The 128,195-nt window shown below is 39.7% G+C and overlaps 4 protein-coding genes across 5 annotated transcripts; 2 read left to right on the top strand and 2 right to left on the bottom strand.

Moving 5' to 3' along the window:
* Positions 1-6,307: 6,307 nt before the first annotated feature.
* On the top strand, positions 6,308-15,496 carry NUDT5 (nudix hydrolase 5). Its single transcript, XM_054399623.1, has 9 exons — positions 6,308-6,392; positions 10,185-10,252; positions 11,321-11,373; positions 11,988-12,095; positions 12,598-12,693; positions 13,594-13,695; positions 14,109-14,117; positions 14,836-14,889; positions 15,170-15,496. Exons 1-9 carry the CDS (start codon positions 6,330-6,332, stop codon positions 15,277-15,279), a joined length of 663 nt encoding a protein of 220 aa, XP_054255598.1. The 5' UTR covers positions 6,308-6,329; the 3' UTR covers positions 15,280-15,496.
* A 1,468-nt stretch (positions 15,497-16,964) lies between these two features.
* Positions 16,965-36,294, bottom strand: SEC61A2 (SEC61 translocon subunit alpha 2). 2 transcript variants are annotated; one of them, XM_054399954.1, is made up of 12 exons: positions 36,273-36,294; positions 31,779-31,849; positions 27,949-28,014; positions 25,902-25,980; positions 23,695-23,826; positions 23,441-23,550; positions 22,706-22,859; positions 21,609-21,769; positions 20,401-20,598; positions 19,390-19,581; positions 19,164-19,240; positions 16,965-17,933 (listed from the first exon to the last, which is right to left on the bottom strand). In XM_054399954.1, exons 1-12 carry the CDS (start codon positions 36,292-36,294, stop codon positions 17,747-17,749), a joined length of 1,449 nt encoding a protein of 482 aa, XP_054255929.1. In that variant the 3' UTR covers positions 16,965-17,746. The 2 variants fall into 2 exon arrangements, with proteins under 2 accessions (XP_054255929.1, XP_054255930.1); XM_054399955.1 differs by lacking the exon at positions 36,273-36,294 and adding an exon at positions 32,988-33,014 and having other exon boundaries at positions 31,779-31,846.
* A 1,497-nt stretch (positions 36,295-37,791) lies between these two features.
* DHTKD1 (dehydrogenase E1 and transketolase domain containing 1) lies at positions 37,792-58,416 on the bottom strand. The gene is made up of 17 exons (XM_054399445.1): positions 58,254-58,416; positions 53,735-53,890; positions 52,781-52,992; positions 51,139-51,333; positions 50,569-50,838; positions 49,077-49,248; positions 47,269-47,467; positions 46,117-46,429; positions 44,999-45,083; positions 44,208-44,347; positions 43,721-43,871; positions 42,426-42,532; positions 41,187-41,351; positions 40,783-40,865; positions 39,440-39,609; positions 38,863-38,948; positions 37,792-38,276 (listed from the first exon to the last, which is right to left on the bottom strand). The coding sequence occupies exons 1-17, from the start codon at positions 58,414-58,416 to the stop codon at positions 38,175-38,177; spliced, it is 2,769 nt and encodes a 922-aa protein (XP_054255420.1). The 3' UTR covers positions 37,792-38,174.
* Positions 58,417-64,204: 5,788 nt separating this feature from the next.
* Positions 64,205-121,104, top strand: UPF2 (UPF2 regulator of nonsense mediated mRNA decay). The gene is made up of 21 exons (XM_054399933.1): positions 64,205-64,251; positions 69,283-69,662; positions 70,665-71,444; positions 75,552-75,712; positions 76,702-76,899; positions 78,720-78,869; positions 85,867-85,970; positions 86,468-86,553; positions 92,695-92,803; positions 94,032-94,145; positions 95,278-95,394; positions 101,638-101,823; positions 102,352-102,555; positions 103,135-103,410; positions 103,688-103,871; positions 107,413-107,552; positions 108,990-109,094; positions 109,990-110,088; positions 110,825-110,992; positions 115,937-116,078; positions 120,980-121,104. Exons 2-21 carry the CDS (start codon positions 69,301-69,303, stop codon positions 121,102-121,104), a joined length of 3,810 nt encoding a protein of 1,269 aa, XP_054255908.1. The 5' UTR covers positions 64,205-64,251; positions 69,283-69,300.
* Positions 121,105-128,195: the final 7,091 nt, after the last annotated feature.

Below are 128,195 nucleotides of genomic sequence, written 5' to 3'. Positions count from 1 at the left end.
TTAGCAGCTTTACCAGTGATCTGGATGAGGGAACCAAGTGCACCTCAGTGAGTTTGCAGAAGACACCAAGTTGGGTGAAAGCGTGGGTGTGCTTATGAGTAGGAAGGATCTGCAGAGGGATCTGGATGGGCTGGATTGGTGGGTTGTAGCCAGCTGTATGAGGTTCAACAAGGCCAAGTGCTGAGTCCTGCTCTTGGGTCACAACACCACCATGCTTGGGGAGAGTGGCAGGAAAGCAACCCAGTGTAAAATTACCTGGAAGTGTTGGTCAGCAGCTGGTTGAATATGAGCCAGCAGTGCGCCCAGGTGACCAAGACAGCCAACAGCATCCTGGCTGGGATAACAAATAATGTGGCTAACAAGACCAGAGAGGTGATTGTTCCCCTGTAGCTGGCACTAGTGAAGCTGCACCTTGAATACTGTGTTCAGGTTCAGGTCCCTCACTGCAAGAAGGGCATTGAGTTACTGGAACGTGTCCAAAGAAAGGCTGGTGAAGAGCCTAGAGCACAAGCTTTCTGAGGAGCAGCTGAGGGAACTGGGCTGGTTTAGACTGGAGGAGACTCAGGGAAGACCTTGTTGCTTTACAGCTCACCTGAGGTTATAGCGAGGTGGGGGTCAGCCTGTTCTCCCAATTACAAGACATGGGACAAGAGGAAATGTCCTCAAGTTGTTGCCAGGTTTAGACTGGGCATTAGGAAACATTTCTAACCCTAAAGGTTTGTTAAGTACTGGAATATGTTCCCTGGGGAAGTGGTTGAGTTCACATTCATGGAGGTATTTAGAAGATGTGCAGATGTAGTGGACTTGGCAGCACATGGTAAACAGTTGGACTCAAAGGTGTTTTACAAGCTACAAAGTTTTGTGGTTCTGTAACAGATCTTTACAGCAATAGTTTCTCCTCAAACAAGGCTGCATTTCATTTTATTTTGCAGAGAGTCAAGTAATAACTGAATAATATGTTCTTTTTAAGCTCCGTGGTTCTGCTGTCATTTCTGTGCCTGCATGTCCCCAGTGTGGAGGTCCGAGTTATTTCCATCTGGTGCTTTCTTCAAATGCTTTTACATCTGCTGTCTGAGGTTGTCTTCCCAAGCCCTCTCACCCATCATCTGGAAGGTTGATAACAATATGGAGATGCTGCCAACCCTCTCCTGCTTATGCAAGATAGTCTTTGCTGTTCTCTGTTCTACAGGGCAAAAGCCAGTTATTCTTCCACATTTTATTTGGTGCTGAGCAGATTATCTATGCTGTTAAATACCATGACAAAAATGAAGCATTTTCCTCCATTTTCTCCCTCTCCCCCACCAACTTCTGCTAATTAGTTTCTTTATGCTAGAGTCACATGGTTGAAATGCAACTTCATTGACCAATGGTAACAAGTGCCTTAGGAGCTTTTAATGATGTTTGCCTTCAGCACATGTATCTCAGTGTGCCGGTGGTTAAATTGTGCCTAAAACACTGCTAGTGTCCCTTTTGCACATTCTTTGTAAGTAATCCTGTGTTTTATGTTGAGCTTAGGACGCCTTTGCTGAGTTTCAATTCAAGGTGATTTGTGTGGATCACAGAATATCTCTTGAAAAGTCATTTAGCCAAGCTAATCCATCTGTGATGACTTGAATTAGGTTAATGTAAAGCCCTGGTAGCTTGGCTATTCTCTAAGCTAATTCAGCCTCAGTTGCTTATGATTTTAACTCCTGGAATGGGTAATTTAGAAATCTTAAAATGGTTGTATGGTGCCTTGAAAAGAAGCTACTCAATACGGGAATAAACAATGGGAATAAAGTTACACCTTTTGTAAATCTTAGGCCTTTTTCAGGCCTGAGTTTGATCCCCACATGGAATAAATGGTGTGATTTGCCAGCAGTGGCCTGTAACACAGGCCATAAAAATAACCAGGAAAGGTAGAAGCAGGCCAAACGTCTTATTTTCATGGTCTATAGTTCAAATGCAGTTGATTTGTGCTAAGAAAGCTGATGAATGTGGACACTTTGATGTGGTCTTAACTGCTAAAAAAATATGTTTTTATAAATGTATCCATCATCTTTGGAAGATTCTGGGGAATGGGAAAGGTGCCTGAGGACTAGAGGAAAGCGAGAGTCACTCTAGCCTTCAAAAAGGGTGAGAAGGTAGTCCCAGGAAAATACAGACCAGTCAGCCTCACTTCCATCCCTGGAAAGGTGTTTGGAGCAGCTCATTCTAGAGATCATCTCTTAGCACATAGAGGAAGATAAGGTTGCCAGGAGCATCCAACATGGATTTACCAAGAGGAAGTCATGTTTGACTAATCTGATAGCCTTCTGTGATGGTGTGACTCAATGAGTGGATGCAGGGAGAGCAGTGGATGTTATTATCTTTGACTAAAGGCTTTTGATGCTGTCTTCCATAACTTCCTCATGGCCAAGCTCAGGAAGTGTGTCTTAGAAGAATAGTGAGGTGAATTGTGACCTGTCTAAACAATAGAGATCAGAGGATCGTGATCAACGGTGTGGAGTCCAGTTGGAGACCTGTAGCTAGAGGTGTTTCCCAGGGGTCAGTGCTGGGTGCAGTCTCGTTCAACATCTTCATCAATGACCTGGACCACGAGACAAAGTGTACCCTCAGCAAGTTTGCTGATGATGCAAAACTGGGAGGAGTGGCTGGCCCACTTGAAGACTGTGCTGCCATTTAGTGTGACCTGGACAGCTAGGCAAAGACTAACCTAAAGAGTTCAACAAGGGTAAGTGTAGAGTCCTGCTCCTGGGGAAGAGTAAGACCATTAACCAGTACAGGTTAGGGGTTAGCTTGCTGGAGAGTAGCTCAACAGAGAAAGACCTTGAAGTCCTGGTTGGTAAGTTCTCCATGCAACAGCAATGTGTCCTGAAGGCCAAGGCGGCCAACAGTATACTCAGGTGCATTAAGTGTGGCCAGCAGGTAAAGGGAGGTTCTTCTTCCCCCTACTCAGCCCTAGTTAGACCACATATTGTGCACAGTTCTGGGCTTCCCAGTTCAAGAGGGACGGGGAACTTCTTGAGAGAGTTCAGTGGAGTGCTACAAGGATGGTTAAGGGACTGGAGCATCTCTTTAAAAGGAATGACTGAGAGGCCTGGGACTGTTTAGTCTAGAGAAGGCTGAGAGGGGACCTTATGAGTGTCTACAAACATCTGAAGGGTGGCTGTCAGGAGAATGGAGCCAGTCTCTTTTCAGTGATACCCAGTGATAAGATGAGGGGCAATGAATGTAAATTCAATCACAGGAAATTCCATCTCAACATGAGAAAAGACTTCTTTACTCTGAGGGTTGACAGAGCACTGGAGCAGGCTGCCTGGATAGGTTGTGGAGTCTCCTTCTCTAGAGGTGTTCAAAACCCACCTGGATGCATTCCTGTGTGACTTGCCTGAAGTCAGCCTGCTTTGCAGGGAGGTTGGACTCGATCTGTGATGGTCTGTTCCAACCCCTGGCATTCTATGGTTCTGTTACATAGTTCATGTACTCCTAAGTCAGGTAGTCTTGTTCCCAGGATGCAGTGCAAGCTGTGTTGCATTTTTTATTCAAATGATGCAGTGGTAATGAGGTAGAAGAACCTTCCTGCCTGAGGGCTGCAAGACAAAGTCTCTTCTGAAACCAGACATATGGCTTTAGAAGCCTTGCACTGTAGTGTTCATTTTCAGTTGCAGCTGATTTTGTTTATGAACAAAAGGTGTTGCCACCCTTGACGGCACGACTAATGTGAGATGCCAGAATCACAGCCTTCGTTGAGCCAAATGGTACTTTAGCTTTAACAGCAGAAAATCTGTCTTCTATACAGTCAGCTGAATTAGGAAATAATTACTTTTTTCATGGGCTTTTTAAGAAGTCACACATCCGTAGAGTTATTGCACCCACTTGTGGACGAGATCAAAACTACAGGAGCTGGAATATGAGTCTTCCTTTTTTCCTCATTTTCACCTTAGATTTTAATGATAATTCAAACAACTGAAGCTGTATGTTTTTTTGTTATTTTAAATTGCAAAGCACCCTTGAATCTGTCCTCTGCAGAAGAGAGTGATCTGTATTGAGATTAGGTTCTGCCGTGAGATGAGGTTCTAGTATGTGTTTGTAATTGATACAGGTCAGTATTAATACTGTTGTACAAACATTGCTATAGCTGGTGGTGGGATTTGGGGTACAATTGAGCTAATCCATTGCTTGAGAAAGATGTCTGATACCTGCAAGCTTACATAGAAGGATTACTATGATCAATGGAATGGCATTCCCTGTGAGGGGAGACTAAGAAGACTAAAACTTATTCAGCCTGATCAAACAACAAAAATATGTTTATATCGTCAGTCTAAAAGGCTATGATTCTTTCCAAACTAGGAGGTGAGTTTGTTGTCAGTAGGCCGTGAGGGGTTTATATTTTAAAAGCTGTGTGCTTAGGGCATCACACAGAGCCTCCTTTAACTCTTCCCTCCGGATGGCCAGAAATCTCTTGGAACTGCTTTGCTGGGCTGTGCTTCTTTTGCATAAATTTGGTGGAAAGCTTGGTCTTGTGTTTTAGAGCCACAGAAAGACAACATAGCTATTGGCCAGCTACAGCTCTTAAATCTAAAGTGAAGAGAGTTTGAGCCATTGCTGGCTCGAGAAAAAGTGTGTAATAGCTGATTGAACCAACTTGGGATAGTAATCAGAAGATAAGCAAGTGAGGCTCTAGTACAGATTTTCATACAAATAGTAAGGTATGGTTTAAATTAGGAATACAACTTAATTTAACAAATAGTAAGTAAACCTACGTAGTTTTAAGATGGATCTTCATTGCTTGAAGAAAGATACTTTTGAAAGAGCAGAATTAGGTTTCCTTGTCAGGCCTTAACATTATGTAAAAACAATTTGAACGTTTGACCACATGACCTATTTCATCGATAAAGACTGTCTTAAGAATTAAGAAAGAGCTTCTCTTGTCTACATACCGAGGAAGTGGATTTATGTACATTAGTTTTAATCCTGATAATCAGAAATATTTTTTACTACCTGTTCCTTTTAACTATTTTATGGAATGAAATTTTGTGAAACGCAAATTTAATATGCAAGAAAGCTGATTGTTCCTGCGTACTCTTAAATGTTTCACAAACGTGCAGCAGATGTTATCATAAAAGGATAAAGATGAAGTAAAAAATGAACGTGCTAAAACTGGGAGTGAAAGAGCAGGTGATTACTCACTTTTGGTACTATTCTTTGTTAGAGATCCCACAGAGCCTTATTAAACCCTAGCTGAAGTCAACAGACTCCTGTTGACTTTATGGGAAGTCTACAACCAGCAATGCTGTGAATGATAGAGATTAGTAAGATCATCTCATCTCTCCTCTGTTAAAACTCATTTGCTTCTATGCATTGTCATCTTGCTTATGATTTGTGCTGCTTTTCAGGACTTCAAGTATTACAGCTTGATATCAGAGATGAGCTTCCTTGGAATAAGAGTGTGTGTGTGCTGAAAGTGCCCCATAGCTCCACAGTGAGGCAGGGGATTAATGGTGACTCTAATGCACAATATTTTTCTGCTCTCTGGTGTGCCATTCAGCTAGAACTGGATTGAAAGAGTGAGTGGATAATCATATCTTCCTAGGGAGTATTAGGATGCAGGTTGAGGTATTGAGCTGCAGGTGCAGAGCCTTGCTTTGGGCATGCATTCAACTGCTCTTTGCACAGTGTTAGCCACATCATTCCCAGTAGGACAATCTGCCATGCTTCGGTCATGTTAACTTAATGTGCCACCTAGATTTGCCACACACAGGTGACTTTTTGACCTTATTTTCTGGGGGAGGAATTGAGTAATTTACGTGTTTATTTGTGATGTGTGTAACATGGAGGTACTTTGTAGTTCAAATTCTTTCTCAATAGCTGGCAACTTTTGTCCCTGAAGCCCTCTTGGTGTAAGATTTTTTTCCACTCTGACAGTGGAGCATGTAGTCCTGCTGTGGTAATGCTGTGTGAGAGGGTACTTCATCCACATCAGAATGAAACAATTTGACTGAAATGGATCCATTTTGTCTCTGTGTTTGTCTGACCCTTGAAGAGTTAAGGAGCGTGTCTTCAGCCAGTATAGCCTCTTGGCAGCTGAGAGGACTGTTACAATACTGTCAGGGATTTAATCCAAACTTCCGCTGCTCCTTTCAATTCTTTGACCCTGAAACCATGCATTGGAGCTGAGGGTGAATTGTACTTGCCATCACACTTCCCTAACTTTCTCCAGTAAGTTTTCTCTGTTAATTTAGAATGCTGAAATGAACCTTTCAACTTTACTCTGAAAGCAAATATTGACTTTGTTTCATAGTAATCTGGACTCTGCACAGGAGGAGAAAAGCCAGACTTCCCTGAAAATGGCAGCAGAGACATCCACAGAAGTTCAAAAAACTGCTAGACAGTCCGTGGTTAAAGAAGAGGTATTACCTGCTGGGTTTGACATATTTTGTTGTTAAATAGCAGTTATTTGAGAGCCATCAGAATGGTTTTGAGTGCAGAGTAAGAAATGCTGAGATGCTGTGTGTTTGTAAAATCTATTTAATAGACAAAAAACTTCTTTCTGATGGTCACGTGATTGAAGTTCTCTTTGTTAAAATAATCATACAAATTATCAATGTGGGAGAGAAACCTGCAGTATTGCATTGTTTTAAGTTTTTTGTTATTGATTGGTTGTTTTGTTTTCCATTATTTGGCAGTTAGGTTTTGTATGGTGCCTTCAGGCTGTTTGTTGTGTTAGGAAATAATGCTGATGCCTCTGAGAGACTGGTGGATCATGAAACTCAGCCTTGTTTTCTTTTCCTTTAATGTGCTGAACCACTGAGAGCTGCCTTAGCATTTGGCATTATGCCTTCTTTGATCCTTCCTGAAAGGGCTTGAATTTAGATAAATTTAGATACATTTTTAAACGTATGGTGCTGACATCTTCATAGAATCAGAAAAGGTCCAGTCCTGAGGAAGGAATTTGGAGGTACTTCTGGGGGCTTATTGGGAAAATTTCCACTCTATTTTAAACTACTTATATTTGTTTCTGTTCTCTTCTAAGTGTGTTCTTAAACATTGATCTTTAGTGTCAGAGGCAGGTTTGGTAACAGTGTCATTTTATTGTTAAAACATAACTAGTTTCTTTTATCGAGCTTTCCTTCCTTGAAATGAACAATCTTATAATTTCTTCAGGTTTCAAGGTACAAAACTTTTTCAGGAAAGAAGAGACATTGTTGGGATAGATTTATGGCTTTTCCCTTCGGGTGCTTTATTAATAAAATAGTTCTCAAGCAAAGGCTGTCATCTTTGTAAGCTTTTGGGGTTTTCTATTAGGACTTGTGGTTTTTCAGGTTTATGTTTTCTTTTTATCCTCCTTTGGAATGTATTCTTTGGTGTCATTGGAAGTTTGCAATTAGATCTTACACATTTTAAGCTACTTAGGTTTTTTTAATTAATTTTGTGGGATTAATACAGAAGAGTATTTACCATGCCTCTGCCAGTAGCCCTTATGTTAAAAGAGAGTCTGTAACTGTTGAGTAACTGTGAGGTCTGAGTTTGGATTATCTTCTTCCATGAATGTGGTGGCTGATTTTCTATCCTTGCCCATGGTGGGGAGGTTGGAGTAGATGATCTCTGAGGTTCCTTCCAACCTAAGCCATTCTGTGATGATTCTGTGATTTCCTTCATTACTGGGTGCCCACGGTGTGATGGCTCACACTGACACACCACGGTCAGGCTTCTGTAAGCAAAAGCAGATGTTATTTTCCTACTGAAGTAATAGATAAAGCAATAAAAATTAACTCATTTTATAAGTGCCACACATCCTGCAAAGTGTCCTTGAGCCCTAAATAAGGGATTTAGTAAAGCAATGCTTCTGGGCCAGTTTCTGCACCTGCCTCATTGTGCACCCAATGAGGCAGGTGACAAAATTTTCTTTTTGCATCCAGGGAAAGCTGGCAACTTCCTGGTTTCTCACTCTGTTGGCTGTTAGCAGCTAGTGTTTCACCAAACTTCAGAGGGTTGCTGAGCTGCTTCCATAGTAAATGTATATGCTACATGTCCTATAGTACTTTTTAATTATTGCTCCATGACTCTGGAGGCCAAAAATTGTATTTAAGAATACTTGGTTTAAAAAAAAAAAAAAAAGACACCCTGACACTGTTTGCTTTGTACACATAAAACTTTTTGGTTTGTTTTTTCCCCTCCTTTCTGTTGTTTTTTTGGGAACTTGGATAGGTCTAATTTCTCACAGACTAGGGATTTATTTTTTCTTTAAGGTTCCTGGAGACAGTGATGTGGTTCTGATTTCAGCCAGTTTCCCCTTTCTCCTTATCAAATGATAACTTAATGACAAGGTAATCATCTGCCAGTTCTGTTGAACGCTGCAGCAATATGGGACCACGATCAATAATCTAATCCTTTGTGTTCTCTGCATTGTTTTAAAAATTCCATTAACACAAAAATTAGGCTGTGTTTACTCACTGAAGTGTGTGGATATAGATATAGATATAGATATAGATATAGATATAGATATAGATATAGATATAGATATAGATATAGTTATAGATATAGATATAGTTATAGATATAGATATAGATATAGTTATAGATATAGATATAGTTATAGATATAGATATAGATATAGATATAGATATAGATATAGATATAGATATAGATATAGATATAGATATAGATATCCCTCTCCTTGGGCAAATAGTGAGACCTTATTTTCATCCATTTCTCTTTGGATCTTCCTGTACTCTAGTTCTGCAATGATTTAGGAGTGAATACAAAGCTATTTAAAGTACACCTGAATGCTTTCAAATGGAATTACTTGTACCTGTAATGAGCATAATATACTTCATCTTCTTTCCTGCTGTTTTTGTGACCACAAAGCCATTAGAAAACCCTTTAGAAAACACATAGCTCTGCTTTTCCATTTCCTCTTATGGGGAACTATTACATTTTCCAAAATAAATGCCCAGACTCCTACTTGTAAAGTATGTGTAGCCATATTCACAACCATAGGAGTGCTATTTTTATTTCAATTGATGTTCTGAAGAACACATTTTAAGAATTAGGTGAGCTCCTCCAGCTCAGTTATAATTCACTGGACACCTAAATCACTTCTGATTTGCCCTCTGCTTCCAACTGATGCTGTACTGTGCTTCTGTACTCTAGCTATAACTGCATCATACACTGTTTCATTTCTCTAGATTTTTTTTTTTCAGTTGGTGCACCTCGTACTCTTAAGTTTGAGATCTACATGGCCACAGGGTTGCAGCATGCCAGTTGCGTGAACGATCTTTTGGACTTCATCCTTTGCTACAATTTAATCTTCTGGGTTTTTTTTCCCAGATCCTATTTTCCCCATGCTGATGCTTTTTCTATTGCTGTCAGCAGCAATAGGAAGTAATTTTGTTCATCTTACCATTTACTTTTGGTTTCTGTGGTCAGACCTGCGGCCAACTCGATGCAAAATTCTGGAGGCAAGCTTCTTGTCTGCCTATGCCTTTAGCAAAGCTCAACACTCAACATACCAGTTACTTAAACAAGGGGCTGGATGAATATCTGGGGATTTTTCTCTTTTAAAGAAATTAAATAAAAGGTAAGGAAACATCACAGGGCAAATAAACTCATTTAGCTCAGAAAAGACATTTTGTAGTAATGCCAATGCCAAGCACCCAATCAGCAGCTCTCAGAAATCCTAAAAGGGCAGGTGTGTACCACTGCTGGCAGTTACAAAAAACAGCAGCTACACAAGGCCATAGTCTGAGATCATGGCAGGCAAGAGGAGTTTCAAAATAGTTTGGCTTTCAGTTTCTCATGCCATGATCTCTGATAAGTGGGCACTCATGATCACCAGTGTAGCTAGAGTCTGTGCAGACCAGTTTTATTTCAGCTGAAACATGACCTGTCCAAAGTTCTTTTAAAAATATGAGAATGTTCCAGTTCATGAAATCATGCTGAATTCATTGAGACTTGATTATAAAAGTCACATTAAGAAAACTTACTTTTCAGCTTATTTTCTGTTCCAATTCAAGAACTTCAAGTAAATGTTTTTTTTTTTTCGTATTAGTTACAGGAGTGTTGCTGCATGTTCCTGCATGTGTTCTGATGCTGGAATTCTGTCTTCAAAAGAATCTAAACCCAGTTGTGTTCTCTCTCTTAGCCCCCAAATGTCTTTGGAATTACTCTTAAAAGGTATTTAACAAAAATTCTTTATTTTAGGTAATTGTAGAAAGAAAATGGTTGAAGCTTGAAGAAACAACATACACTGATCCCTTTGGTAAAACCAGGTAATTGTTTCTCTGGCATTTCAGATTCCTCTAATGTTCCCAGTTGTACAAACTAGCCCTAGGTTAGTTGTTAGGACAAGATGAGATCTGTTCATTGTGCAATTCCTTTATAGTTCAGACTGGTCAGATAAAAAAAAGAATCTTATTTTATCAGATATGGTAGCATGTGGGATTGATTTTAACTCCTAAATCCTTTTGAGCACACTGAACCCTGTTTTCCTTGTGCTTCCAGTCTTTATAAAGACACCAGGCAGAAGTAAGTTGTAGCTCTGCAACTGGACTGTCGTGATGAGAGAGTCCATCCTGTGGCTTTTCTGGTGTTTCATTAAGGGCTCCTTTTTTACCTGCTGATGTGCTGGATCTTACATACTATTGACAAATGACTGTCCTCTTGTATATTATCACACCTGTCCAATTTGTATGTTTTACTGTATTTATTTAGATGTGACAGCGTGGCTTCACTTCCCTTCATGTGTTCAGTTCAGTACTGATTGCTATATCTAGTGCCTTCCAACTCATCAGCAAAATATTCTTTTAAAGATCAGCAAAGATTGGATTTTTATTGCTGGTGGATTTTTGGATTTGACTCAGCTTATTGCTTATTTTGAGAGAGAAGCTCTGCTCTTCCTTGCCTGTGAGCTCCTTGTGTGCTCAAGTAACTGAGCTGAGAGTTTACAAGCTGCAAAAGTTAGATCAAAAGTAGAATACATGTGGTCTTGTTACGAAACCGCCCTTCAAAATCTGGCATGTTTGTATAAAGAGATTTATTTTGCACTTTTCCAGACCACTTATAAGACTTGCCTGTTCCATGACAACCATTTACCTATTTCCCTTATTTTTAGTGATCTTAAACAACTATTAATTACCTATTTAAATATTTTCTCTCTTTAAGGAGGATAAATCATACTTTTTACAGTGCCAGTAATGACTGGGCCTGCCTAAGTCATAAGTCCAGCTGCTTTCTTATGGGGCCTCACTGTGTGATGGCATATTTTGATTTTTAAATGAAAGAAGTAAGGGTAGAAGGCAACTTGCATGCTCAGTTGTTCTTTTCTCTGTATTAAACAGGACTTGGGAAACTGTAAAGCGTACTGGCAACAAAAAGGGTGTTTCAGCTGATGGTAAGACATTGGTGACTTTTATTTGCTTTTTATGCTGTGAAAGTTCTTCTGATTAACTCACAGTGCAGACTTGAAGCTGATGTGTTTCTGAATGAATGAGGATGTGGAACAAATCGTACCTGTGAGCTAACGAAATGCTAACTTCGGTGCTGAAGAATTTGAACCTTGCTACTAAGAATTTTCCCAAGGTCATCGTATTTGCTTCAGAACAGTGAAGCAATTTCAGAGGCATGACGGATGCCCCGCTGTAAAGTAACTCATAGACTGCTGTTGTATTTGGTCTGCTTTCATTTAGTCATGAGGGGCTGGAGGGGCTTCCAAACAGTCTGTGCTTGCATTAGAGCCCTTTCCTAGATACAGATGTGCTGAGGCTTGCTCTTGCTTGATATGGGAGCCTCTTGTTTGCTGGGGTACTTTGAAGATGCCATTTTGGGCATCTCTCACCACATATGATACAAGGAACTTAAATTCGTCATTCAGGATTCTGGAGCACGTATCTAAAGGTTTCATAGTCAGAGTGACAATGCTTGGATTCCTTTCCAGAGCTAGCACTAAATACTCGCTTCTGCTGCACTCAAACTCTGTGTACTTGTGTCTTCTGTCACTGCTTGTAGGTGTGGCTGTGATCGCAGTGCTGCAGAGAACTCTCCACTATGACTGTGTTGTCCTCGTGAAACAGTTCAGGCCCCCAATTAACGGTTATTGTTTGGAATTTCCTGCAGGTAAGTGACTGAAACATAAAGAATAGTCATGTAAAGCTGTGTTTAGGTGTGCTTGGAGTGTCAATCTTAATGAAATAGCTGTAACCAGAAAATCATGGTGAGCTCTGTAGCTCAGTGTGGTGTTCAGAAATAGGAATATTTGATATTGAAGAATAGAAAGTGAGTTCATTTTAGCAGATTGGAGACGTTTTGCACAGTAGTCTGGTGCTAGAAGATTGCATTTCCTTCCACTCCTCCTTTCTCTAAGAGTCAAAGCATTTGGCTTCTTGCCTTCATGAGAATATTAATTTCATTTCCTGGGAAGCTTGCATGCTTCTGTAGTCATTTGAAGATATGGGCAGCAGCATCAGGAACCCAGGAGCTTCAGTCGTTCCTAATGCTTTAGTTTATCCCTCCATGAAACAGGGTTTCACCTCTTCTGTAAACTGGATTAGATCTCAGGATGGGTACTGCAGAGAAGTGGTGGGTTGTTAATTGGTTTTGGGCTTCGTTTACCCCTCAGGCCTCATTGAGGAAAATGAGACTGCAGAAAGCGCCGCGTTGCGAGAGCTGGAGGAAGAAACCGGGTACAAGGGGGAAGTTATCGAATGTACTCCAGGTCTTTGCTCTATCTTATTTTCCCCCCCCAAAGCTAATTCTGTCTTTGATGGCTATTCTAAATGTCTGAAATGTTCTAAACCAAAGGAAAAATCTATACAGAAACGTCTGTGCAGAATAGTGGAGAGCAGTATCCTGTGCCTGTACCAGTAAGTCCTTCATGAGGCAGTTGTTGAACTTCTGTTAAACATGCAGGGTTTAAGTAACAGTTTGATGCATACTCAGAAAAACTTGGCTATTAAATAAAAGCCTTTACACAAAACCCAATTATTCAAGCTATGATTTGGCATTTTAGTATAAAGGTCTGTGTTGCTGGACTTACTATGAACAGCATCTGTGAACTTAAGGAGAAAATAACTACATGATGCAGGCTGAGTGGAGGTCACCCTTTTATCAGCTGTAGTGAGGTGGCAGTACTCAGGTTCTCGAGCCAGAAAGAGAGGATAACTGGAGTAAATCCAGAGAGCCTTTGGAGCATGGTTGTTGCCAGACCACTGCTTTCTACATAAACCAAAATGAGGATCATAGATAAAACCTGAGAAAGTGGAAAGGTGAGGCCACTTATATGTGATTTCAAGTAAATGCCATTACAGTTGAGACTTGGTTTGTGATTATTGGGTCAAACTGCATGCTGGGGACTGAGAGATGGAGGAGATGAAAATTAAACCTCATTGCTGATCACAGGTCCTATAGAGAATCTGTCAAAGAGCTGAGACTTACAGAAACATTATTGCTAAGAATGTGTGAAAACAAACCTGTCACAACTCTCCCAGTGTGAACATATGCCAAATATATGTCTTCCCTATGTACCAGATACATTTCTGTGAAGGCTTTTGTTAAAGTGTCGAGGTGCCTGACTTCTGTGTTTGAAAAATGAACCTCTGCCTGTGCTTGTTGGCAGCTCTCTGCTTGGACCCAGGGATGTCAAACAGCACAACACACATTGTGAGTGTCATCATTAATGGGGATGAGGCTGAAAACACAAGACCTAAGCAAAAACTTGGTGAGTTTTGTACCATTTATTTGAAAATCCTGAGAATCTAACAAAAGAATGGGTTTAAAAGAACTATGCCTACCATGGCATCTCTTCTGCCCCAGCTGACGGAGGCCCCCTTCAAATGATATCCTGCAGTCTGGATAAGCAGAGCTGTGTTTCTTTGCTAAAGTCACTGGGGAGGCCTGGATGTTGTGTCAGGTGTTGGTGCACCCAGCATGAGGAGTGTCAGTCCTAAACTTCATCAAGGACCTTAAGCACTTTTGAACCTCGCTATTCCTCTTAGTTGGGGCTTTACCCTGGAGGTAATAACCATGCCACTCACAGTCCATCAGTTATCAAAATGGGTTTTTTAGATGTAAATTCTAGTGTATTTCAAAATCCTTCACTTATTACTAATTTGGTTTTGTTTTTACTTGCAGATGATGGAGGTATGTTACATGGCTGTGCTCAGAGTGACAGTAAGGTCAAGTGTGGCCTTCACTTGGGAAGTTGGACTTAGAAGATGTCAGTTAAAGCCTTTTTATCTGGGTTTGGTTAATCTCCTGACCCTAATCAAACATGCATGAGACTGACTTTGGCCTAGACATAAAAATGCCTGTGAGGTGTTACCACATCAATTATCTTCAAGTATTGCACCTCTAGCACCAGTATCTCAGGAAACAGTAATTACTAAATCCACAACAGCTGTAGATCAAGCCACAAAGAGGATTAATTCAGACAGGGCAGGTGTAAGCAAGCAAATCCTTCTAGAATAAACCCTTTCTGCTGCTTTGATCTTCAGAACACATTTACAATCCATCACTGTACAGGCATATGCCCAACAGTAGTCCACTTCAGTGTATTTTTCCATTCTCAGAAGGGAGGATCAGCTTTTAGAAGGATTCTTACCCTCCATAGCTTTCAGCTGCACACTTTTCCTAGCTCTTTCCCAGTTTCTTTCTGCCAAACCTGCTTTTTAAATGAGCCCAGTCACTGCCTTCCCTCATTTGATTGGCCTTTTTGTGATCTGTGGTCAGTTTTTAGATGGTGATGAGCATCAAGTCAGTTTGCTTATCCTTCTAAATTGCAAGAAACAGGACACTGAGGTAACTTCCTCTACTGTTCAGTAATTTAAAGGTGCTTAAATTTATTTTTCTTCTCTCCTAGAATTTGTGGAAGTTATTTCACTTCCAAAGAATGACCTGCTGCAAAGAATTGATGGTAAGAGCTTTCTGAGGCATAAAATGCACTAACGAGAGGCTCAGGAAATCCTTACCCTCTCTTCTCATAGCTCTTCCAGGCCTTCCTCCTCCTAGAATACTCTATCTTAAACAAAAAGCTGAGAGACTTGACCAGGTGACAGAGTTAGGGACAGTGTGAGGTGTTAGCATTAAGGATTCTTGTCTGGAATGCTACACAGCTTCATCTTAGTCAAGAACTTAAATCTGTGAGGGAGAAATGTTTACAGCATGTCATGAATTATTATTTTTTTATTTTTCAGAACTTGTATCAGAGGAACACCTTGCAGTGGATGCCAGGGTTTATACTTATGCATTGGCCCTGAAGCGTGCAGCAGAAAAACCACTCCAAGTTCCTTTTATGAAGTTCTAAAACAGGATGATAAGAAATTTGGATGAAAACTGCCCCATTCAGATGACTAAAAAGTGTAGCTCTCCTTGTACTAAAGGTCCTTTTCATTACTTCTACAAGCAAACAGAAGTAGGTGTAGGAATGAGTCTGATATTTTCATCTGGAATGATGTAACTGACAAAAATAATTTCTTCTAACTGCTCAGTCAGTTATGCCTTGACAAAATAATCCAATAAAGGTGCTGTTAAATTTTCAAAATGGCTCATTTCTCACTGTATTCATCATTGCATTCATGTTTCAGTATAAGGAAGATGCTTAAGTAACTGGAGCAGGTGTGGTAATAGCACCTGTTCAAAACAGGAACAGTCTGGGGGAGTGCACTCCTCTTGTCCACATGCACAAGCAGCAGCATTTCAACACCTGTTGGTGATTCCCTACAGTAGGAGCAGAGCACAGGGGCATGGTGTGCATGCTCTGGTTGCAGTCTTTGAGACTGCAGTGTCAGGAAGTTCTTTTTATCATAGAATGCTTTAGTTTGGAAGGGGCCTTTAAAGGTCATCTAGTCCAAGCCCCCTCCAGGGAGCAGGGATAGGGTCAGCTATTTCCAACTGCTCAGAGCCCTGTCCAACCTAAACATGAGTGTTTGCAGAGATGGGGTATCTACCACCTTACTGGGCAACCTCTACCAGCATTACACTACCCTTAGTGAAAATTAAAAAAAAAAAAAAGTTATTAAAATCTTCCTTGTGTCGAGTCTAAATCTCCCCTCTTTTAGTTTCAAACCATCACCCCTTGTCCTGTGCAGCAGGCCTTGCTTATGATTTAGACTTTGTGATGTTGCTTCCCTCTCCTAGCCCTCCCTAGCCCAGAAAGAGAAAATGGGTTTGCTTGATCTAAGAAAGTACAGACTGACAGCAATGCTGACCATAGCAAAACAGCCACAAATGGTGTAGGACCTAGCCCGGAGGCTGTGGTTAAGGTGGGAGCTTACTTACATGTCCCAAGATAGCACAGTCTTGCAGTTCTCTCTCGCCTCAGGACACATCCACGTACAGAGGCTGCACCTTCATTCAGTCTCATCACTTCTCAATAAATCTTTTGCCAAACAAACCTTCAGTGCATCTGGAAACAGTCATCTGCTTCTAATTATGTAAACAACCACCTCTGCTTAGAGGTTAGGATCTAAGAGTTGTAATGAATGTATGCTAACATCAAAGCCTTGCCTCTGAAGTAAATTTGGAGGAGCACACATAATTAGGGAGTCTGAAGCAGAAAACTTAAGATTTTCTTACCTTCACAAACAACACCGAGTTACTTTCAAGTTGAGTATGAGACAAGATAGAAGAGATCAAAATGTGAAATCAAAGGGAAAAGGTAATTGATTACAGCCAAGCAAGAAAACTCAGTAGTTTTAAGGTGAAGAATCTTGTGATCTGTTTTTTAATTAAGACTGCTAAAAACCAATTAGAATTATATTCTAACAAGAGAAAGGACAAAGAGAGAGAAAGGGAGCCTTCCAGACCCACCTCACTAAGAAAGCATGTTAGCAAAGATCAAAGACTGCACATGAATTCCACCTGGGGCAGGTAAGAGACAGGAAAGAGCTTAATTAAATAAGTTTATTGTCTAACAGTACAGTTGTTACGTTGCCGCTGTAAAGTGCGACAGCATAAATAAATTTCCATCAGGAACTCCTTGTGCCCCCCTTTCCCCTCTATGAACACTGCTTCAGGAACCAAGCCTCGTTCTTTAGACTCACAAAAGCGAAGTGGACATGAAGTTTCAGTGGCACAGTTTTCACAAGTACAGGTTTAAACAAAACTACTGGGCTGACTTGCTAGCATGACAGCAGCTCCAGTGCTGTCCCACAGGAGGCCCAGGGCCATGTGATGCACCCACCACAAAACCAACTCTCAGGTGAGATGGGTATCAGTCTCTGGTAAAGTATTTGCTTGGAGCTAAGAGAATGGTGCCTGGGTGGAGACACCACAAAGGAATAAGGAGTGCTGAGTTCAGTGGTGGGGAAATGCAAGTTTAAAAAGTAAAAACTTAATGTCAAATACAGACTACAAATTCATTTTGTCAGGAATACTGGCACGTGGCAAATCCAAACTCTTAGATTTTGAATTATTTTTTCCTGTTAAGGACAGGGAACTAAAGTTGACATTTTAATGCTGTGTGCAAAAACGCTTAACCATTACTGAACTGATACATTTTACCATCTCACTGTAGTGTTTGAACAGCAAGGTAGATGAATTGGTTTCCAGCATTACAGGCAACACCAGATAATACTCAAACAAGATAATGTAAACTTGATTCTTAAGGCAGCTGGTACTAATGCTGCACACAGGCATTGCTCAATGCCCATTACAGTAATGGGACACGTAGCACTTAAAACCAAGTAAAAAGAAAAGAGCATTATTTGACTAAATGACACATATTGTCAAAATACCTTCCCTTTCACACAACCCATGAAATATTTGGACATCTAGAAAAATAATGCACCTACTCCTCCAACTTCAGCTTGTTCTTTTACAAAGATTTCAAAATACTGATAAATAATAGTGACTGCCAGCAGAATGCCAGTGCCCGACCCAATGGCTCCTAGAAAGTCAGCCAGCACGGAAAGCGCACCAATGCACAGACCACCAAATGCAGCTGCTGTAGGGATGTACCTGTACCAAAGACAAAATAACATTCATAAGCATTAATGTTCATCCAAGTGTTCTAACTATACCTATACTTCTAGAACAACCAGAAGATAGAGCAAGAGATGCAGTATTGCACACACAACTCTGCCATTAGCTATCACTGTCTTCTGTATTTACAGTCATAGAATTGTTTTGGCTGGAAAAGACCTTTAAGATCATCAAGTCCAATCGTTATCAAAAACTCTACCAAGGCTGGTGCTAAATCATGTCCCTTAACACCACACCTCTGCATCTTTTAAGCACATCCAGGGATGGGGATTCATCCACCTCCCTGGGGGGAAGATATTCCAGTGTTTGATAACCCTTTCAGTGAAGAAGTTTCTTCTAATGTCCAGTCTAAACCTCCCCTGGCAACTTGAGGCCATTTCCTCTCATCATATCACTTGTCAGCAGGGAGAAGAGACCCAACACCAACCTTGCGACGATCTCCTTTCAGGTAGTTATCGAGAGCAAGAAGGTCTCCCCTCAGCCTCCTATTCTCCAGATTAAACAACCCCAGTTCCCTCAGCTGCTCTTCAGAAGACCTGTTCTCCAGGCACTTTTACCAGCTTCACTGCCCTCCTCTGGACCAGTTCCAGGACCTCAATGTCCTTCTTGTAGTGAAGGCCCCAAAACACAGTACTCTAGGTAAGGCCTCACCAGTGCTGAGTACAGCACACAACAGAAGCTGAAATGAATACTCACCAAAAGGTAAGCTATGTGAGTACCTGAAGACTGGCAAAGCTTTTCCACTCACGATGTAACAATTTTATGTATAGGTGTGCTATGGAACCTCCAGAGGACCAAAAGTAACTGCTTTGACTTAAAGGCATAGGGATAAAACTACCTGTCTACATAGGTCGTCAGGCTTTGCACTCTGCATAAAATCCTGCTTTCATTGTGTCATCTTAGCTCAGTAATGGTAAACTGAGCACCTATTAAAAAAAAAAAATCAAGGTATCTTCCTTCTACAAACATGGAGGAGACTCAACCCAAGTTCCTTCTTTATGCCACTTAAACAGCAGACACTACAGGTTAATCTCTTGCCTACTGCTATAAACATCCTCTGCATTGCTAGGAAAGGCAACAGTTAAAGGGGAAGAATCTTGACATTTGGCAGTTGAAACAAGTTTCAGATTTTTCCAGGAACCCCTGCTCCAGCTAACACCTCCCCAGCATCCCTAACCACCCCATTGGAAGCCAGAATTTTGTTACCTGTTAAGCTCATGCACCATTGAAGTATCCCGGTGGCCTCTCATCACCATTTGCTGTTCTTTGAGTTGCTTGGCAACCTGCAAAAAAACATGATTTTATGTAACTGCTGTGGTGTTTCATAGTCACCTGATGCTTAGTCAGTGTAGTCACTGGTCAGTTAGCATCTAGTCAGTGGTGAATTTGAGGCAGCTTGAAAACATTTAGGCACGTTTATCAGAACACCTACATCCTTCGCTGATGAACCAGACACCTCAATCCAAGTCTTCGAGAAGAACGCACAAGATCCTAACATAAATATTATATAAACTATGACATGGACAGGATCCTCAAATATTGCACCCATGGATTCTGGTGGGGACAAGTAGTAACACAGGCCACCAACAGGGTAAGAGCGAGCAGGACCACCACCACTGACATCCTGTGAGAGAGGAAGAAAAAGGCAAATTAGTTATTTCTCACAGATCTCTCACATGCCTGTCCTGCATTTACAGAAGAATTCTCTTTCAACATTGGAAACGCTTTTACACACAGATGTTAAAAAGTTTAGCATTCTAATTTCCTGCTGGCAAAATACCAAAGGCTAACGGCATCCTGGCTTGTATTAGAAACATTGCGGCCAGCAGGGACAGGAAGGTGATCGTCCCCCTGTACTCAGCACTGGTGAGGCCACACTCGAATATTGTGTTCAGATCTGGACCCCTCACTATAAGAAGGATATTGGGGTGCTAGATCATGTCCAGAGAAGGGCAACAAGGCTCATGAAGGGCCTGGAGCACAAGGCCTACAAGGAGTGTCTGAGGGAGCTGGGGTTGTTCAGTCTGGAGAAGAGGAGGTTGAGAGGAGACCTCATTGCTCTCTACAACTACCTGAAAGGAGGCTGCAGTGAGAAGGGGGCCAGCCTCTTCTCCTTGATGACAAGCGACAGGACTAGAGGAAGTGGTTACAACCTGCACCAGGGGTGGTACAGGATGGATGTTAGGAAATATTTCTTCACTAAAAGAGTTCTCAAAGATTGGAATGATCTGCCCACGGCAGCAGTGGAGTCACCTGTGGGCATTCAAGTGGTGTGAAGACCTGGCGCTTAGGGACATGGTTTAGTGTTGATCCTTCAGTGCTAGGTAGAAGGTTGGACTGGATGATCTTCTAGGTCTCTGCCAACCTGATATACTCTGTGATTCACAACAAAGCAATACATACAAATAATTTTGTGAGGTTAGGAACATGGCAAAATACTTACTGCCCACTGTCCTAGTAAATTCACCAAGAAGTTGCCACTAAACCGAACAGACAGCATCTGGGAAATAACATAGAGGTTTGAAACTAATGCAGACTGCAGAATGATGGGAATGTTGGAGGTATAGAAGAGCTTGATAGGATAGCTGCTGTACTGCCCACGGTATCGTGCAGACTTGATGGGTAAATCAACACGAAATCCCTACAGGAAAGAACACAAATGCACCAAGTTCATTTCCAGGACAGAAGCTATTCCTGCTATGGCTAAAAGCTATTCCTGACCATAAAGTTCTTGCTAGGTAAAACAAGGAGTATGAGGTTGGAGACAGTGAAATGTAAAGGCTTTTGCTACAATCTGGTGTACAGATTTTAAGGGTTTATTAGTGCATTGGTGGTTCAATTACATTCTATTTACACAAACGTTCTCTCTCATCTGTGAAATGATATTCCTTTAAAACACACTATAAAATAGGATTTGAGAAAAGCCTTTAATAGCTTTTAACTTCACTTGCCAGTTAACAGCAGGCTGTTGTGTAGCACACCCTGCCTTCTGTTTTCAGAGGCAGGCTTTTATCTGAGTAGAGCCAAGAAAAGCCACATGGATTGAAAAACCAGGGAATTCAGGGGTTTTTGCCAGCACTCAGACTACTCAACAGGTTAAAAAAAAACCAAAAACCACCACACAACCAACCAAAAAACCCCACACATTTTAGCCACAAAAAAAAACCCAACCATGAGAGTCTCCTTTAGTGTCCATTTTAGCAAATGGAGAAACATAAAAAAATACTAGCTGTCTAGAAAATTAGTAAAAAAACAGTAAGTTCTGCATTCATTACACAGTTCTTTTCTAGACTAAATCTGTATCATGCAAAGTGAAAGAAGCAAGACTCTTTAAGCTCTGCCCTAAGGTGTTAGGTCAGCTATGAATGGTACTGGAGATCCAGAATCCATTTTGAGTAAATATACTCTCCTGGTGTGTATGGCATTTAATGGAATGTGTCTGAGGGGCTGGCTCTAACAGCTGGACTGCCACAGAGGTAAGTTACTGAAATAACAGCATGGAAACAAAAAGGTTTTCTTATTCAAAGCTAAGATACTTTGGTTACTCTAATTTAACTTCTCCATTTTTTCCCCCAGGGACTGCAGTGTCTAAGGTCCCTGCACTTCTACTTTTGCAGCTGCAGAGCTACTATGAGGAATTTCTCATTTTACCTGGAAATAAATGACTACAGCAAATACAAACACTGTAGCAATCAGATTCATAAGATTGGGCAAATTCTGCCGGTAAAATGCTTCCCGCAGAGCCCGGACTTTGTCAGTTCTTGTAGCCAGAAGATGAAATAATGCAATGACAGCACCTTCAAACTCTGTTCCTGCAAGAAGCAAAAAAGGGAAAATACATTTTAATCTGTAAATTTAAAACATCTAAAAAATAGCATCTTTCTTTCGGAAAGACAAGACACGTATAAAAATCAGATTAAGTGAGAGAACTATGCCACAGTACAAGAGGCTGTTTTACCTCATAGAATGTAGAATAAGCTACCAAACCATCATTCCTGGTTAGAAAATAAACAACAACAACAAAAAAGCCCTCCAAGCACACACAAAGGAAATATTCTTTTTCTCTCTTTTCTGAGGGCAGGAAGGTGAACAGAAGGAAGAAATAATAAAGAAGGGAAAAAAATAGCTTTAAAAAAACAGTCAAGTCCAACAGCCAGAACTGGTGAATATCACATGAAAATGAAAGCAAATTGAGAACACCTCAAGATTCCAAAAGCATTCATTAAACTAGTTAACTTTTTGATGCCAACAGGTTGTAGCTTAACTTGATATATGTATGGTGTCAGGACAAACAGATGTTGTCAACGACTGGCTAAGGAATGAAGAGATGGAAGCCTCGGAAGAATCAATCTAGCAAAAAGTCATCTGGAGACACCAACTATAGCCATCAACAACAACTGGATCACAAACAGCTCCTCTGAACATACAGAATTTCTTATGTTCTCTACTTCTATAGGCTAAATTATACTAAAACAAGACTATTTTAGTTTGGAAATTAAAAAATCCTCAGTCAATGGGCTTCAAGTCCCATTTTCACTACTGCAATTCAAATCAGCAAGAGCAAACTTGTAGGTTATTAACCTTCATGTGTCAGACAATATTTTCATCTTCAGTTGTAGATAAGTGACTTCATGAGTTAATTGTGATGCATTAAAACCTTTATATTTTTAATCTGATAAACATCTGATATTTTATGTATAGTACACATCCACCGAACAAGTTATAACTAACTGCAATCGCACACATACCTCTGCCAGTGTTGATGGTGGTGGGACTGAAAGCCTTCCAGACAATGGTTTCACAGATATTGGTAGCAATGAACAGGGAAATCCCAGATCCCAAGCCATAACCTTTCTGTAGCAACTCATCTAACAGCAACACAATCAAACCAGCAACAAACAGCTGTGGGGAAAGAAACAAAACTGAGCAGAAACAAGAATAAACCAAGTCAAAAATTATGTATTAATCCCCTGCTTCAGTATTTTCATTATGATGGTGAGTGATCATTATCGTTTTCGTCTAAATATCACTCATGCAGTATTTTGGCCTTTCATGTACAAATGCCTGTGCTGCTCACCTGACAATGATCTCTGTGACTTGTCAGCACTGATGAAAGCAAGCATTATTCAGCAAGCACTTTTTTCAAGTGTTTATGTTTGTGTATTTACTGCTCTGCTCCACAGCTTTAGTGAGAAGTCCTCCACAGTACTGCACAGCAACTACTGCTTTCAAAGTCCCTCAATTGCTGTATTTCAAAGCAAAAAGCCACTTCTATCTGAACCATTTCTGCTATTAACTATCCCAACTTTCTTCTCCTTTATGGACTATTTAGAATTTCTCATATAGACACAGAAAGCTACAAAGGATGATGCTTTTACAGCACAAAAATAAATAAAAGCAACTAGACATAGGAAGATTTTTTTCCTTCTAGCTATACTGTATCTAACCAGCCTCAGTTACACACAAAATAGCTCATTACAAACCTGAATTATAATAAGAAGACAAATTCCAGCACCCATTTCAGCAGGATCTCCATACATTCCAGTCATAACATACACAATGGCTTGCCCAATGGTAATAATCATCCCAAATACTAAAACAAAGAGAGAAAGCAAATCTTTTAAAAAATTCTGCCAAAATCACCTACCAAAGAGATCTCACATTTACTATCACCTAGGCACACTGCTTTCCCCAAAATGAAACTATGCTCATTAATTTTAGTTGGAACAGTGCTTACATTTCTGAGCTCCATTGAACAAGGCTCTGTCTTTTGGAGTATCTCCAACTTCAATGATCTTCGCTCCAGCTAGGAGCTGCATGATCAAACCAGATGTCACAATGGGTGAGATACCTAATTCCATCAAAGTACCTAAATAGGAAGAAAAATCAGCACAATTGCCATTCAAGCATCTCTCCTAAAGAATTACAGTCTGAGGATATTGGGTCTGTGTCCTGCTTTTGCTGGGATAGAATCAATTTTCTATTCAGGAAAGCCACATTTTTGAGCAGACTGCAGAACTCAGTTGGGTGAGAACAGACTTTTGATGAGACACACTTGATTTTGTTCGTGGCCAGCCAGGGTATGTGAGCCTCCATAGCGATCAAGGTCTTCAGCAGTTTTGGAGTTAGCTGAATGCTAAAGCCAGGAGGAGAAAATGCCAGGGTAGCTGACCCAAGCTAGCCAACAGAAGTATTCCATACCACAAATGTCACACTCACTATAAATTAGGTATTTCACTGAGGACGGTCTCTGATCGTCAGTAAATGGCTGACATCCCTGGGGGACCTCACCCATCATTCTGCTCCTGAGGCCAACTCTCCTGTGACCATGACACTTTCTGTGGGACTGTGATGCTCACAGTATTTGGCATCCAGCAATCACTGCTGGCACTGTGCAGCTCACAATTGCTACATGAGCTGAGTCTGAATTTTGTGTACCTTCTATTAGTATTAATATTAGGGGGGGGGTATCATTATTTTATGTAATTAAATCTGTTTCCATAGAACAACAGGCTAAATGACAACAGTCTGTTGAAAGGTTTCTGACCTTAAACATTTTTCATGTTGCTTCAAACATATTCCAGCACAGACATGATCAAAACAAAGACTGTTAAGGTTGATGTGTTAAAATCTGTCCTTTTCAAGGCAACATGAAAAACTTACTCACAGCTAACTTATTTACCAATTTATTATCTTTGCTGGTGTAACAAAATTTGCCATTCCTAAATAATTCGTACCTCCACATTAGAGGGTTCCCCTGGTTTTCTTACTTCCAGCCAATTTTCCACAACACAGATGAGGTCAGTGTCCTCATTTAGTGTCATACATGCCATGCTACTCATCTTAAGTTTCAGCCTCCTAGCATTAGTTTAAGTCTTCTTACACATTTGATCAGGATTCACATGCCTATTCTAAAATAAGTTAGTCTGGCTTTGCTAAACCATAAACTTAATCATCTCTGCCCTTAGCTTTCCAACCTATAAAATCATTCACCCATAATGTTTCCAAAACATTATGAGGCATTAAATACCCTGCACACATAAGGTATTTTCTAGTCAACACACTGATACTGCAAGTAGTGCTGTTAGTAAGAGGTGGGGCAGAAGATCCTCTGCCCCATATATTCATCAGAAATAGACTGCTCTATAATTTGAAACAGAATCACCCCAAAAATTGAGAGCCAAGATGAATCTCATCTCCATATGAAAGGAAACCCCATCCCTAGGATGAAGTACTCATAGAATGGCTTAGGTTGGAAAGAACCTTATAGATCATCTACTCCAATCTCCCTGCCATGGACACTTCTCAACTAGACTCGGCTGCTCAAGGCCTCATCCAACCTGGCCTTGAACACCCCCAGGGAAGAGGCATCCACAGCCTCCCTGGGCAGCCTGTTCCAGAGTCTCATCACCCTTGTAGTACAGAACTTCTTCCTAATGTCCAGTCTGAACCTACTTTCCCTCAGCTTCAAACCATTCCCCCTTGTCCTATTTGCTAGATACACTTACAAAAAGTCCCTCTCCAGCCTTCCTGTAGGATCCCTTCAGGTTTTGTAAGGCAGCTAAGGTCCCCATGGAGTCTTCTCTGCTCCAGGCTGAACAACCCCAGCTTGCTCAGCCTGTCCTCATAGCAGAGGTGTTCCAGCCTTTGAATGATCTTTGTGGCCCTCCTCTGGATTTGCTCCAACAGCTCTATGTCCTTCTTATAATGGGGACACCAGAACTGGATGCAGTATTCAAGGTGGGGGTCTCACAAGAGCAGTGTAAAGGGGAAGAATCACCTCTCTACTCCCCAAGTCTCAGTCAGTTTCAATTATGTGTGTTCAGAACTTCACAAGCTGTTTCAACACAACACCTGGTTTTCATGAAATTTAGCAGCCAACCATTTTTCTCCTGGTCTGTTTACACCACCACAAAACAGAGAGAAAGGAAATAATCTACCAACCTCTGTTTGACGCAAGAATGACTCGCATCCAATAGAACGGATCTGCGGAATCTGAGGACATGATGCCAAACAAAGGTATCTGTCACCATACACAGCAGAGACACAAAGAAAGCTTGCATTAATCCAAACAGCTTAACGTGCAATGAGTCAACTGTTTAATATAATTTATTCCAGTTTTTTATTACATTACAGCAGAGCATAACAATAACAGAGATAATAGCACCACTTATTTGAACTCTCCGACTAGGGTATGACTCAGAGGACTAAACTGAGTAAACTAAGACCCTTCTTTGGCAAAAAGCAGAAAGCCCTAGAAAGAAGAGTCAGTGCAGATAAACCAGATTGCTGAAGATGTAGTTCAGAAGTACTACAATCCCCCTAAAAGAACAGGGAAGTCATAAAATAAATAGGTTAGCCATCAGGAATCATTAACAGAACTAGGAAAATACTAAATGATAATCTAATTATTTCACCTAAGTTATCTCAGCAATTTTTAGTTTTTTTTTTTTTATTTGGTTTGTTTTTTTAATAAAAAAACTGTAGCAAGACATCTTTGAGAAGACAGGAAAAAGCAGGGTTTATGTTTTTTAAACAGTCCTAAACAGTTTGTTTTCAGTGCAAATTAAAGATACAGCATGAACTACAATGTAAATGTCTTCCTCCAGCAAGTTTAAATATTCAAATTCTACATCTGGGAATATGTTTTAAAATATCTCATATGGAACTGTCAAAGTTAGTCAAGTTTATACAAACTCTCCAATGTTCTATATCCCAATACTGAGGGATTTTGAGCTCTTTGAAACTCTTCTTAATAACAAAAACAGTAAACAAAGAATCTGGGCAATTTTACAGATTAATTCCTGAAAACTCAAGTCTGCACCAACTGATTTCCTACTCAGCTGCTATAATCTTATGTACAGATTTAAAACCTTAATGATATATATATCCAGCAGCTACAAAACACAGATGTTCTTCTAGTTCTGGCATCATTCCTGCCTCCTCCTCTCAAAAATCCCCCAGGTAAACACAAAAGCTAGGTTTTAGCCTTTCAACAGTCCCTCAGAGTTTTAAAGGAAGATTATTAAATTACTGCTGCAGAGTCTGGAATGGGTAAGCTAATAAATACAACATAAAAAGCCTGCTTCTGATGCTGTAGGGTTCATCTTAAATGTTCTAGGACGTCTAGAAGCTCTAAAAACATATATATGAAGTAACACATGGATTCTCATTTTCTACAATATCTAATTACTCTTTAAAAAACCCAACATTGTCTGTTTACAACCCAGGTACAGACTATAAGAACTCCTGCAACTCTAAGTAATAAAAATCATGTAGATGTGTACAAAGACCTGTGTTTTAGAGGGATTTTAGCTAACATTTTGACAGTTCTAAACGTCAACTTAAACTTATCTCAGAAAAACGTTTTTCTGCAATGTTCACGACTCATCAGCGTGCTCGTGAGAACTCAGGTCAAAACAGTCATTTGATTTCACTTTTGTTACTGCTAAAATTTAAACTTATCTATGAACGGAAAGTAAAGAATGCATAATAATGCTCAGTTTTAGACTACTAAATAAATCGTTAGCTTGGCTGTTTACCCAACAGCCAGCATCAGTGTTTGGCCAGGTGCAGTGGACTGGGATGCCCAGAAGGTGGTAGATGCCTCCCTCCTCGAAACATTCAAGGTCAGGTTGGATGGGGCTCTGAGGAATGGGATCTAGTTGTGGATGACCCTGCCCGCTGCAGGGCAATTAGACTAGACCACCTTTAAAGGCCACTTCTAACTGAAACCATTTTATGATAACAAGAAAAAAAAATCATGTATTTTAGACTTCATAGAAAGCACTAGTTTCTGAAAACACATACAATCAATGAAGACTTTTACAGAGAGTCACATTTCTTTGGCTGACCTTCAAGGACTTAACCATAAAAATACACAGCTCAAACTTAGGTCAACATGAAGCAAGAACTTCTCACACTTTCAGCACTCTATTTTAGATGGTCAGAATACACATTATCTGAAACACAGATGACATCAATGACCTACCTGGCAGCATACTAAGAAAATGAAGAGCGTGATGGCCGTCCATAGCACCTTCTCTCTGAACTGGATCTACAGAGCAGATTGTAGAGATTCATGTGTTCATTGCATGTAGAATTTCAACTGTGTTCTCACATTAATACTAAATGCTGCAGCATTCAGAATTAAACGCAAAGATACCAAACCAGAAGGCATCATTTCTCATTAAAATTTATTTTTAATATGATTTCAGATTTGAGAGAGAGAGTCGTGGGCTTCTGTGCAAAGAGCTTATACGGGATCCGGCAGACAACACGGTCAGCATTCAGTCAGTAGAATATATTTTCTACATAGTGTTCTAATACAGTGCGTATTTACAAAAAGCAACAGCATGGCTAAAACCATGGACACAGCAGAGCAAATATGAAAGATTAATGCAAAAAAAAAAATTAGTTCTTGAGCCTTCAACAGATTTGGAAGCACTGTTTTGTAAGGATGGCAGTTATTAAACTAAAGCACTATGAAGTTTTAAAAGAGTTCACTTCTGTGAGGAGAACTGATAAAAGCGATTCAGAATATTTAGAATTACATTTTTTTAAGAGTGCTAAAGGAAACTTAAATTCACCATTATATGTTATTGACAAAGACCTTTCCTTCCAAAATATTTCTATCTATGCATATTATGCATTTCTTCGAGAAGAATGTCAGAACACTGATAATTGGATCTCAAGGTCACAACACTGGATGCAACTGTAACCACTGCCAGGTGCAAAAATAAAAGAATCACAAGATTTAAGTTTAAACCAGAGGATTGCTCAAAGCATGAGAGAGAAAGAAATGCACTTGAAGAGCCCACAGAGAGCTAAGATGCAGTTTTAGGTTCAAATTGCCACCTCTCCTCCAAGGACCATAAACATTAAGTGTGTTCACTGTAGACAAGAATACAGCAGCTACTAAAACATGATGTGACCTAACTGTAAGGCAGAGCAGAAACAGTAGCTTTCTGCCTTCAACCACTGAATCTGTCTATAGAGAGGTAACAAGAAAAAGGATTAGTGCCTGATTTTATAGGTGCTGAACACCCACAAATGAGACAGCACAAAGCAGTGCAGCAGTACACCTTCTCATGCAAAAGAAAACCCAGAAGCAGTCTGTATCTTTGTATGTGAAAGTATGCACTTACTTAGAAGCAAAATAATCCCAGTAATTGAATTTACTGACATCACCTCACTCTTTTAAATGAGGCCAGATGCTAAACACACTTTCACTACAAAGTTAAATAGCGACAGCAGCAAATAAATCCAAACAGTATCTTCCGCGAGACTTTATGCAGTGCAGACCCACTATACCAGGTGCTGTTTGAATTTACAAAATTCAGATTTTCAGCAGAGACTTCTAAAAAGAAAACTGCTTCACCAAATTTCTCTGCAGTGCAACAGTTAACCTTGGCTTCTGAGGCATCAGTCAAGCTCTACAACTGCCCTGGCTTGCTCTGTAACTGCCAGGAATGTCAGCGTTAGAGAAATCCTGCATCACCCAAATCACAGCTATTCATAAGGAAAACAGTCTCTATGACTCAAAAAGACAAAAAAGCAAAAGGAGGCATCCAAATTCATATGCCAGGAACAGCAAAATACAGATTGGTACCAAAATATTCCAGACACAAATGGTAACAAGCACAGGGACAGTACATTTCATTATTTGATGAGATTCACTTGGACATTTTATTCCTTTGACATTTTTCTTAAAACTTGTGAAAATGAAGGGACTTAAGCATCATCTTGGTGTTCTGAACAGCGTGTTCTACACAGAAAAATCTGTGCATAGGAAGGAAACGTGAACTGATAGTACTGATACTAACTACAAAGCAGCAATTGCTTCTGTTATCAAATTGGCCAAAATACAACAGCAACATTCCCTAGTGACAGAAAAAGCTCATTTTCCTCATCAACAGCGATGGCAAAATGATTCAATGAGAGCCCAAACTTCATATTCACTTAAGAGAGAAAATAGATTATTTGATCTTTTCTAATTTGTTATTTTCATTTCATATCCTGGCATTAATCAATCCACTAAACCCTAATGAGGTCTGCCAGAGACAGCTTGCAAGACAAAATTAAATAAAAAAGAATTACAGAGATAGAGAATGATCTAGGTCATTTGATAAAATATGGGCAAGGAATGTAACTTTAAATGGTCAAAGGGCTCTTCGGTCTAAGAAAGATCTTCCCAATTTTATTTTCACTTCACATTTGTACAATGCTGGCAATTGGCAGCCACTGCCTAGACAGTGACCTAGATAGTAATGACAAAGCGACCCAAATAAAGAGGACAGGAATCTCGGCACCACTCTGGGCATCCTTCATCTGCTGATGGAGGACGTAGATCAAACCCCTCTTCCTCTCTGACAAATAGAAAGAGAGGAAGCAAAAAACAACCAACCAAAAAAATCAAAAGAGAAAAATCACACCTATCAATGAGCTTTACAGAAACATCAATATCTGCAGATTTGTCCCAGCTTCTTCTTCTCATCTCAATTCATTAGACAAAAACAGGATGGATGTAGCCAACTCATCACAGATATGCCACAAATCAGCAGCAGATGACTGCACTAAGGTTCACTGCTGCAGAAAAGAACCCCAGTTGGGTACCTTCCACACATCTGGTTCATCCAAATCTTAGCACAAGGTCTGGCTCTGTAGGTTCCTCCTCTGAAGATGCTTTTGTCTGACCTAAATAATTTGTTTGGAAACCTGTCTCAAGAGAAAAAGATGCTGGAAAGCAAGAAGGAAAAATAGAGGGAGCAAAAAGCCAGGATTAGTCTCAATGTTTTCAATAATCAATTTCAGAGGGGAATAATCAGCAGTTTTTATTTTATCTTCTCCACTCAATCCACCAGGCTCAGATATGGGTACTGGCACAAACATCTATGCATCCAGTGCCAACCTTAAGGAATCCATCATCAAGTAAAGAGGATTCTCTCAGATGGTGTCATGTTCCCAGCTACATATTCCCTTTTAAGAATATACAAGTCAGCATTTGGGTCTTCAGGAATTTTCATGTCAGTAATGACAAAGAATACTAAGTAAATGTCTCTCTCTAATTAAAACCTTTGTCACCTGGGTGCTATGTGGTTCCTTGAGTTCTGGGACTAAAAACCAGTGGTTTGTTCTTTTAGGTCTCTATCTGTAGAAATTAACTAATTTTAAACTAGAAAATCACTGAGAAATGGAAGGAGATTCTAGGGCTAGTAAAATGGAGACATCAGCTGTAAATTAACTCAGTTCATTGACTTCATAACAAAGAAAAGTGCACAGGGACCAATTACCTGAACTATATTACAGATCATTTTCCTACATCAAAGTGAATGATGGCTATGGGAGTGGAAAATATTTGTGGGAAAGTAAGAACTAAATTTTTGTTCCTGGATTACAACACAAGTCCTTTATATAAGCCACCTCAAAGCCCAGAGTTGTGACCAGTACTGAAAGCCTACACTAGTATCCAAAAAGACAACAGTGGTATCCACAGGAAAAAAAAAAAAAAAAGAAAAAAAGAAAAAGCTTGAAAACTCTTTTCAGGTATATCAAAATAGATTCAGTCACTTGGAGCTGAAACTAAATAAACTTCGTCTAGAGATAATACTTTTAAAAAAACTAGTTAGCATAATTACCAAGTGGATCACCTTACTGGAGGCTGTTAAGAATTCATCAGCATGGCAATCTTTCATGGATTCCCCATCATCCAAAGAATACATTCTACTTTAGAGCACACTGTCTGTATATTGGAGCACAGACTTGAACATCAGGATACTCTCTTATCTGTGAGCAAACAGAAGAACACAATGTGGCACTCACCTTTCTTTCTGGTTTCTGGATTTCAGGTAACACTGCACAGAATGGCTTAATAACTTCTAAAAATTTAACTGCTCCAGAAAAACAAACACATGCAAAAGAGAGAAAAAACACATTAATGAACCTTCCTTAATTTCTAAAACTTCATACAACTTCAACAAGAAAAAAGTAAGTGTAAGTAACAGTTTATGAGTGAAATGTCTGAAAACTAATGTCCTTTTCTTAAAACAGTTGAAAACTAAGTAAAAATGAGAAAGAGAATTCTTGTTCTAATCAGATTTGGCCCCTTCTTTTTTACACAGCTGGAAAGATTTTAGATGAGAAGCATCACTGTATATTTCACCAGAAGTGAACTAAATTGTATTCCATCTAAAAATAAATGACCTAGTATCAGTCTGTGCTAGTTAAACACAGAAGAGACATGGACATCCAAAAGCGTCCACACAGAGATTAGTATCTTGCATTTTACAGAAGCATTTAGCTGAAAAAATAATTCAAGCTCTAAATATGTTTAGAAATTCTAATTTAAATCACGGCAGTTCTAATCAGAACTTTAGAGATGATTCTCTTCACAGAATTAAAGAATGATGGAGGTTGGAAGGGACCTCTGGAGATTATCTAGTCCAAAACCCCTGCTAAAACTGGTTCACCTAGAACAGGCTGCACAGGATCATATCCATGAGAGTTTGGAATCTCTCCAGAGGAGACCACAACCTCTCCGAGAAGCCTGGTCCAGTTCTCCATCACACTCAAGGTACAGATTTTTTTTCCTTAAAAAGACAGAAAGGCTCAACAGTTTGAGCTCTTTTCCTGGAATAAGAAATTTAAAAACAAAAAAATCAAAGCATATATGCTTGGTGCGGAGTATGTCCTGCAACGCTTGTATGTTACTCCCAGCCCCAAGACATTTGGACGGCCATGGAACACAAACATCGGTACCTTTTCAAACAAAAAGCACTGCACGCCAAGTTAAGTAACATTTTGGTCGAAATGCCACGTTTACTTTTACACTTTGCTGAGACATCTTTCCCCCTTGTTAACTCCAAGCCGTGACACATCTTTTTCCCTTATTAATTCCAGTCTCTCAGACAGCACACCAGAAGGTACACCTTGCTCCGCAGAAGGTGGCACGTTTCCCATGCTAAAAAACTAAGGCCAGAGGGGAAAAAAATAACCCAGCACAAAGAAGTGCCAAGTGGCGACTCGTCTCACCCTCTGCCCGGCTGCTCGGGAGGCGGGTGCCCCGCTGCCGCCGTCCCTCCGGCCCGCCTGGGGCGGCACATCAGCCCCGCCGCCACCTCAGCCACCGGGCCGGCGACCAGTTACATCCTCCCCTGCCAGAGGCAGCGCGCCCACCCGCGGAACGACCCTGGTCGTACTCACTGCCCATGGCGGCGGCGGCGGAGCCAGCTACTGCCTCAGCCGCTGTCACCGCTGCTCCCCTCAGCCGCCGGCCGGCGCCGTGACGTGCCGCCGGCCGCAGGGCCCCACCCCCTTGCGTGCAGGCATCGCTCCGGACTCCTATTCCTGCCCCGAGGGGACGGCGCTTACCGAGACGGCAGGGAAAGCAATAGCGTCGCCGCGTAAGGACTCACTGAGCGCCGCCCCGCTGTCTCCTCCGAGGCGAAGGGAACGGGATCCGCGGCTCGGGTGGGAAATAATCGCCACTACAGGTCGGATCAGGCTGTCAGCGGACAGCCACAACTGGGAAGGACCCGCAGCAGGCCGTGCTCCCAGAATGCTCTGCGAGCCCTGACGCGAGGCGACAGTTTGTGCCGGTGGGCTGGCGTGAGGTTATCCCGGCGCTGCTTCGAGGTGCTCTTGCTGCCCAGAGGATCACTGTCTCTGTACCTCAGCCCGCACCACAATGCACAAGTGCCATAACCCTTTCTAGTTAGCTTTTTGGCTAACAGCACATAAAGCCTCAGTTTTATTTTCATGTCCCACAAAATTCTCCTGCCCAAGGACTGAGACCTGCTCTGTTACCCACTCACAAAACTTGTACATCATCTCACCTGGCTCTGTCCTGACTTAAGTTTCCTGCACACATAGGAAACTTGTGCTCACTGCCAAGCAGCACCCTCGCAGTTTTTTTTTGTAATTTTTGCTTCTCTTTTCTGAAATGCCTTTTTTCAAAAGGAATCAGCACACACAGCAAGAGCCAAGTCTGTGTGCAGAACAGAGCATGGCACACAGACTGAAAACAACCAGTGGCATTTAGTATCTTCCCCAGTGACAGAGACAGTGGGATCAAGTGCACCCTCAGCAGGTTTACAGGTGACACCAAGCTGAGTGGTGCAGTTGACACACCCAAGAGAAGGGATGCTATCCAGAGGGATCTGGACAAGCTCCAGAAGTAGACCCATGTGATAGGGTCTGTCACCTCAGGATATTCAACAAGGCCAAGCACAGGACTTGGGAGTACTGGTGGATGAAAAGCTGGATGTGAGCCACCAATGCGCACTTGCAGCCCAGAAAGCCAACCGTATCATGGGCTGCATCAAAAGCAGTGTGGCCAGCAGGTTGATGGAGGAGATTCTGCCCCTCTACTCCACTATGGTGAGACCTCACCTGAAGTACTGTGTGCAGGTGTAGGGTCCTCAGCACAGGAAAGACGTGAACCTGTTGAAGCAAGTCTGGAGGAGGTGACAAAAATGATCAGAGAGCTGGAACACCTCTCCTATGGAGAAGGCTAAGAGAGTTGGGGTTGTTCAGCCTGGAGAAAAGGTGGCTCTGAGGAGACCTTATTGCAGCCTTTCAGTACTTAAAAGGGTGACTATAAGAAAGATGGGCCTGCTGCAACAGGACAAGGGATGATGGTTTTAAACTACCACAGGGGAGATTTAGACTAGGTATAACGAAGACATTTTTTACAAGAGTGGTAAAACACTGGCACAGGTTGCCCAGAGAGTTGGTAGATGTCTTGTCTCTGGTAACATTCCAGGTCAGGTTGGACAGGCCTGTGAGCAACCTGATCTATTTGAAGATGTCCCAGCTCACTAGAGGAGGTTTGGACTACATGACCTTTAAAGGTCCCTTCCAATACAAAGCATTCTATGTATGAATCCAAAATTGGTGGGAGAAATGGCATTAACCCCTAACTCAGCAAGCGCTAAGACTTGTTCCTGGTAGCTGTTAGCCATTGTGGCACAGCAGTGTTCTGCAGGCCATCTGCATCAGCAATACCAAGGAGAGCTGTGTTGGAGCTCTCCCTTGCCCCAGCATCCCTGGAGGGCTCCATGGCACAGCAGTGCTGGGCTGGGGGTACCTTGCTGAGTAGCACCACAGAAATAGCTGCATCTGCCACTGGGAAGATAAACCAGGCTCTGAACACTGGAGCATCCTTTATGCAGTTAGATAACCAAACATGCACAGCCTGTGTGCAGGTGGTACAGAACGAGGCTTGGCTCTGGCCACGTGAAACTCAGCATACTGTGTCTGCTCTTCTTCCCCCTGTGTGTATTGTCAGCATGACAGAAGCGTGCGTGGGTTTATGTAATCATCAGCTTGGAGTCAAGGCTGATGATTGTGCTCTACAATCTCCTTAGCTACAGCTGCAGCCAAAACAATGTTACTCCTTGGCCTCCTTTTTCTGCTTACTGAGGTGGAGGTTCTCTGTGAGCAGAGTACCAGAAGATAAACTGTACAAAAAGTACCAAGCATGACACAACTGCTTGTTTGGCCACAGTATCTGACAAATTGGAATATCCAAACAAAATGTAACCACATCCCTGTGAAAGAGCAGCTGCTCTTACTAGACAATATTTATGGTTAAAAACAGAACTGAAGGATAGGCAGAGCTCCAGCCATTCTCAGGAAAGGCAATTTCTACCTGGAAGAGTCTGCTGCCTGGGGCCTGTAGCAAGAAATCCCCTGGGAAGAGCAGAAATCAGTCATAGCAGAAATTCAAACTGGAATATATCTTGATTAGGTAAAGCTGTTCAGAATGCATAGAGAGTTGTGGTTTACTAGAGCAAAATGGAAGAAACATGATTTCATGTCACTGTGACAGATGAGCTAGAGCGGTCATGTGAAACAGACTCCTGAGCAGAGATCACAGAGATTACTTCTGGTTCATACAGAGTTAACAAATGGATGAGTGAATTAATTAGGATAAAATACCAAAAGAGGATTCAGAGGTGCTTTTGGGAGCTGCTTCCCCAGGTGAATGTGCACCCTGCCTGTGATCTGCCCTTCTTCACCTACCAGGACTTTCTGTCTGACAGTGCTGGATTTGGTTAAACCCCACTTGTATCTTTCCAAAAATGTCTTTGTCTCATGGTAGGTTTGGTTAATTTGAGCATGCTTCCCCAGGTAACTTTGGGAGGAGTAGGGAGGTGCTAACTTCACACTGACAACTAGACTGCAAAAGAAAAAGTGCTTGTAAAAATCCTGTTGGTGATGGGAGAGCTACCATGGGGCAATAAGAGGGCTCTCAACACTGGGGTCTGCCTGTCTTTTACCTCCCACTGCCTTCTGGCTTCATCATTCTCCTACTTAACCTCAATGTTTTGGTCATTTATCATTTGCTTCCCAATGAAGACTCATTTCTTGATTTTCTCCAGATGACAGCTGTGCCAAAACCTTCCCTCTGGAAATGCTAGGGCTTTCCAGCCAGGAGCTGGACCTGCCTGCTGAGGTACAGAGCATGTGGCTACATAAATGCCTCACCAGTTAGGAGGGAAGGGGAAAAGGATTTTTTTTTTTTTTTTGCATTTCTTTCAAAGATACTTAGTTGAAAATGTCACACAAGCAGAAAGAAGGGCAGGAGCAGTAGTGTAACAGAATCTTTTGGAAGCCCTAAAATCCCTTGCAGAGATCTAGCTGGCACTTAGTAGTAGTCTTCTAAATGGATGCAGAGCTCCCAGATACTGTGGAAGGTATAAGAATTGTCCTTGGTGTAAAGAAAAGATGGGATTAAAGAGAAGTCCTCACAGGGCCCTCAGGGCAAGCTGCAAGAAGGGGAATACCCATGGTCAGAGCTAAAGCTGAACTCCTTTTAGAGACTGTCTTCTCCTGCTCACCTTGTCTTCTTGCTGGAGCAAAGGTGCCTTCTGCAAACTTTTTCAAATGACTTGAACATCTGCATCTGTTTGAGCTCCTTCAGAAAACCTGGCTGATTACTCTCCTGTTTTGTCATTTGCTGCTATCCCTTTCACTGATTTCTTCTATAACCTGTTTGCATCTTCTCAAGACAAAGTCTGTGATTTCTACACTGCAAAGCCTGTGATTTCTACTCTGCCTTCCAGCTTTTGGCATATTTGAAAGAGGCCTCACCACTAACCTTTCAGCAAGCTGTCCCTCAAACTCTTTGCAGCCTGCCTTACTGCACTTTTCTTTTTAGCTTGCCACAGTTTGGGGCTCTTTTCTGTTGCTCTTACTTGGTCACAACTTCAGCTTTCTTCCAGCAAGGTTGTGGAACTAAGGACCACTGAGGGAACTAAAGTCTCAACAACAGGACACATTCTTGAGAACTGGTGAGACAGAGCAGCAGCCTGCAACTGGAAAAGATGGTTTATTAAATGCACTTCTCTTTGGCTTTACTAATGAGAAGCTGCACATTCCTTGTCAACACAGAAGACTGAATACAATCTTAGGATTAAGGAAGGAAAAAAAAAAGAAAGAAAACAACAAACCAGAAGGACACTGAGAAGAATTTCCCAGGTAGGAGGTAGTGTCACTCTTCAGGCTAGCCTAAAAACTGGTTTAGCCTCAACAAAATATGGCTTGAAAATATGGCACAATCCCTGCAGCAGCTTTCTACTCTGCAAGCTTGATGTGAAAGCATACCTTCTCCTAGCAAGAGAACCAGTGGTGCCTGAAGCCTTCAGAAGCCATCCTGAAGCTCTCCCACCACCCCAGGAATCTTGCTTTAAGAACTACTATGTTGAAAAGAGCAGCAATAGCTGCAACAGATCCATTCCTGACCCACTGGAAAATAAAAGAGAAAATCTACAACACTCTGCTATAGAACAGCTCATTCCCAGGCATGGGGAAGCATTTATTGAACCAAACAGCACTCACACTTCTGTGGAGAGAAACTGTCCCCATGCATTACTCCAGAGAACTGTCAGGTGCAGGTAAACAACATGGTACAAGGTATTTTATAGCCACTTCACTGATCTGCCCCATGAACTGTTTTTTTTTTTCTTCCACTCTAAAAAGATGTTTTGTAGAAAATACTAGAAGAGAATAAGAAGTATTGAGAGTAAACAGGCATCAGTGTTCATTTTTAGGTGTTCTCCTACATGAAAAAATGGCTTTGTCATTACAGAACTTGTTCCAATTATTTTTTTTCCATTTTGGAGAACTATGAGTCTTAGAGGGTCTGGGTTTTGTTGTTCTTCTCAGGAGAAGGCACCAGACATGACTATCAGCAGACGTCTGTCCATTGAAAATTTAGATAAATGTGTTGGTAAGAACATCTTCCTGCTGCTGGTGGTGTAAGGTTCCAATGCCAACTGCTGGAGCCGGTAAAGGAGGTCTACTCACAAGACGGAGCTGAAATTTGAGTCAGGAGGAAATAATTAATGAAGTACAAGCACAGGATTGTATCTTGAGGTCCTCTGATGCCATGGTGACATCTGCTGTCATATACTAGGTATTCTCAGTTGGAAATAATGCAGGAAGTCATCCTCCATCTCCCAAAGGCCATGGCTCCAAGAACATTTTAGCGCATGATCCTTGAGAAACCTGGTCTAACAGGACATGTCCATTCCCATAGCAGGGAGGTTGGAACTAGATGATCTTTAAGGTCCCTTCCAACCCAAACCATTCTATGATTCTATGATCTGCCAAAGTGAATGACAGCTTTGCAATCTCCAACTGCTCACTCCAAGCATATTGTTTCCTCCCTGGGATCTTTCATCATCCTGTCTATTTTGACCAAACACTAGATAAAGAGAAAGCTCCAGGTCTGCTCATCACCATTAAATGGTGCTGCAAGGAATGTAAGTAGCTCAAATTAGAAGACACATTTGGTTACTACATCAAGATTAGTTATTTTGTAGAAGCAACACACAATTCTGTATTCAAGGAGAACTTAAAACTTAGTTTTAAAAACTAAAACACCATGGGCACATCTTACCTTAACCCCCAGCTGCCTTTCAAACCGTGGTGACACAAAGGACCATGGACCCATGTTCTGAGGTTCTTCCTGACTCCAGATGAAGACTAAAGGAAGGATAAGGGTACATTAGAAATGCACTCGGCAGCTCCCAAAAAACCAAGTTTTTTTCTTTTGTAGCACCTCTACCTTTTTTGTTTTGGCACTCACTTTGAAATTAAGGCTTTTCCAGGTTGAATTCCCTTGCAACCACAGCTTGCTGAAGTCAAACTAAAAGGATATCCACCATTAGGGTATACAGTGTGCAGATTCTGCTTTTCTACTGGTGTTTAGCTGTTTAAAAGACGACTGCAAAAACTCATGCAGAAAATGTCCTTACTTTCACTAGTGCTTTATGGAAGCTGACAACAGCCAAGAGACAAGTTCTTTCAGCAGAAGTGGTAAATATTTTTATTATCCCACCTTAGAAACACTAGAAGTACAGGGGGGAGTGCAAAAAGGAAAAAGCCACTACAAGTCTTCATCCTAAAAGGCAGGCAACAGATCTGGTTCAGTATTTCAAAGAGTCTAGAAACACGAAAGTTGAAATCTGGCTGACCTTTCACATGGCTGTATTTGCTCAGCTCTTGCTGTAGAGCTTCCAAGGGGAAAGGACACAATTCTTCAAGTCTCAGAATAGCTGTATTGTGCTGTTTCTCTCCTAGTGTCTCTCTCTGCTTCACCAAAGCATAGTAATGTTTACCAGAACAGAAAACCACCCGGGTGACACTAAAGGGAAAAAAATAAATGTTTCCAGGTTCAGTGTTTTAAAGAAACTCTGAACAGAACAGTTTCAGCCTGTAAACAAAAACAACCAGCCAAACTTTAAATTGCTACCCTAGACCATCTTTTCTCTTCTTTGCCTTCCATCCCACTCACCTCCATCAGATGGCAAACTTTGGGCACACTATGCCAGAGCTCAGAGTTCCTGCTTCTTCAGTAATCCTGGGAAAACCACCTTACAATGGGATTCACCTCTCTCAGCTTTAATCATCTAAAAATTAAACACCTAGTTGAAGCTAGTCATCTGTGTGGTCTGTAGAGACTACACCAGCGAGGGACAGAAGAATCTCCAGAGAACAGTTCTCTTCCCTGCCAAAGAGGGACTGCCTGCTGGAGATATGTAATGCCCTCCAGCAATCAGAGAGGTCTTGGCTGCCTAACCTTACTGGAGATAAACCTCACCCCTTTTGCCTCACTATCTGATTTAAAAAACCACAAGATGCTAAGATGCTTCCAGCCTTTCAATTGTGAATGAGGATGCAAACATAAGGGATGCTGTCAGACTCTGGTACTACTGGGACAAGGACCAGACTAGAGCCTTAGGAGGGAAAAAATAAAGGCCAGAACTGCCCACTGTGAACAGGATTCTCTAAAATACCTGAAGGGAGTGAGACAGACACACACCATTTATTATTGCCCTAACTTCACTTCATCAGCTCAGGTGTTCCAACAACAGAAGAAAAATTCTGCATCTCTTGAGCAGCTGAGCCTAGTTGAGGGGATTCTTGCCCACAGCAGGGAGGTTGGAGTAGATGATCTGTGAGGTCCCTGTGAAAGCCATTCTATGATTCTATGATTCAGTTAACAGCTGCTCCTAGTGACTGTGAGCTAATGGGTATGGTGCAGAGTAGCACCCAACAGATCAGTAACTATGGTCACAGCCTCCCTGTGGGGATAAAGGATGAAAGTCTGAACACTTTACTACTATGCAGAGAGATTTAACTACCAACCAATAAAGAGATGAAAAGGAGAGAAACAAGTAAAACCCGAAGTTATCCACCATAAAGCAATATCTTACCCCTTAAGTCACCTCTTTCATATTACCTCAAACTTGAGCTGTTAGGTAGGAGAAAGGGACAGGACATCCTTTCTGAGCTTTTGCTCTGAGAAAGGAGTTACCTTTTAGGATCTACAGAGGAGTCACCAAGGACAGGCTTGAATGTTGTTCTTGGAGCCATTTCTTCAAAACTTGATACAGCAGCCTGCACAGGGAAGAGTTGGAAGTTACAAAACCTTGCTGCCTTTTTCTTTGGACCAGTTAGGAATGGATAGAGACAGGGTTTTGTAAGTACAAAAGATACAACCTTCCCTCTTCCTCCCATTCACACTCATATGAATGAAAGATTATATAACAAGATTCTCAAGAAGACCACCAGACTCTGAATGAACTCAACATCTAGCTCACCTCCACCCAGCTTTAATCCTCAACGTATCCTGCCCCAAACAGACAAAGCCCCCTCAATTTGACCCCAAAAGAGAGAGAGGAAAACTAAGAAAAAGGAAAAGAGAGTTTTGCAGCTTACAGGTAGTCTGAGTAACACTTTAGGAGAAGCAACAATGAGAGGTTTCCTGAAGTTTCGGATCATTTGCCGACGGAGTAAATGGAAATACTGTGCTGGGGTGGTGGGATGCACAACTGACATGTTGACCTGGTCCCCATCGACTCCCTCTTCAGAGCTGTCACACATCTATGTAAGGGGAGCACAGTAACACCTTGTCAAGAAGCAAGCAGTGAGCCAAATATACAAGACAGAATCCAAGCACACAAGCTGACTAGAATAAGAACAGAAGAGCAAATATACCAATCCAGACAGATTGCAATGGAAGAACAACTTCAGAGAAGAAATGGCTGTAGCTTTTAACTGCTAAGATTGTATCTGAACTGCCTCCTAGCACACAGTAACCAGGGCATGACAGTTTGAATTTTTAACAGTGGAGAGGTCATAACTCCATCAGAGTCACAGCACCCCTGTTACAAACCCGTCCTTAAGCCATTGATCAGATGCAAGGGCTTTCATTTACTTACTATAGTCACAAGGGCACAACAGTGGATTATTTTATCATTTTTTTGGTAAAAATGTGCCACAGATTGACTACCTGATATTTCATAGTGTCCAGCATTCGATTTGTGTGCTTTGTGCCTAGTGGATAGATCTGTGGGTGGATTGCACAAGACAGTGGATGCCTGTTTCAGATGCCAGCCCTCCAGATGTGTTCTATTAGAGGTCTGCTATTTGCAGTTCAGCAGTTTTGACTTGCTACTGGACTCACTCTGGTACAGTGACATTGCTGAGGAGGAGCACACAGAAAACAGACAGCATGGAGTAGTGAAGCACATCCCATTAGGGCTGTCTGCAGAGCGCACAGGGCCTCTGCAAACACCATGCAAATCTCACATTAGGAAATTCCATGTTCCCAGACACTCACCTGGGCAGGTGACAGAGATGCAAGAAGAATAGCAAGCATTTATTACAGGGTTCTGTCAGAGTCTTGCACCAGAGCTCTTGTGGCAGCACTCAAACAAAAACTCCTTCCTCACCACTTCTAGATCCAACATGTTCTCATCACAGTCCCCTTTCTTCCACTAATTTCAGCCCAGCCCATTCCTATCTCATCATGGTGGATGATCCTGGTATGCCTCCAGCTTCTGATGTCACCAGCAGGTACATCAAGAGTGGGGCATTTTGTGGCAAGACTCCCAGAGCACTGATTTCCAGTGCTGTGATGGGGGATATGTGAATCTGAGAGGGGTGGTGGAATACCTGTAAGAACCTTTCCATCCGGCAGGATGAGTGTTCTGGGCCTGCACCATCATAGCCATGGGGAAGAAGAATTACTATCCCACTCTGCAAAAGCCACTTGGCCTCACCTAAAAACATACAAGGAGAAATGAAATAATTATTTCCACAGGACATAAACCCCCCCCCTTCAAAACAGTACTTTGCATAAACTCCACAGGAAGAAAAGCATAGCTGATTTCCACACCATTAAATACAACCTTAAAACCTGCTGCTGGCATTTAGCCACAAGATTCACAGCATGAAACAGTACATACAAGATGACTTGAAGTTTCTGACATTACCATATAACTTTGGGCTTCCACAAATCATAAGCTTCTATGTGAAGCAGTGAAGGTTTCAAAACTTTCCCTAAAACACCGTTGTATACAAAAATCCTCTAATGGAATTGTCCTCTTGACTAATAGGGGTGCTCAAAGGTAACTCTCTTCAGTAAGAAAATACCTGACCTCATTGCATATTTTGTGTGTCCCTTGTCATTTGGTCCTCTGCAGGTGTGACCCAGGGAGCATCCTTTGAGGCAGTTCTAGCTAACATGGCAGTACTAGCCACAGGCTAGTTCCCCTGGGCTCCACCAAATCTCCTGCACTATTTAAGGGATTAAAGTTAAGCCCTAAATGTAATTCACCTCAGCATCAAGTATGTGTTGACGAGGGGTGGGATAAGACGGCCTCTGAATTTCCGCTTACGAGTACAGAGGAAGTGCAGAGGCCTAACAGAACCTAGATGCCAAACATCTGGACACTTACATACAAAGAATCCCACTCTAGAAATCCATCTCAGCATTTTCTTAGCATCCTCCATCTCAGAAAGGTCTTTTGTCAATATCTGAGCACTCAGAAAACAGCAAACTTAGAAGATGGTTTTAAGGCATTGTTGTGGGCTTGTTTGTTTTAAATAATCACCATTTTCCTTCTGTATTCCTTCAGGAATTTTTCAGATGCCTCATGAAGGAAAGATATAGCCTAAAAAGCTATCAACTATTTATACAACCAGTAAAATAAATGGGGGGAGGGGAAGAGAGGCCATTAATATAATGAACTGTCCTTTTGGAATGACTCTTTTCTGGGTGGGATGTCTTTCATTTTAGGTAATCTTTAGAGAAAATCTCCACAGAAATCAGGCAAACTCACAAGACTTATTGAGAAAATAGAATTCTTTTCTCAACATGCTACCCTTTTAAAGATGAAAGATTTGCTAAAAAACACGCCTAGTACAACTTATTAATTTTTAAATATATTAGCTCCTTGTACACTTACCTCCAGAGATGAAAGTGTCAAATATAATCTGGGCTCCATTAAAGAAGTCTCCAAATTGAGCCTCCCAAATTGGCAGTAACTTAGGGCTCTCAATACTCATTCCATATTCAAAACCAAGCACAGCTTCTTCAGACAAGGGACTGTTACTCACCTAACAAAAGGAAATTATTGGGAGAGTCGGGTGAGGAAGATGACAACTCAGGGTTAAGAACCTTTGGAACCAGGCACATCAGTGCTAGGTACACTGAGGACATGCACTTCTAAAGGCAGCTGATGGTCACCTCATTTTTTCCTTTCGAATGAAGGCACTGACAGAAAAAGAATAGCAGCTGATCTCTCCAGGAAAAGCAAAGCCCCCCCCTTTTTAAATTCGTCAAGTTTTTACGTCTGTATCTGTGCTTACCAGAATATGTCTCAGCAACTTTAAAATATGCGTTCTGTTTCAGCACAGTTTGAAGAAGATTGTCTTGCGGATTATAGAACCTACCTCTAGGAAACCTTTCTGGTCTGGGGACATATGATTCAGAGGAATATAGGTATCATCTGTCTCTTGGCAAACCAACATTGCATGTCGCTGGCTAAAGGTTCCTCTGCCAACATCTTGTCCACTTAGTCTGATATTAAATCCTTGCCAAGCAATAAGCAAAACACTGGATTAGCAATTTGTGTAAAAAGAAAACATACAGGGCATCAACTCCTCTATTCTTACATATTACTTCTCCTGTTATGTCTCTTCTTGGATTTCCCCTCATCAACAACATAAAATCTGATGGAATTCTTAACCAGAAATAGCACCAGCTCACAAGTACAGAAATGCTCAGACATTTCTCTTTTCTCCTTTCTGCAGCCAAGAATTATTTTGTGGTAAATGGTTCCATTTACTGAAGCACACTGCAAAATATATACATTCTATACAAGTAAATGGAGATTTGAATTCAGGCTAAAGAGGAGGGGAAAGAAATAGCAGCACGAAACACACTGTTAAGTATTTGTGAGGCCCCACTGATGTCAGCTGCACTGCTTATGTGCTTCACTCCATGCACAAATGTTCTGGAGGAGTGGGAGGGAGCAACAACTCTTTGAAGACATCTAGTACTCAGTCTACAAATAGTAGTGGCATACAGGATTTCTATTTACCTTCTCTGCGTGCTACTAACACAAAAGCAAATTGTCAATTTATACATCATATCAATCTTTAGAAACATCTAAGCCTAATGTTATACTTTACTGACATCAGAGCAAAAATACTCTGTTGTCTGCTGTCCATTTGCCTCTTACCTTGACTCAGCAGGGAACCAAAAGCTAAAGTTTCAGCTGTTGCCCAGTCCAGCTTTGTTCCTTCCTCCATTTTTTGAACTCTTGACTAAACACATAAACAACAAGGAAAAGTTACTATTTTGCCTTTTTCCATCTGTGGTACAGATCAGTATCAGAAGCTAGGAAAAAAATAGAACACTAGACAGAGAAATGCCTTTGTTTCTGCATCCAGATTAGGTTGGCTTGGAATACACATTGTCTTGTTTCAGCACATCCAGAAGTAGATTGCCTTGAGGGCCACAGAACCATAGATAACCCCTATGTTCACTTACCAGTCAAGACACTGTCAAATGACAAATTAGATCATAGTCTGAAAATACTAAAAATCTTAGCAGAGCACAAAGTATACTCCTGACAGACTCTTGGTTCATCTGGTTAGCGGCGATGCAAGATACTAAGTGTAAGTATTTCAGTCTCCAGCCAAATGATCATACTCAGCAGTGGTGGTCTTGGTTTGGGCTAGGAAGACAACAACCAGTCTTCTGAACTATTCAACTCAAGGCCGTAAGGCTGCCAACTAGACAGTGGCACATGGTCATCATTCATCAAAGGGAAATGTTCACAAATCCAAACCAGTCCAATTATCACACACAAACTTAGGAGCCATCAAAATCTGACTGTCAGACTTGGCCACATGTGCATACTTACGTTTCTGTATATAAAATATAAACACTCCCTACTGGCTTTAGAAACTGTGTACACGATTACCAAGTTCCTGATTCATTCTCTCAGAAGGTACTCATTATAATCATAAAGTACATAAATGAGAGTAATTTATCATAACAGTTTCCATTATTTGTAAGAATAATAAACCGTATTTTCTATAAGCTTTTTTCTTCATTGCAACAGAGTATTGTTGACATAACAAAATTATATGGTCATCTTTGGAGGAGAGGGCGTGTCTTTCTTCAAAATTGAAATAACAATGGCATAATCTTAGCCTTGAATAAGAGCAAGCTGCTTTCCTAGAGGATACTACACTGTTCTCTAACTGGCAGCCCTCCTGTGTTTAGAGTTTTTCCTGCAATGGGTCATATCTTTATGCAATAAGACTAGAAACATCATTATATTCTACTGACCTGTGCATAGGTCTTCAGAAGATGGCTGTGCATCTGGAGTTCTTCAGGCACCTCTACAGACTTGACTCCAATAAACTGCAGAAGTGGTACAGGCATACCTGTGTCCCAAGTGGTGATTTTAGCAGAAGGCTCGACGAAGCCTTTCCAGTGAGCCTGCAGGTTGGTAGGAGGTGGACTATACAAAGTCATGTTGGCAAGATGATCATTCAGCTTAGAATAGTATGTTGTCTTTATCTCAGACACTTCAGCCTCAGTCATGAGTCCAGAAGCTATTAGGTGTTCTGCATATGTGTCTGGGATACTCTTACGGGATCTGTCAGAGAGGGAATCAAACCCCATAGTCATTAAGCCTGAAGTGTCACTGTAGAACAAGGAAATACCACCTTACTACTGTTGATACCATGGGCAACTAAAATAAATGATGTCCTGGTGCATTATATTCATTTGCATCGTTTACTGTCCTGGCATTTCCAGAACAGTAACAATTTTCTTGGATATCTGCTTTACAGTCCTTTTTTATTTAATTTAAAAAGTGCTTGTAGTTGGCAGGTACAGATTAAAGCAAGTCAAACCCCACTCCTAGTCAGACTGAATTTGTGCTATCATGCATATTTTCTTCAGACAAATTGACAGTCGGACTTCAATGTTAGCTGAGAACCAAGCCATCTATTCCATAAACGCTTCACCAAAAGTAGTAGAATTCACTGGCCAGCAAATTTTTCTTTGAGGATAAGGATGAAATCTGAATATACAAACAATGATTAAGTCCCTGCTGGAACCAGCAGGACCAGGCAAAGACACAAACATCACAGTGGCTTCCTGCCCATTCTCCCACATTATCTACACTTCCCCTTGGCACACAGAAGACAACTTTGCAGTCTTATTACTAGTGATCATGAATATGAAATCCAAGCTCTGTGTGCAAGATTGTTCTCTAGGAGGCATCAAGCTGCATATCCAAGAACCAGCACTAGTGGTTGCCTTCCTTAAGGTCAAGGCCTGATGACAGTGTGGCTGCACTTACATAAAGACTTGTGGTAAGGCACGGGATCTTCATTATGACTTCTATGACAGTAGCAGGCAATACTGAGTTGGTACAAACACAAGTACATTTTGGGTTTCCCCATCACAGGGTGTTAAGGATACAATTACCTGATGATTTTGTACATGGTGGGGTTGGTGAAGAACGGCTCGTCAAGCTCATTGTGGCCCCACTGCCTGTAGCACAGCAAGTCTACTATCACATCCCTGCGGAACAGCCGTTGGTACTCGACAGCCAGTCGTGTGGCACGGACAACTTCCTCAGGATCGTCCCCATTCACATGGATAACTGCACATCCAACAATTTTACCTGCCCAGAGATTCAAAACATAACATCAGTAATCACACCCAAACCCTTCTAAAGAAAGGAGGATGCACCAACTCTGCTGCAAACTACAGACTCATCTGAAGTGTATTTAACTAAAATCTATAAAAGATGCTCTTTGTGATGAGAGCTGGGGTGAAATGTAGGAGTCTTCCCTGAGAGAAATTAACTCAACCTCTTGTGTTTGTTGCAAATTTGAGCACAACTTTCTTGGCAGTACTAAATTCCCAGAGGACTTTCTATACACCGTTCCTGCATCTCATTAATCTGGATAGAAGTCTGCAGGGAATAGAAGAGAACTATTTGATCACTTCTCTTTCAAGCAAAAACTGAGGTTTTTTTCCTTCTTATCCTAATCTATCATTACTGTGAACTTCTACAGGCTAGAAACAATCTTCTCCTTTGTCAGTAGTCATTCTATCCACTGCTCCTCCAGAAAGAAAGGTCTCTTCATTAAAGAGAACACTGCAAAATTCAAACACCTTAACACTATCTCCTCTATGACAGTTTGGTTGCAAATCTTCCTACAATGGAGTGATGCTTCTCTTGTGCCTTATCCTCCCAAATTCTGGAAAATAAAGATACTTCAGCCATTCCTAACCCACATCAATTTTTTTCTCTATAGTAAAATCCTGAAGCCCACATGGATAACACCCCCCACACACACACCTCACTAGACAGGTAAGAAGAAAGAAAACTTTGATTGCAGGGGGGAAAACAAAACAAAAACCAAACCAAACCAAACCAAACCAAAAAACCACCACCACAACAAAAAACCTACAAACCAAAACAAACAAAAAACTTCCCACAACACAAAACCAGCCCAGGGAAAAAGTAATAACATATGCTATCTACCTTATCAGATTGAATGAATCTACCTGTTCAGTTTGATGAAACTATAAGACAAATAAAACCACTTGATGTTGTCTTGAAATCGTGTATTTTCAATTATAGGAAACATACACAGTGGAAGTAACTACTACATTTCGGATCTTGCTGAGTGTAACACACCACTTTAACACTAAGAAAGAACAGTCCAAAACAAAAGACTTCTAGTTTAAGCTTAGAAATGGCATAAGCCTCATCTTTTAATTACAAGCTCAACAAACTCAGTTGACAACGAAACAGAAAAATAAATGAGTATCTGATTTACAAACCTTGCTCAGAAAACACACTGGAATGACTGTGATTAAATTTAACAAGTTAGATTTAAAATACATCTATTATACACTCCATCACAACACATTTTAAAAGCTGTCAATGACATGGCAGAAAAGAAATGAGTAATAAAGACTTCACATTAAATCTTGCAAATATTTTATTATGTGACAAGATTTTTTTTCCTTGCTATTTAGTCTTTGCCATAAAGTAGATGGGGGAGTGCATATTTTTAGCATCTGAATTTTTGCTAGTGGGAGGTAATAATCAATAGTAATTTTCATTTCTACTCTATCATGAAAATGGTGCTATATTTCTCTAACCCCTGAGTTGGCAGGAACTTGGTATAAAAAGCCCATAGCACAGCAAACGTACACACTGGAGTTAAAAATGCTGACACAACAGGCAACGTCCCTTCTGATTCAACTATACATACCAATATCACTGCAGTACAGAGATGATCTTCCTCGCTCTGGAGGAGTGGTATAGCCTAGCTGGTTATTAACAATCAAATGGATGCTCCCACCAACTCTGAAATGTGGTAGATTAGAAAGGGTCAGTGTTTCAGGAACAATCCCTTGCCCAGAGAAAGCAGCATCACCATGAACCTGTATTAGGGAAAAAGATAGAAAAATCTCATTAGAAAACACTGGAGGAACAGCAAAATCAAAACCATAACTCATTAAGCAAGACCTTTTAAATTGAGTTGTTAGAAACAGTAAGGCTGCAAAAGACCTCTAAGATCATCAAGTCCAACCATCAACCCAACACCACGATGCCCACTAAACCATGTCCCTCAGCAGCACATCTACACAGCTTTTAAATACCCCCAAGGATGGTGACTCAACCACCTTCCTGGGCAGCCCGCTCCAATGCCTGACCACTCTTTCAGTGAAAAAGTTGCTTCTAATACCCAATCTAAAACTCTTCTGCACAAACCTGAGGCCTTTTCCTCTTATCCTGTTGCTAGTCACTTGGGAGAACAAATAGTTTCAGCTGGATCCACTTCTTAACCCCTTTCAGACCACTCTCTTCATGATTTGAGAGTTTACATAGTTTTATTGCTGATAAAAAATCATAGCGGCCAAGACCTGTGCATGACTGCCTGAACTGGAATTCACCAATAATCTCTTAAAACTGACCCACCAGTGTATAGGCGACTTTGCATGGCCTAACGTTGGGGTTCTCATTTTTAAAAAATGAGAACAATAAGAACTTGCCTCCTCTTTTCTCAGTAGTTCATATTCCCCTTTCTGCTTTCTCTCAGGATCCACAAAACATTTGTTTAACTGAAATATGTTTTCACTTCTATCTGTAGCCTCCTTCAAGTTTATTACACTTCACAGGAGAATAGTTCTGCTATTTTCACTCCTGGCTTTAGAAATGGTTAAGAGATTAACTCATTTGTATTTCCAAGTTGAATACAATTCAAGAAAAGATTTACCAAGGAACCATTGGTAAATCCACAGCTATAAAAGACAATTCAAAGAGTAAAAACTGATTCCAGCAGATTCTTAAACAGTACCATGATAAAATAACAAAACTCTAAATCCTCTTGCATATTTTGCAACATTGTTGATAGATCTTCTCCAAAATCTTTTAATTTAGAAGAAGGCTAGCAGTAGTGGTTTAAATGCGCAAGTGGTCTGTGAGGAAAGGTGCATATGGTTCTCAAAGCAGAGTATTATAAAAATAAAGGGTACCAATTGGTTCTTCAGAAATCTTAGAATTGGAACTATTTAAATGCCACATCACATATGCCACCTGGAAATCTTTCTTGCCCTCCTCCTTCTCTATAAAGGGGATCCCAGTTCTTTATACTCTACATTAATTCAATTTTGGTTGATTATTTCTACATACACCACTTCTCTTCACATCCTAGTCTGGGAAGTCCTATAAAGATCAGTTAGATATTGTGAGCAAAATACCTGCAGGCAAATAACTTTGTCCCCAGGCTGTGCAGAGCACTCTGGGGAGTAATCTCCATCAAGCAGAGTCTGTTGCCTTCCTCGAGTCTTGCCCACAGCCACTGGATTGATTGCTTCTAAGTGTGAAGGGTTAGGTAGCAAAGTGACGTGCACGGGCCTGTGGGAACCGAAGTCAAGATCCACAGAAGATGTCAGGTGGGAGAGAACATCCCCAATTGCTGCTGAATTCTCTGGAAACTCACTCAAACCATGCATCTTACGGAACATGAGCTGCATGGAAACAAATTTGGTTAAAACTCCTTTCCAATTCATTGCCATACTGAAAGAAAAACATTCACAGAACTGTATGCTTTCCTACTCCTGAAATTACAAGGGTGCTTCTGGTAACAGCACATAAAGCCCTTCACTAGATTTCTTCTACAAGTCTCTGCAGATACTTGGCTAAGTGCTGGCAGGAAGGGAGAACACTCTCACACAGGTAACTTTTTAATGCTCCAGCATTTGCAGTATGACAAACTTTGGCAGTTTCATTTTATTTCAAACCAGGCATAAAGATTATAAATCTCTTACCTCAGGTGGAAGCTGAAGTAAACCAGTGAGAAGATTAAGTCTTCCACGATGAGGCATTCCAAGAATGATATCTGTCACACCACTGTATGCACACATCTTGAACAACTCATGGAAGAAACCCATCATACTCTCTGCTCCTTCACCACCATACCGCTTCACTGTGGCAAACTTTGTGGCTAAGAAGTGATCAAACTCCTATTAAAAACAGAAGAACTTCGGTATTAGGCTATTTTAAGCAGCAATCTTCTGTTTATAAACTTGAAATACAATTTATGTTTGTACCTTTAAAGTCTCAGCTCATCCTTCACCCACACAGTCCACAAGCTATGATGACTAGAAGAAATCAGCTCTTATCTTCTCTTAAGCAGCAAAATATTGAAGACCAAACTTTCTCTCTCAAGCATGGAAGAAGATTCATGAAGAAATACACCACCAGAGCAATTCGCAAATTCCTTGATAGTTTGCCTTGGAAATCAAGGAATGGTGTTCTTCTATAGCATAAAACTTAACTACCCTAAGATGCAAAGTGCTAGAGAAGCACAGTGTTTCATTTTGATAACTATTAGACACAGTCCTTAGTACACAGGTAGACAAATGCTTGAGAGAAGGAAAATAAACAAACCTATATTTACTTTATTTTCCTCTCACTCCTCCCACTTCATCTACTCCTAAACAGCTCTCATAAGTGGCAAAGTTTTGGAAGTGTTGAAGTGTCTGCAGTGTTTTGCAACTGACAACTGAAAATAAATGAAGTCTGTAACTGAAAAGGGAAGACTGAGTCACAGCCTAAGACCCAAGTCAACTGCTGAACACATTGTAGTTAAGCAAAATTTAGTTTTAAGGATTAAGGTACACAAAACTAATCACATATAGAAGCATTTTTTTTTTTTTGCCTGTCAGGGTTGAATTCAACACTTAAAGTATAGTTTTAGTCATACTGAAATCAAAATAAGGTACATCAGAGTCCAAATTTCAACCTCCTGTGTCACTGTCAAATTCCTCTAACTGCCAAAGAGGCAAGAAAAATACAAAATGTGCCACATACTTCTGTTTGGTCATTGGCAAATATTACACTCAACACCTCTTTCACTTGTAAAACTGAAAACAGGGAGGGCTTCACAGATCCTGCTCTTCTACCTTTCTATCCTTCTGGATAACATGGGATGAAAAGCAGGTGGGGGGGAGCAGAGAGAACATTTTTCACAGTATAAATGTATTGGAATACATTTTTTCTATACATTTTGCAAGTACATAAACCTTTCACTTCTTTACAGAATGCATTGTACGAAAGGTTCCTTTGCTGAAAACCAGCAAATTTAACTATGCCATACAGCAAACATCTCAGTCCAGATCTGAAGTATTTTCCTAGAAATAATTTCCAAAGTAATTGATCCAAATCAAAAGGTTTGCTATTTGCTATTTGTTTCAATAACAGCTGCTAAGTAAATTCAACAACAACCTTCACTGAGATTTGTGTATTCAACTTTTTCAGGCAAACCTTTGTACTGTTTCCTCTTGCACAGTGTGAAGGCCTTTCAGGATAGCAACTGTTCTTTTGCTGCATGAATAACATCTGGAACAGTAGAGGACTCATGACAGATTCCACAACTCTATTACAATCCAGCAATAGTGAACAAGGTACCTGGGACTCCAACATCAGTTTGCACAAGTGTTTTTTCTCTTCAGGTGTAAATGCTTCTTGTTTTAGCTCTTCGAATCTTTTAGTGAACCATTCTCTCTCCTCCAAAGTTGGAAGCTGGCTTGTTTCTATGGAAATATGCCCGCAGTATATATGGTCAAGGTAAGCCAACACATCCTCTAGGGAAGCTTCTTCTTTTCCCATGTTTAGAAGCCCTGTGAGAAACAGATGTTATTAGTCACTTTGGGGAAGGAGAGGAAATCACAAGACCTATACTGTTGTCTTGCAATTACATTAATATTTCGAGAGTACAGTTTCATGTCTTGTGTTCTTTCCTTCACTTAAATACAAAACTCAGGAATATTTTTCTAAGCACAATTCAGTGGTATTAATACAAGAGTCTCAGGCTTATTTTTAAGGTGCTCAAGATGCCTTTCTGAAATGAATGACACAAAGTCACTGTTTTTGTGACTAAGCATAGCATTTGGAATGTTGTGGTTCCAATGCCAGATGCATCACAAGTAAATAAGCATCTGTTTGGCAGATGGAGAAAATACAGCACAGAAAGAGACCCTCCTTTGTTAAAGGCCAGAGCAAGTGTTTAAGAGATCTGAGAAAAGCCAAGTCTTGACTTCTGGCCTTGTGCTCTGGCAGCTTCACAAGTGTTAAGTAGTATGATAAATCAGAATGTGACAGCAACAGAAGAAATTAATGTATAACCTCAGTAGTTTTAAGAGTAAGTAAAAATTGTTGTAGTTTCCAAAGATGCTAGAAGGTCACCAGCCATTCATTACATGATGATTTCTCAAAAAACCTAAAAGTAGGCTGAAGCCAACAATTTTCTGTCCAACAGCTTATTACTGATTGAACAGCCACTCAGTATTTGGCTCTTACACAGCAGACACAGCCACTCAATCATCTCTGAAGACAACTGCTATGATAAAACTGCAGACTTACCTGTAGTAATGAGAGGCCCTTGAAGAACTTCAGCCAACTCTTGGATTTCAGGTACCATGTTCGTAACAGCTTGGCCAGAGTACAATGGGTTTATTTTGGCTGCTTTGTGGCCATGTTCAGCATATGCAGTTATTAAACGAGCAAGAGCATGGTTAACTAAAACCAAAAAGAAAAGAGAACAGTAACACACGTACTCACATTTAATCCCTTCTCAGCACCAACACAGTAGTGTTCTGTCCATTGATAATCATCAAGGTTCTGTCTGGACAGATAATTTTTCTAAGCACTTGTTTTCACCTTATCATCCCATAACAGATCCCATCATTAAGTCCTAAATCTCCTCACTCATCAAATTTTCAAGCAAATGCATGCTAGATTTCTCCCAAGGCTTCCCTTATATTTAGACTCGTATAAACATATGCAAAGCTATTTCATTTTCACAGAATCACAGAAACATTCAGGTTGGAAAAGACCCTCAGAATCACCAAGTCCAACCGATAACCCTAGTCTACAAAGTTCACCCCTAAACCATATCTCCAAGCACCACGTCTAAACCTTTAAACACATCCAGGGGTTGGTGACTCAACCAGCTCCTTGGGCAGCACATTCCAATGCCTGACCACTCTCTCTGTGAAATTTTTTTTCCTAATGTCCACTCTAAACCTACCCAGTCACAGCTTGAGGCCATTCCCTCTTGTTCTATCATGAATTACCTGTGAGAAGAGACCAGCACCAACCTCTCCACAATATCCTTTGAGGTAATTGTAGAGAGCAGTGAGGTCTCCCCCCAGCCTCTTCTTTTTTAAACTGAACAGCCCCAGCTCCTTCAGTCACTCTTCATAAGATTTATTCTCCAGGCCCTTCCCCAGCTTTGCTGCCCTCCTCTGCCCTCACTCCAGCACCTCAGTATCTCTCTTGTACTGAGGTGCCCAAAACTGAGTAATAATGAATAAACAATACTTGAAGTGTGGCCTCACCCATGCCAACTACAAGAGAACAATCACCTCCCTGCTCCTGACAGACTTAGCATTTCTAATACAAGCCAAGATGCCATTGGCTTTCCTGGCCACCTGGGCACACTGCTTGCTCGTATACAGCTGCTTGTCGTTTAGAATCCCCAGGTCTCTTTCTACCAGACAGCTTTCCAGGCACACTTCCCCAAGCCTGTAGCATTGCATGGGGTTGTTGTGACTCAGGTGCAGGACCTGGCATTTGGCCTAGTTGAAGCTCATTCCATTAACGTTGGTCCATTGATCCAACCTATGCAATTCCCTCTGTAAAGCCTCCCTACCCTCATGCACATCAACACTGCCACCTAACTCAGTGTCATCTGTGAACTTACTGATGATAAACTCTATGTCTTCATCAAGATCATCAATAAAGATGTTAAACAGAAGTGGTTCCAGCACTGAGCCCTGAGGGACACCACTTGTGACCAGCCACCAGCTGAATTTAACTCCAATGACCACCACTGTTTGGGCCTGTTCAGCCAGCCAGTGCTCTATCCAGCAGTGTGTGCTCATCCAAGCCATGAGCAGCCAGTTTGTCCACAAGAATTCTGTGGGAAACACTGTCAAAGGCTTTTCGAAAGTCTAGATAGACAATATCCACAGCCTTTGCCTCATCGAACAGTCAGGACATCCTGTCATAGAAGGAGATCAGGGTGGTCAGGCAGGACCTGCCCTTCATAAACCCATTGTGAGTGGGCCTGATCCCATGGTTGTCCTCTATATGGTGTGTAATGGCACTCAAGATGACATTGCCTGGTACCGAGGTCAGACAGACAGGTTTATAGTTCCCCGGATCCTCCTTTCTTCCTTTCTTGTAGACGGGTGTTACATTTGCTACCTTCCAGCCCATTGGGACCTCCCCAGTTAGCCAGGACTTCAGGAAAGCAGTTTGGCAAGCACATTTGCCAACTCCTTCAGCACCCCTGGATGTAGCCCATCCACCCCATGGACTTGTGTGCATCTATGTGGCATAGCAGATCACTGACCACTTCCTCATTTATTGTGATGACCTTATTCTGCTCCTCTTCCCTGTCTCCTAGTTCATAAGGCTGGGTGTCCAGGGAACATCTAGTTCCAGTGCTGAAGACTGAGGCAAAGTAGGCATTGAGCACCTCAGCCTTCTCCTCATCCTTAGTCACTATGTTTTCCTCTGCATCAAATAATGGATTGAGATCTTCCCTAGTCCTCATTCTGTTGTTAATGAATTTATTGAAACATTTTTTATTATCCTTAATGGCTGTACCTAGGTTGAGCTCTAGCTGTGCCTTGGCTCTCCTAATTTTCTCCTGCATATCTTCACTACATCTTTATAGTCTTCATGAGAGACCTGTCCCCTCCTCCAAAGGTTTCAAATCTCTTCACAACAGGAGGTATGTCCAACCTGAGACTGGCATGGTATCAGTGTGCAAAGTCTTATCACCTCAGACAACTGAAGTTACACCATGCACTTCCCTGTCCTCGCTGGAATGACAGGAAGACAGAGTCTCAACACTTTGGGTTCTACAACCCCAAAACACATCTGTGTCTGCTGGAGCCACTAGGCAACAGCATGTGCACAAGCTGAGACAGACATACTAAAAATTTAACTATGTGAACTTGTTTTCCAACAGACATCAGAAATGTGCTGCTGCAGACATTCTGTATCGAGGTAAAAAAATTATCAAGATTAACAGAACTTGACCAGCTGAAAGGTCATGCACACAACATTACTGTCATTGAGCACATTGACACAGACCAGGTCGATAAATTGTAAATCAGTACAATATATTTGCAAGCAGAATCTGCTACAAATTAATTACATGAAACAGTTTATAATGCATTTCCAATGGGAGGAGGGGTTGCCCTGATGAAGATGCAGCGCTGACATTTTCCAAAACAATGCCATTTCTGAGACCATTTCACAAAGTTCTTTCTCTGACATTCGTATTTCCATTGCCAGCACTCTGCTGCAGCTGTTATGTTCACACAGTCTGCCTGTTTAAAACAGGCCCTTTTCTCTAAGGGGTTCTACAACAGAAGAGCATAACCTTAACGCCTCCCACAACGCTCTCAGCAAGAAAGCCATTTAAAAGCAATATTAAAAATCACAGAATCATAGAATGGTAGGGTTTGGAAGGACACCTGTGGAGACCATCTAGTCCAACCTCCCTGCTAAAGCAGGTTCACCTAGAGCAAGTAGCACAGGAATGCATCCAGGTGTGTTTTGAATAGATTCCACAAACTCTCTGGACAGTCTGTTCCAGTGCACTGTCAGTGTCAAAGGAAAGACGTTTTCTCCCATGTTTCTGTGTTCTAATTTGTGCTTGTTGCCCCTTGTCCTGTTGCTGGGCACTGCTGAAAAAGAGTCTGGTCCCATCCTCTTCAGATGCCCCTCAGATATTGATAAGCATTGAGATGATCCCATCTCAGTCTTTTCTTCTCTAGGCTAAACAGCCCCAGTCTCTCCTTGCAGTCCCCTCATCATCTTTGTAGCCCACAGCTGGACTCTTTCCAGTAGTTTCTTTTCTCTCTTGAACTGGAGAGCTCACAGCTGGACACAATACTCCAGATGTAGCCTCACTAGGGCAGTAGACAAGAAGCAGAACCTCCCTCAACCTGCTAGCCACACTCTTTGTAATACACCCCAGGTGATCATTTGCCACCTTCGCCTCAAGGGCACATTGCTGTCTCATGGTGAACTTGTCTGATGTATTGTAAAAATACATTAACTGTGTTTATCAGGGATGCTACTACTTCATGATGGGACTCCGTGTCCAGCACCTAACAAACCAGTGTCACTCCTGTTTCTGTGAGGCGGGATCAATTCCGACTGGAATCCCCATATGTGTTAATGTCGAGATGACACTCACCTCGAGAGTTTTCTGCTTTAAATGATTTTTCTGCACTATAAAATTGAGCTAAAGGCCACGCAGTTATTGCTACAGTAAACTTATCTGCACGTAGCCAGTTCAAGCACCATAGTATCAAAAAGGAAAATCCAAGGCGCATCGCACAGGTACTTTTGCGAGCACTAAAACTCTACAAGAGCAGATCGCTGAAGTAACTCCAGCAATTGACGCCGGCCACTTCGGCCCGCGGTGCTGCACCAGATACCAGCGAGCTTTCCGGGGAACCCAAGCGGAGGACTTTGCGGTCTCGGCCCCCGCAGAGCTGAGGGCAGGCTCTGCCCTGCGGCGAGTGAAAAGACAGCCAGGAGCCCCGGGCAGAGGCGACGGCTCCGGACAACGAGAAAAAAAGCATAAAGCGCCTCAGATCGACGCTTCAACGCCCTCGGACTTTGGGCCCCCCTCTCAGTGCTCAGTGGCCGTCGCCTTCCTGAGGCGAGTGTGGGGCCGCCAAGCAGAGCCCGAGCCGCGGCGGCGGGGACCCAGCCTCCCCCCAGGTCGCAGCAGGACCAGTAGCCCCCCAGCTCCGGGGCAGCCCCTCGCTCCGGGGCGGTCCCCACCGCCCTCCCCTCAGCCTAGTGCAGCCCCTGTGGAAAGTGTGCTGTAGGGGTGAATGTGTCCGACCTGCCTTGCCGCTTGCCCCAGCGCCGCGCGGCTCTGCCGCTCGCTCGCTCTCCGCTTTCCGCGGCTTGTAGCCATAGACGCCCCGCTCCGTGCGGTACCAGCGCCGCAGGCCACCCCGCCACAGCGCGCAGCGAACCGCGTTCGCCGCCGCAACCGCCGCCATAGCCGCCGCGCTGCCGAGCGCCAACCGACAGCCCCGACGACGACGACGCCCCCGCCACCGCCCCCGGCCGGGGTGGAGCCTCCGCTTCCCGCCTCGCTCCAGCTCCCTGAGGGGTGAGGTGGCGCCGGCGGCTCCAGGGCTGCGAGCAGTCAGTCAAGGTCTCAGCCGGGTGTACGTATTTTAATTCTGCATGTCCAGACTGTTCCTCTGATCCTTTCCACCACTTCAGAAGTATATTGAAGTGTATTGGTATTTCCTATTAAAAGGCTGCCTAAATTTCCTATTAAACGGTCCCTCCTGAAATATATTCATCTTGTGCATAGGGTATGCGGGACTGTGGTTAGACTGAGAAAAGACACAGTAACCTCATCACCTCTGGAAAACCTACCAAAAAAAGCATGAGTTATCAAAGACTCACAGAAGACCAAGTTGGAAGGGACCTCATAGATCATCTGGTCCAACCTTTCCTGACAAAAGCACAGACCAGAGAAGATGGCCCATCACCCTGTTCAGATGAATTTTTAAAAAGTGTCCAACGTTAGGATCTCCACCACTTCCCTCGGGAGGTTATTCCAATGGCTGATTATTATTGCAAAAATTTTCCTCTTGTGTTTAATCAGAACATCTCCAGCAGTAACTTGTACCCATTACTCCCCCCGCTTTTCCATGTGACTCCAAAGTCTCCTCTGCAGCCCCCCTTCAAATACTGGTACATGGCAGTAAATGCTCTCATAAGTATTCTTCTCAAGGCTGAACAGGAAGGTAATCAGAAGTAGTCAGCCTGGCTTCACCATGCTTGACCAATTTGATATAAACTTCTACAACTAAGTGACTGGCCTGATGGACAAGGAGAGAGCAATGAATGTGTCTACCTGACTTCTAGGGCCCTTGACACTGTCTCCCATAAGATCCTTAGATGTCGATGTGTGGGCTGGATGAGCATGCAGTGAGGTGGGTTGAAAACTAAACGTCCAGGTGCATGGGAAGATGATCAGTGACACTAACTTTAGGTACAGGCTGGTAACTAGCAGTGTACTCTAAGGGTGTGTAGTGGGTCAACAGGAATATCACGAAGTTAAACATGTGACAGTACACCAGTACATGCTGGAGGCCACTCAGCTGGAAAGAAACTTGGCAGAAAAGGACTGAGGGGTCCTGGCAGACACCAAGTTGAACATGAGCCAGCAGTTCTGCTCTTGCAGCAAAGAAGGCAAATGGTATCCTGGGCTGCGTTAAAGTATTGCCAGTACGTCCCCTCTACCCAGCACTGATGAGACCAGTTCTAGGCTCCTCCATATAAGACAGGCGTGGACATATTGGAGAGAGTCTGATGAAGGGCTGTGAAGATGATGATGGACTGGAGCATCTCACACATGAGGAAAGGCTCAGGGAGCTGGAACTGCGCAGCCTGGAGAAGGGGTATGGGTATCTAAGAAATGTATATAAATACCTAAAAGGAAGGTGCAAAATAGAACAAAGCCAGGCTCTTCTCAGTGGTGCCCAGTGACAGGACCAGCAGCAATAAGCACAAATTGAAACACTGGAGGTTCCCTCTGAACATCAGAAAACACCTTTTCACTATGAGGGTGGCTGAGCACTGGCACAGGTTATCCAGGAAAGCTGTGAAGTCTCACTCCTTGAGATATTCAAAAGTACTCTGGACATGGTCCTGGGCAGCAATCTGTAGGTGGCCTTGAGTCATAGGAGTTGGACTAGATGACGTTCTAAGATCCCTCCCATTCTCAAACATTCTGTGATTCTGTAGACCGTGTAAACACAGGCCTGGGAGACAAGGCAATTGAAAATTATCTTTCCATAGGCTTGGTTGTGCTCATGAACCTACTTTGTAGCCTTCCTTTGTGATGGGGAAATCAAAGAGCACTTTTTTTTCAAATCAGACCGCAATGATATGCTTTTGGAACTGATGGAATTGGATTTTGCAATAGAATCAATTACAACACAGAGCTGCCCAGGGATTTTACATTTACAGTTCTTGGAAAGGGTGCATTTGTATTTCTTGAGGCCTGTATTGTTGGTTTTATGCAGACTTGTAACATCCAATTTGGGAGAAAAATCAAAGTGAATGACCTTTAAGGTGTAAAGAAGACAAAAGGATACAGCTGTAGAAGGACAGCTGATCTGGACAACAGAGTAAAGTGTAGTAGAAATGAAGCCTTGAATATTGATTTTTTTCAATGTGTATTAGAACAAACGAATCTTGAAAATAATGCTGCAACATGATGTGATTTTGTGGAGTTGAGAGTTGAGAAAGGCAGAAAATATTCATGCAGTTAAATATTTCCATTCTCTGCTTAGGGAAAAAGACAAATATTGCAGGCAGATCATAAGATGATGAAATATTTTTCCCCAGCTCTTAAGCAAATGCCAGTCAAATAGAAGACACCCATGTGGTTTTGCTTTAAAGCAGATAGTTGAGTATTTCCTTGTTGGCACTGGTAGGAATAGGTTTGAGTATTAAAAATTATCTGGAGTTAATAAGGACTAAACAAGATGGTTCAGTCACAGTGTGTGGATCTTGGAGAAATAATGGAATATTTGTACATACCAATTTAATCTAATTATGGATATAAGGAGTATATACTTTGTGAAGTCCAAGTCAACTTGTTTTTTTTCTGTGATTCAAAATTCATTTCATAAAGATTTAAGGTACTTTGCAGACTTTTGCCAGCATAACATTCTTTTGGAGGGCATGATTACATGTGGCAAAAGCCTTGCTGGAACTCTGTCTAGGTCAATATAAAGTTTTGTTGACTTTGGTTCATATTGAAATGTGAGAAAGTGGTGCCTGTGCAACCAAGAAACACTGCTGCTAAGAGCATATGCTCTGGCTCTTGAAGGGGACTTCCTAGCCTAACTCCTCTGGCACAAAGATCGTGTCCTAGAGAAGACTCCTATGTCATGCTGACTCAGTACTACTTGATGTTCTAGCTAACAAAACTAGAAATGCCACAAAATTAAGAAGATTGTATACACTAAATAGCGTGCAGATGATGAGGCAGCAGATCTAAACTTGCCAATTTTAAACAGAAAATTATCATCAGTGTTTCTAAAGGGATTACAGCCCTGGGCACTTTAGTGATTACATCATTCCAAGAAAACTGCCCCCAAAGTAAGTCCTAAGAAAGTTTGTGAAGAGCGATCATCTGGGATCTCAGGGCTAAGATGGCTTGGACATAAGAAAATGTGATTTATCCTATCAGGATGAGACACCAGCTTGTAAATGCACCACAACGTAGCTCCTTTCTTAGGAAACAGTGACTACAAATAACCCCCAACAATCAGAGGAAGAAAACAGGCTGGTCTAAAAAAGTTACGTGAATATTGGCTGTGTTGGCAAAAGAGATCACGTTCTGGATCTGGCTACAAGGAAATACTGAATACATTAGGCCAGCATTTGGCACAACTGTGATTTGTCTCTGAATACTGTGTGCATGTTTAGTGCCAGTAATAGAGGAAATGTATTGGGAAGAAAAGGTTCAGAGTTGAAAATAAATTAAAGATGTACTTTATATCTGTGACTGGGGAAATGAGATCTATCTGGATTTCTTTTTGGTAAGTAGTAGGAAAACTTAATCAACCTTTCTGAGCTATCAGACAAAAGCGAAACAAGATTTACTTGCTTGGTCTTTACAAAAGACAGTTTGAGCATAGTCATAGGTATATGGAAATGTGCTATAAACACAGAAGAAGCTTTTGTTTCCTTTCAAAATTGCAGTGACAGTGCATTTTAGCCATGTTAGAGAAGACAGCAATATTATGCTCCAAAAGACAGTAAGCCAACTTTTGACATAATGCCACTGAAACTGATACTCAAGCCTAATACTACACAAAGTCTGCCTTTTCAACCCCAAAAAGGAGTAATTCAGAAGTACCCACTGAGAGGCTACAGGATTTGTGCCTTTGAAAAATAAAGCACCGACACTAACATGGAGTCACTCTCCCCATTTAAACCTTTTTTCCTCTATTTAGCACACAGATTTTCTCCACTTCCCCAATCAATTTAATCAATCTGTTAACTCAGGATATTTTGGCAAGTAAATGAAATCTTTGTGTAGCAGGCACACTTGAAACAATCTAAGTAACAAGCATGACTTTGTCCTTTCAACAACAGGCAGGAGAAAAAACAAACCTGTCTAGTCCTGTACCAGTTGGCAGAGGACACCTAAAACTTTGCATCGGTAAACAGAGTCTTTATATTTGTGCTGACTCTTGCCTCTGAATAAAAGGTGGCTTTAACATCTGAATAGTCTCATTATGCACATCCAGGCCTGTACTTGCTGTCACAGCCAAGTATTTCTGTGTGCTTAAGTCTAGAGGGATGTAAAAAACTTTCCCATACCTCACAAAAAGCTTGTGTCGGTATCTGTAATCTAAATGTAAAATAAATACCAGATTCATACTCTGAAGTTCTGTATTGTGCCACCTTTCTCCAACTTGGACAACTTTAGGGCTGCTCAACAGCTGACACTGTGCCCAAACACACAGATCATGAGTCTTTCACATAAATTGTTACGTTTTGTACAAATAAATTTACCATGGTAAAATGCTTTCAGATGTCCAGACAGGAGTGATGGCAGGACAGGATGATGAAATTGAGGTACCAGATTTAGTATCCTGGCCTGATTGGAAAAAAAAAAAAAAAAAAAAAAAAGACCAGGAGATCCAGGGAGGCAATTCTGCCACTCCACTCTTCACTGCTGAGCCCCCCCACCTGAAGTGCTATGTCCAGCTCTGGAGTCCTCAGCACAAGACAGGCATAGACGTGTTAGAGTCGGTTCAGAGAAGACCACAAAAATGATCCAAGGCTGGAACAACCCTCCTATGTAGAAAGGCTGAGATAGTTTGGGTTGTTCATCCTGGAGGAGGATCCTGGGAGACCTTATTGCTGCCTTTCAGTAATTAAAGGGAGTCTATAAAAACGATGGGGACGATCTTTTCAGCAGAGCCTGTTGAAACAGGGTAAGGAGTGATGGTTGCAGACTGAGAGGTGATTTACACTAGATCTAAGCATGGAATATTTAAGAATGAGGCTGGGCTCTGAGCAACCTGATCTAGTTGAAGGTGCCCCCGCTCACTGCAGGAATAATTGGACTAGATAATCTTTGAGGGTCCCTTTCAATCCAAAGCATTCTATGATTGAATCATCGATTATATAATAACTAGACATTATGCCACTGCTATTCCTAGTATTTATCATGGTAACATCAGAGCAGATCAGGGAGCGCCGTACCTGCTGTTCACCCGCACGGTACAGCCGCCGCACAGCCCCCTCAGAAAGGCCACCCTTGACATGACAACTAGAGTGACGCGCCGTGACGCCTCACGGCTAAAGACACATCACGACAAGGATAATCGTGCTTTAGGTCACCAAGGCCCACTCCCCTCCGCCGCTGTGAAGGACGCACCCCCCGACACCGCCAAACCCGCACCCTCAGCCACCGCCACTTCCGCCTCCGCAGCCTCCCGGTAACCCGAGCAGGGCCGCTCTCAGTCAGGACCCGTCTGGGGCTGCCCTCAGTGCTGCCTGACCTTCGCCCTTTGGGATCCGCCACTCATAGCCCGTCCGGAGCTGCGGCAACGGCTCGATTACGCGGATTCCTTTCTCTAGCGACTGAACGCCGCGAGGCGAGAGTCGCGGGCCCGGTCGACACAGTGCTGTCGGTCAGGCAGCGCGGCGGCCACCTCGGCAGGGAGCGCGGCGGGCGTCGTGAAGGAAGAAGAGCGAGGGGGCCTCACGCGCCGGGGAGGGGGCTGCGGTGAGCGGAGGAGTTGGTGCTCCCCGGGAGGCCGGGCCGATGTCCGCACCGGACGCAGGTAGCGGTAGCACCTGGTTGGGGATTGCGGGATCGCCTGGTGGCCCCGAGGGTGGGGCCGTGCCGTGTCGTGGTGTGCGGGGAAAAGGGCCCGGGGGAGACGGTGGGAGGGCGCAGGGGCCTGTCAGAGGCGGGGGCCGTGAGGCGGCGCGGGGAGAGGCTTCCTCGGGGCAGGAGACCGTTGGGGTGAGAACAAGGAAGGGCTAGTGTGAAGGTGCCTGCAGGGTACGGGGAAGCGGTGTCAGGGAGAGGAACAGGTAGCTGTTTGTGCCTTAGTCTTGCAGTGCGAGTGGGGAAGGCAGAGCCCCAGAAGGTGGCTGGGTTGTTGAGGAGCCTGCCTACGTGGATTGATATGAGTAGGGGTGTTCCGACGCGTGCGAGGAGTGTTATTAACTAAGAAGTCTTTTGCGCCGCATATATTTAGTATCTTGTCTGTAGGCCACTTTTTTTTACTGAAAAGTGCCCTCTTGCAGGTCTCACAGCAAAAACGCTTTCTCGAGATATATGGAACCGAAAGTAAAACTGCCCGTCTGGTTAGGGAGGCCTGCCTTCCCTGCCGGTGTGTATGGGGACTTCTTTCTCTGCACTATGTGTACCTGTGTAACTCTCTGTCTCATCTTTCAAAACTTATAGCTAGATTTATTTTCTTCTGATTGGCCATGGTATTTCTCTTCCTTTACTCTAAGAGAAAGTTTAATTATATTTCCATTCTTGAAACTTAATTTTTGAGTGGTGTGGTTTCTTATGATGAAGACGTTTCTTGTTCTGTGAGGTTTTTCAGCCAATCAGAAGTGGAACATCTTACGTACATTCTCTATCTCTCTTACCTCTTTTGTACTAGGGTAGCTGCATAAAGGAATGTTTGTGTGATCGATTTCATTTCCAGTAGCAGTAAAAAAAAAAAAGAAAAATCTCAGTAGTCTTAGTTTAATAAAACTGCATTTTTCCCCTCATACTTGTGTTCACAAGGATTTAGATTCTGGTTTATAGTACTGCAGTCTGTTTTTGTTGATTTAAGAAGATTTAAGAATATCAGGCCAAGATGTTGATGTTTATTCTTTTATTTTGAATAGGGACTAGATTCATTTTGCTAAGTACCTTTTATGAATCTTTGGTTTCCCTGAAAGTAAGTACATAGGTGCTTTCTCTTAAACGTTGCCTGTGTATTTCAAGACCTATTTGTTAGGGTTTTCGAGCCTAGAGTTTTCATGAACCCTCTCCCTTCAGTTTTTAAATTCTGAGATTGGTATGAAAAAAACTCCTAAGTAGACATTCAGATACAACAAAAAAGTTCTTAACAAAGAGTGAGTTAAGATAGGTCAAATAGTGGGGGGGGAAAAAAGCATAATAGTTTTCTCTGAAAAAATAGCATCTGTAAATGAGGAAACTGAGAAGCTAGAGTGTTAAAAGTATGTAAATGTCCCAACAGAAACGGCTGCCAAGAGTCCAAAAGCACGTGGAACTAGTCTTGTACATATAATTTCCATTCTTCGTAATTTTTAGTCGTTTTGCTTCACCAGTTCTGTCTACTGGCTTACAAAGCTTGTCTTTATTGTGCCTTTTCATTGATACATTCATATAAACATTAGGCATTAATAGATGTTCTCTTAATGATTAATTTTCTCTTAATGCTTCCTTACCATTCCCTTAATCTGGACAAAATCATGTATCTTCAGCCTCATTACCTATGGAAATGACATGCAGGTGAGCCTGCTGTTTGTATCCATTTTTCTGTGCTTCCCACAACTTTTGAACTTTGGAGCCAGTTTCAGTCAAATTAGGTGGATGACTTGAAGGTATGAGGTTTCTACAGCTCTTGTGGTAACTGGCAGCTGAGGAAAAGTGATGAGGTCTGAATTCACATTCTTGCTGAAGGAAGGGCAATAGCATGCCCTTAATGGGCAGCTCTGTGCTGTTAGCTGACACTCGTGTGCTGACCTGTGAAACAGTCTGTGTATAGCTTGGAGACATAAATGAACTGGCAGTGCGATCAGAAGGGTTTGTGAGATAAGGAGCTATATATGTAGCAGGTAGTGAGGAGTATAGTAACACACCACAGGGCAGAAATCTGTTCTCAACTAGATTGTTGGGTTTTTTGGTCATAGTGGAAAAGTGACTAATACAACCTTGTGATCAAAGTCACAGTGTACATGATGGTGCTTCATCTCTTTTCTTTTTGTTCTGTCTTCTCTATTTTAATTCTACACAAGCAAATGCTGGGAATGTCTTTAAAAGAGAATTTGGAGTCCTTAAATTTAATACGAATTTGAGTAAGTGGCCATGTCATAGAAGTTAGCTGTGTAGCTGGATATTTTGTTGGGTAGCTTGTTTGGTTTTCCAAATTATAATTTCATTACCCTACTAATCACAAAGTATTGGAATCATTACATGCCTTTCCAACATTTCTTTAATCAAGCAACCCTTTTCTCACAATGTTTTCCTTTTTAAACTTAGCCCTCGATTTATTATCTTTCAGAATCTAACACTCTTTAAAAAAATTCATGTGTTACTCATTTGTTTGTTTCATAGACTTCTTGGTGAAAACATTTTAAGACAGTTGCTGGAGAGTGTGTACTCTAATGGACCTAATCATACTACTAAGATATTGCACTAATATTTAAATGCTAAAAGCTTCCCTTTCAAAGTTCTTTTGTTAAAAATGATGGGAGAGTGAGTTTTAGCTGTCTCAAACTTAGGAAATTTCCAATATGGATTTGTAGTGAGAAAAGATTAATAAATAGTTATCAGTGTGAAACTTTAGTCATAGATGTGTATTATGGAGCCAAATTTGCTAGTACTTACTCAAGCAATGCTGATTTGATTGGTCTCGGTTCCATAAATCTTAAGAAATGTTTCTTTATTGCTGCTGTTGCCAATTGCTGTCAAAGAGGCCAGGTCCTGAGCAGGTTCCTCCTTAGTAGGTTGTCACTGCCCATTTCTGAATACACTGTGAATTTTTGCAAGCAGTTTTCTTCTTCAGAAGTCCTGGACAACCATCTTAAAAATTGTAACACAGAATTCCGTACAGGAAAGTCAGTATATTGATCTCTTTGGTTTTGGGAGGGAATGTGGAATACTTAGAGATTTTTCTTTACCATGATGTCTTATTGATAAATATCTTTCAAAGTAGTTAAAAATAATACTAGAAGCATTAGGTTGGAGTGTGTCTCATCTGTTTTGTTGAGTGAATGTAGGAAGTATGTGAATCTAGCCTATTTTCATCACCTGGTATGAATAAAAGAAAGGCAGGAGTAGGGTTGGCAATTTGGAGTCAGACTGGTGTCAATAGTTAAATCTACATGATGGTTCTTTAGGAGGTACCACATGCAATCATATCCCATCAATCCTGCCTATATATGCATTTAACTTGAAGCATGTGAATATGTGCACATTATTTTTGAAGAAATCAATTTAGCCTGAAGTAAACAAGGTTTAGGTGTTTCTGATTGCCTCTTTAATTCTGTTCTGACCCTATTTGATCCTGAACATGAGTCAGCAGAATGTCCTTGGAGTAAGGCCAGTTCCATTCTAGACTGTAGTAAAGAGTTAACCAGTAGGTTGAAGAAGGTGAGTTTTTTCCTCCATTTGGTAGCTACAAACCCACATCTGGACACCACATCCAGTTGTGGGCTTTCTGTTCCAAGAAAGGCATTGACATGCTGGAGCAAGTCCACTGGAGAGCCTCTAAGATCATAGAAGGCTGGAGAACATGGTATCTGAAGAGAAAGAGAGAGAAATGGGTTTCTTAATCTGTAGAAAGAGAGTGGAAGTCTTACGGCTCAACCTAAAGGGAGAGCATAGAGAAGATGTAGCTGAGTTCTTCTCAGGGGTACAGAGGGAGGATGAAAAGAAACGTACACAAGACAGAGCATAGCAAATTCCAGGCTGGTATTAGGAAAAGCTTTTTCATGATGTGGTTATTCAGATTCTGGAACGGGGGCCCAGAGGGGTCCAGTGCACCTCCATCCTTGGAGATATTCAAAACATACCTAGCCAAGTCCCAGATCTGATTTGACCTGCTTTGAGCAGGGGACTGAACTAGGTGACTTTCTCAGTTTCCTTCTGATTTAAGTTATTTGGCAAGTCTACCCTGTCTTGCTCAAAATACATCATTTTTTTGTATTCTTAGCCAAATGAAACTAACAGAGGTCTAGGAGCCCAAAAGATGCTAAACCTCTTACAAGCCCCAGGAGAGTATTTGGTAGAGAGCGATACAAACGGGACCCTTCAACTCCTGATTGCCAGCAGAACAAGTAGAAATAACATCAGAAATGCTACAGAGAGGTTTGTGCATACATATGAGTCAGTACAACATGCCCTTCTAACTGGTACTTGGGCTATAGTTGGGAAGAGTCCTTGAGATGACTGGGGAAATTTTGGGAAGAGTGAGGAAAGAGGGGAGCAAGATGATGCCTTTTTACAGTGAGGACAGTTGGGCATTGGAGCAGATTGGATGGAGGGGTTGTGCAGTCTCCTTCCTTGCCAATTTTCAAACCTGGAGCCTAGAGCAAACTTCTCTGACCTCATAGCTGCCCTGCTTTGAGTACTTGAGTTCTTGCCTAACCTGCATCATCCTGTGGTCCTAAATGAAGGCAGTGAAAGTATTAGGAGATGTGTAGAAAAGTCTGTGAGGTACTGGTGCACACTGATCAATCAAATATTTACTTGTTTTGAAGCTGGGGGTACTGTGCTTTCATCCATCTTGGATTTTTAAATTTTTTTCCAGGTGAACTTCTGTTTATGTTCCAAGATCTTGTGTTCCGCGGGTGGTAGGGACTTCAAATGCTTTTACTTCACAGTTCATGCTGAAGGCAACTTTGCAGTATAACACTATAACAAAATGATCTAGGTTTTATCTGTTGTTAGGTCCATTCCTTAGTTCAAGAAAACTTACCTTAAACCTGCATTTTATTCAGAGTCAGGCATTTGTGAGTTGTCTGACTTAGTTAAAACTGGAGTATGGCTGGGCTGTCTAATGTATCAACAAATTAAATATTTAATTAAAAGTACTTACTTTCCTGTGATTCTGCAGACTTGCCTGGGTAACACAATGCCAGCTGAGCGCAAGAAGTCAGCAAATATGGAAGAAAAAGAATCTCCATTAAATAATAAAGAAAAAGAATTCAGTGAAAGGCGACCAGTGAGCACTAGGGAGAAGCCAAAAGAAGATGTCAAGGTTGGCATGAAAAGAGAGACTTTAAAGATTCCTGAAGATAAAAAGAAAAAGCTGGAAGAGGATAAAAGAAAAAAGGAAGACAAGGAGCGGAAGAAAAAAGAAGAGGATAAAGTAAAGGCAGAAGAAGAGCAAAAGAAGAAAGAAGAAGAAGAAAAAAAGAAACTTGAAGAAGAGGAGAAAAAGAAACAAGAGGAGGAAGAGAAAAAGAAACAAGAAGAAGCAGCTGCGCAGCTGAAGTAAGTTGTCTTTTTAATTGCACCAAATGCTATAGTCCTATCAGGTTTGTGGGCAAGGTTATAAAGGATGAACTGTTTGAGTTGTTTATAGTAAGTTGTATATAGTGTTATAAAGTTTACGTGACTAGCTGAGTGTGCTCTATGAATTCTAGGTAGGTTTGAGTTTTCACCTCTAACCCATTTAGTCTCTCAGTACAGGTTTTTGATAGCATTCTCCATGTGATGACCATTATGCTTGAATAATTAAGCAGTTTCTTTCAAGATGGAGAAGTGTTAGCATCATAAATTTGGGAATATAGACACTTAACGGGTCCAGAAACCATAACAGGAGCAAATCTACTGTGACAGTTTACTGAAATTTCTTCTAATCAGTCGTTGATAATTGATAACCTGATTGGCAAATCAGAATATAACCTGTAATGTGTGATATTTCCAAAACAGTATGTCTTAGGATGTTATCAAAAGGTACTACAGTGTTGAAGAAGCATCTTCAGACCACTAAAGCAAGGATTCTGGATGTTGTTTTTGTTTGAAATGCATCACTTTCTAAGGCTGAGGCAATGTCATAGCCAAATTCCAGCTCGGACAGTTCTACTGCACCTGTTTAAAATTTTCTGTGTGATTTTAGCAGATTTGAAATAGATTTCCGTTGATTGTGTAATACAGTAACCTGCTGAAAGCTTGTTGTCCTCTTCTCCATTTGGAGTAAATGGAGTTTTGTTTGTATTTTCTGAATCTGTTGTGATTAATATATTCTACATAGAAATATTGAAGAAATTGCATTCCGTAACAAGTAATATGTGCCTTTTGCAGCAAGTAAACAGGCTTTATAAAGCAGGTGCTTTGAGTTTTCTAGCATTAACTTGTTAAATTTTAAAGAGTATGAAAGGGAAATCATGTTTAGAGCTACTACAGGCTTTGCAATTGACTTTTTATTCCTTTACATTGTTAACCTGAAAGTGAGATTCTGTGATGCAAATGGCTAATTTTTCTTTCTTTTAGAGAAAAAGAGGAAGCACATCAGCTCCATCAGGAAGCTTGGGAACGCCATCAGGCAAGAAAAGAGCTTCGCAGCAAAAACCAGAATGCACCAGACAATCGCCCTGAAGAGAACTTCTTCAGCAGACTGGATTCCAGTCTGAAGAAGAACACGGCTTTTGTGAAGAAGCTAAAAACCATTACAGAGCAACAAAGGGACTCCTTGTCTCATGACTTTAATAGCCTGAATTTAAGCAAGTATATTGCAGAAGCAGTAGCTTCCATTGTAGAAGCCAAACTGAAAATATCAGATGTGAATTGCGCTGTGCACTTGTGTTCCCTCTTCCACCAGCGCTATGCTGATTTTGCTCCTTCATTACTTCAGGCTTGGAAAAAACATTTTGAAGCAAGGAAAGAAGAAAAGACTCCCAACATTACCAAGTTAAGAACTGATCTGCGTTTCATTGCAGAATTGACAATAGTTGGGATTTTCACTGACAAGGAAGGTCTGTCTTTAATCTATGAGCAGCTTAAAAATATTATTAATGCTGATCGAGAATCCCACACTCATGTTTCTGTGGTTATCAGCTTTTGTCGGCACTGTGGAGATGACATTGCTGGTTTGGTACCAAGGAAAGTAAAAACTGTTGCAGAGAAGTTTAACTTGAGCTTTCCTCCTAGTGAGATAATTAGTCCAGAGAAACAACAGCCCTTCCAGAACTTGTTGAAGGAATACTTTACGTCTTTGACCAAACACCTGAAAAGGGACCACAGGGAGCTACAAAATATTGAAAGACAAAACAGGTGACACTTGAATTTTGCTTGTTATTATGAAAACAAATAGTGTATTTATTAAATGCCTATGTTTGTTGTGGTTAGTCTGTTAGTGTTGTGTAGAAGATGAGTGTTCTGTGGTACATCCAAAAAAAAAACTAAATTTACTCTGAATACTTAAAAAGCAAAAACCAAACAGGCTCTTTGAATAACTTTAAAGAAAATAGAAGTTGACTTATGGCTCGAATTCTCTTAACTCTTACTATTTTGGTGATGCTTCCTTAGCAACTTGAGAGTAATGCTTCTTTCCCAGCTGGTGCTGTCCTTTTCCAGTTGGCACAATCCATTTTCTCCCCTTCCATCCATTAGATAATGGAGCATATGCCACAATGGGTTTGGTTTGTTTACTTTCTTCAGTGTACCAGGATGGAGGAAAAATGAGATTGGCTCTTCCCCTTTTTGTGGGCCAGTTTTATGTATTAAAATGTTGGGGAGCATAGACAATTTGGCTCACGTAATTAAAATGTTGATATGAAAAGTTATGAAGAGTATCAGTATGCATACATTTGAGATCTGAATAATGTAATTTCTACCATGAGTACATTGTTTCGTATTTTTTTGTTTTCCTTTAAAGCATTCTGACTTGTCATTATTGGAACCAGCCTAAACCCAACTGCTGGTCTTAAAACACGGTCATTCTTAAATCCTCTTGGAAGCACTCCACGCAGATAGAAATTAACGTGTTGCTCTGTGTAAGCACAGGCAGCATTACTGTGTGTCAACACAGGTTTCAGCTGAAAGGTTGAACATCAGTCCAAAGCCAGATATATGCCTAGAATACATGAAAACTTGATATTCCCAAGACAAGGCTTTAAGCTTGGATCTGGTGTGCTGCAGTCCTATCTGGTCTCAGTTAGCAAAGTTGTGTTTCATGGGACCATAAACTGACTTTAGAGCTACTATTATTTCTAGAAGTACTTTATTACTTTAAAGTGTGCTATTGACTGTTGTTTCTTTAAAGTTAATGAATATAAACTTTTATACATGATTAGAGTTCATTCTGGGCACACTGGTTCTGCTGTGTTCTAAACCCTGTATGATACAAAATAATGTGGAAGAAAATTTCCAAGAGATAAAGAATGTTAAACCATGAAGAAAAAAGTAAGTGTTCTGGGAGAGGGAAGCACATTTTAATGTCTACTTGCACGAGTGGAAAAAAAATGACTGGATAGAGCCCTGAACAGCCTGTTCTGAGCTCATCATTGAAGCTGCTTTTTGGGTATGTGAGACTCAGGACTACTCTATGCACCTTGTCTTCTGAATTACCCCTATAAACTTCGGGTGCAAAGCTGTGTTTGGGGAAGATATGTGAAGAATTATAATTTAGTTATTTATCTCTATCTGAACTTGAAGGTGCTTATTTTAACTACTTAATAAAAGTTGGGGAATAAGTTTTGTTAAAGAGACAAGACATGAAAAGCTTTCCTGACTAATTTTACTTGGTTACCGTATGTGTATAACAGAGAGATGTTTGACATTTGCATGCTATGGAAGTGCAGGGCATGAAATCGAAGATGGAAACTTGCTTTATAAGAAACCTATGAACTATAGAAATCTTCTTTAACTGTGGATTTGGGGAAAGTGATTTTGTGGTTGGTTGGTTGCTTGCTTTTTGGCTGTTTTCAGTTGGTTGTGTTGTGGTTTTGTTTGGTTAGTTGGTTTTGGGTTTTTTGTTTCTGTGATTTTTGATTTACAAAAAAAAAAAAGTAATAATTCTATTGGAGAAAACAGTCTTCCATGTTTTAAACCTGATCCAGTTGGCTGAGAGGAACAGCTTTTTATTCCCAGTGTTATTCCAGAACCAGTGAAATGAAGAGGGAGTGAACTGGGTTCCCTCTTGTGCAGCAACAGTGTCATGTTTAGGTTATGTTACTTTGTCAGGTAAAACCTACTGAATTTATTTCTTCTGTGACTGAAATAACTCAAGCTGTATGTATTGGTTAAGTTAATTGAAAATCAATATGCTAACCTTAGCAGTGCTTCAATGTCATGTTACCTAGTGAGTCATTTAGGTAGAATTAAAGCTTTATTGGACAGAGAAGGTTTTGGCAACTGGGTAACTTGGAAAACTACTCTGAGTTAGGCTTTGACAGTAGAACCTGATGGTTGTTTGGTTACACAGCTGAAGGTACAGGAAAATCTGTGCAGGCTGTGTCACTCGAAGTAAACAGCTTGATTCCCAAATTCTAGTGTGAGTTTTCAAAAATGAGTGTTGGATACAGAAGAAACTTCTTTGCCTAAATAAGGATATTTTTGAGATCTGCCTCCTGTCACTTTGTGAAATTCTGAAGAGATGTAAAGTAAGAGAAATACTGCATGCTGTACTTCTGATTGCGTTTAGAAATGAATTGTGCTTTTTAAAGTTGGCATGGTATGCTTTAGCTTCTTGAATTTTTTAACACCTGCCTTTTGGGAACTGAAACTGAGAATTGAAACTCTTACACTGTAGTTACAGCATTTTGCTTTTTAGTAATAGCACAGAGCTTCAGTGCTCATGTTTATGAGGCCGCTGGTATACTTTAAGCTTAAAATATGTACCTAATGGATAGCTGTTTCCATGGAAAGGCTATGAATTGGCACTTAACATGTTTCCTGAATCCAGACTGAACTACTGCACTTTGGAAATTCAGTCGTTATTTAATTTGTTCATCTTTCTTGCCCTTCTTTGTAGCATGAGCAGGTAAAACGTGGTGTCTAGGTGTTTTGTAAGAGGGTCAAGAAATAGAATTTTTGCTACTCTTACTGCTTCTTGCCCTCTAACAAGACATTTGTGTCAAGTTTTTTGTTCTCAGCAGGTATTAAGAGATTTTTGTTGCTCATCCTGTGAATGTGTTGTGTACAAAATGACTTCTGTTTTACAATTAGCCCAGAATTGAAAAACCTAAGATTGATACCCCTCAACTTATGTTACTCAAACTGGTTTAGAATTTTTATGCCATAAAACATTTGAGTCTTTTGCCGAGAATGTTACTCTATACTTACTGCTCAATGAAAGCCCAATGATAATGTAATGCTACAGCCTGCTTTAGGAATTATAACATTTGCACCTTACTTAAAACTTCTAATATTTTCATCTCAAGGCAGGGTGCATTGTCAGTGGTTACAATGAGTTAATCCAAAGTTACTTAGCATTATTCAAGCTACTGTAAAACACATTGGAAAATTGCTAGACAAGCTCGTCCTGTCAGCTTCCCTTTGCAAGTTCTGTATTCATCTGTGCCCACTTGTATCTTTCTTGATAGCTCAGCCGATCCAAAGTAAGGAGATTTCTCCATTTAAGAACTATCGAAGCAGAGTGAATCAAGCCACAGATTGGAAAAAGCACTTCTTGGGAGCCCCAATTGAGGACCAACTAGGACATTGCTGATGTGCAACCATCTTATTCTTAGTTAACCCAAAATCAAAGATGACAGTCTTTGATTAGTCTTGTGGCAAGCTTTGTAACAGCAGAGATTACAAATACAAGTTGTTTTTGACAACAGATTTAAAATAAGTATGGATAAATAAGTATGGATAGTTTCATAAAAGAAAACAAATAAGTCAAAAAAACCCAAATGTCTGCTCTAAATTTGGACTGTTAGCCTTGAAATAGTTGGATTTATTGGAAAATTAATGGGCAGATTTTAACATGCAACTTATTTTGAGCATCCTGCCAGTCAACACCCATTTAGTTGTTTGAGCAGCATGGAAATGTACTGTTACAGATGCTAACCAGTTTTTATCCAGTTTTATGTAAGTTGAATGTTTTAACTTACTACAAAAGTCTGTTCATAGTGCAGGACTGTCACAGGATAATCATGATCATACTTGAAATCTAAGTTAACCTTCTCTTTGGTCTTGAAATTAAAGCTATGACTGCTTTCCTCTGTTATATTGAAGGCTGTAGTTCAGTATGGTTGTTTGGAGAAAAAAAAATAGCATTACTCAAGTTTTTGCTCTTTCACTCTAAATTAAGATCGTCACAGTTCCCTCGAAGAGGGAAGGTTAGCTGTGCTTAGAGGAATTGATAGTAGTTCGGCTTAGCCCAAATATGTTTTAAGAAAAAATGTTGCCTTACCGTAACTTTGATTTTTGTAGGCGCATTCTTCATTCCAAAGGAGAGCTGAGTGAAGATCGACACAAGCAATATGAGGAGTTTGCAATGTCCTATCAGAAGCTGTTGGCAAATTCTCAATCTTTAGCTGATCTTTTGGATGAAAATATGCCTGACCTTCCTCAAGAGAAACCAACACCTGAGGGTAGGACATCATCTAAAGCAAGTCATCTGAATCATAAACTAGAATCACAGAATGGCTTAGGTTGGAAGGGACCTCAAAGATCCAACCTTCTCACCATGGGCTTGAATGCCTCTCAACTAATCAGAACGCTTGGTTGTGGTGGGAAGGCTAACCAAACCCTCTTACTGATGGGTTCTTCCTGCTTAAGGATATCAATGAATGACTAACACGTTTTTTTTTTTTTTTTGGTTAAAGTAATTAAACCTCATACATAACCATAACTATTGTATGTGTTGTGTAGTTATGGCATTAATGTGTATGCCATGTAGTTTAGATTTGTTTCAGGTAATACAGGAATAAATATAAAATTAAAAGATTTTTTAACCTAATCCTTTCAATTTAATAGATGCATTATTTTAACATTTAAAGAACTGTATATATAGTTTGAGCTTTAAAATTTGATACTGTTAAAAAAAGGGGTGTGAAGTATATTTTGGATGGTGATGTTATGAATAGGGCATACTGTTAGATAAGTGGTGCTCTGAGCTCCTGAGGGAGAGTACAATATTTATGTGGCAGAGCTGTCCAGCACCTTAAATCTCAAACTTTAGTTTTAGAGATGTTGAAATCGTGACTATACCTTTTGTGTAAAAGCTGTGTTTCTTAAATGTCTCTTTCTGTTCTGAAAATACAAGGGGGTGCTAGTTCATCATACTCAAAGCAATTATTTCTTTTGCTGATATAGTTAAAGGCTGTTACAGCTTTCCTTTCTATTTCTAAATGCGCTGCTTGATTTGAATTCTGATACTGTGTTTTCTTTCAGTGTTAAATTTACAATTTTAGTAAGATTGGGTTGTTAGAAGCACTTTATGCATTGCAACATTAAAGTGAAAATTGTGGTAATAAATAATACGTTTCTAAAAATATTTTTAAATCTTTCAGTGTGCGTCCTTTTAGAAGATCAGAAATTTGCATAAATAATTTTCTTGTGGTTTCACTGTTTTTTGCAGAACATGGACCTGGTATCGATATTTTCACACCAGGAAAGCCTGGAGAATATGACCTGGAGGGGGGTATTTGGGAAGATGAAGATGCAAGAAACTTCTATGAGAATCTCATTGACTTAAAGGCTTTTGTGCCAGCAATTTTATTTAAAGACAATGAAAAATGTTCTCAGAACAAGGATTCCAGCAAAGATGAATCAAGAGGTAGAATGCTTAGATGAGTATTTTTTTTTTTAACCTATCTTATCCAACAGATAGGCAAACAATGGAAGTATTGAGTCTCCAATATAGTAATTTTAGTGATTGGGACAGAACAAAAGTTTGGACTAATTTTTAGGGAGGAAGTTATGTGGGGTCAGGATTATATCTAGATGTGGTATTGAAAGAAAATACATTTTAATATTGATATAATTTGAAATAATTGGAGGTTAACCGATGTAAGTAAACATTAACTTTTCTGTGAGAAACCTGAATTTCTAAAGGTTTACCTTCTTTGAATGGTGTTAGCCTGGATGATTCTTCACATCTGACTCAGCCAGGCATTGGTGCACTAGCTGTGATGGGATACAAATGATATTCACTACTACTGGCTCAAAATGTAACAGAAGGTACATGTTTGGATAAGAGCAGTGTTTTGACTCTTAGGAAAAACACACAGGCTACATGCTTTTCTAATACACATGCAGTAGGTCAGTGTTGAGTATTAATGGCATTTCAGCTTTATAGCTCTTGGCCTTCTTTTTGATTGCTTAGTTCTGAAATTGCCCTGTGAGGATAATTAGGTGTTGGAGCAGCTTGCCTGGGGAGAGTGGAATCTGTCTTAAAGAGATTTTTTTGAAGACAGCTGAAAAAAGTCCCAGAGAAATCTGGTGTGAATACAGCGTTCATCCGCTTTGAGCAGAAGCTTGAACTAGAGACCTCACCAGAGTCTGTTCCAGAGTCATTTCGTCTGTCATTCTAAACAGGTTGCCTGGTTTGAGTCTACTATTTTCATGTGATGTATGCAGGGTGTACGAGTTGTCACATTTTTGTTTGAAAAAATTAAGTGTTTTAATAAGATTATTTGCCCTGCAAATTATATTTTTAGGAAGCTTATTCTGCAAGTGATGTGTGAAGGAGACCTGAATCATAGAATCAGTCAGGATTGGAAGGGACCGCAAGGATCATGTAGTTCCAACCCCCCTGCCATGGGCAGGGACACCTCACACCTGAAAGAATAGTGAAATGTTGTAAATACTAATCTCTTGGAAAAATGCTTTTATGCTGGACCAGTGTTATTGTCCAAGAAGAATATTAACTGTTCCTTAAGGAATCTTACCTTAGAGATTGTTTTCAATCAATTTGACCTTCTGCATGGTGTGTTACTTCAAGGCCTCTTCCTCCTCTTCTGATTTCTGATTTTTATTTTTTTTTCCCCTTTGTCTGTGTGAAATGCTCAGTTTTCCTCATTTTGTCAGTTTTCTTATCAGTTGAGCTATGAAGAAGATGCAGTGCAAACATTAATTTGTATCTTTGAATCTGGCTCTTTTTTGAGTTATGTTTGTGATAATCATTTAATGGGGTTTTGGAAGATACTGTTTTTCCATCTGATCTTACCAGCATACAAGTTTTTTATTGCTTATACTTTCCACGTGACGGCCTGGAAATACATTTTAAGCAGTTTTGGCTCTAGACTGCTAAATTTATGAATGTCCATTTAATGTATATGTGTCATCCAATGAAGACATGCCAGGTAGACTTCAGAACAAACCAATGCCTGTTGAACAAAACTAAAACCTGTTGGCAGTCTTTAACTGATTCCAGCATAGGTAAATGTGTGCAGTTTTCAGATGGATGGGTAAAGCTATGTGAAGGACATCTGACCGTTGAGACCCGAGAGTATACTCTCAAGAAGTAGATACTCTTTGCCATTTAGTCTTTTGACAAGACTAAAGCACTAAGGCATAGGTCTAGCAAACCAAGTCTTTCTGTATTCTAATCAATACTGTGTATTTATTAAATGTTTCTACTTAACTTCTACTTAGATTCTAAAGATGCCAAAGATAATAAGGAAGCACCTGGGAGTGAGGATTTGGAGTTGGAACTGGAGAACCTGGATATTAATGATGACCCTCTGGAGTTAGACTGTGGAGATGAGGCAGAAGATCTTACAAAAAAGCTTCTTGATGAGCAAGGTAAAAAGAATTGGATTAAGAATTGTTTCTTGATATTTTTTTTTTTATTTTTAAAAGTTTTTTTTATTTTGGTGCGTTTAGTTAGAGTGGTATCAGGGAGAGCTGTGTATTTATTTATAAAATAGTGGCTAGAAACTGTTAGGTTGTGCTCAAAAATGCTTTTGTAATGAGACATTGATACAAGTGAGAAGTATTATATAAAGATTTATGTAGTGAAAGTTACTGATGCCTTTGCATAGCTTTTACAAATCAAACGTGAAGGCAGTTGTCTGAAAAGAGACAGGAAAGCAGTATACAGACTTCAGGGCATAAATGATTTTCTCATCAAATATGCTTAGGGCATAAATGAAGTATTTTCTGTTCTTTTAATCTAAGGGTCAGCTCTGCTTCTATCTTATTAATTGTTAGAAACTTTTCTTTTGATGTTATGGCTTTACAGAGCAAGACATAAGAATTCTAACCTCAAATTACATGTAAAAGGCTGCAAATGGCACCTGTGAAAAACTTGCATTAGTTTTACCAAGAGAAACAGCATCAAAATGTTCATAAGAATATTTCTTACGAATTACAAGATTTTCGTAGTGATAGTAGTGAAAGAAAAAGTAACATCAAGTGTTAACGGTCAAATTCACTGAGGGGCAAGTGAGGTGTTTTCTGTGAGCCCAGTTTGAAAGACATGTTGGTTCTGCTGCTTTTGATTTCCAAGGACCAATGCAGATTCTTTTCTTTCATTTCTAAAGTAGGAAACTTCTTCTGTGTCTACAATGGAAAAAAATTAATAAAATCACATCTGGAGTCCTCTGGCTGGAGATCTCATGGCTTAAAAGTGGAAATCCTACTTGATCTAGTGAATTTATAATATAATCACATCCTCTTGTTTAAAGCTGTGTTGGGCTTTAAAAGTGAAGGAGTTAAAGCCAAAGCTTCAAGCCATGGAGTTTAAATCAAACCTAACAAGTTCAGGCCCTAGTAAAGACTGTTTAAAGAGTGGGTTTGTCTATCAACACTGGTGCATGTTGAGTAGTTTGGACAACTCTTGGAAGTGCCCAGTCTCTTTCAGCTGACAATAGCAATAAGTTAAGGCATGTGAATCTTTTAAATTGGGTGAGTCTTGTGTACCTAAGGATAGCTGAGCTGAAATCAGTCTTGGAGCTATGCTGGTCTGTGACACTTCACAAAGTCAAAGAAATTAGCTCCAGAGTCCAAATGTTTCAAACTTCTTCTGAAAGGAAAGCTGTTAAGAAAATTCTATGTAATATTTCCTCAGGTTTTTCCTTTCTTTACTTAGGAAAAATCCACATAATCTTTGGAATAAATTATCCTTTACATTTATGTTCTTTTTGGAGTAGTCATCAGCTCACTGAGCTAGCGAAGATACTAAGTTTTAATTGCAGGATGTTCACCTTTAGTGCGTTGTTATTGTCTAGTCAGAGATCTCAAAACAGTGAAAAAGCTTAGTTCCAGGTATCTATAAGGGAGATACCCTTAGATGTTCTCTTGGAATTGCAAGGAAAAAGAGCAGTTAATTCTGAATTGGGGATAGCCTGCTAGGTAGAGCAAAAATGCTTTGTCAATAGACATCTAAGGAAACATGGATATTTCCTTCTTATGTTTTTTTCAAGTGATCCTTGACTTGATAGGAGAATGAAGATTATTCCAGATATAAGCACAAATAATGTGAGTGTGAGATTCTATAGAAATGAGGGAGGAATAACAGGAGATGAGATCAGAAATACAAGATACATTCTCTGTCTAGTTCTAGCTCACTGGGAGACAGTGACAGTTTGAGTAGGCACAAAAAGGATTGATGGTCGTGCTTTTGATTGCAAAAGGAAGATGTCTTGTCATAATCCAAAACATCAGTCATCAATACTAGTTTCATTTTTTTAAGCTAGGTATTGACTGAGCATTAAACATACTGCCATCTGAAAGGTTAATATAAAATGTGTCAGTATAGGTTTATTTTTTTATCATTAAAGAGCCAGCCCTTAAAGAAAACCTTTTACCTTCTGCCTTAAGAAGGTAATGTCATTTGGTTCACAGTGTTGGCTGTTTCTTACTGGTGAACATCTGCCTCATGATCATCTTTGCTCATTAGTTTATTTTTTATGAAACTTAGTGTCTTTCTGAATTCTGTGACAAATTTCTTTTGATGCTGACACGTAGCTTCATGAATTAATGATGGAAATCAAAATAATCACCAGATCCTTGCTCTGATAGGAAACTAGGCTGTAAATTAGCTGTTTCAAGTAAAATAACACAACAATTCCTTGTTAGTTTTTTTGTGTATGGAATTCTGAACACCCCAAATTGTTGTCGCCACATACACAGAATTAACAAAATTTTCAATTTAGATTTTGTTTCAAGTCATGTGAAGCATTTTCATCTAGTAAACTGGTGGATTGTTTTGAGCCTTTCTTTTAAGTAAAGTTCAGTTAGGTTTGAAATGAGGGAAATTAGGTGTCCTTTGGCTGAAAAATATAGCTTTAACTTTTCTTCGTATGGATTGATTTTTCTGTACTTCAGGTAAGTTAGTAGTCATGTTTTGTGCAAAGCCAGCAAAGAATGAAACCACTGTTTTATGACACTTCCAAGCATAAACCAGAGTATTCCTAGGTTGAGATGGGCCTTTAGTATGAAAAGGGAGGATGCCTGTTGCATAGCGATGTCTTAGAATGATAGAATAGTTTGGGTTGGAAGGGGCCTTTAAAGGTCATCTAGTTCACCCACCTCAGCACCGAGCAGGAATGTCTTCAACTAGATCATGAAGAGCCCCATGAAAGAAAAGTGGCTTTAGTTATTTAGTTATTGTGATAATCTGGCAGAGGCAATAAATAAATTATAAGGGGGGAAGACAGGATAAATAGGGTAGACAGTCCAGTCAGACAGTGGGTATTGCATATCTTTTGGAGCTTTTGCATGTCTTTGTGTCACTTCATCCTTTTCTCCTTTGTCCAAAGATGAAGGAAGCAAGGCAGTTTCCCAAAATGTGTGTTCTTAAAGCAGGTCTGCCCTGCTGTAGCATCTTTCACATCATTGCAGTGCCTGTTTTTGCTCTGTGTTCTGGAAGATTGGAGTCTGTAGTCAACTAAGTTTAACTTCCTTTTACATGTTATATCTTAAAGTTAATTGAAGAGGTTAGTTTACCAGGAATTCACCTAACTTACTTTGTTTCTCTGTGTTAACTTTGAATCTTAATTTTCTTATTTTCAATATGCTCAGGGAAAAGAGAGGGAGCAGATAGCATCGGAGCTGAAAATAGTGACGGAAAACATGCTGAAAGAAGTGAGTTTTGAGGTTGTTTTTAAAAGAGAAGATGAAATGTTAAAAATGAAGCCATTTGAATGGAGACAAAAATGTTAAGTAAGCAATGGCCAGGGTGGAAGACATCAAGGGTATTGGGGAGTAGGAGGAGTGTAATATATCTAGCAGCAGAGGTGAAGTGTAGAAGTGAGTATTAAATGAACCCTCTTAATTTTGACACACTGTTTAGAGTGCTAGTAAATTTCCTATCAGATCACCAGGAATTAAAAAAATATCTGAAAATATTCGTTAGGAAATCTATTTTTGACTTGTGAGAGTAGACTTCGAACGCATTCCTCAGTGAGGCTTTGATTCAACAAGACACTTAACATTATGTTTATGCCTATGTTGTGCAGAGAGGGGGTGTCCAGGCAACAATATGTTTATGGTTTATACCATCTGAATGTGAGGGCTCCCCCATGATCAAACTGGTCTCACAGAGGAACAGCACTTGCATTGCAAAAACGCTTCTGTTATTTCCGCTGTCTGGATAATGCTGTACAAAGTGGACTGAAACTTTCAGACGATGCATTTTCCAGGAGAAAATCCTCTGTAAGGTTATAGTTCTGCAAAAAAAAAAAAAGGTACTGACAATAAGGGAGCCACGGCTTTCTCAGAAAGTTTGTGTATTGAAAGAGGAGAAAGCAAGTAACGGTTGTTGCTGAAGTTTTACACCAGTCATTGAACTTCAGTAATGACTTCAGTAAATCTTTAGTGCCTTCTGATGCTTGCTCAGTTCTGCTCCCTGAAAATTTTGCAGGATTGCAGGCATTTCTGGTTAAATAAAAAGGTGTTAAAAAGAAAAAATTTTTCTTTTTGACCCTACAGTGATGATACTGCATGATGTGATCTGCATCCAGACACACTCTTACAGAGTCTACTTGTAATTGTACATTACTACTTGTAGTAAATTTTTAAAAAGAAATAATACAGTTTTAAAATTTAGTGATAATGAGGGACTGGAACTTGAGAGGATTAAAGTGGAAAGCAAGAAGTGGGTGAATTTTTTGCATGAATTGCATACTTAGAACCATTGTTTGTCTTAGGGAAGAAAGCCTGGCTGTTTAATTTCCTGTCATAGTAACAGTTTTCATTTACCTTAAGTCCCAAACCTGCCTCAGGTATTACAACAGAGTCTATCCACTTACGGAGGATCCACATACTGTGATAAGAAAGAAATACTTAGAAATACACTATGAGAATATCTGTGAAGGGGAGAGGACCAGTGAAAGAAGAGATATATTTGGAAACTGTTGAAATAGAATGTGATAGAAGTGACTAAATTGTCAAACACTTAAGCTTTTTAATTTACTTCAAGACTGTTGGGCCAGTTTGAATAGAAGACTGATGTGAGACACCTGATTGCTCTAAGGGAAAAAGGGGAAGATAAAAGAACATCAGAAGGAGGCAGGAAGGTGTGGCTGTAAATATCTTGAATGAAAAAAATGCATTTAAACTAAATTTGTTATTAAAAATTGTCTAATTTGAGCTGTTATGTGTATCCTACTGAACTCTCCGTATACGGCTGATAAGAGTCAGCGTTCCCTTAAGCATTTAAAACTTCCTGGTCTGATGTGTCAGCATCTGGATCCATCTTCCTTTTATTTTTTGTTTTGCTCTCCTTTCTTAATAAATCCTTCTCTTGTTCTTTTGACTTCTAGTGCAAGACAGGAGGCAATGTCATCTGCCTAATCTCTAGCACCTTCAAGACTAGGCAGCTGGCAGTGTTCCTTGGAGCAGTTCTTAGTTTTTCTCTACCTAAGCCCAACCCCTGCCACTATGAGATTCCAAAATCAAGGGAAAAGTCCTACAGCGTAGCATCTTTGTTATCTCTTTGCCTTTCAGTAACTTGAATTTTTAGCCTGGAGAAGAGGAGGTTCATGGGGGACCTTATTGCTCTCTACAACTACCTGAAGGGAGGTTGTAGCCAGATGGGGGTTGGTCTCTTCTCCCAGGCAACCAGTTACAGAACAAGAGGACACAGTCTCAAGCTGTGCCAGGGGAAGTTTAGGCTGGATGTTAGGAAGCAATTCTTCACAGAAAGAGTGGTTGGCAATTGGAATGGGCTGCCCAGGGAAGTGGTAGAGTCACTGTCCCTGGAAGTGTTTAAAAAAAAGACTGGATGTGGCACTCAGTGCCATGGTTTAGTTGGTTAAAAGGTGTTGGGCGATAGGTTGGACTTGATGATCTTGAAGGTCTTTTCCCACCTGTTTGATTATGTGATTCTGTGAAAAAGGAACTTGTCTTCCATCCTAGTTTGTCTTACCATGTAGTCTGTAAAGACAGGCTTTACCAGGTGTTGGACATTTGATAGTTTACTTGGGTGTGATTTCCACCACTACCACCACCACATTTTGCTCTTTGAAATCTGTTTCCCTTTCAAATACCTCCTACGTATTCTTGTTCCTGCTTAACATCCTTAAACTGAAAGAAAATCAAGCTTCATCGTGTTCCTTTCTCAGGAAGCATGTTCTTTCATGTTGCTTTAGGGTTCTTTCCAGCTGTTTGTGTCTATAACTAATTTTGACTCTTGTGCTGTATAGCAAGCTAGACTCTTCTCTAGAACTTAGTAAAATCTGGGATTTTTTTGAAGCATACCACAAGTTCTGCAATTATTTTTGAAGCATACCACAAGTTCTGCAATTATTTTTGAAGCATACCACAAGTTTTGCAGTTAGAAAGCAAATGTAGAGGGATTAATCTGGTGAGATCAACATAGTTGATGGCAGAAAATCTGTTTCAGTGGTAGAATTGTCCTTCAGTCTTCCACTTGTGCAGTGTTATTGATTCAATCAGTAGACATAAGTGACTGTCACTGCTTCTTGTGTTGCAAACTACATGGAAGTATTTGCTTGAAAAATAAGTTGTCACTTGCCTTACAGTTGCAACATGATCAACCCTACCTCCTTGTTGCTTTATGGCTCTAGTTTCTGTACAGCTGAAAGAATTAAGTTGGTCTCTAGCTTTTACAGCTTCCAGTAAAAAGATATCAAGAGCACATTCTACCACATGAGAGAAACTTTTTACTGTAAGGGTGACAGAGCACTGGAACAGGATGCCCAAAGAGGTTGTGGAGTGTCTTCCTCTAGACTTTCAGAACCCACTTGAATGCTTTTCTGTGTGACCTGCCTAGGTGATCCTGCTTTGGCAAGGTGTTTGGATTCCATCTCTGAAAGTCCGTTCCAAACGCTACCATTCTACAATTCTGGTATTCTGGGAAAAAATGACTTTTGCTTTTGATCAAAAATTCTGTTTCTCATGCAGGGCATACATGTCTTTAATACAGTCGTGGATTTTTTTTTTTTAAGGTGTGTTGTGTTGTTTTCCCATATTGTTTTCTCCCATGTTTGAGCCTTCCTGTGGTCCTCCTTTTATCACCTAAAAAATTTACCGTAGTTTTCTAGGAATATATATTAGTTGTTGCTCTTGACAGTATGAATTAGGAGGAGGCAGGGAACTTCATGAATAGGAATGCAAGTTTAGAAGTGATACTTTTGTTGGTATAGAGACTCAGTGGATCTGTATTTTTTTACATTAAAAAATTTTTTGATTTTATAATTTTCTTTTTTTACTTAATCTGTGGATGAATATTAAGTACTAATCATTAAAAATACACTGTTTGGGAAATGCGATTGCAAATCCTTACATTTCATATCTTAAAGATATGTGCTGCTTGTTTATTTCACTCTGTTAGAACAAGAGGATGAAGAAGCCAGTACTGGATCTCATTTAAAACTTATAGTTGATGCTTTTCTTCAGCAACTTCCAAATTGTGTCAACAGAGACCTCATAGACAAGGTATAGTCACAGTTTTTGTATTTTACCACTCTTAAAAGCTAGTGTTGAATCAAATATATTTGAAATAAATATTCAAGGCTTTGGAATCTTGCAGTAGCTGAATTCATGCTTAACCTGAAGGATATGTTTTCTTTTTCTCACTTGGCTATTGCAAAAATATTGTGTAATATTTTTTTATTGTCAGCCTGTTATATGTTAGCTCGTTTTAGAAGTAGACTTTTTCTCCCTTTTTCTTCTTCTCCCCCCTTTCTGACAAATTACTCCCTGTTTTCTCAAAGGTGGTTTCTTCTTTGTGATTATCCAAAGAATCAGTTCCTGTAGCAGGACGTGTTTTGCTAACTCTGTTACTTTTAGGCAAAAATTACGATTTTTATTTTAAATATTTTTTTCTTGCATGTAGCGAGAATAGTTTTGTAAAAGATGCATTTCAAAAAATGCTTTGAATAAAAATCTTCTGCATTCAAGGTGAAGTATTGTATTGACATCTCTCTTTCTAGGCAGCAATGGATTTTTGCATGAACATGAATACAAAAGCCAACAGAAGAAAACTAGTGCGAGCACTTTTCATAGTTCCCAGACAAAGGTAAGAACTGAAGGGGAATCAGCTAGATCCACTCTTTAACTTATGTATGTATTTTTTAGCTCTTGAAACCCAGTGCATATTCCATATTTGTTTATTCCTGATGTGCACTCAAACATGGTTTGAGTGTCTGTTTTGTCTCAAGTCTTGCGTAGACTACTGCTTTGAGTAAGTGCTTTGCTATTTTGTTTCCTCTATTAAATTCTTCCCTGCACTGTGTTTTCAACCTTAATTCTAGCTTTTTTTTCTAAATCCCATCCGTAATAAGTGTCTGCTGTGCTAATAACCCTACTCTGTAACTCTCTGTGAACCAGTGGTTGGTTGGCTGACTATACAGTGTTGACCTGATGCTTTTGATACTACTTTTTTGCAGTTAGAAATGCACGTAGTCCATCATAGAATCACAGAATGTTAGGGGTTGGAAGTGACCTCCAGAAATCCATTGAGTTCAACCCCCCCTGCAAAGCAGGACCACTTAGGGGGGGGTCACATAGGAACACATCTAGGATGGATGGAAGATTTTTAGAGAAGGAGACTCCACAACCTCTCTGGGCAGCCTGTTCCAGTGCTCTGTCACCCTCACAGTAAAAAAGTTTTTTTTCTCACATTGAAATGGAATTTCCTGTGATTGAGTTTATGGCCATTGCACTTCATCCTATCACTGAAAAGAAACTGTATCTCTTTCATTCTCTTTATGGATTCTTTTCTCTAAAAATTATGGGTTTGATACCTCAGTTTTCAGGGACGCAGATGGGAGCCTGATTGTGCCTGAAAGGTAATTACTGACAGAGGAGGTAGATAGTACCTTCTTTGTTAGGTGTAACAAGGCACTCTTCATCCCAAAATTATGGTGTTGTAGAAATACTTTTGTGTATCAGCCTGTTTGAAGTCATGAAGTGCATCAAAACACAATTTGAGAAGCCTGGAACATCTGTAATGTTGTAAATCAGCACAATGACTTAGAATTTTGTCTATAGCTTTACCATAATAGAGAATTTTCAGCATTTGCAAAGTGTTGCTTGCTGCCTGATCTGTGAACATAAAGTAATATTTGTACTGCTGCCCTGTATTTCTGCTGGTACTGTACATTCCAAACTGACCATGAACTCTTAGAACATCTATGAAGATGCAGAAGTTTCTTTCCATAATCCACTAAGGCATACTAGATGATAATGACCTGAAAGAACTTGTTGACATTGTGCACAGCAAAAGAGGTACTTTCAGATGAGAGCAACCTTGATGGCTTGTCAAATCAGCAGTGTGGTTTCACAGATACCTTGAAAGGAGGAGTTAACTTTGTAGTGTGTTGTAGTATTTAAAAAAAGGGTCTTTGATTAGGCAGCATTAGGAGCGCTCTAAGTTGCTAGAAACTTGTGTAGTCTCCCCATCACCATTGATTGTCATCTTTCCAGTAGCAGTTGCATTATCCCACAAATCTGTTTTTAAAATAATAACAATTTCAAGTTACATTTTTTTTTTTTCCTGTAGGAACTCACTAAACTAGTATAGATGGTGTGGTTGGCTCAAGGAGCTGCATATCTTGTCTAATAGTTCAAAACAACATTCCAACACTCAAGTGAATGACTTTTCTAATCTAACTGTTGTTGTTTAATTATAAATACTAATTATTCTTAATATTAAGTAATAATAAAGTTCCATGTCCATTTCTTTATTTAGTATCCTTTTCTGCTGTGAGACCTCCTGAACTAATTAATGTTCCAGCTTCCAGTTCTCTCTGCTTGTACTAGTGATGCCCATCTCTGTTACTTAGCAGGAGATAAAGGATGTTGACTGAGCTGCTTGTTCTTAACTACAAACTGTTGCAATGAATTCCTATAGATAAATTTTAAAAGGCAATCCACCGTAATATTTAAGTTAGCTCTATTACTGCAGTTGTAAAGGAGCCATTCTGCTTTCTGTCTTGAAATCAACATCTACAATCCTTGCGTGTATATGACACACAGTACTACTGACTGCTATAAAATGCCTCAAATTGATTTAGAAAACAGCATAATGCACTGCTTCAGAGCTTTGTATGCTGTACATGAACAGCATTTGCTTCATGTCTCCTCACTGAGCCATAGCTATCGCATACTGGTTTTTACTAATTCCAGGATGTTTTGCAATACTTCCTCAGGAGTGGGAGAAGAAAACTTCTTGTGATTATGTGCTTGAGGAGATTTTTAGTCGGTGTGGGGTGGTTGTTGTTTAGGTGTGGGGTTTGTTGGTTTGGATGGGTTTTGGTTGACTGGTTAGTTTTTCTTTTTTTCCCTTTTATGGTTTTTTGGGGGGTTTTTGTATGTTTTTTGGCTTTGTGTGTTTGTTTTTGTGAAAGGTTCAGAGGACCTTTTATAGCATGTAGATAAGGCAGTGTATTTTCCAAGTGTCTTTGATCTCCAAGCAGATTAGATAATGCTGTCTACTTGTAACTATTACATTTGCAGCCATAATGAGGTATTTCAGTAGCAGAATAAGTTGTTTCTTTTCTTGAGAAATCAGTTCTGTTCAGGCACAGTAGTTTTACCAAGAAAGTACAGAACCATTTTCATGTTTGAGGAGCAATGCAGACGCTGTAAAGCCAAAGTCATTATGCGGTGATGCCAGGGAGCTTTCTTGCTCCCACTAGGGTTGGATTGATTGGGACAAATTCAGGATTCTTCAAGACAGAAAACTTAATCTGACAAAAAAACGAACTTTTTTTTCCTCAATTCACTGTGGATTAGTGTTAGAATACATCGTCATTACAGTGTGCTGTTGAGTGGTTATGAATGGATTACATTTATGTTTTCAGCTGCAATTCAAACCTCTAGCCCAAAAGAACAGAAAGCCTTTTTCAAAGATTTTTCAATGCTAGTACACAAGCAGCTTTCAGATTGGCATTGAAGGATTGATGTAAAACTAAATGTTAGCCTTTTAATTCAGGGCTATGTAGTTTGCACTACAGTCAGTACAGTGATTTAACCCGTACTGCTCAAGCTTTAGGACGTGTATAACTCTGTTATCTAACTGAATTACCTCTCTGTACAGGTAGAGGTAATTATTTATGTTTATCTGTATACTGCCATTGTGTTGTTTGGGCTTGGTTGGTTTTGTGTTGTTTTCTCTTGTTTGATTGTTTGGGTTTTCCCCCCACCCCAACTTCAATACAAGAAGTTAAAGTCTTTCTAAGCCTTGAATTCTAGACATAAGTCACAGTAAATAGGGGATGTTGTGGTTTCTGATTTTTTTTTTTTTTTTCCCATACCTATCTATAGTGATCTATGGAATTGCAAGTTTACTAAGCAAGAGATCTGTTGTTCATCATATGAAAATTTTTAGAATTATTAGTGGCTATTTTTAATTCAGAGGTTAGCTACTTCTCAAGTGTTAAATACTTCCCAGCAGTTTGACTCAAGTTGTAAACCTCTTCAGTATCTTATTTTGGCTCTTTATGCTGAGAATCCTCAGTAGCAAGATCCTTTTTGTTCAGATGAACTCAGCAGCGTTTCAGTGGCCTATCTCACTTGAAGATAAAATTGAGGGATGTGCTTGATATAAGATGTTTATGCCACAGCTAAGAAACAAAAGCAAAAAGCGCTTATCTGATAACACATCAATTCCACAACATCATTCTCTTCCCACTGAGCAGTGTGGCTGGCAGATTTATCTAGATTGTGATTATGCTGGTGAGGCAGGATTTCTTCCTCTGCTGTCTCATTCTTTAAGCTTTCTTGTATAATTCCAGTTAATAAATTTACAGAATTCCCATTTCACGTTCTGGGTATAAAAGTTTGGATGTACCCATTCTAGACAGACTGCAGTGAGGATTTGAGCTAAGTGTTAGTTTATTTTAAAAACAAACATTTGAAATTCTGCACCAAAAAAAGTGCTCTTAGGTCACTGAAGTGCAGTCCCATGTGATCCAGTCGACTAGATTTCAGTCCAAGGTATGTGGTCAAAATTACAATGGTCAGAAGTTGTAGTTTTTTACTATGTTGTCAGGGTGCTTAAAATGCAGGCTTCAGACAGTAACTTGACTCAACCCTGGTGCTAAACCTTGCTTCATAGTATGGAAAAGCAGGAGGCGAAAGCAATGCTGTGGGGGTTTGGGTTTTTTTCGTTCCTTTCTGGCCCCCTTCTCAAGAAAAAGGTGCTTTTGGAGAAAACAAAAACATAGATTAGCCTTAATGCAGGTACCAGTAGATGGTGCCACTGATACTGCAATCTCTCTGCTTCTGAACTTGGATTTTTGTCTCCTCTGTGAGGGAGGGAACAGACTCAACCTCCAGCTGCCAGTTTCGCAGTAATTGGCCCAAGGCTTTTCCTTATTATATTTCACCTATTTAGAAATACCCAGCATTACTGTTCTCCATGAAGAAACCTTTTGTGTTTTGTGAGGGAGTAACAACAATGTGCTCTAACACTTTAATTTTCCCCCAGGTATGTTCAGTTTACAGATGAAATTATTAGCTTTCAGCAGGCAGGTACTTGTTCAGCCCAGGATAAAACTTTCTGCTGTTTGTCTTAAAAGAGATGCCATAAAGGTATACCCTCTCAATTGAGCCAAAGTTGTGGGGTTTTTTTGGGTTGGTTGGTTTTGGTTTTTTTTTTTGTTGGGTTTTTTTTGTTTGTTTGTTTGTTTTGTTTTTTGTTTTTAGTTTAGCTTTTGTGTGTGTGTGAGGTAATGAGACTTTCACCTCTTCTGAGTGGTAATGCTAAATGCTTAATAACACTGTAGTAATTCGCTGTAGCTAGTCAGCCTTGACTGTGTGTTCCAACAAGCTTCATAAACGTAAATACTGCTTTGGTTATTGATTAACAAGAGATAATAAAAACTGTTAAATAGGTAACTGAGATATCTACAATGTTTCACCAGGGGTTTCATGTATTATCAGGAGGCTACCTAGCTATGCCTCCTTCATGTAGTAGCATATTCTGCTGGTTCTAATCCACAGCTGAAATGCATAATTATTCCTCCTTCTGGGAGTGGATATTAGAGACCTTGAAAATGTGCTCTAGTGACATAGCAGTAGGAAAGGAGAGGGAAGGCAAGTTTTGTATGCTTTTTTCTGAGGTCTTCCTCTTGATGCCTTTCCAGTTTTACTTTCCCTCTGCTTTTAGATGTTTTTAGCAGCGTTTCCCCCCGCTTCTTATGTTTCTTTTCCTTAGCAGATGGGAAAACCCTAATCCTTCATAAACTGTAAACTCAAGATCGGTTTTCCCACCTCCAGGCTATTTCTCACTTGAAGCATGCAAATTTAAGGTGTTTCTTTCCATTTAAAACAGTACGCTAGTTCTACAGTTCATCTGTTTGTTCTCAAAATAAACAAAAATTACTTTCTTCAGCTTGTAAATGATATAAGGCCTGAGAATACAGTTGTTTTCTCTGCATTTAGAAGTGATACATGCACATTTATGCAAAGCTGCTCTCATTTGTGTTGTGTCCTGTTACACGATGCCATAAACCAGGTTTAAGGGCATTTATCTCATTTTTACAACCAGATAGTCCTTCATGAAAAGAAATAAATTGCAAATTAAGGAAAACAAACTGGTCTCCCAAATTCCTTAGGGGAAACAAGTGATGCAGTGAAATGAGTAGGAGATTGTAGAATCAAGGAAAGAAAAAAGAAAATAAGTTAAGTTCTATAGAAAATTTTGAAACACTGGTTGGGTTATGGGGAAAAAGGATTGTTAGATCTGCTGTGTTTTGTTTTATTTAATAACTGCTCCTTTCATTTAGAAATTCACTGCTTTAAAAATAAAGGTGTTCTAATTATGTCTGCTGCTCAAAAAACCCCAACTGCAGTAAGAAAGGGAGTTGTCCATAAGAATGTTTAATCTTGCATATTGAGATGGAGCCAAGTTTTATTTCTATCTGGTAATTTCTTAAAGGTCAAATTCTGTACTTCAGCTGGTGTTCGGCATTTCACCTAAGGCAGTAGCTTTGAAAGGAAATCAACTGTGAAGGATTCCAGTACGATGTGGTAGTACACCTTGTGTTATTTTTAAATGATATTGAAACCTGCATTGTGAGCTTGTAAAATTACACGTACACAGTTCTGTCAATATATGCACATTCTTTTCATGAGTAAAACGGTACCCATGCTTGTAGATATAAATACATATACGTTGGTATAATAGACAATATATCATCTTTTGTTGCAGGTTGGATTTGCTACCATTTTATGCAAGACTGGTTGCCACATTGCATCCTTGTATGTCTGATGTAGCAGAGGATCTTTGTTCCATGCTGAAAGGAGATTTCAGATTTCATGTATGTTTTGGTTCATTTGAATGCAAAAAAATAAATCAATCTGATAATAATCATTCTTTTGGGAATGAAGTATTGTAAAGTGTTATTTCACTTTATGTAGATGCCAATCTTTAAATTCAGTGAATATTTCTGTCATCTGAGTGTATTTGTTCTAGAATACTAGGTCTGTAAGTTTAATAGTTTAATTTTTTTTTTTTTTACAATTTAGCATATGTCTGCATATATATATATAAATACTAACATAAATTGTGAAACAGTATAAGTTGCAAACATTAGAAACTAGTTCAACTGCAAGTGTTAAGAGTTTTTTGGTAAATCAATAACTAACATTTAAAATGAGAACTAACTTAGTGTAACAACATGTTCCCCATGATAAGGTTACTGTTGTAATATTGTGGTTACTTTGACAATATCGCAAATTACTTTTTACTGTTTTCATCAACGAAGATTTTCTGTTCCTCTCAAGTGTATTTTTCAGAGTTGTTTCTTTCACTTTGAAGTTTTGTTATCAAATTTATTATGGTGCACAGTGATGATTTCCTCACTGTTTTCTAAGTTTTATGGCATGGATTTCATTTTTTTTTTCCTCATGTTGACATTAAAAATGCATATGAGCTGCTCAGACTAAGCCTTATCTATCTGAAGCTGACCTCAGAAAAAAGTGTATCTTTGGGGAGAAATACAGTTTTGTATTTTCCATATTATGTTTAGATGTAGATATAAATTCGTGTTTTGGTGGTCAAATTATGCTGCTTGTCAGTAATTTTGAAAAGGAAAAACATAGTCTGCATTGTATTAAAGCTGACTTGAAAGTTGTCAGTGTTTAATATTTCCTTGCGGATTGCAGAAGTGGTCCTATTCATACAGATACTACTTACTGATTCTAAAACTAGAGAATCCAGAGTACTTAACCACTGCTTCAGTGGGATAGAGACATGGGTGGCCAGGTTGATGTTTGTCTGTAACTGTAGATGTTAAAGGACTTGAGAGATTTTTGGGAGGAGTAGGAGGATGGGAAAAAGAAATTCAGAAGCTTCTGAATAAACAAGGTTGTAGAAAGCCTTTCAGGAAACCCAAAGGTAGGTAAAGGTAGAACATAAGGAACCAAACAAATATCAAACACTGTTGAATTCTCAAGCTTATTATGAATGTTCAAGTCGAACTAATTTATAAGAGGGTAAGGTATTTTTGAGGGCCTTAGATCAAGTGCTGCTGCTTTTATTTTAAGGTAAGAAAAAAGGACCAGATCAACATTGAAACAAAGAATAAAACCGTGAGATTTATTGGTGAGCTTACCAAGTTTAAGATGTTCTCCAAAAATGACACTCTGCACTGTTTAAAGGTTAGTGCTGTGATAGTCCTATACTACTGTATTTGCTATCTCTTCGTATGTCTATTGCTGGAGTAATCAATTAAGTCATTGCATCTGATGTTTTAAATCCTGATGTCGGTGGCTACTGTGCCTAAGGAGATTTTTAAGCTGTTCTGGAAGTTAGAATGTTCTAATTTTTTCTGATGGTAGAATTACATTAAAATTCTGTCTTTGAACATAACCAATGAGCTAACAACATTCCCTGTAAAGCTATGGTAGACATTGCTACTTACTCATCTGTTCTACATTGCAAATCTTTCATCATGTTCATTTGAATTCATGTTTTTACAGAGAAAATAACAGTAAAGGGGAGAGGTTAGAAGCAGAGGGTTTTTTTAGTGATGCAGGGAGGGGATTATATGCTGTTCTAGCAAGTGCTTTTGTTTGAGGAACAAAACAAATCTTTGGAAAGCATTAATCTCCAGGTATATCATCTCAGCTTGCATGCTGATAAACATTCAAATTTATCTTTTGATGTTAAGTCCCTAATTAAACATGGGTTTTGAAAAATGAGTGCCTTTAATAAAATTGGATGAAGACTCTTATGGATTAAGATCACTTCATGTGGGAATAGTTTTTATTCCTTGACTCTTAAGTATCAAAGCTGAATGTTAAAAAAGTTGTATTCCCTCATAATTTTTCTTCTCACCTATAAAATATCATAAAATGCAAAACTTAAGTTACTGCTTAACTTCATACAACTAAATTAGATGTGCTTTGAGGTTACTGTGTCCTTGCATATTTGATGGTTTCCCAGTCTAGCAACAGGAATTTTAAAGTATGTATGACTTAGTTGGAAGGTGTATGGGAGAGATTATAGTATTTATTTTAATGTTGTAGTCTTTTTATGCTAGGCTTAGTAAGCATCCTGTTCTTCAAGTTTCTGGACCCTGCATTTGGGATTTAAACTGTTCTTATGCTTTTAAAATTAGGTGAACATTTTGAATTTTGTTAACATCTGATCAGTGAAATCAATTAGCATTTTTTTCTTAAAGTCTGTGGAACACCACAGTAGTGTAAAGTCTGGTAGACAGAATATACTGTTTTCTGTAGTTGAAAAAGATGTTTTAATGTGCTGTGTTTCTGTATGAATATATACCAGATGCTTCTGTCAGACTTTTCTCATCACCATATTGAAATGGCATGTACTCTTCTGGAAACCTGTGGAAGATTCCTCTTTAGATCACCAGAATCTCACTTAAGAACCAGCGTCCTTTTGGTAAGAGAAAACTTGTTGTCTTATGAAGGCAGGTGTCAGGCACTGAGTTAAACCAATTACTGCTTTTATTTTTTGTCTTTTTGATGTGGTCTCACAATAAGTATGATTGTGACTAGTACCTTAATTGTTAGTTACAATGTCCAAGCACTGGTAAGTGAAAACTTCCATTAAATTTTTCCTTCAGTGCTCTGGGAGGATAAAGTTCTTAATTCTTTAATAAAAGAAGAGACAAGGATGGGAGCACAACAAATCAGCTTTTCTGGAACCTTGTCTCCTCGCTGGAATGGAGTTGAGTGGACTGGTGTTCAGGTCCTAGGCTGCTTTGGCACTATCAGCCTTGGTTTGTAGTCCTGTGAACTTGTGTTGTGTTATTTATGGCCTATCCAGTGTTGTTTCAGCTCTGACATTGTACCTACTATGAGAACAGTTTTCTGAAAATATTCTAGAGAACTCCAGTTGTCTTCAAATGTAATCGAATGATTAAATTTTTGAAGCAAAAAGCTATTGGTTTTGAGCTACAAATAATTCAGAGATAGGGCAAAAACAGAGGATGAGGATGAAAGAATGCAGTAGCTGTGCCTGAACATGCTTGAGATACTGTTTGAGGGGAAAAAATGTTAGTGAACAGAACTGGAGGTCATATTTCAACTGGAGATGAAGACAGTGGTGAGAGAGGTGGAGTCTGTGCCCTGTGTAACAGTCTGGGATTTCAAATTTGAAAAAAATTTACGAAGACACTAGAGAAAGGGGTTTTAGAAACAGAGATGGGTAATTAGATGAAAAGTGGTATCTGTAGGTCTAGATAAGTATTATCAAAGGTTTAAAAATAACAAAGGCAAACTCTAGGTCATCTTGAGTGTATCAGTTTGAGCCCTGGCTGATGTTTAATGGCTTGAGAGGCAATTGTAACACTGTGTCCAAGGCAGAAGACTGAGTCAAACATGGTTGAAGTCTCTCAGAGCAATACTAGCAATAGGAAATTGCATTAAATCAAGCAGTTCAACCACATGCAGGCCAACTAATAGACCATGTGATTGTATTGAAAGTCTGACCAGATATTCGCATATTCCCTTCAAATCCCTGCACTGCAAGAGGAATACGGATGTCTATCTACAGTAAATAATGTAGTCCATGTTTTAGGGAGAGAAAGTCTACATGGTTTGCTCTTCTGGAAGGGAGCAATTTAAGCGTTTGCAGTATCTTTGTACATAGCTCTTAGCTCTGAGATGTCCCTGTCTGCTGTGGTTGTGTCCTTTCCTATCAAATCACAGGCTTACTCTTCACAGGTCTTTTTCTTGAATCTGCAGCTGCCCTTCTCATGCTGAAGAGTTAATAGGCAAGCAGTTGTTGCCTTCTTGAGCATACCATAGAATTTCTTTTCCATTAAATGTTGTTTCTTTCTGAACCTTTTTGTCACTGTGTTCATTGCAGTGGTGTAGTCGAAGGGCAGACAAAAGAGATGGACAAATTTAATTGCAAGTTCTTGGCTTGTGCTTTTTGTTGCAATATACTTTGTGCCTTGAAAGGTTTGAATCTCTAAGTTGCTTAAAGGTTTGCCAGCTGACGTGTTTTATGTTAAATATATTTCTGTCCATATCAGTCCCTAAAAGCAGTGTTCCTTTATCTTTAAAAGACTCTTAACTCATTGCTACCATTTTCCAGTAGCTAATAAAGATTTTAGTAGTCAAGAAAAAATTAAATACCTTTACCACAGCTGCTTTTCCAAACTTTTAGTCTTAGTCATTGCAAAAATACTGTTTGTTGGCTGCATTGCTGAAATCTGCTGGATGAGAATGCAAAATGTGACTTAACTGCGATGCATAAGACAAAGCACAAGCACTGTTTCAGTAACTGAGGCTTAAGCCTTACAAGGTTGTGGATAAATAATCTTTTCTTATGCATTGAGGAACCAGGAGAAGATAGAGGTGGCAAATCAGTTTGGAGTATCTGTTGATTAAGGTGTAAAACAGGCTAAATAGATCTGTGTTCTACAACCATCTTAATAGCTGCATCTTCTAATGTTGCCCTATAGAAATAACGAAGATTAATTTTGACTTAAATAATGTTATACAAATTGGATCATAATCTTACAGTAACAGTTGGTGTGAACTGTAGAAAAGATTACTCCTGGAGCAGGGGAGCAATCACTCATCAAGATCTTGTGGTAAAAATCTAAGTAAATGTAACACTGATCTTACCAATTACTCTTATGGGTGGAAACTACATTTCAGTATCTGAAGGGGACCTACAGGAAGGCTGGGGAAGGACTGTTTAGAAGGGTTTTTAGCAGTAGGATGAGGGGCAGTGGTTTAAAACTGAAGTAGGGTAGATACAGGTTGGACATCAGGAGGAAGCTCTTTACAACGGGGGTGTGAAATACTGGAACAGGTTGTGTAGGGATGTGGTTGAGGCCTCATCTCTGGAGACATTCAAGACCAGACTTGATGTGGTGGTGGGCAGCCTGATCTAATTGGAGGTGTCCCTGCTCACTGCAGGGGGCTTTGTACAAGATGAACCTTGAAGGTACCTTCCAACCCAACTGAATCTGTGAATTGAAGTATGTTGGTCTTCCAAGTAGTTATTGGTCTTAATCTTTACTGCTGCTGATATATTATGGTATAGAATGCCAAACAGGCTGTATGTTTCCTGCTAAAAACAGTAATGCTTTGTCTTGGTGTGGAAGAAAGTCATAGTTAAGGATGGATTTTAAAAGTAACTTAAGGGAAAATTGATTATGAAGTGTTCAGTAAGAGTGCCACAGTCTTACTGGCACTAAGTGATTCATTCCAGAGGAACGTTTAGTGATCACATTATGGTTTTGTAGAACTGCTTTCATGTTTTGCAAATTTAAAGATTCGTCTTTTATCAGCACTGATTAGTTATGTTAATCATTTTTGGGGCAAGTCTTTAGAATCCAGTGTCCTTCATGTTATTTAAAATATTAATGTAAAACTAATGTGGCTTTAGGATCAGCTTGTTGATAAATGGATTATTTGAATTGGATTATTTGAACTGATGCTATGGAAGGAAGATCAGCATTATATTGAACTATGTTTCTGTAATGTAATTGTGTTAAAATATCAAATTCTCGCGTTATGCTGTTGTGGTCTCATTAAAAGAATATTTGAAGTTCTGCTATTAAAAGCCTTCTCCTGCATTGTTAATCCTTGAAGTTAGACAATCTTGTCAAATTGTCTTTTTAAGCTTTAGGGCAAGATCGTTGGTACTCCTAAAAATCATTCATTCCTCAGGGTGACTCCTTTTACAGATAGAGTTGAAACTGTGGGACAATGTTGTTTGTACAGAAAGAGGCTGTAACAAAGTAGTTAGAATGAGATTGTTAATTCACTGCAACAATAGCTTGCTTCCAAGACATTTTGATTTTAAACTGTTGGAACAAGTAGCAGGGCAGAGTAGTAAAGGGAAAGAGGAGTGGACTGTGACAGTTAGTCATGGTGAATTATTTTTCTGAATTAGGTTTTTCCTGCAGCTTGGGTTTTACCTGGTAACTTTTTTGTTGTTGTTTTTTTGTACTGCCTTGCAGAAATTCTATTTTTTGCAGTGTGAACTGGTGTTACCAGGTTTGACGTGGGGGCAGGAGTAGAGGAGCACCTCTTAAGTCTCACCAGATTTTCTTTTGAAATGCATCTGCAATATATGTTACATGGAGAGTGGTTTTATTGCTCACCACAAAACAACAAACCCAACCCTGCTTTAAGTTGGACATTTTAATGTTTCTGTTCCCTTTATGAAAGGAAAACCAAAAAACCCAATCTTCAAATGTAAAGCTTTACTTCTGTAGTTCTTCATTTCAGCCTAGTAAAATGAAGACCCAAAGTATTTAATTAGCTCAAAGCGCTTTAGATTTCAGGTCGTGCTTTTTTCTTCTGAAGTATGTCAAGGTTTTTGGTACTGTAGACAGTGTGTTGTTGTGGATTCTCTTTCCTGCTTGTCCAACTGACTTGATGCCTTAAATGAAAAAAAAAAATCGCAACACACAAAGCTGCTTAAAATTGTGACAATTTTTAATAGTGATTGAGACTAATACCATCCACTTAGTTTACCTACTTGAGATTGTTCAAAATGATACATTACAGTGATTCTGAGACTTGGGGTAGTGCATGTGGTCTTTCCTGGGAAGAAACAATTACAACTTATTATTAACGATACAATGTGCAACTTGTTATAGCAGGAAAATATACAGATTACTTAGTTCTAGGTGGGGGTTAGATTTTATTTGCAAGCCTCTCTGTCATTTTTTTTCTATGCTGCTTTACTTTGCCCACTTAATTTTTCAGTTAATAGTAAAGCATGGTAAATGTTAAGGCAACAAATGTGTATTTTCACCTTGTGCATCTAGAGAAGGTGGAAAAAATTACAAAGGTAGTATCAACATATACGTTAACGTAGTAAGCTTTTGGAATTTTCTGTTATAAGTGGTTTTTCCCCCACAAAACTCAGTATTTTTTTGTGTGCTCAATTTAACTGTTAAAAGTTCTGGGCCCCTGTTAAGTACCTGTAGGTAAATGTGCTACCACTTTCCCTGTTTGGAAAAGAAGACTCTATTAGGGAATCAAAGGAGATGCCATTTGTGTTATTGGAAAGGTTAAAAATGAAATTATCGTAGAATGGCTTTGTTTGAAAAGGACCTTAGAAATCATCTACTCCAACCTCCCTGCCATGGGCATGGACACCTCTCAACTAGACGTGGCTGCTCAAGGCCTCATCCAACCTGGCCTTGAACACCCCCAGAGAGGAGGCATCCACAACCTTCCTAGGCAACCTATTCCAGAGTCCCACCATCTTCATACTGAAGAACTTCTTCCTAAGATCCAGTCCAAACCTGCTCTCCCTCAGCTTCAAACCATTCCCCCTTGTCCTATTGCTAGACACCCTTATGAAAAGTCCTTCTCCAGCCTTCCTGTAGGATAGGTTGCTTACAGGCTAGGAGGAAAGATACATTATTTGTTGGGTTTCTCTGTTACACAAAATGACTCTTCCTTATGGAATTAGCAGCTGAAACTCAAGGAGCTTTTTAAGTACATTTGCATTTCAGCTGAACTGAACCACTGCTGTGTAAAAGAAACTTTACGTTATTTCAATTTAGTGGAAGGTCCACCAGCATGAAAAGTGGTGAGTGAAGAAGCACAAATTACCAAAAAAGGCTTTTCATTAGTTTACTGGGTTGTATGAATGTGTCCTAACATTTGTGTGATGATAAAACAGTACTTAGCTGTTAGTTTTATCTGTTTGATAGTTGAATTACTGTGTAGCCAACCTCTGTTAAAATAATGAAGTCTAAATCAGTATAGTTTCTTTTCCTGTTAAACCACCTTGGAATGATTCAGAACATACGATGTCCTGTGATGTACATAAAAATTTCATGTCACTTACAGAATATATACATATAATTACACATATGCATATAAATTTTTTGTGGTGGATTTAAGCTCATCCTCGTTTTTAACTGTAAAAATCAGCAAATTAGAACTGCTACTTTAGTTCTTGTACAGAATTTTTGCATACAAGGAATTTTTCAAACAGACAAATCTTAAAGTACGTATCCCAAAGGCAGTATGGAGCAAAGATTGTGTTCAGTGAGGAAAACTAGGTCAATCCTGACAATTAAGCAGAGTAATCAATGCTAGTGTGGTAACTCCTGTCTGATTTCACATACACCACCCCCCTACCCCCCTCCAACATACTTTATTTTAGTTTCTGGTTTTCTTGCAGTCTGTTCTGCTTGGGTAAACAGCAGCAATGGCACATGTAATAAGGAAAATACCACTGCCTAAATAGTTTAAAAATCCATATGAAACCACCAATATAAACTCTAGAGTTGCATACTGATGTGAAATGTAGATTGCTGCTCACGGTTCAGTAAGTTTGTGTCAAGACATCAATATTTCAGCTATTTTAGTTAAAGAAAATCATGTTTTGAGTAGCAGCTAATGATCTTATTAACCATTTATCTGAAAAGTAATATTGAGATTTCAAGGGAAACTTTAAATACGTTTCTGAAACCTTTTTCGCAGTGGGTGAACCATTTGAAAAATAGAGATTGTCAAGAAAATGATCTTGGAAATAGCAACCTGGAACCAATATCTATGCTTTGTCCTTTCTTCTTTCTAACTTTTCTGCAACCTTCCAAGTTTCCTTTATCCCAAACAAAACTGTAGAAGCTTTTGGCTTGAAAACGTAGTATGCCAACATCTTTTACTGATCATTTACATTTATTTCCAGGAACAAATGATGAGAAAAAAGCAAGCAATGCATCTTGATGCACGCTATGTCACAATGGTAGAAAATGCCTATTACTACTGTAATCCCCCTCCAGCTGAGAAAACTGTGAAGAAAAAACGTCCTCCTTTGCAGGAATATATTCGTAAGCTTCTTTACAAGGATCTCTCCAAGGTCACCACAGAGAAGGTAAATCCTTTTTGAGTCTGTGATACAGATTTTACTGGAATTGGTGTAGTACAAACTTTCAGAGGCTTTGGGGAAGGTTATAATTGTTTTAATTGCAAGGAAGAGAGACCATTTTTGTATCCTAGATTAAGGTAGCTTCATTTATTTTATTGTACTGCATAGAAGCTCTGGTCATGGACCTGCAGTGTCCATGGCATGAAGTGCTGAACAAACGGAGAAGGAAATGAGGATCTCTGTTCTGAATAGCTTCTGTTCAGAGCAAGAGACAAAGCTAGTTATGTACAGACTGCAAGAGTAAGGAAATCATGTAACAGATTTGGTCAGCTTGATTAGCTAGAGAACAGCACCTGGGTGTTACATGTGTGAAGTTTTCTGTACCTACAGGGTCTGGAGGATGCTTGAAAAAGAATGAGGCTGCTTGCAGGTGCTTACAGGGATTTCATTCTGGCCATGAGAAACGGGTTGAAACTGATTGTCTTGATATTTTGCCTGCTAAAAATGTTAAGCATCTCTTAAAATTTCATTTAGGTCTTGAGACAGATGCGCAAGCTGCCTTGGCAGGATGTAGAAGTAAAAGACTATGTTATATGCTGTATGATCAACATCTGGAATGTGAAATATAATAGTATTCACTGTGTAGCCAACCTCTTAGCAGGGTTGGTCCTTTACCAGGAAGATGTTGGAATTCATGTTGTGGATGGAGTGCTAGAGGATATTCGACTAGGAATGGAGGTAAACAGCCCACATTCTTACAGAGCTAATGCATCTGCTTTTGGTGAAAGGAAAACAGTAAAGCAGTCTTGCTTAAAGAAGGGAATCCTTGGGTTCTGGATTTTTGTCTTGACTTTTTTACCTCAGTTGTTTGTGTTTTGCAGGTTTATTTAAATTAAGGAAAAACACTTGCCCAAAAACTCAGACAGAAAACTGTAAAGATAACTAGGACGATTGTTTTGCCCCATTGTCATAGTGAAGACATAAAACTTAACTCTTTCACAGTGTAGTCAGATGGAGGTCTTTGGAGACTAGTAGTTGTTCTGATAGATGATGATAGAATTACAAGAATTCTCTAGGCAAGGAATAATCATGGATTTAAGATAGTATGTATGCTAAATCTATTTGAGCTGCTAGTTGAGCATCTTTCATAACTCCTTTATAATATTTAATTTTGTTTACTATAGGTAGCCATAACCATTTTTTTTACTATAACAAATTCTATCCATTTTTATTTATACTGCTTTTTTATGAGCAAACTTTTTACCAAGATTCCCTTATGTCTGTCTGGTGTAATTTTTTTGTTCTTTTTTGGTAAAGGTTAACCAACCAAAGTTTAACCAACGGCGGATCAGCAGTGCCAAGTTTTTGGGGGAGCTTTACAATTACCGAATGGTGGAATCAGCTGTAATATTTCGAACTCTCTATTCTTTCACATCATTTGGTGTGAACCCTGATGGCAGTCCTAGTCCACTGGACCCTCCAGAGCATCTTTTCAGAATCAGACTAGTTTGTACTATCCTTGATACCTGTGGGCAGTACTTTGACAGAGGATCCAGCAAACGAAAACTTGATTGCTTCCTTGTATATTTTCAGGTATTCTAAACTAAATTCTGTACAGTTTTGTAGAGTTGTTTAACACTCACGTGAGTCTGTTAGGTATTTCTTTCATTGTTCTTTAGCACTGTGATTTTTAGAATCCTGTCTGTTACCAGATAATGTTTAGTGATACCAAAATATCTAATAGTTGTATGAAGTAATCTACATTTTTCTACTGTATGAGCATAGCTAGGCATTATAAGCTTCGTAAGTTAAATACCTTATAAATGCCAGTGTACATGTAATTTATTCTGAGTATTTTATTACTTTTTAGCGGTATGTTTGGTGGAAAAAAAGCCTGGATGTTTGGACAAAAGATCACCCATTTCCTATAGACATAGACTATATGATCAGTGATACACTTGAACTGCTGAGACCAAAGATAAAGCTCTGCAATTCTCTGGAAGAAGCTATCAGACAGGTTCAAGACTTGGAACGAGAATTCTTAATAAAACTAGGTAAGAAAATGTGCAAGGGGAATGAAGTCTTTGTCAATTCCTATATTTATGAAAATTTACTTGAGTATGATGATAGGTAACTATTGTTATTCTCATGGTATGATGTTTTTATACTTGTGATAAAATTTTTTTGTAACTTCTTTGCATTTTCCTGATCAGCACAGATATCATATTGAATCCCCATAACTCTAGAGTGATTGAGTGGATGAAAAATAAATAAGCAGTATAGAATCATAGAACTGTTGAGGCTGGAATAGACCTTTGAAGAGTCAGTACAATTACTATTAATATAGTAGTATTTGGAGAGGGGGTGTGTATATGGTATATGTGCATATAGATTTATTAGTATATGGAGTAGTATGGTGCAAATGCTGAGAAAGAAAACTGAGTTTCATCAGAAGAATGTAGAAAGCACTCTACTATATAAAAGCAAGGAGTATCTGCATACTTAATTACTGCAGTCTATTGGTTGGCAAGCACTGATGGAAACCAACTTGGTCATCTTGGTAGGTTGATTACTTGAAACTCCATGTTCCTTCCCCAGTTCTAGGTTTGGCTGAAGCAGCAGTGTCAAAATGAGAATTAGTGTAAGACAACAATAAAAGAACATGTTTTTTCTTCTTGAAGTGTATCTGTGGTCTACATTCTGTGCTAGCTTGTAGTTTTTTTCCAAGACTACATTGCTTTATAAATCTTTGTTAAAAATTGATTTCATGAGAAAAACATTGAGCTTGCAATACAGGTCATCTGAAAAAACACAGGTTAGTCTGTATCGAAAACTACTAGCATATTAACCTTTAAAACTCTTCTATATATCAGGTCTTACTAATTATTGGCTACTACTGTGCTGATTTCTCACTAATTTGAGTTGTTTTCTAATATTCCATTTTTATTTGGAGACAAACTATATCATGGAAAGATTTTATATGTAAATTTTACCCTTCATAAGTATTAATTAGAGCCTTAATACTACTTCATCAAGTTAGACAAGTTCAATTTTTAAGAATAATCCTTTAATCCAATGAGATGAATATGTGTAATTGCCAGGTAAAATGTGGCAACTTCTGTTTTAAGAGGAGTTTTTTTAACACACTGTGCATTTAATTGACATGCCTTAAAATTACTTACCTAATAAGTGAAATACAGATAAAAATTTCCTTATGGTGTGATATAAATTACATCTTTAATGATTTCAAAATGATAACCAAGAAGTAATTTACAACTGGTTAGTGAAACAGTAATATTGGTTTGGAAGATACTCAGCAATTTCTTATTACACAGCGGTAAGTACTTTTATTTGAATCACCACCACTACAACAGTTGGAGTCAGTGTAGTTAAGGGGGAGATGTGGTCATTGAACGTGATCAACATTGTAGAACATTTTATTGTTTGCTTTGTCACAAGCAGAGCCCACCAGCAGCACAGCCTTTACTACAGGGAATTGTCATGTTCATCTGCCCCCAAAATATGTTTCTTGATACTAATATTCATTGCTTGTTATTCAAGATCATTACAGGTTGGGATAGTTCTTAGTCCTCCTATTAGGACTGTTTGACACTGGTCTGAGGAAGGTTGTCATCTGCCTTTCTGTTTTTTTGGAGGTTATGCTAATAGGTTACGCAATCATATCTGAAAGAAATTAATTTTTTAATAGTTCAGAAAAACCTGTAGTGAACCTGCAATTCTTGATCAGTTTGTCCGCACAATTCCTTGGCCTATGGCCAATAACACTGAGGTTGTGTGCTGAAGACTGTGGTGTGCTTTGCTCTTTGTCAGTGTAATTCTAGGCACAGCAGTAGGGTGATTTGCTGCCTTCAGACCTTGTATTGGTGACTGATTGTTGGTTTCTGTGCTGCTCTGGAGATTTTTGTATCAGTGAGAATACAGAGTGATTCGAAAGAAGCTCTGGCATGGTTATGGAGCAACACATATTTTGAAGAGCACAGTGTTTACAAATAGGAAGGAAAAAAGTGCTTTAAAACCTTTAGAGTGTGAAGGAGGGAGTGTGTGTGTGTGTGTGTGTGTGTTCACTAATGAAATCCTCAGCAGTTACTATAAAACCATATATACCATTCATTTTATTTCTGAGCTTTGTCTCATTTAAACATAGCTCTAAAAATTAATTTCCTTCTAAAGCCTATCTTTGTATTCTCAGTCAATCTCTCTGTAGAGGCCTGGCTGTGTATATCTGCATATTGCATCTCTTAAAGGCATTTAGAGGTAAAGGGAAAAAAAAGGCAAAAATAAAATCTGGTATGCCCCAAACTGCCTGTTTATTCCAAATCTAGGTGTAAGAATTGTGTATTACTGCATTTGTTGTTTGCATAAGGCAGAGAACAAACAAAGAATGCCATGAGCAGAGCTGATGTGTTCATTCACTGGCTGAAAAACTTTACAGTAATGGCCAGCCCGAACTGTGGTTGATATAATGACAAAGGGCATAGTGACAGTATTGACTCCCTAGTAAAACCTTTGAAAACCTACTGGTGTGTATCCGCTGTGTTGAAAAAGGCTGGCATCAGCATTCGGCTAGCTCAAACCCTCTGGAGAATTAAGTGGCTTTGTAATTAATGAAAAACATACAGTATGTAAATTAAGGGTGGGGTTTTTTTGCATTGGATTACTTACTTTTTTGCAACAGCTGCTCTCTAAAAATAGATCTTAGTTTTTTCCCAGAATCAGAACCATACTCAGTTCTTCAGTATTTTCTTATAATATTTTCTATATCTAAGACTAAATTGGACACTGAAGCACTGAAAGAAAATTTAGTTTTCACTACTGTGGAGAAGAATGTTAAATTGAAGGATACCTTACTGAAAGAAAGCAGAGGTTCAGGGATCTATGCTTGATACTTTACAGAGTAAATTAAAATATCTTGAGGGATAGAGGTGGCAAGTGGGTCTGTAAGGAAAACTGCAAAATGAGCTAAAACACAGAGAAAGAACTATTGGTCCTGCCTGCAGGTAGGATGAGCACCTTAGATAATACTTTTTGAAGATGCTCTGACTTCCTAAAGATTTTATATAGGCACTTTCATCCTCACAGGTTCAAGTGCAGCTTTGGAGAAGAGAATCAGAAAGGTTTATTATAGTGAGAAAATAGTTGTTTCAAACCTGTTAACTGACAGTAGTTTCAGGGGCTTGGTGTCCTCTGGGTTCCGCTAGTTTCACAGAGCATCTGTAATTTAGGAGTTGTATTTCACCGTATGCTTCAGTTAGGCTGCACTTTTGGTTTGAGGATATTTTGAAGCAATTTGCACCAGTGTAGATCCTTGATTGCTCTTCTGTGAGAGATTTAAAACATAGTGGAGAACGTTTTCCTCTTTTTCTGGCAGGGAAATGCTTACCCTTTACGTGTATGGTAACCACATAGAAAATGTTTTATTCAGAAGTCAAATATTGCAACCTATTACAACCACTGGAAGTTTTCATGTCCAGTGAAAATGGACTTCTGATGTGAACTTCAATATTGTAACTTGAGTGGTGATATGTGTTTTAATTCTCCTACAATTCCAATTCTTTCTCTTTTCCTATATTTTAGGCATTGTGAATGACAAAGAATCCAAAGATTCCATTACGGAAGGAGAGAATCTTGAAGAGGATGAAGAAGAGGAAGAAGGAGGAGCAGAAACAGAGGAGCAATCTGGAAATGAAAGTGAAGTAAATGAGCCAGAAGAAGAGGTGAACTTAGTAATTTACCTTGCTTCTCATAAAAGAATGAGAAATCAATATTTTGATTACTGATTACTTCCTGAAGCCCTTCTAACCCTTCAGAGTTAGGTGAAACGTGGCTGTGCACAGTCAAGTCAGAACTCAGAGGCTTATTCTGGAGAAGTTACGGCAGAAGCTTGAGCCTGACAACTTTGCTTGGGGTACATGCTGCTTCTCAACAAAAAGATGCCTTCAGTTTTTTGGCATGACAACACTTTCAGTTAATTTTCTTTATCTGTTGTAGAAGCAAATGTATTGACTAGATGTCAACGCAGTCATGTAGGAAAAATACCAGGTGTTCTGAGTATGCCTGTATAATCTGAATGAAGAGGAGATTTATGGAGCATAACAACCTTCCTTGTTTACTGTGCCAATATTTTGAATAAGAAATAGTGGAGCCAATAAAAAAAAAGACATCTACATAGAAATTCTAACTTGTCACTATGACACAGCAAAGTTGACATGATAATGGTAGCCTTATAGAAAATGAGTTCATGAAGGAAACAGGAAACACCTTTTTCTCCCTATGCTTGGGTTGGTTGGCTTACCAGTAAGCTTTCTTTCAGCCTTTGTTTCTCAGCATTAAAGTTCCTGAAGTTTGGCTTGGTTGTGCCTTGCCCAAGAAACTAATAATATGGTTAGAATCTTCAGTGGCTGGGGAGTTGGGAAGAGACCTCTAGTCATCTTGTCCATGTTCCTTTGGTCAGAGCAGGGTCACCTACAGCAGGTTGCCTGAGGCCATGTCCAATGAAGTTTTGTATGTCTTTGAGGATGCAGACTCCTGTTTCAGTGCTCAAACTCTATCACAGTGAAGAAGTCTTTTTTCCTTACATTTAAATTAAATGTTTTATCTTGTGGCCACTGTCACTGGGCACCAATAAGAGTCTGACACCATCCTCAGTTTCTCCCTGCAGGCATTATACACACTGAGTTCTCTCCCTGTCCCAAGCTTTCTGTTCCCCAGACTAAACAATGCCACCTCTCTCATCCTCTCCTCCTATGACAGATACTGCAGTCCTTTGATCATCTTAATGGCCTCTCTCTGGACTCACTCCAGTATGTTTGTATCTGTCTTGTACTGGGGAACCCAAAGCTGGGTGCAGCACTCCAGGTGTGTCTTGCCAGCACTCAGCAAGGCAGTCAGGCCTCATTTGACCTGTCTACAGCTTATTGTGCTGTTGACAGCACTCTTCCTAATGCAGCTCAGTCAGCTGAAAATGTCACATGAAGCTGAGTGAGTTCAGACAGAAACATTAAATACAAAACATAGCAAACACATCTGCTAGAAGTGAACTGAACAGAACAGGTTTCGATGGGGCTCGATGGTAGAAAATGTGCATGAAAGAAATCAGATGCAAGTTCCCTCTTGTTTTAAAGCCATCAGAAGTTATTAATTGAATGTTTCAGGAGGGGTCTGACAATGAGGAGGAAGAAGGTGAAGAAGAAGAGGAGGAAAACACGGATTACCTTACAGACTCCAATAAGGAAAACGAAACTGATGAGGAGAATACAGTATGTATTGTAGCTTCAGATAAGGGAATTGACTTCTGACTCTGATTTTCTTCACTGAATGTTTCTTGCCAATGCTGCTCATAACATAAGCAGAGAAAACATAGCAAGAACGATCTTATTACTATGTCAAGTACATTTTAGAGTTTATTTTTATATTTTCAAACTTTCATTATTACCTTCTGCAAATAGTTATGCTGTCAACTTTTACTGCTACATTTTTTTCCACAGGGCCATACACTTTCACAGGTAGACAGACGGGAATAGATTGCATAAATGGTGGGTTTGCAATGCCAGTATTGGTATGATAGAACAAGGTAAACTAGATCTCAAAACTGAAATGGAGACAAACCAAGAAGTGCAGAAATTCCTAAAATATTAATTTGGGATTGGCAGATGATAACAAAAGAACCCATCCAGTTGAGCCTGAATTGCAGTTACGTAGTAAAGAAAGTAATGATTGTTACAGAACAACATGGTGAGGTCCTGACCTTAAACATTTTTATTGTCATGTTTTGCTCTCCAAATATAGTATTTGTCCTGAAAAGACTATTTGACTTCATGGGCTCGGGGAAAAAAATAATTAAGTTAGATGTGGCAGTGATAGAGAGCTTTCCTTGTAGTGTTGCCATATCTAGAACATTTACATACACCTCTGTATACAGATGCTATGATGTGAGAGTTGTGTGAGAGGCCAGGATTAATTTAAAATCAGGAAATAATTCTTCAAGGAAATAATCCAGCCTGAAAAGGTTTCTTTTAAAAATTATTTTTTTTAAGCTTTTGATTATGTATCATATGGAAGCAATAAAGATATTATTCCACTTATTTCTAGGCTGAATATTCATATTTCTGAAACTAATGTAATTAAAGTTGGTTGTTTTTCCCACTGCAATAGGAAGTAATGATTAAAGGAGGAGGACTTAAGCATGTCCCTTGTGCAGAAGATGAAGACTTTATTCAGGCACTGGATAAAATGATGCTGGAAAATCTTCAGGTATAAATATTTATTTCCTGAAATTAATGTAGTTTGTGGTAGAGCTGACTGTATAAGTTTGGGGGTTTTTTTTAATTACATAAGTGATTAATGCTTAGCTGACCACACTAAAGAACATGGATTTTATTTTTTATCTCAGTTGTGGTGTCTGCTCTGCAACTGACGTCTTTGGTTAAATAGATTTTAGTAAAATAGTTAATAGTATTGTTTACCCAGTGACTACAAGATGTGTTGCCATATATTTTACTGGATGAATAATAATTGCATCAGATATTATGCAGCATTTCAGACTATCCAAGCCTAGGTTTCAATGTATTTAAAATGTAGCTGCATTTATGTAACCTTAAAGTCCTTTCTTTTTTTTTAAGTAACATCTGGTAAATAATTAAGTGTGTAACAGGCTCTGTGTGATAAATACATTAATAAGATGCTGAAAAGTAAATCCTTGCATGTAGAGTGTCCGTTCTCAAGTGTGTCTAACCAAGCCTCTAGACTTCTTTTCTTAAAAGATTATCTGAAATTTCTTTAGAATATGAGTTATTCTGTCCTGTAGCTTTCCTCACAAGCAAGAAAACCAAAGGAAAATGTGATTAAAGCCTAGTACGCTTATTTACGTTGTTCTGTTTTTCTGGAATGTTAAACCTTTTCTCAGTCCTGAAAATATGAATGCTGCCAGGCTGACATTTTTAGCATTTGATCATTAATAGAATTTTCTTGTTTGTTCTTTTTTTAATAGCAACGGAGTGGTGAATCTGTTAAAGTACATCAATTGGATGTTGCTATTCCTCTGCATCTCAAAAGTCAGCTCAAGAAGGGGCCGCCACTTGGAGGTGGGGAGGGAGAGTCAGAGTCTGGAGACACAATGCCATTTGTCATGTTAACACGTAAAGGCAACAAACAGCAGGTAAGAGCTTACATAAGGTATAGCTATTGCTTAACCAAATAATCCTTTCACTTTATACAAAGTCACACTCTGACTTTTCAAGTCACAGGCTTTATTTCTGTATTTTTTCTATGCTGAGATTCAAACAACTGAATTTTGATAAGTAGAAAATACCATATATAGTTCTTGGAATTCTTGATTGTTAATAAAATCACATAGAAGAATTCTGTGGTTCAATGATGTCAATTTTAGTGATTACACTAGTAGGTCAATGCTGTGTCTTACATGTATTTTTAAATATACTTGTGAAAGGTGAATGGATGCAGTTGGTGGACTGCTGCTGAATATTGAAAGGAGTAGGATGGAAAAATTAGTATTCCAGAATTGTCAAGACTATTTAGATTTTTCTGGAAACACTTTGTGCTTCAAATCAAGATACATGGCATTTGCTAAATTCCATTTCCTAAGTAACTGCTGCTTGGCTGAATAACATGCAAAAAAAAAAAGTCATTACCTCTTAAGACATTTTTAGGGGACTATTCTAGAATGTATTGAGTGAATCTCTCACAGAAACTTGAATGTAAATTATATTAAAACAAATCAACCCCTTGCTCCATGCAGCCAAGGTCTATGTTTGTCTTGGCTCTCTTCTCCAGTATATGTTTGAATTTTCCTAGGTCAGCAAATGCATAGTACACAAATCAATGCCCAACACATTCCACATGCATTGCTCGTCATGGCTTATGTCTTTAAAAGAAAAGTTTTCATTTTGGTTCTGTCAGTTGATGATGAAAATCAATGTGAGTTCCTATGGAAAGCAAAACCAAGGCATTGCTCAGTTCTGTACTTTTCAAATGTGACTTTTACCTCAGCTGACAGCAGTGTAGCATTTGAGGTATACAAATCTGAAACAGAGTCTTTCTCTGCCTTCATGTGAAAGACATTAAAAATCCATGTAAAGAGGGAGAAGATCTCTTGTAAAACACTTGAACTAGTGAGTGTGTGCTGTGCTTAGTACTTTGAAAGGGTAAGTGGTGGTACCTGTTTGAGTGGACACATACATGTTTGCATTTAGTAGTAATGACAAACTGGTTTCCTTACTGCATTTATTTGGTTATTCTGTGTTCCTGGAACTTGGATGTCGTCATATAGAAAGTTCTACAGAAGTTTTGAGTGGGGAATTTTAACTGTTGTCATTGGGCTGAGAAAGAATTTAGGAGAGCTCTATTAAAATAAAAAATCAGTTAGCTTTTTTGAGATAATTTACTGGGAGTACTGGTAGTGAACAAGAATTTTAGGATCTTCAGTGTGAGGGGAAAATACTGCCAACTTGTGGGTTAAGAAGAAAGGAGAACTTGTTCAGGAGTTTTCCCTGCTCCTCCCCCAGTATTTGGTTTTGGGAGTAGGCTCTTCCTGCCAAAACTCCTCTCAGTGTTTCTAGAAATGTAGAAAACAGTTGCTTCATAGATTGCTTCAGTTCGTGAGTGAATGAAAGGCTTCTTTGTCCAGAGTTTTGTATTGAGGAAAAAAAATACCTTGGTAGTCAGTTTTAATAGAAAAAAAAAAAAGTCAGGAAAGAAGAGGTGGAGTTGAAAAGAAAATAATTATTCCTTCTCACAGTACTTTATTTTAAATCTGTGAGCAGAATATGCACAGAATTTTGAAGTAAGGATACATACTCTACTATGAAGTTACAGCTGTAAACTCAGCTTCTTTTAAAAGGGTCAAAAGGAGTTTGCAGACAACCAGGAAGGCTGTAAGTAACTTCTCATCTGCACAGTCATTACAGTGATAAGCATCACCACCACACCATGCCATCAACCTGATTGCTTGCTGTGTTAACAGTTGGCTTAGTCTCTGTGTTCTTTGTCAACAGTGCTGTTGAAACTAGAAATTTTCACCACTAGAAAATACTGATGGAAATTAAATATGGGGTGCTTCTGTACAGAGGATAGTTGAGGTCTAGTACCCAAATAGCTAATTTTCATGTCAGTGTTCAGCCAGATATTAGTGGAGCATTGACAACTCGTTTTTTTTGAAGCAGCTATTTACCAGCAGCATACAACCTGAATTAATAGTCATTGTAAGGTAATAGTAACAAGTACATCATATATTATCTGTTTTTGTCACAGTGGAATTTACAGAAACCGGCAGTAGTGTAGGCCAATGCCTTGCAGTAGATGGCTGGGGTTTTCCATTTGTCAGCTGTAGAAAAGAGGTTATATGACAAAGCATACACAACCTGTAGAAGAACTGAATGTGGTTATTGGCAATTAGGCTACAGCTTTGTGGCTTATTCATGAGCCATGAGAGAGCAAGGGGAAATAAATGTCACCATCCTAAGGGATCAGAGCTGAGATCTATCTAATACCACTTGGTGTTTTCTCAATCAGTTCTCACTGCCTGGCATAATACTTCTTGGACAAAGCTGATATTTAGTGGGGGGGAAAAAAGCCAGCTAGTTTCAAGAAATTTGGTTAACACCCAAGACAAAAGACTTCTTATTTTAAAGGTTTCTAGCAAGGTTGCATGAAAGAATAGCAATATCCATGGAATGGTCAAGACTGTCCTTGAATGTGGAATTCTCAATGATGCTTTTATGAAACTTGTAATCCAGTCCTCTGAATGATCATTTTTCATCTTTCTTCAGTTGCTGTATTCCAAATGAAGCCCTTATAAAAATCCATGAGATGGGGACAGAACATAATAAGGGTTTGATGCAGCTCTTCACTATTGGCAAATCAGAAATATTGTTTGCTCAGTAATCATGTCCTTAGTGATTGTCATTAGTGATTTGATTACAGATGGCAACTGTCTGATTGCCTTGAGATAGTGACTCAGTGATATTTTGTTAATTACCAGTCTGAGGTTTGTATTCGTTTCTTTTGCACCCTTCTATGCTTTCCTTTTTTCTACTTTAAGCACCCTATCTGTAAACACCAATCCCATTAAGCTGAAAAGTCCATAGAACAGATAAAATTTAAAGGACATGTTAAGATGGCTGAGGAGCTTAATGGTGAAGCTAAAGAAAGATTTTTATCATGAAGTGCTGCAAATGGGTTAGTTATTGTGTAGTTTGCTTAACGCTTATTTGACAGTGTCTGGGAACATGCATAGCCTGCTCAGTAATAAATAACTGAAGCTTACTTTTCCACTGGCATTTCAGGAACTTTCATTTTTTTTATTCTTCTCCACACACTTAGCAGCAAACTTGTTCAATGTAATATGCTGTTACTCTTCCTCCCTCCAAAAACCCACCAAGAACCAAATCCCACAACCTTTTGCTTGGTTTGTCTCACCTAAATAAAACCTGTAGTTGCTAGGTCTTTCCCTATACCCAGGTTTTTCTCAATTCTTCGCAAGAGTCTGTGTTAATTATTTCAACCAGTTTACTTTCACGTGTTGTATCTTATCCCACTCATTTGCTGCTGGTTGGGCATTACTATCTCACAGATACCTTGAAATTTCTTAGTAATTATTTCATTAAACACTTACTATACACAGTGAGGATTTTACTACATACCTTCACAACAGAGATTTTGATAATGTGACTTTCTATCTGCAGCTTTTGGCATTGTAGCAGGAAAGAACATTGAGAAATTTGCGTTCAGTGGAAATCGATCTCAGCTGACAAGAACAAGCAGCAGGATTCAGAGTAGCTCATGGAATATTGAGTGATTATTCTTAAATGCATTTCTTCCAGCACAGAAATACTACTTTGTAATGGATGTGCAGTTGAAGGAAGAAGTGAAATTCTTCTAAGTATGTTCACAAATTCTAGCATTAAGGGAAAACAATCATTTCAGTTGCAGATGAGGTTAAGAATTGCTTCTGTGTTTCAGAACAATTGTAAAAACATTTTTCTCTGAAAATAAGAATTTGGGTTTTCTCAGTCTGAATATCTCAGCTGTTGGAGGAGTATCAAGTTTACCTTTAACATAGCTTATGGCAAATCATGATGTGTTGAATGTGTGGTGTGGGGGAGGAGGAAAATAGTAAATTTGACTCCATACCTGTTTCCAGACTAATAGGCAGTGCTGTGGAGCTAGAATTATTCTAAAAGCACCAGTCAAGGAATTGTGGAAGACATCTGAAATACTTGGAGTGTTTCTCCTCTCTTATCACAGAAGATAATAGTAGAAATTCTGTTTTGGGGCTTCATCTCATTGTGAGTTAGAGACCTTTGGAAGGAGATGCAGCTCTCTGAGCCCGCTACAGTGTTTTTATCACAAGACTCTGGTAACTCACCATGAGGGCTTTGGCTTGTATGCAAATAGGAAATAAAGTATATAGCTATGTGTTGTGGGGAAAGTTAATCAGTTTAGTTCCCACAAATACTGTGGGACCTTTTACCTTAGCAGTAATTCAGCTTTTTTCTGTGTTTTCTGTATCTTGGGGAGGTCCTGTATTTTCTCATGCATGTTTAAAAAAAACAAAGGGAAAAAAAAATCCAAGCAAAACCCCCCAACCCAAACAAACCAAGAGCACTACACCCAAACACAAAACGGACCAAAGCAAGCAAACAAAAGCAACAACCACCACCAAACCACAAAAAAAACCCCAAACTACAAACAAAAACCACCAACAGATAAACACAAAATCCCCCAACCAAACCAACACACTTTCCAGGATAAACATCTGTAGAAAGTACCTCATTGCAATAACCTAGAAATAACCATAACCCATCTGTATTTCAGATTGCTTTGGTGGTTTTTGTGGTTTTGTTTTTTCTTTTTTTTTTTTTTTGGGGGGGGGTGTTTTGTGTGTGTGGTTTGGGGTTTTTTTGGTGTTTTTTTTTTTTTGTGTGTGGTTTTTTTTTTTCTGGGTGAGGCTCTAGCCAGCCTGATCTCGTGTGAGGTATCCCTGCCCATGACGGGGGGGGGGGGGTTGGAAATACATGGTCTAGAACCCTGACTGATTCTATGATTCCCTGTGATGTCCACTTAAACTTCTTTTTATTTACAGTTTAAGATCCTAAACGTACCAATGTCTTCTCAACTTGCTGCAAACCACTGGAACCAACAGCAAGCTGAACAGGAAGAGAGAATGAGGATGAAAAAGCTCACTTTGGATATCAATGAACGGCAAGAACAAGAGGACTACCAGGGTAAGAAAAATCACTGAACATGTAGTTATTCTTTTCTGAGGACCTTTCTTATTTCCATATATTTCAGTGTTTGGAAGCAAAGCTAGCTATTAACAAATACCTGTCACAGAATCAGGGAGTGGTAGGAGTTGGACCTCTGAAGATCATCTAGCTGAACTTTCCTAGATTATCCTTCCTACCCTTTTTCTGAATCAAAATTTATTGAGTCAGGCTGCAAAATTAAGCATAAATTATGGAATTTTTCTTTCTCAAATGACATAATTTAATATATTGTTAAGACAACTTGTCTTTGAGTTATGAATTTACTTCAGTGTTTCCACTACCTACACTTCGGACAAAGACTAACTTTTGCTGAGCAATAGTATTGAAATAGCCAAACCCTTTCCACAAATTCAGTGGGATTTTAAATGGTTCTTATGCCAGTGATTTTTATCCACTCTTGAATTTCATGTGATGATTTTATTTCTTATGACAATATACTGAAGTCCCTTCAAATCCAAAATCCATCAGTTCATCATAGCTACCATATTATGCTTTGATTTCTATGTACAGTAAAAAAAAAAAAATGCTCTTAAAGATGGTGATTTGGTCTAGTGGAAGGTGTCCCTGCCTATGGCAAGGGGGTTGGAACTAGAGCATAGAACCACAGAACCACCAGATTTGGAAGTAGCCTCTAAAGGTCGAGTTTAATGCCCTTCTGCCTCCCCCACCACCCCACTTCATCTTCCCAGATCAGCTCCAGCTCCCCCCCAACACCCCCCTCATATTCCCAAAGCAGCTCCTGCTCCCTCTACACCATCCTCCACCCTGCCTAAACAGCTCCTGCTCCACCACCACCATTTTTGCACCCATCCCAGAGCCAGAGACACGACCTCAACCAGCCAAGATACCACACAGAGGACTCAGCTCCAGTAAAGAGGTCCAGCCAGCACCCATGAATGATATTGGAGGGGTCATCAATGCTCTTCCTGGCCTTTTGTCCCCATCCCAGTCACCCAGTGTGCACCATGGGGACTCACCAGTGATGAGAGGAGGATCCTCAGCCCTGATGGGCTCAGCTTGGGGCTTCTGCCTTTCCTGGAGGGAATTAAAAAGCGGAGTGGGTGGAGAGGACAAAGTGGCCACACCTGGGGTAGGAAAAGACTCCAGCAGAGCCCAGGGAGGTAGTTGAGGCCCCTTCCCTGGAGATACTCCAGGTGAGGCTCGATGAGGCCCTGGGCAACCTGATCTATCTGAGGATGTCCCTAACTTAACCATGGGTTAAGTTGGCATCCCAACAAAGCAGAAAACTCATAGATGAAGTCATATTTTAGGAGTTAATATCTAATATAAATGATTGTGGGTTACCTCATTAAGATTAAGAAATATCTTGGCTCTATAGAAAAATATAATTTGTGATAATTAGAAGGTCAGGTTCTGAATACTGATGGGCAATACTGTATTTTAGCTTCAATCGTTCATTATTTACTCCCTGGTTGCCTTGCTTAAAGAAATTCTCACAGATCTTCCATGAAAGGGAGTTCTCAAGTAGGCCTCAAATATCAGCATTCCCATTTATTTTGGGAAAGGGAAGAACTGAGATTAAAAGTAAGATAATCCAAAATTAATTGGATGTTTGTGATATTGTCTCCATTACTGTAAGACAGTCGTGTTGGGTACAAGAGGAATTTATTCTGTGTGACTTAAAACTTTATTAATAGGTATTTTAAATATTAATAGTATGTAGAATCTTCATCAGTCTTGCAAATACTAAGAAAGATCTTTCACCTGATAAACAAAAGCTGTCACCTTGGCTTAATGTTGTGAAAGGTTCTAAGAGTGCTACAGATCTAAAGTGTAAGAATACATGAAGAGAATTCCTACAAATCAGATCATTTGGTTTTTAAAGACAGGTAAATGAGGCATTTTGGAACCTGGACACATTGAAGCAGACAGTTAATACAACAGATCTTATAGCCCCTAAACTGGTGCTTTCCATGTGTTTTGTTTTCGAGGGGTTTGTTCTTGGTTGCTTTTCGTCACACTCAGGTCTTCTTGGCTTACCTGCTTGTAAACAAACCCAAACCAACAGATCTGCTGGTATTCAGTTCTTAGTCTAATATTTCCATTTAATGTCTCCATAGTTCTTGCTCTTTTTTTAAAACTGCTGTTAATCACAGTGTAAGTGATTAATTAGCAGGAAATCTCATTAAAGGTATTTAGTGAAAGGTCATTGTTCATCAAGAAATGGGAAATTTAAATTGAAGCAGCTCTAATTCTAAACCCACTATGGAATCTAAGACTGGTTTCAGAACTTTGATAGTACAAGAACTAAACTCGGAAAAAAGGAGTATTTTTCCAGAGTATCTACAGATAACACAATATATTCTTACTATTAAATGTTGTAAGCAGTTTAAAAACTTCTGAGACACTTCCCTCTTATAAAGCCCACTTGTGAAAAAGGAAGAAAAGCAGTAGACACTAGAATTAGACTTCTAAGTGTATCTCTCAGACTTTTTGTGGGGTTTTTCCTCCTTTATGATATTTCTGGTATTTTTACTGGTCAGGGTATTTGGGGGGGTTTATGTCTTGTCAGTCAACTTTGTTGCTATCTTTAAAATCAGCCCATTTAATCTAGGATGTTATTGTCAGGAATTGTGCTTCTTACCCAAAATACAAGGATAATGTGTATTTTGTCCAACAGAAATCAATCACACAACTGCTACCAGTTGATAACCAGTAACAGGCAATTACATTTTATGTTTAACTTCCTCATAGGTTGTTGAGATGCTGTGTATAAAGCATCAATGTAGGAGGAAAATACCCACGGAAGAAATAACTTTTTTTTTCATAATTGATACCTAATTTTAAAACAGTTGTTGATTTTTTTTTTTTTTTTTTTTTTAATTAACTTAATAATGTAGCAAGTAAAACCAAACTAAAAATGACCTTTTAATCAGGTTAAATTAAACAGGCCATGGTGCATTCCAATTTGGAACTATTCTTTATTTAGATTTGTATAGCTGATTGTAACTTTTGAAGAGCCAGCTTGCCTGTACCGAGTTGATGCTTACCCATTGAAAGAAAGAGTTGGTTTTAAATTTCTGCTTCAAGCTTTGAAGTTTTCAAGGGAAGAAGTCTCAATTTCTGGAAGGATGCCTCAGGGTTATCACAACATTTACAAGTACATTTGGGTTTGGTGATTTTGTTTTGTTTTGTTTTGGTCTGCTCAGGGTAGCTAATAGGTGAAAACTGACCAATATACTTCAAAGTAATATCAGATAATAATTAAATACTTCATCAGTGTTTATTAGCGATTCTTCATTTAGATTAGTCTTTTCTGTGTAGTTTATTTTTTTCATCACTAGAACCAAAGATGAGTGACATACTTTCCACCTAGCTAATACACCCTGCACCTTCTGTCTTCTGTGTTACTCAACTTCTCGGTAACTGACTTTTCACAAACCCCAATGTTTTTTCACCTGCAGTGTGGAAAACAAGAGACAGGCATGCACACACTTGCTTGTTCACTGCTTGCTTCTAGCACCTGGCTAGCCATGTCCCATAATACCTTTTTATTTTCTTCCTGGGTCTTATCATTGCCAGCAGAGATCTCTTCTGGCACGCAGAATTGTTTTGAAGAATGTTATTTCATGTTGTTTAGAAAAGTAGGCGGGTGGTGTGTTGAATGGCTTGCTCTGCTGTTTCCAGCTGTTTGTAGGGGAGCATACAGAGCATGACTGCATGGTTTATTAACTGTTGACACCAATATTGCATCCCCATTTTCTCAATGATTTACTGAAAGCTTCATGTGCTTTTGGTAAATGGCAAGAGAATCTCATTAATGTCTCTGTTTTGCCCTGCGCAAGTCATTGTGAGACTAGTGGAAGTTTTATTTCTACCAGGTGATGGGTATGTAACCCCAATGAGATTACCAGAGATTAGAGAACCAGACAGAGCAGACTTTCAAACATAATCTGTTTAACATCTTATTCCACTTTTCCCCTTCGTATATTCCATCTGTCTGTTTGCTGAGCAATGTGGTTTCTTGCACAGGTGGACTGTCAGAAATACTTTCCATTAGCTGCACTACCATATGGGCAGAGGTTACATGAAGGTTCCTATGATGTATTTATATATCATAGGATATATATTAATTATATTGGCTGCTTAATGACCATATTTTGGACTGGTAGAGAGCCATTTTTATCATTAAAAAAATGAAATTACAATTTAGAAATCAAGTTGTACCAAGTGCCAAAACATAATACTTACCTAGTGTAAGCTGCCCAAAAGTTGGATGACCAGGGCTAAACTGGGGAGCAAGCTGTTAGGCTTCTTTCTGTGTCCATGGATTTATTTGTGACAAGCTCCATCCATGGGCCAGCTGGTGTAATGTAGGTCAGCTGAGTCACCCTCTTCTCTGTAAAAGGATCCTATTATGGCTACCTTAGGCTTAAATACCTGTCTTGTCAATGCCTAATTTTAGGACAGGTTTCTTGGTGAGTCCTTAGTTGGCAACAACATTGTCCAACTGTTACTATTTCAGGGTAGTTTAATATTGTGGCCTCTCACACTGCTGTGAAGCATTGTCCCTGATCATTCATAAAGTGGTGGCTGCTATGTTAAGAGGGGAAAAGGTCACAGCTCTTCTCTTTAAGCACCTGTGATGAAAACTATTGCTGGCAGTTCCTTCTGTAAGAACATCTGGAAATGTAGTTGCTATTCCAGGGTGATCTGTCAAAGCTATCTATGCAATTTAATAACTTTTAAAAATTCAGCTGTTGTGGAATAACCCTGAAGTATGGCAAAATGTAAATAAGGTGTCCTTTTATTACATGGCGGTGAAATGTGCTTGTGTAAATGCCTCTTTCAAAAGATGTACAGAAAATGTTTAACTTTTTTTCTGTATGAAATTGCAGAAATGTTGCAGTCTCTGGCACAGCGTCCAGCTCCTGCAAATACTAACCGTGAACGTCGGCCTCGTTACCAGCATCCGAAGGGAGCACCTAATGCAGATCTAATCTTTAAAACTGGTGGGAGGTAGGACAATCTTCCTTTAAATGTGGTAATTCTGGTTGTAGGCAGGTAATTACCTTCATAATTGAAACAGATAATGATCTGTGTAGTGCAAGTGCATGTGTTAGTGGTTTCCATTCTAAAGCATTCTGTTATAAAATACTGAGCAATGTTTTGTGCTTCTACCACAGTGCCTGTAAATACATCCTTGAGAGAAGTTTGGATGCCAGAGGATTATTTTTTCAGCTGGCAAGTGGCTGGTAGTCTGAGTCTCTGTTTGGGGGAAAAGATGAAGGTCTGCTTTCTCGATGAGAGTGGGGAGAGGATACTCAAAAATACCTAGATAAATTCCTATTGTGCTTTTTCAGTTCAGTGAATTTGTGAGGTCTATTTCTGTATTTGAAGCTCTGAATGGAAAGAAAATAAAGACAGGGAGGAGGACATTTGATTTATGGCATGCAAGAGCATACCAAAAACAGTATTAACGTGAAAAGAGCCATTGCAGATTGCCTAATAGTTGTTCTACAGCTTTAATATATCTTCATGTATCTCTTCTCACTCAGAGTAAGCTTGAGACTAAACCACTAAATTAATCCCACGGCATAAATTTGAATAGAGTTTCAGGTGAAACACAGACTTCTTTCATGTTTCCCTTTTCTTTGCAAAGTTAATTTTGGAAGTGGATAGATGAGAGAGTTTACCTTCTGATGGGTCTGCTTTGTAAACTAGAAACAAGTGTATATAAGAATCCTGTGTTACAATAGCATTGACCAACTTCTTCTGGGTACATTTTCATAGGCATTTTATAACTTGTTGATGATCACTCACTCCACTGGGATCCTGTACAGATACTGCTTGTATTAAAAAAAACAAACAAACAGAAACAACACAACTCTTTTTCTTTTTTTTTTTTTCCTTTTTTTTTAAGAGATTACTTTTTAACCAGATCTAGCTGAATAAAATGAGCAGTTCTGTCCACTTAGCTTCTTCATACTACTGGTCTAGTAATGCCGTAGAAATACAAACTATTCAGTTACACCTAATTGCTGTGATGCTTGCAGGTGTTTCATAAATGACTGCAGTTTTCTCTTTCGTAGAATCATTTAGGTTGGAAAAGACCTTTAAGATCAAGTCCAACCCTTAGCCAAGCACTGACAGGTCACTCCTAAATCATGTCCCTCAGCACCACATCTTTTAAAGCCTACCAGGGAGGGTGACTCTACCACTTTTCTGGGCAGCCTGTTTCAGTACTCAACAACAGTTTCGGTGAAGGAACTGTTCCTCATGTCCAAGCTAAACCTCCCCCTGCTGCAACTTGAAGCCATTTCCTCTTGTCCTATTCTTTGTTACCTGAGAAAAGAAATCAACTTCCACCTTACTGCAGCCTCCTTTCAGGTAGTGGTAGAGAGCAAGAAGGTCTCTCCTGAGCCTTCTTTTCTTCAGGCTAAACAACTCCACTTCCCTCATCCAGTCCTCATAAGATTTGTGCTCTAGACCCTTTGCCAGCTTTGTTGCCTTTGGACATGCTCCACCACTCCATGTCTGTCTTGGGAGGACCCCAGAACTGAATACAGCATTCAAGGTGTGGCCTTACCAGTAGCCAGTACAGGGAGACAATCACCTCTCTACTCCTGCTGGCCACACTATTTGTGATACAAGCCAGGATGCTGTTGGCCTTCTTGGCCACCTGGGCACACTGCTGGCTCATGTTTAGCTGTCTGATGACCAAAACCTCTGGGTCCTTTTCTGCTGGGCAGCTTTCCAGCCACTCTTCCCCAAGCCTGTATTGCATGGGTTGTTGTGACCTGGCACTTTGTCTTACTGAACCTTATACAATTGCCTTTGTCCCATCAATCCAGCCTGTCCCAGATCCCTTTGTAGTGTCTCCCCTAAGCAGATAAACTCTTCCACCTGAGCTGGTGTTGGCAGCAGACTTTACTGAGGGTGCATTTGATCCCCTCATCAAGATAATTGCTAAAGATATTTAAAGAGAGCTGGCCCAAATACTGAGCTCTGGAGAACACCACTTGTGACCTACCACTAACTGGATTTAACTCTGTTCATCACCACTCTTTGGGCCCAGCCATCCAGGCATTTTTTTACCCAGTGAAGGGTACTCCCATCTGAGGCATGAGCAGCAGGGAAAATGCAATGGGAAAGTCATCTCTTCCAAATGCAACTGGTATGAGGAGCACACTGCAGTTGCTCTTAAGCATAGCATCAAGACCAGTAAATGGGATATTTGCAAAGGTTTGGGGTTTTTTTTGGTGGCTCTTTGGAAATCTTTTCAAGCCTTTTCGGAAAGTGTAGTTTAAAACCTCAATGTAAATGAGGACAGACATTGTCCAGCAAACACTTTAAGCAGTGTTTGCTTGCAAATAACTGTGCCATGCACTTGCAGTTCTGGTGTAGTTTTCTATTATGTAATTTACTCTTTGTTCTTTTTAATCTGTAAGCTCCTTAGAGCAGGGACCAGGAGGTTTGCTTTAGCAGGAATATTTTATTTGTTGAATAGTGCAATGCTTGGGCTTGCAGTCAGGTTGAGCCATCTTAGCCTGTAATAAGGGAACTTTACTTTTCTTAATGCCCACTCAAAGATCTTTAAGCAAAGATTTATTTAATGGAGCTTGGGCCCTCCAATGGCTTGCTTACTTCTGGTATAAATTGTCTGCCACATCTTTAGAGGTGTTGGAGTGAGTCCAGAGAAGGGCCACAAAGGTGGAGTTGTATAGTCTAGAGAAGAGAAATCTCTGGGGCAATCTTATGGCTGCCTTCCAGTACATGAAGGGATCCTATATGAAGGCTGGAGAGGGACTTCTCATAAGGGTGTCTAGAAATAGGACAAGGGGGAATGGTTTAAAGCTGAGGGAGAGTAGGTTTGGACTGGATCTTAGGAAGTTCTTCCATACAAAGGTGGTGAAACTGGAATAGGTTGCCAGGGAGGTTGTGAATGCTTCTTCCCTGGGGATGTTCAAGGCCAGGCTGGATGAGGCCTTGAGCAACTGAGCCTAGTTGAGAGACATCCCTGCTCATGGTGGGGAGGTTGGAGTAGATGATCTCTAAGGTCCTTTCTATCCTAAGCCATTCTATGATAAACCCACAGTAAATGGAAGAATGAATTAGTGGCTGCGGCTATACAGCGTGCATTTTGTTCAAAATCAAGAGAAATTATTTGCAGTGGTTGTTACCTATTAATGTCCTTTTTCTGCGTAGAATTAAATGCAGTGAGATTTACAGACCTTGTCAGGTTTCTTGTTACTAAGCACGTGCATAAATGGTGGCAAATAACTGGAGTTTGCTGGTGATGATCTGTAATTGCCTTCTTATGTAGCCTCAGGTTTTAAGACATGCTAAGTTTGGAAGGAGAGAATTCTTTTTGGGACTCCATGTTTAAGGCTGACTGGCCTTAGATAGTTTACTGTGACTCCATTAAAAGTTGGGTTCCTTGATTTGCTTCAGCAGAACTTGGAAGGCAACAGTTTTTAGTCTTCTCTCCAGGGGACTTTGATATCAAGCTGTTAAAATGATACTTTCAGGAAACACAGAATTCAGAAAAGTAATGGTTTTTTAGTGATGGAATTGTCATGAAAATACTAATTTACAATACTGGAGAACAGTCTCTGACTTCAAAAAAGTGTTTCCTCTTTGTTTAAAGAGGCTTGAGAACCATTAAATGGCTCACTTATAAAGGGAAATGTAACTAACCATGTTTTATGAAATCTGTTTAAGAACACTGATTGCAGAGAAAAAGAAAAGAAAAAGAAAAAAAGATTGCAGTGAGAAATTTCACAATAGAGAAGGGGGTCTTACCACATAGTTTTAATGTTATTAAACCTCTCTTCATGAAAGCAGTACCTCAAAAGTCAATGCTGTTTTGAGAGTATAGTCAAGAAAGACCTGGTTTTGTCTGAATGCCCATTGGGATGCAGCCACAAGTTGACAAACTAAATCATATTCCAGTTAATTGGTAATTCCAGGTCTCCTATTTGTATCTCTCTCTTATTATTCTTTAACCCATTTAATAAGGAAAAATGAAACATGAAGTTAGTAACAGGATGCTAGGATTTTATTAGCTAAATATTCTTATAATAGAGAGTATTTAATTAATGGTGAAAAAATAGAATATAGCTAATAAGGAAAAATGTTGATTTATCATAATTTCTTTTTTCACCTGCTGGACAAGCACATTTTCTACCTCACCTGCTGTGTAGTTGATGCATTGCCTAATACTGTATTTTGAAGCTTTGCATTCACTTTTTACTTGGGCACAGTCTAAATCCCATGTCTGTTAGCCTCAGTCTGACTGATTGTCACGCTGTCGTTGTCACAAACTGGACAAACTCATGGGTGTTGGTGTGGCATTGTCTTCAACTGACAGATCTGTCCTTTGGTATATTTTAATCCTGACCTTTCCTCAGCTGCCGTTCTTCACCCTGTACTACATCCTTTTCCTCAGTACATGCATATGCTAGGGTAGCCTTCCATGAGAGCCATTCAACTCAGAAGGGAAATTCCAGCCTCCCTTTTCAGCTGTTCTATGGGAGGGTGTCCAAATCCTGTGGCTTCTTTTGGTGGACTGCACTGGGGTTGGAATAGAAAAGAATAAGGAAAGCCAACTCCTCGGGTTTTTTGTCTTGATGTCAATGTGCTTGTTTGACTCTGAAAATATAGGTGCAAGTCTAGCTCTTATAGCAAAGTGAAAAGACCTGATCACAATTACAGTTTAAGGGGGAAGGAAGGCAGGATTGTATTCATTAGCACACTCATTGATAAAGAGTTTGTTGAAACAACTATTTTAAACAATAATAATACCAAATACCTGCAGCTTTGTGGCCTTCTGGAAGCTAACTACTGATCTTCAAAGCATCTTCCTGATAAAAGCCCACTGGGCTTACTGTGCCTTTGATTTGGTCAGAGTATTTCTTTTTTTGTTGAACAGATGAGAATGTAAAATAATCGGCACAAATTAAGATTCTTTTACTTAAGTGAGCCTAGCTTTTCTGGATATATTTGAATTTGTGATGTTTACAGTATGGAATTTGATAGTTCAGATACTAGGAAACAACATGGGCACCTTAGTGCTTGATTAGTCCAGAAGCACATGCTCTGAAATGTGATTGTTCCAGAAAATATATTCTTGCATGGCTAAGGTGGTAACAGCTATTTAAAATCCAGTGCTACCTTTTTTTTTTCCAGTACAAAATAGCTTGGTTAATGTTCTACAGAATGTAATTTCCAGTTTTGCTGTCAAGAACTTAGTCATGCCAGCCGTAGTGAAGTGTTCAGAATGGGTCTAAACACCTGTACACTTGGTGAAATTTCTCCCCAGCACTGTGTCTGTAATCTGCTACCATATCCATTACTATGGAATCCAGTTGCCTTATGATCTGACACAAGAACACACTCACTGCCTTGTGCAAGACACAATGTTCTGTTCAATTCCACAGATCTCCGAGACAGGAAAGAAGCTGGCTGTGGCATGACAGATACTTAAACCTAACTTTCCCAGGGCTTAAGTTAGTACTCGGCAGTATGTTTCTTCTCTTCCCAGCATACAGAAATGTGTATGTACTGTTTATTCTCAAAGGCTGTTTCTGTGGCAGGAGAGCTGAAAGCAGAGATCATTCCCTGAAAGTAATTTCTGCAGTCCATGCAGGGAGCAGCTCAGAGCAGTCTGAACTTCAGATGCTGTTTTCCTCCCCCCTCTACAGCTTATGCATCTGAAAGCAAAAGAAAGCAGTCAGCAGAATAAGGCACACGAAGAACTGTTCACGAAGGAGCATTATGTTTAAAACAAAAATAAATTCCAGGTGTTTGTTGTGTTTCACATTCCTGCTTTTGGTTAATGTGGTTAGGGGAGAGAGAATAGAGAGCACCAAAGCTGAGATTAGTTGTGAAAAGCAGAGCGGTGAGTGAGCTTTGAGAAGGATGTGTTTGGAGGAGAGGGAAGATGCTTAGAATCTGTGAAGGAAATGCATAACTCCAGAACTGCACAGAGTGTTACGGATTTATGGGGGGCAGGAAGGGATTAGAAAGAAGTGTGACATTTAATTTCAAAGATCTGATATACTAAGAAATGCTGAGAATTTTTTATGATCTCGTAATGTGAGCAATGTGCAGAAGGACTCACGCATTCTCTTGGGTCCATTTCAATTCAAGTCTTAATATTGTCTTTCTGACCTGGATTCTACAAGCTTCGTATGTGCAACAGATTTGTGATTATTTCCTAGCTTAAACAATGGTGTTGTGCTTCTGTGCATTTTCACACATTCTGGCTCTCTGCTCCAGCCATAGTTAGGTAGAAGCTTATCTGTTGTTTCTCTCTCACATGGAGTCAGTAGAGGCAGTGTTGGTCCTTAGGCAATGGTGTCATAAAGATGGCTGTAAGATATTTATACAAATTAGTAACTCTTGGGGGGGGGAAAGGGAGGTGGGGGAGTAGGTGGCAAAAAATTATTCATTTTACATATACGATTCAAGGTGTCTTTAATTACAGCCAGTGGCAAAGGTTTGACCTTGCCAAATATCAGCTTGGATCAAGTTTACTAATTTGGAGAGAAAAGTAATGTGAAATACCTGGGCTTTTTTTGAAACACTGCTACTAAGTTGTTTTTTTTACCAGCAGTGTCTTGCCCTAATCCACTGAAACACTGTTTACTCTGCCTTATCTGCCAACAGCATGCCAGGGCAGCTGCTGTTTTGGATGCAAGTCATTTTCACAAGTTAGCTACCTGCAGCTAGTATTCAGCCATCTCCTTCCCTCCCTGTCAACAGCAGGTGATTTTTTGGGGTTTTCTGTCTTTGTTTTTTTAAGGGAAATACAGAGGTAAAACCATAATTCTGTAAGTATTGATGTTTGAGTTTTCTTCTCAGTTGTAGCATTCTGCAAGTGAAATCTTGCCCTACTAAATATATTCAAATTGAAGTTCTTTTCTTTTGCAACCACATAGCAAATGTTAATAGCAAGTGTGCCACGAAGGACTGGAATACTGTATCAGAGGATTGGAGCACCTCCTCTATGAAGACAGGCTGAGAGAGTTGGGGTCGTTCAGCCTGGAGAAGAGGTGGCTCTGGGGAGACCTTATAGAGGCCTTCCAGTATTTGAAGGGGGCTACAGGA

Source organism: Indicator indicator, chromosome 3 (assembly GCF_027791375.1).
Source record: "Indicator indicator isolate 239-I01 chromosome 3, UM_Iind_1.1, whole genome shotgun sequence".
Lineage (NCBI taxonomy): Eukaryota > Metazoa > Chordata > Aves > Piciformes > Indicatoridae > Indicator > Indicator indicator.
This window is presented reverse-complemented; position numbering and strand designations above follow the sequence as displayed.

Excerpts from the sequence above, each read along its gene's own strand:
- NUDT5 (XM_054399623.1), top strand. The coding sequence starts at position 6,330 with ATGGCAGCAGAGACATCCACAGAAGTTCAAAAAACTGCTAGACAGTCC. Across the intron at positions 6,393-10,184 it reads AGTCCGTGGTTAAAGAAGAG|GTAATTGTAGAAAGAAAATG; the intron begins GTATTACCTGCT and ends TCTTTATTTTAG. Across the intron at positions 10,253-11,320 it reads GATCCCTTTGGTAAAACCAG|GACTTGGGAAACTGTAAAGC; the intron begins GTAATTGTTTCT and ends TGTATTAAACAG.
- UPF2 (XM_054399933.1), top strand. The coding sequence starts at position 69,301 with ATGCCAGCTGAGCGCAAGAAGTCAGCAAATATGGAAGAAAAAGAATCT. Across the intron at positions 69,663-70,664 it reads GAAGCAGCTGCGCAGCTGAA|AGAAAAAGAGGAAGCACATC; the intron begins GTAAGTTGTCTT and ends TCTTTCTTTTAG. Across the intron at positions 92,804-94,031 it reads AAGGAGATTTCAGATTTCAT|GTAAGAAAAAAGGACCAGAT; the intron begins GTATGTTTTGGT and ends TTTTATTTTAAG.
- SEC61A2 (XM_054399954.1), bottom strand. The coding sequence starts at position 36,294 with ATGACCAAAACATTGAGGTTAA. Across the intron at positions 28,015-31,778 it reads TCCAGAAACCAGAAAGAAAG|ATCCAGTTCAGAGAGAAGGT; the intron begins GTGAGTGCCACA and ends TCTGCTCTGTAG. Across the intron at positions 20,599-21,608 it reads CTGTAGTCATTTATTTCCAG|GGATTTCGTGTTGATTTACC; the intron begins GTAAAATGAGAA and ends TCTTTCCTGTAG.
- DHTKD1 (XM_054399445.1), bottom strand. The coding sequence starts at position 58,416 with ATGGCGGCGGTTGCGGCGGCGAACGCGGTTCGCTGCGCGCTGTGGCGG. Across the intron at positions 40,866-41,186 it reads AAGTGTTACTCAGACTACCT|GCTGCTGTATCAAGTTTTGA; the intron begins GTAAGCTGCAAA and ends TTCCCTGTGCAG. Across the intron at positions 39,610-40,782 it reads TCCTCTGTAGATCCTAAAAG|TGTCACCCGGGTGGTTTTCT; the intron begins GTAACTCCTTTC and ends TTTTCCCTTTAG.